This window comes from Pinus tabuliformis, chromosome 6 (assembly GCF_031772625.1).
Source record: "Pinus tabuliformis cultivar Carrire ecotype Pingquan chromosome 6, CPIR1, whole genome shotgun sequence".
NCBI classification, from domain to species: domain Eukaryota; kingdom Viridiplantae; phylum Streptophyta; class Pinopsida; order Pinales; family Pinaceae; genus Pinus; species Pinus tabuliformis.
This window is the reverse complement of record NC_142292.1, coordinates 671,520,416-671,664,594: the sequence shown is the minus strand read 5'-3', so window position 1 is coordinate 671,664,594 and position 144,179 is coordinate 671,520,416. Positions and strand designations below refer to the sequence as shown.

Here is a 144,179-nt window from a genome sequence, read left to right as displayed (position 1 = left end):
ATCTTCCTCTTTTTGCTGATCTTTCTCTTGGATGCATGGAAGATTTGATGGTAACCATGAGGAAGCTTTCTCGATCTCTGATTCTGATCTCTTCTCTTCATCAAGTGCAGCCCATGGTTCTTTGATCTCCTCTTTTGAATCTTCTTTTGCCGGATGTGGTCCTTCAATGCTTTCAAGATAATCTCTGCTTTGCAACACTCTTCTTGAGCTATGGTGAAGATCATCGAGCTCAAGAGGAGTCATTTGGACATGTTGTGTCTCATCATTGCAATTTTGTTGAGCTACTCCAATGGACAAGTTTGGAAATGGTGGTATGGGTAGCTGAGTGGGGGCGTAGATTTGAGATGGATGTGGATGGGGTGTTACACTAAAATCCTCACAGTTGATTGAACCACATTGAAAGTCTTCAGCCGGGTATTAACTTTGGGTCAAATGTCACCAAGCCATCTGTTGTGTCGTTATGTGTTCAAGAGGTCGCTGCAAATAAGCCATTCATCTGCAAAATACCTGTCATCCATCTTGACCATCCCTGAGTCAGTCCTTACAGCTACATTTCTTCAACTTGATTTATGATTTCGTGTTGTGGGCTTGCCTACGACGGGTCGCTTTCTATCGACATCAGCACATTATCTAGAAAGATGATCTAGAAATCGTCAGTACCTTGAGATCCGCATGCATCAATGGCAGATTTCTCGCCTTCGACGACAGTTTACATCATTGACCTTCGATCGAAGGATTCCGTGACATGTTCGACATCAACACATTCATTCACATCTCATGGATTGTACTGGGTACTTTGAGAACCATTGACATCACTGGTGGTTTCTCTCACACTTGTTAACAGTTTACATCATTGACTGGTAATCAAGTGGTTTCTACCATGCTCGACATCAACTCATTTATTCGCATGGATAGAATCGTACTATTTCGGGAAATAGAAATGAAGACCCTGGATCTAGTTTCCACCATCCAGGCTGCGAGGAGTTTTGTATTCATTGTATAGTAGACTAACTATAAACAGATGGCTGCGTCCATACTGTGTCTACAAGAGTCTATGATTATGATGTACTGCGAAATCATTCCTGTATCAGAGCAGTAGTTAGTTTGTGAGTTAAAGTTTTTGATCTGAGTATGGGAATGCCTACCTCAGCGATGATATGATCTCATACATGTATTTTGTGTTGAATACTTGCAGGTTCCAACCGGGCTCTCCACAAGATAATCCTTGAAATAATAAAGTACTTCACCCTTCCTAGATGATATGAAACCCTAATCTACTACAGGCTTCGCACTTTAGGGGGCAATCTGTTACACTAAAATTTGTCACCATGACTATCTGCAGTTAGTATGGCTCGATCAACTGTCATACTATCCTCCTTGGCAAGTCTTACACCTTTGCTCCTCATGTCAAACTCCAAGAAAAAGAGAAAGTCCTTAAAAAGTCAATTAACTCTGGTTACGCAGTTTCTCTTAGCCTTACCTGCGTGTACGCACCTTTAGTTCATAAAACCTGCGTACTTGTACGCTCTGTATATAAAGGGGTGGGTGCGTACTCCTGTAAAGGTCAAAAGGCGCAAGTTTCACTTCAAAAAAGTTACTTGTGGTCAATTCTAGAGCATTCTAGAAGATGGTTTGACGTGGATTGAGCGCCTCCAGATGGTTCATGCATCCCAATGAAAGAGGAACTTATCCCATGAAGAGGGGAGCTATCCCATTGAAAGAGGGGCTTATCCCATTCATGGTGGACCTGATTAACTTCCTCCAAAGCACTATAAATACAGGCATTGGGCCAGAGGGAGGGGAGGTTGAAAGCTGAACATTCCTAAGGGTAGATGCTGCTGAGATTAGGACTCCCTTATAGAGCTTGAGAGGAGAGATTCCCATCCTTTCTTAGCTTCATTTGGAAGTGGGTGAGCTGATCAAAGTAAAGGAAAACTCTTGCTGGACCCTGGGAGGAACCTGCACAACACCAAGGCTCAGGTTGTAATGGTTTCTTTTGTTTCCACTTTAAAAATTAAGCTCATTTTTCTCAACAAGTTGTTATACATGATTTGTTTCATATACTCCTTGGTTTGTATGATGAATATGTGTTATTTTATAAGTTCTTCAGGTGCTATGTAATCTTTTGGCTTGTTAGTGAATGCAGGTTTCGAAGAGAAGGAGGAGCTCATCCGGATCGGCGAGGCTGGACTACTACAAAGCGTTGGACTAAAGGTATGTTATAAACACCTGATTACTTGTATTCTAAATGCATATTTAGAGAAAGGTAGTGTTTACTTGTCTTGTTTGTCACTAGAAAGCCTTAGCTTCTAGGGAGGTCGGTTTTGTCCGCAAAATTGACTCTTTCCGCATGACATGGGGTTGTGGTTGGGTAGGCATTTGGGGTTGCCTTGGTGGAGCAGGAGGCGATGGTTGTGGATGAGCAGGTGTTGGAGGAAAAGAAGCGGGAGGAGTGTTGTAGTGGGGCCTCCACCCCTGCTGAGGTGCATTCCACTGAGGCTGTGGCTGAGCATAAGAGTGAAACGAGTGAGCAGTTGGTTGGGCATAATATGGATCTATGAAGGAACAAGGAGGAGGAGTGAACCAGGAAGGATGAGCAGGGGGACCCCAAGAGGGCATGAAAGTGGCTTGATAGGGGTCATAATAGGTCTCGGATGTCCCTTGCAGTTCCTGCTGATAAGATCTAGGTCCATGTGGCCTCCTTTGGTTCATATAACGGAGTGATTCAGTGGCTCCTTTGGTTCTCTGATATGCAGCTTTAATTTCGGGCAAGGAAGGGCACTGATTCGTAGGATGGTATTCTTCACAGATGAAACACACTTCTAGGGAGTGCATTGGACATTCGTTCCTAGGATGCTTTCTAGTGCACCTGGGACAAAAGATGACCAATGCCCTCTTGGCTTCCTCTTGCTTCTGTTGGATCCACAGGGTATCCAATTGCATGGCAAGAAACTGCCTCATATCACTCTTGAAATCTTCTATCTGATCTTCAAATTCGTCTTTGGACAAGGGACTGCTCCCAACATTTCTGCTTGTAGCCATTTGCTCCAGAGGAATGGTTTCTTCTTCTTCTTCCCTTGAGGTTCTTCAAATATGTCTTGTTGTCCACCTAAGGGTTCTTTAATCACAGCCATCGAAGAAGAGAGAAGGTTGGCTGTGTGAAGCGGTGGGGGTGTTGTGCAATCATTTTTCTAACTTATCTCTACCCCTACAAGGCATGAAATGAAATCTTTTTGGTTGATTTTTGTTTTTTTTCTCTTGTACCTGCAAAACTAGAATAGATTGAAATGCAACTAACTATCTTGCTGAAATGATAATGCGGAATTGAAATGAAAGCAGGAAAGGACTAATCTATTTTTCTCAAATGAAATTGCAGGAATGAAATGCTAGGCTACGCTTGCGGAATTGAAATGCTAATCTACGCTTGCAGAAATGAAATTGTGGAATTGAAATGCTAATCTATGAAAGCGGGAAATCTAATCTACTTTTGCATAAATGAAATTGCATAATGGAAATGAAATAAACTACTTAGCAGAAGGTTGTAGTGGAAAATGGAAGAAAAGCAGCAATCACCAATACTCTTATGCTTCCCCGGCAACGGCGCCAAAAAGATGGTGGGCTACAGTATTGTAGCAATAATGCTACAACTCCTGGAACTCCCTTCTTTAATTTTATCAACCCGGTGGTTCGTAACAAACTTGGAAGCGACGGTGTTGTATGCACAAGTACTAGCTCTTGCCGCAGCTGTCACTTGGTCAGTTGGCACAAGTCTGCTAGGAGCTTAAGCCAACTTCTATGAGCTCTTAGAAGAAGCTTTTTAATTGATGGATGAAAGCTAACTCGAATGAAGCTAATCTAATTGCAAAAAGAAACTGAAAGCCAAAAAGAAACGCAAACCCTAGAAAACCCTAATTCTACCAGCTAGTCCTACTGACGCAAAGGAGAGCATGCAAACTACTGAAAGAGATGCCATTACTTCTATGAAGGTAAAATACATGTGTCTAGACTACCTCTATCTGAAGAAAACATCCTTTTGTATTTTTGATTAAGTTGTTGGAACTATCATGCATGTGCTTTTAACTATTTTTTACTGTGCAGAGGTGGATCAAGGAGGAGAAATTCTTGGAAGAGGTCGGAAAGGTTCAGAGAGGGTCTAAGGAGTCCCTAACACCCTTCCAGAGAGTTTCACAGAGTTTGGCTATCAAGAAACCTCATTCGTGAGCTTCTACAGGAAGTCTGCAGGGGTTCTACAGGATGTTTAGGATTTCTACAGAATGTTCTGTAATTTTTCTACAGGATGTTCAGAAATGGGGTTTTGAAGCATGGATGGAGGAAAAAAAGGTGGAGGAATGAGTATGGAGGTGACATAAGGGTGTAGGGGAGTTCAAGACTTGGAGGATGGAGTTGAGGAGTGGCGTAGATGCTGAGATCTCTTCAAGGAGGGATGAAACGATGTTGCACAAGAATATGAGAATCATGGCAAAGTAAGCGAATGAGGCAAATGTAAGGTAAGGGCTCTAAGTGAAGGGTGAAGCAGGTAGGTTGGATGGAGTATGGGCAGGTAAGGAAGGATAATAGGTACTCTGCAAGTGGTTTTTCAAACTAAGCAAACAGACACTTATAAAACCTATGACCTAGTTACTTCACTCTAATCTGACCTAACAGCAAAAGAAAATGAACAGAAGTTTATTTGCAAGGAAACCATGTGAAACAACTATGCAACTAAGCAATCATAAACCTAAACATGCATCCAAAACTGATATCAAGTTCTGCAAATGAGATTCGAACACTAATAATTGCATGGTGAAGCAAAGAATGTGTTTTTGTGGGCAGCAAGGTTACATTGGTCCCAGCTCATGATTCCACTGAAGGGGAGGTGAGATCCAAAGTACTTGGTAACCTTTTTCTGAATATATTCCCTGTGATTAACCTATCAAGTAAATCTAAACATGAAGAACCTTTTTAACCATCGAAAGCAACCTAAATAACAACACAATATTTAAATCTAAATAGCAGATTTTATTCTAAGAATGCAGCAAAAACACATAAAGATAAACAAAGGAGGTACTGGGCACTTGAGATGGGCCCAACCCCAAGAGCTACAGCCTCCTAAGAGAGATTTAGAGCTGATGCAAAGCTGGATTCATCTTTATTGAGCAAGAAAAGAAGAGTTACATCAAAACTGTCCACAAGGAGAACTTGAAAATGAGCTGAAAGCAAAGCTAATCTATTGCCTCAAAATCGAAATACAAACTAGCTAACTTCTGCCTACAAAATGACTAACCATTGGCTAACTACCAGCTACAAAATGACTAACCACTAGCTAACCAAAATGAGGCCCTAAGCCTTCTTATTTATACAAATTGAGGACCCCAACAGTCCTCCTAAACTTTAGGGACTCAGCTGCCCAAGACTTGTAGTTAACAGCAGTGCTACTTGACTTGCTTGGCTGCCCTTGTGCTGATTGATTTGGTGGCCCTTGAACTCCGAGATGATGGTGGAGAATTCGAGGTGAGGGCCCATAAATGAAGGGAACGCCTTCCTAAAAATACTCTCCACGAATTTGGCTGCCAAGTGCTCATTTCAACCATTGACTTTGTCTCCAAATTGACCAAAAAGGCTACACAAAGCACACATTAGACTTGTTGGCATAATGACTAACCCAATTCACCCTATTAGCATAAATATAATCAAAAACATGCAATAAACTAATGAGAATGGTGGATTAAGTCGAATTAGGAGGTTGAATGAGCCCAAATAATTATCCATTTTTGGGGCTCATCACATAGGCAAGTAAAACTTTACATCTAGTTTAAGGAAAGGTTTCTTAGATGTATGTCTGGAGTCGCGATGGAGTGATGAGAACTATCACATGAAGAAAGAGAGGGAGGGGGATCTTCTCCAGCATCTCCTTTATGTGCCGATCCGTGATCATCTGCATCTTTCTTCTCGTGTTGGAGGGCCTTCTCGTACTCTGAAAACAGTGTGTCCACTTTCTCACCCATATTGTAGAATACCTTGCGAAAATTATGTCCTCCTTCCCAACGAGCTTCTTCATTGGCCGTGTTTCTTCTTCGATATGCACGTCTTTCTTCAGGATCAAAGGACTTAAGCGTTCCTTCTCCTTTTCGCAGCTTGTTCCAGGTTAGCATATACTCCTGCAATTCATATCTACAAAGACCTGCTCTGATACCAAACTTGATCCAAGATCTTTTACTTACAGATGCATCAGAATTACATATAACAAAGCTAATTAACCATGGAACTTAAAAGCACATAAACAATGCGGAAATAACCAGAAGAACATAAAAAACCATGACACAATGATTTGATTACGAAGTTCGTCCAATTTGGACTCCGTCTCCAGGCCCTGCTCAATAGTGGGAAGGCCTTCATTCATTAAGTGGCATAAAAAGAGATAAAAGTAAAAGCACCATTCAATTACAATCCTTATACCTCCAAGATGGAAGATGGACAAAAAATGGAGAGCCCAGCTCTAGAAACAGACAGTACCACTAAATCCCTGGCGAAAAATCGTGCAAAATCGCCTATCCAAACACCCAATTCGGATAACCGGGCCTTCTGCAACCTTCTTGAAACCTCCCTGTTGCTCAAGGCGAGGTCCCAACCTGCTGCCAAGGTCAAGGTTTGCTACACAATAGATTCTGAATTAATTGGCTAGTCCTCTCTGCCTTCTTCCGACACAAATTGTCTTTTATAAGCATGGCATCAATCCCACAATACTCGGGCAGTTTTAAATCAATAAACCAAGTTAAGTAGGCGGGATGGGGTCGTAATGATACATGGCAACAACCTTACAATTATGGTGAAACCCCTTACAAACATGGCACGAAACTTCTTCAACTGCACATGGAAACCAGTGGCTCTTACTATCAGCGTTTCCAACCATCGGCGGACAGTCCCAAGCCCAAACAATCTGGCACTCTGCAATACAGCGGACCCGTTGTGGTTATAAATCACAATGTATAAGACATCGCATCCGACATTCCCCATCGCAAATCGCAATCGACATTTCCCTTGGCGAATATCAAAGTCCATACACTGCAATAACAACGGACCCGCCGAGATATGAAATATAGTGTATAACATATCGCGTCTGAAACCCTATCGCAATCGCAACCGGGATTACTGTTGGGGCCACTTCGCAAACACTAGCCCCTTCTGCGATTACAATACGCGATATATCCCATCGCAACTAAGCTCTGTTGGGGGCCGATTCATAACACCTGTCCACCTCCGATATGTGATATGCGATATCGGGACCCAGTGGAAGCCTGCCACTTAGCGCTACCCCATTCGCTGAAACTTTTGTCATGTCATCTCCTCCTACCACCTGGACAAGTCAAACATGAACTTTGACTTGCTCTAACTTTTTCATATGAATTCGGATTTGAGTGTCATTCGCACTGTTGGAATCAAAATGACGAGCACTTCAATTTGATGCTAAGTTTATCCAAATTATGCCACTTTGAGTTTTGAGACTTTTACCATGCCACTGATACCTTTTGAAGATCCACCTGGATCAATCCTCCAGGATCCTCCTGGACCAGGTCCTTTCTATTTCATCCTTGAATTTCTTCGGGTGTTGGTAATGCGTGGTGATCACGGGCTTATCTCCCTCTTCCAGTTCTATAATGTGCTTAAATCCTCTCTTAGGAGGTAATCCTGGAGGAATATCACCACAGAAGCATGCTTGTCAATTATTTGTTGAATATTCGTGTTGTACTACAATTTATCGATGTTGGGTACCTTTTGGCTCATGATTCTACAGTTTGTTGCATATGTGACATCGTCGTGCCTAAAGATGGTTTCCATCCTTTTGGCTGAAACAACTTGTGGCCTGCCATTTTCCATACCTCTTAAAACTACCCCACTGCCATTTGGTGCTTCAAATTCGATCTCCAGTGCTTGGTAGTCCATTGTGTGCTTGTCCAATGAGTACAACCATTGAACCCCTAATACCATATTGAGATATGTAAGATCTATTACATAGAAATCACTAGTAAAACTATAGTTACCGAGAGTTATGCTCAAACTTGGGATCATTCAGGTGCAATCCAAGTTGTATCCATTTGCAACTATTACATCCAAGCCTTCGAATTCTTCAGTGGGAAGTCCTCTCTTGGCCACCAACACTGCATCAATGAAATTGTGTGTGGCTCCTCCATCAATTAGTGTTGTGATGCATTGTCCCTTAACAACTCCCCTGACCCTGAAGGTGTAATACTTGGGTGTACCAAAAAGGGTTGCACTCTTGACCTAGGGACGAGACTTCTTTTCTTTGTTGGCCTTTTCGTAAGCTTTTGCTACTTCTGGTGGTTCTTCCCTAGGGCTGCTAGGTTTTTCTTCTTCTTTTCCTTCCTTCTGTGGTGACTCTTCTTTGACATTTGGAGTGGCCTCTTCTTATTCTTCATCGTCAGAGAGCACTTCGATGTAGTGAGTCTTCCCTTTTCCTAAATAGCGATGTTCAGGTTCCCATGGTTTCTTCCAAGTAAAACATAACCTTTTCCCCCTTAGTTCGCTTCGGGTCTCTTCATCTAACTTGTCCCTTTTAGGCCAATCACGTTGAGGGGCCTTCTTCCCCTTATCTTTTGGAGGAATGGAAGTTTTGGGAGGGGCTTTAGATTTGACTGTCACATTCCTCATATCACGAGTTTTCTTGATAGCCTCTTAAAGGGTCATCGGGTTGAATGCTTTTACCCAACCTTGTAGTGGTTCGGATAAAGCTTATTTAAAAAGCATGACTAATCTTCCTTCAAATATATCTGATACCATGACAATGGTATATTCAAATTCTGAAATGAATTCTTCATGCGACTGTGTCTACTTGAGAAGTGTAAATTCTCTAAAGTGGATGTCTGGGTTCTTTTGGTCAAATCTTTCTAATAGTCTTTGCATAAAATCTTCATAAGTAGTATTGTTGGCATGCCCCAATGCTACTAAACCATGATACCACCATTCATGCTCCTCCCCTTCTAGATGCAATGTGGCAAATTGGATTGTGCAGGGGTCCAATTTTTGCACCTAAGCTCTTGTTGTACATTTAGATGATCCATTAAATGAGGGAAGGGAAAGTTTACTCACCTTGCATATTAGATCGGAATTGGGTTGTACCTTGGGTTTGTTTCTGAATCTAAAATTATTGTATTCATTGAAGGTCATAGCAGCTCACGAGTTTTCTTCTAGCGCTGCAAATTCCTGGAAATAACCATTTAACAGTCTGTTTGGCTCAACTACTTCTTGGTTCATCGCGACTTGATTATTCATGAATTGAGGAAGCAACGGTCAATGATTCCTTTTGTTGATTTCTTTGGTGTTGAGAGGACTAGGATTATGAATTCCACTTCCTTCCATGTTAGTCTTGTTGTTGTAAGTAACATTTTCATTACCTATAAGATGAATCAACAGTTGAGCAACTCGTTGTTGATCTTGGACCAAGGTGTACATTACCTGTTGTCCTTGTTGTTGCCCCTGTAATATTAAATTTGGCCCTGTAATATTAAATTTGAGATTTCTACCTATCCATGTATTGGTACATGTAAGAGATCCTTGGTGTTTGGATCTCCTCGTTCCTCCTTACCTTCCATGGCTTTCCTGTGATTACCCTTATTCTTTCTAATTGTAACGTTACTTGTATCTTCCAGAAACATGCACCAAACTCACATACTAGCAAGATTCCAGTGCTGTAATACCACTATAACATTCAAGGACTATTTTTCTAACTTAAAAAAACAAAATAAAACTACTTCGACTCTTTTTCTGGATGACATAAATAATTCATGCAAAATATGTACATATAAATAAACATTAAAATTTTAAAGGGAATCTTCCATTCAAAAATGTAATTTTAATCATTCCAAAGTAATGGCGTAGTTCCAAATTCCTTGGTAAATTCGACTAAGTTTATTTTTATTCTAGTAATGGTCCCCAATTCGAAATTTGTGCTATCTTATATCAATGCCACAATCCTAAATATCTATGGATATAATAGCCGACTTGCATCAAGACAAACTGTAACCGAACCCCCTTTGGGACAGTAGTCACTCTCCTCGGGATCTTCTCCGGAATTTGACTCAAATAATTGTAATGCTTACCCTCGGACCCCCACATAACCCTTCAAGAACTTCGATTCTGTCAAATGGTACAGGGAGTCTTGCATATCTTTGATTTGACCCAGAAGTTGTCGTTTTCTCCAGTCTAAGAGTCTGGTTGCTGCAAATGATAAGGTGTGATCCCAATGCCGTCGAAATGCCCAGCCACAGGAAAGTTGTTTCGTCAGCCTAATCCCACACGTTTCCTCAGTCACAGGTCCACGCTTCAACGCCACAGGAAACTTGACATCAAGATTCAGAATTACCGACAAAAATTTCGATTTTGGACCATAAATTTGATATTCACTATAGAACCCAGTTTCAAGATTAATCTAGAGCGTCTCAAGTTTTTGTTTTCTCCAGACTCGGAACCCTATTTTGGCCAGATCCCTTGGGAAGATGCCATAATAGGGTTCGAACTTCCTTTTTGATTGTTCTAGGGTGGACTTTAATCCAACTTGACCGCTTCAAAGTCGGAAGATCCTGTCTTGCGCCCAAAACCAAAAAAACAGAGAACTCATGAAGAAGAATCACACAGCCATAAAACCATATGCACAACAAATTAACACACAGAACAAAACTGGCGGAAAAGGCAGAGAGCCATCATGTGGTCTCTCATGCTCATCTAATTCTCTCTTATATTCAAATAACTTAATAATACATTTAAATACATGAGTAAATGGTCTTAAGATAGTGCGTCTATCTTAGAATCACTTGGTTGAGACAATTTCTCAACTTACACACTAATTTAGGAGAGCTAGTTGGAGATGTTGGACACCTAATCCTAAATGGGTTAGTGTGGAAGCTGAATAGACTAAGTAGTCCAAGAGACCTTGGGATGTGGAACCCAACAGTCACATAATGTACTATAAATGTATATCAATTGTTAATAAAAAATTGTACTCTCATGATTTATCTTTCATATTATTCTTGCTACCCATGTGTTTAACATGGTATCAGAGCAGGCGTATTCCTACCCTGCATAATTAATTTGAGCCATTTGTTTTATGGCCTTTCTGTGCAGTTTATTTCTGCCATGAAATTCATGAATATTTCCTCATGAATATTGCTTCAGCTCAATTTTCGCTGCAACCTGATTATACTGCTGCTGGTGTCTGCTCTCCATATAATTAGCTGCTCCTAACACTGCATGTGCTCTGTCCTGGCCTCTACCTCTGCCTTATTCCCCTCTGTCCTGAAATAACCTACCTCTGCCAGCGCTGCACATCTGTCCATACTGTCAATTTTTATAGCACTGTCATTTCCTGTTTTAGCGCTGAGGCTGACATGGAATCAAAGTAAAGCAGAGATACGCCACCATCGATGAAGGTCCAGCTCCTGGTATGCGGTATTGAATCATATTAACACTTGGAATGATGTGTTGAATGCGTTTTGAATATTAACGTTGTGGTATTGAATGCGTTATTGAATGGCTATTGAAATGATGTGCGTTGTGCGTTGTGCGTTAGAATGGTATATGCGTTGAAACTGACATGGTATGCGTTGAAACTGACTTTGGTATATGCGTTGTTCAAATGTCATGTTGAATGCGTTTGAATTGTTGTGTGGTATCAACATTTTAACACAGTGTTTGAATACGTTGAATGCGGTATGTATAGAATGGTATTAACGCTGTGTTTTCTACCATGGTAACTGTTGAATGTGGTATGGAAGTGGTATCGACATTTGAATGGTGTTGAACTATACAGCGCTCTGTTGGTGTTGAATAATATTAACGATGTGCGTTATATCAGAGTTTGTCTTTGCGTTGAACTACAGTGGTATATGCGTTGAATGGTCCAGCGTATATATTGAATGGTTTCCATTTGAATGCCGAGACTTTGCCTGGACGGTACGTCCTTTGGCGATCACGGTGGGACTTTTCGTGTTTGCAGTTTCAAATTGCCATTGCAACGTCTTCAAATAAATAAATAAAAAAATTACCGTCTATACTTGTTTCTTGCACTGTCCCATTCAAGTATGCTAAATCGCAGATGAAACCTTTGTTTCGTAAGGTTCAAAGGAAGAAACCACTTATATGAATATTCATAAACAGGAACAGGCAATAATGGTAAAATTGTCTTATGCTTAACGCTTGCATTCACTTGGTATATGCGTTGAACTAACTGAGGTTGATCTAGACGCAGAATTTGTCAGGATTCTGTCTGTCCTGAATCGATGAAATAGTAATTGTTTAATGCAGATGTGCAGAGGGGAGTTTTCAAAAGTTGACTTGTGTTTCAGCTGAGATGTAGAAAACGTAAGGCGTTGTTTCAAACACTGGTTATTCTATTTGGAATTCAAATAAAACGAATTTAATTGTTGGGTTCCAGATTCACGTGAAGGAATCGATTGAATGTTTTAATGAAGGACGCAGGGTATTGCCAGAGGTAATTTGAATCTGTTAAATTCGATTCAGAAGTTTGCTGAAGCTCAACTCTAATATGCCCAGAAATCGTGAATTGAAGTAATAGGAAATTGCAGAAATCTGTGGGTATTTTCATGAATTGTCTTGCAGAGTAGAACTGCTCTGGAATGCAGATGGAATGACATTTCCAGCGTTGGTAAGAATAATCGTACTTGACAGAGGTGAGTTAAATCGATTCAGAAGTTATGAAAACTCAGTTCTATTGTGTTCAGAAATCGGGGTTTTTTTTGCTATGTTTGCCTGATTGCTACAGCTGAATATCAGTGGATGGACAGAGTCTGGAAACGGAGTACATGACATACAATGTTTGTAGGATTGATAAAAGATTGTCGGTTGATGTAATAAATCTGAATTCGATAGCGTAGTGTTAACCAGCGACACTGAAAGTCGATGTATTTCGGTCATAGGCATCAAATATTTCATCTTTGATGCAAGCAGTGGTATATATTTGTTGGAAAGTCTGTTGAACTTTTGAGGGCTGTATTGATAATGTGTTGTAGTGATTCTCAGTCCCTCGAGTGTTGCCTCCGATGTAAAATTTGCAGTGAAAAAGTGGCATATATGCAATAGTATGGTGAATATAGTGTCTTAACAATTTCTGTTGGATTGTGGTACTAGACAGTGTATGCTCTGCATTTGTTAGAAGACTTCTTGGTATTATATGAAAAATAATATACGTTGCAGGCCGATATATTATTAAAATCAAATGTTTTAAAAGCATCTTCAAATCAAGTTCTATCAGTTTGTGTTCGAGTTGTCCTTTGTGGGCAGATTTTATCACTGTCAAAGAGTCAAATCTCCTTAATAATTGGCTGCATATACATCTGAAGCAGGGGCGAGTATTCTCTAATCTCCTGGAGGTTTTCCTGAAACTGTGCATAGTTGGAAGGCTTTTGAAAGGTCATGGTAAAATGCTATGGTATATATGACCAGCACTATACAGTTTGCTAAGTATTTGGACATGTAAGGAGGTCTATCACTGTTGTTTCAGCACGCTAGAGATTCATTCCAATGCCCATGACATGGTGTTATAATTATTGAAGTTTTGATAGCCATCATTTCTGATTTGAAAGTGAAGGAGTACTTGAAGGATCCAAGCAAGTTTGCAGTTGTTGCTGCCCCAATTGTGGCATTGTATTTAAAACTCATTATAGTGCATTGATTCCTTGATTCCACTGCTGCATAAAGAGTTTGGTGAGCTGATTGTAATCTTTTATGTTGCACACTGATCATTTGCTGACATTTATAAAGGATATTGCAGTGACATTGAATTGTGAATGATTGTTGCTTCTTCTTCACTGGTTGATAGTTGTGATCCGTTTCTTTAATGTATAAGATGATGAAGAAAATGACCAGACTTGATAATGCATTAGAGTTGTTAAATACTCTGATACATTCCACTGTTGATGAGATGGTTAAGATCAACAAAACCTCTTTATTCAATATTAAAATATGTCTACAAAATGCACAGGAGAATATTGAGTTTTTGCAGCTTGAGACAAAACTACAGCAAGAAGAATTAAAACAGAGGAGTCATCATTCTGAACCTGTTTCTGTTCAGAAGATTGAAACAGACTCCCATAAACAGCAAGTCAATAATGTTACAGTTCATTCAGATAAAGCAGCAGTTGTACATGCAGATGCAGAAACTCAGTCTGCACTTCCCAAGCCCATCATCAGACCTTGGGAACAGCTTGTCCACAACAAGCACAGAACTGGTCTTGGATATGACAAGGACTTGTCCTTTCATATTCTAGACTACTCAAAGCCCATTCAGTTTCAGAGTGCTGGATTCATTCATGATAGTTCACCTGCTCCTCATGACATTTCACCTCCAGTTGTTCTAGACTCTGCCCTTCTTCCACAGCAACAACATCAACAACAACAACAGATTGTGAAATGCCAACACTGTGACCGAGTTGGCCATTTGAAAGATCACTGTTTTGATCTTCATCCATGTAAGCATTGTCATAAAACCAGTCATTCTTCACACAGATGCTTCAGAAATAAACGTCCTGCAAGAACAAAGATTCATCTTGGATGGATCGCTTCTTGGCAATGGGCATCAACAACCAAGAAGATATTCCAAACACATGTCAGAACTTGTTCCAGAGTATTAAACAATCTTGCAGTTGAGTTCTCTCCATCATCTCACCTTGTATCTGACAGGGGGGGAAATGATGGTCATCTACAAGCTTCAAAGTCACATCAAGCGAGCCTGAGCCACAACCTGCCACACCAGTTTCAGAGTTGTAGCCAGAGACAAAGATGCCCGTGAACATGCCTTCAGTTGGCAATCTGGGACACTTCCTCTAACAGAAGACTTCAACTTCTTGCCAGCTTTGGAAGAATTCCAGGAACAAAATTGGGGACACTTCCTCTAGCAGAAGACTCCAGCTTCTTGCCAGTTTTGGAAGAGTTCCAGGAATTGCATTAAGCATTCCAGAGTTGTTGGTTATCCTTAAACCATCACAGGTTGAGACTTCCCTTTTCAGGTTGAAGTTTTCCCTTTTATGCGGGGTGAGACCTCCCTTTACTGGTTGAAGGTTTCCCTCTTCAAAACAATAGGAGCACTTCCTCTAGCAGAAGACTTCAGCTTCTTGCCAGTTTTGGAAGAGTTCCGGGAACTGCACTAAGCGTTCCAGTGTTGGTGGTCATCCTTAAACCACCGCCCTTTATACCAACATTTCATAGAGCACATTCAGCCTAGTGTTGCCATGCATTTTTTGCACATTTTGTATTACAGCTCTCTTCTTGGACTCATACATAACCCTTCAGATTAAGGGGGGGGAATGTTGGACACCTAATCCTAAATGGATTAGTGTGGAAGCTGAATAGACTAAGTAGTCCAAGAGACCTTGGGATGTGGAACCCAACGGTCACATAATGTACTATAAATGTATATCAATTGTTAATAAAAAATTGTACTCTCATGATTTATCTTTCATATTATTCTTGCTACCCATGTGTGTTTAACAGGAGAGAATCTCTCATCCAAACTAGTCTCCTTAGTTTGAGGAATTCTCATGATTTTATTTATTTAATTTAATAATTGGATTTATTACAAGAGAGTGAAGCTAACATTCCCCCCCCCAATGATAAATCCAAAACGAACAAGGAACCATCTTCCAAGTTCTCAAGTTGATCCTCAAAAAACATTTGCCTGAAAAACCACCAAAGTTGGATGCTGAAAAAACTCAAATTTGAAGAGAACATGAATCAGCTGCATGCCTGATTCATCTCTGAATGTCGCTTGACAACTCCATCACGTGCCAAGCTGCAAAAGGATCCATCTGTCCTTTGCTTGAAAATAACATCTAGTGTCCACTGACACAATTTGATGAACACCCACTGACGTATTTGTTGATAATGATCGCCCACTAGCTGACGCAGATGCCCACTAGCTGATTTGAAGATGCCCACTAGCTGATTTCAAGATGCCCACTGGCTGATTCGCTGATGTTGTCGAGACTTTCAGTCTAACAACCACTTGTTAATTTCATTGACATTTCCCCCCCTTTGTCAGCTGAAAGGAGAAGCAATCTTCTCCAAATTATATCTGAACTCCCCCCTGTAGGTGTAGGAGAGTTTCACTGTTGTACTCCCCCGTTCAACTGCATGAGAGTACCGTCTTCATTTTGGCTGCAATATGTGTGAGTGAATCCGATTGTAAAACTTGTACAATCTTCTGGCTGTGGATGACCATTCCCATGGATCAATCCATGAATAATCAATCTTTAATCTGGCAGGTTGGTCTTGTTTGCAGCATTTCTCTGATGAATGATTCTGCTTGCCACAATGGTGACAAGGATGGAGATCAAAACACTGATCTTCCAGATGACCGGTTCTTTGACAATGAGAACATGTCGGTTTGTCTGCAACTTGAGTTTGTGTGCATTTCTATTTGTCTGCAACTTCAGTTTGTGTGCATTGACGTCAGTCTGCAAGTTGCTGAGAACTTGCTGAGGTGATTTGTTCAAGTAATCCGGCACTGACGAACTGAATGGGCTTTGAATAATCAGGGATATGTAAGTTGTTGTTATCTTTGACATATCCTAAGCCGCGTCGATTTCGATTACTTTGAATTTCTTCCCATGGCTTGATGATGGGTTTGGAAGAAAGTTGAACTAGAACAACTTCAACACTTGAAGCTGGTTGGATGAATGAAGTCGAATGATTAGTTGTCTCTAGATTGGTCAAAGACTTGGAAGCAACACGCTTCTCTTGCAACTCATTTCTCTGCAGTTGCGACTCCAGTTGAAGGAACTCAATCGTTTCATGTGCATGTTGAATATGCACTTGAATGTCAGCGAGAATGATTTCGCTAATGTGCACCATGTCACCGGCTGATGACAACATTAAATTGTTAATAATTTGGGACAACTGAATGTGTGTCGCCAGGTTGTCTTGCTTACTTTGAAGTCAGGCTCGCTTGTCGTAGAAGTCGTGCTTGAAAAAATTGCTCACTTGAGTTGATCATTGAAATGACACGCTCGCTTGTACTGGTTGTTGATTGCTGATGCTTTTAAACACTTGCTTGAATTGTTGATTGTACGCTCGCTTGATGACGATCACTTTGCTTGAATGAAACGTTCTGAATGCTTTAATGAAATTTACACAGGCTCGCTTGTTGTGCGTTGAACTGTGGTACTTGATTTGGTTACTTGACACGCTCGCTTGCTTTGTCGTTTAAATGACACACTCGCTTTAAACACTGGCTTGATTTGATGCTCACTTGAACTTGCTTGATTGATCACTGACACTTGTGATTTCTTGAATGTACTCACTGAATGTGATGATTTGTAAAAAAAAAAAAGGAAAGGGTGTCGAAAACTGTCGAAAATGCACCCAAGATACAAATGACAAGTTCAATCTTGATGACTCAATTGAAGACTTACTTGACTTAATGTATTCACCTTAACAAGTCAAATTAGGGTGTCGGTTACAACTGAGAATGCACCCGTACAATTCAGTTAAAAAAATGTTTATCTGCAAGTGATACAAAAAGTGTTGATGATGTTGATATCGTCTTGGCTTGAAATGCTTGATTTTGTAGCATCCTTAACTTGATGGTGTGAGTTCACTATTGTGAGATGTTGTTGTAGAATATTACTTTTATCAAGTAGATGATGTAACGCTTTGTGCTTATGAACTTAATTGATTATGGGAGCTTTGATTTCAGGAGCTTGATCGATGACTTGTATATGTAAACTTTCTTATGTGCATGTAGTTGTTTTGTTTAAGCATAATAAAGAGAGTGTTTTACAAATTCGACTCAAATCATGCAAGCACATTCACGACACAGAGTGTACCTATGATCCCCTTATTCAATTTCAGGCGGATCTAGGACACGATCACCACAAAAAGATATGTTTTTATTAACCTTCAAGATACATCATCATGACAATGTCTTTAGTGAGGCGTCTCAAGCACAGACTGAGAACTCCTTGGCGTCAAATTGTTTTCAAAAATCTGACTCTAAAAACAATGATAATGCCAAGCTCTAGCGTCAAAGTTAACTTTATTATCTATTTTACCTCTCTTTCACATCAACTCTCACCATCACACGATCGTGAATGAAATTTCTCCAACAATGAGAATGCCAAGCTCACAGATTCTTGAACCAATTTGTCTTCAAAAAATAAAACAAAAACTTTTCAAACCTCCTAGAATTACAACCTTATCACTCTAAATACAAAAAAATCATTTCACCTTATTACAAAAATTTTAAAAAATCCCAAAATTCAACTTATCACTCCCAATATCACTTACCACTCCAAAAGAAAAAACTTTATGATAAACACTTATCTCTCCAAAAAAAAATTGTTGTCGCTTCTTCTTATTTGTGCACAGGTTGTGGCAGCAGATGATACTCAAATCTAGTTCTTTTTTGTGTGGAATTTCTTGAACCTACAAAGGCCCGCACATAGGCACGAGTGTTATTGCTGAAGTTGATCAACAGCGAAGTGACTCCCTTAGCATTCTTGGCACAATGTGCATAAGCGCATACATATTCTGATTCTTCTGAAGTTGTGTCAAGAACATGTGTTCCCATCAATCAATGCCAAAGAAGTGCACTGTAATAATCAGAATTAGGTGAGAAATTGGTCGTGTTTAAAAGGCCATAGTTACCACCAATCAAGCTCTGTCTGCAGTAAGACGTTGTATTGAACTTAGCTGACATGCCAAGTTGATCTAAATACCATAAACTAAATACAAAAGCATTGGTGACACCCTCGTGGCCACTGTTATAAGCTCCACCTGAGAAAGATAATACATCTCTACGCAGTGTTGGAGCCCATATATCTAGGCCCCAGGAAGGAAGAAGAAGTCCCCTTGTTCAAGACAAACATCAAAAGGCAATAGGACTTTCAGTTGTTCAACAGTATGAATTAAGAACCCGCCAAAGTCTTCTGCCCGAGGTCATTAAGGACGAGTCTAGGTTTGTGAATGAGTTGCGAGAAGCAGGTGATGATTTTGGGAAGAAAGCCTCTGTGATTGGGGATGGAAGGCATCCGAATCAACCACACAACAGTATGTTCAATAATGAACAGCATGAGAACTGTAAATCCAGGAAGATCTGTGAGAAGCTGCTAGAGGATTCATCGAATAACTCCAGTGAATTTTCAACCCCCATAATGATTCCTAAATATCAAAATAAGCAGCATTAAGTGATAGCTGGGAAGAATACAACGATGCGCCAAAACAAGAGCCCGCACCTTCAAGCAATGGCCATGCAACTGACTTTAATGACGATCGCAGTGAGATGATCGATTCTGATTCAGAAAGCTCTACAGTTTGTTGTCTTCAAGTGTTAAAGCTCAAAGGAAAATTGCCTCTGAAAAAACCAAATCTAAAGAAAATCTCCAAGGCAGCTACGTTTCACCGTGGCCAGAATGACCTCGAATGTGTCTTTTTTCAAGTGCTACAGGCTGCAGAGTCCTGAAAATTGATTGGAATATGTTGCGCTATTCAACATCAATGTTCCAATCTACACAAACAATCTGTTATAGATCCATGCTTCTCTATGATCCATATAGCTCTGTGATATGTAGAATTTGACACTAAAACTTTTAATGGCACAAAGAGATATTTGCAGCTTCCATCGAACTCCTACGCACTCCTTATTCCATGCAACAATAGTTCAGGGTTCAATTCCTATGAAAACATACAACAGTCAAATCCAACAACCTGCACAACATTCCATTGTAATTATATAAACTTTCCATAACAACACTTATCCATACTGGCTCTAATACCACACAGAGATCAATCAATTGGAATTCAACGAGCCTTCATGCTATCACGATTTTCACCATCAAAAATATTCATCTATTCTAGGCGTTCAACGCAAAAAAATGCAGAGACAAAGTCTAGACATTAAAATACTTAATGAAAATATGTGATTCAAACTGCAAACCCTCTTGATCTTCAAAGGAGCACACCATTGGATTCGTGGTTTATATAAAAGAGATCGACCATTTTTATTGGGTTTTTTTGGTTTGTATATTTGCAAATCCAGCCTGGGCAATCCAGGATTACAAAATTGAATCGAAATTGGGATGTATAGCAAATTAACACACAGAACAAAACTGGCGGAAAACGCTGAGAGCCATCATGTGGTCTCTCATGCTCATCTAATTCTCTCTTATATTCAAATAATTTAATAATACATTTAAATACATGAGTAAATGGTCTTCAGATAGTGCGTCTATCTTAGACTCACTTGGTTGAGACAATTTCTTAACTTACACACTAATTTAGGAGAGCTAATTGGAGAGAATCTCTCATCCAAACTAGACTCCTTAGTTTGAGGAATGCTCATGATTTTATTTATTTAATTTAATAATTGGATTTATTATTGATTTTTAAGAGAGTGAGGCTAACAACTCGCTCCCTCTAGATAGTGTTCCTGTGTCTAAAACAGAAAGAAAAATAATAATAGAAAATAAGTCAATTAGGTTGGAATCTTTCACCACCAAAATTGATAGAGAAAAAGGGTCTTAAAACCCCAGAGCTTATGCTCAAAAGAAGATCCACACTTGATGATCCAAAATGCTCATCAAAATGCTTTTAATCTTAATTTATAGACTTCAAAAGGAGATTCATCTTTCTTGAATGATTGAGTAATCCTTACTCCAAACTCTAACTTAGGGTTTTTTAAGCCCAGCTGCCTCAAAACTTGCTTAGTAATGGTTATTTTGGGATTTTTCCTTTTTTGGAGAATGGACTATAGCCTACGGGAATAGATAGGCTAATCTTTTGTACAATATTTTTCAGCAGATTACAATATGTTTCCCAACAAGGCTGTGATTGTACCCATTATGAGGGAGTGTTTCCCACATAGTCGCGTTCCATAAACTGCAACACCCACCTAGAGTGAGCTGAATGGAACCTTGGAGGTGATTCCAAGAAAGGAGAAGCATCTTTAAACAAAACAGACTTCCCAATTGATAGGTCCCGTAGAAACTGTTATTGCAAAGGTGGAGTATCGTAAGCAGGGAAAGTTTACGAGAAGAGGAGAGGTGTACCTTGTAATCCCACGCTTGAAGTTGAAACATTCAGAGAAATAACACTTTATCTGCACCGGCTGCACATGATACCCATTCACTAGCAGAATAAAACATTTGGTGTCCAAGTTGTGCGTAATGATTGTGATGGATCAGAGTTAGTATTGATTGTAGACATGAATCCAAGCAGAGTCCCTTCATCAAAAACATTGCTGAGATGAGGATGCCACCGATTAGATAATTGAAATGAGGAAGATCGAAGAATGCTCACAATACACAAGAAAAGAGAAGGTGCATAACAGATCTGCATCTCTTCTCTAACAGAATTGTTTCTGGAAGTACCAGAATCAAGATGGGTGAGAAAACCATATTGCTTGGAGTTTCTTGGTCTACCAATATGGTAGCACTGACATGAGATATTCAAATTAACAAATCGAGAAATCTTTTTGAGATCTTCCGGTTGGATTAAAAATACCGTACCGGGATAAAATTAATCAAAAAGCATTGTCTGCCTGTGAATAAGAGTCTGTGACTTTCCTTTAAACATTAGATGTTAAATACTACAAATGGATAAGATTAATTATTTTAGGAGCTGTTACCATGGGATATTCCTTCCGTTCCTAGTTCTGAAAATATCAAATGATGTAATTACTGATTAACAACATGATGCATATTAAAGCTACTTGTTCAAGTTTCACAAAACATCAGAACTTATATCTTGATATTCAGTGGCCATTTGCTACTCTGTTTTCTTAGGAATATCAGCTTTTATAACCTATACGTTTTCATATTCAGTGGCCATTTCCAGCTCTTTTTCTTAGGAAGGGAAGGGAAGCTAGATCATTCATTATGATTTTCTGTAGATGTTCTCAGTTATTATTTCCACTCAAGATGAGCTTGCATATGTTAAGAGGTCCTTTCACAAGATTAGTTGAATTATCACTAAGCGCTCAATGGATTAGAAATAATATAATCAAAGTTGTGTAAGAGGAAACCAACTTCCAGCCTGTTTTGATATATGTAAGAAGTATGGAATACATGGACATGTTAAAGAATTGTAAGAATTGTGAATTAATCTTTCAAAAGAGAAGGGCGTAACTTCAGAATGAAATAAATCATCAATACAAAAGAATGCCATCAAACTCTGCCGATGGAAGGTATTGCAAAAGCTATGTTTTTCCAGGGTTTACACTCTGTAGAACCCAATGAATCACTGAAAGCTATCGTTTAGTGGACCATAGGACATGTCATACTAGTAAGGATGCGCTATAATTGAGAAACCATATTCTTTTTCTGAACTCAAAATGCCCAAAGGATCTTTATAGTTATAATCTAGGAGAGATTCTTATACTTATCTTTGGATGGGATTCCTCTCCTAAGAATGCTCTTAGTTATAAAAAGTCTGTAGATGATTCAAGAGATCTAGATATTCTTCCCTGTATCTTCATACACATTTATTTGTATATAACTTATCAATATGCAAAAATCTATGCAGAAACTGGACAGGATATCCAGCATATACTCAAATTGAAAGGAGCCAATAGAATCATTATTGATAATTGATCAAACTGGAACTCCAAACCTTTTGCCTATGGACATGTTTCCTTGACCAAAAGACCATACACGGGTCTTCAGCAAAGGTACCCTAGGCATTAATTTTTTAATTAAAAATTTTGGTTTTGGCTAGAAACACATTGAGATTTCATCAAGATTTTGAGGTTTGTAAGGATAACAAATCAAGAAGTGAGGTAGCAAACGAGTGCATTTGATCTCCAGCATTACATATGCATAGCAAATGTAAAGGAGATACATAACTCTGGCCCTTTCAGCCCTTCAATCATAGACTCGCATGCACAGAAGCAATGACCCACTGCATACATATTTGCCGAAGTCCCAAAGCTACCAGCCACATTCAGAGATTCCGAATTCTTCCACTATGCTTTTGTGATCTCTCCCAAGAAAATTGGAAATAGCCCAGATCTCTTAGAAGTGCTTAGAGTTAGAATAGGAAGCTTGATCACATTCATTTAAATTTATTCACTAATATGATTTAATCCAAAACAATCCAACTCCACCGTGGATCTACGAAGCACTGTGAGGGATAAAAAACTTGAAGTTGTGAACCTCAGATTTATTTACAAATATGACTCGATCTAAAATACCGAAAATTTATTTTAAAAATTAACTTCATTAACTTTTGAATGCAAGAAAGCCTAGTTATCATCTGCATAACAATCATGTCTAGGATTTGAAACTACGAAAACTTATTTTATGTTTTCTAATTTCCTTCTTTATTTAGATAATACAAAGTGTGCCATATCCTATAAGGCTATATTATCCTTCACTCAGGCTCTTTAGAATATCCCTACACAGTAGTTTTCCCTCTGACAATTTTTGGTAGTTGAGGTAAAAAGTGAGGTCTATAGTCTAGAACATTGTCATGCACACAAAGCTAATTAGTGCGTTCAGAATTCTCATTATGACAACAAAATTTGCAAGAGTCAAGGTGCCTAAAGTATGGTATGGTTTTAATGTTACCTAGTGAAGCAAAACTGATTCACTTTCTTCTCTTTCAATTCATGGATTTTAGCCACAATTTGTAAGTATGCAGAAGCACGGGCTGTAACCTGGGATATATTCTCTCACTTGCATGCAGAAAAGAAAACACCAGTTGCCATCATAGAGAGAAAATTTATGCTTGTTAAGTCCATGCATAAAAGATCTCTAGGATAAAAAGTTTAATAGAATTTCACACATAGGGCGAAAACATGAAATATAAAATATATATTTTACTAATATGGTGGTCTTAAAAGAAAATAGACTTTACTTGATTACTGAAAGACAGAAATCTATATGTCTTCCATGTCTTTAGTTATGGCAGTAGTGTTCCAAGGATGGGGTACAAAGTATGATGCAATTTGTAGACTGTGATAACCTAAAGCTCATCTCAATTGCCATAGAAGTGCGTCAATCAACATTTATTTAATATGCAATGCTAGCATCAATTTTATGCTTGTTAGGACACCTTTTAAATGTTGAACATAGATTTTCACACCCTTATCTCTAAATAGTTTTATAAAAAGATAAACAGCTATAGTTATATCCATCTAAATCTTCCTTTGAATAATTTCTGAAAAAACTAGAATTATGTTCACCAAGATATTCCCTTCAATAGTTCCTGAATCTAAAAATTATTTCTATTCTTTTAATCCTTTAAAACAGCTACAAAACTCCTGGAATATTTAATAAAACAAGAGTGCAATGCATTTAATTACTAGATGCAGAAAGGATATTGATCATAAAGTTTTCTTAAGATGAGAGAGGAAATGTTATAATCATAAAAATATTACCAAAGCACCATTCATGGTGGATCTACCTTATTGATCATACTTGCATGCAGGCAACAACAGAGATTTCCACACAAAGCACAAAGAAGGAAAGGGGAATAAGACTAAAACTAGAGGAATTTAGTGACAGTGAACTCAAATTACTACATTATTCAGTTATACCACCACCAATACCGCTAGAATGTTGAAGAACTCTGGCCTTCACCATTGTTGTCAGGAGTAGCATTTGTACTGTCCAAAAGATGTGTTATATCTGATTGGAAATTTGGAATGGTAGCAGGGCTCAAAACACTGTCTCTAATGTTTTGCAATGTGCGTAGAATATCCATCATAGTAGGTCGTCTTTGAGGAGAATCATTCGTGCAAAGCAAGCCCAAATTTATTAGTTGAGTAAGGCAATTGAGATCCTTATCTTCTTCAGTGCATATAGTAGTTCTCCTCAACAAACCCATGTCCACCACTTCCTTTACATGGTTTGGAAAACCACTGGCCACCCATTTTCGCAAGTTCATTCCTTCTACAAACATGTCATCGACGGGCTTCTTTCCAGTGAGCATTTCCAATAAGACTATTCCATAGCTATATACATCACCTTTTGTTGTAACTTGTCCACCAATTCCATATTCTGCATTCATATATCCTCACCTTAGCATTTCTAGTTCACAATGTTTAGTAAAAATAAGAAACTCATAACATTGCTTAATACACTATCTAATTTAAATAATACCTGGAGGAATGTACCCTGTTGATCCTTTGAGTGCATGTGTGGAAGTGAAAGCCGAATCCTCATAATTTGCAAAGTATATGGTAGCAATGCCAAAGTCTATTAAATATGCAGTCATATCTTCACCTAGAAGCACATTATTGGGTTTCAAATCACAATGGATCACTTGCACAAAACAATGGTGATGGAGATATGCCATGCCTTGTGCAATGTCTACTGATATATTCAACCTCTGAATCAAACTCAAACCACTTTGTTCTCCTCCATCAGGATATAACCACTTCTCCAAGCTTCCATTTACCATCAATGGAAATATCAAAGCTTTGACACGGAGGTCTGAATAAGAGGTTATGACTCTAATCAAATTTCGATGCCTTACTCTGCCCAAAACTTTGCACTCCCTATCAAAGCTCTTGTGACCCCCTTCATTCTCCATATTAAGAAGTTTAATAGCAATGGCCGTGCCATCGTTCAAAACACCTTTGTACACTTTCCCAAAACTACCAACTCCTAACAAGTTGGCACCACTAAAGTTATCTGTTGCAGTGACGAGTTCTACATAGGAAATTCGTCGATGCCACACATTTAAGGATGCCTCAGCCTCTTTAAGAATGTGCTTCTTGCAATTTTGTCTCCACAAGATTCCCATAAAGAGACATAATCCAACAATGGTTGCAACTGCAACAACAGGTATAACAACTCTTTTCAAGTGCAAAACACTTTTATGTTTGTGAGCGAAGCATGGTGACAAACTTACCCAAGGTCCACAAAGACCAAGATTTCCGATAAAAGCCATGGCACCAAGCTTTTTGAAAACTCCACCTTTAGGGACTTCTCCTGACAACTTGTTGAAAGAAAAATTCAAGTGGCAGAGCATTGTGAGATTTTCTAATGACATGGGTATTCCACCTGACAAATTGTTAGAGGATAAATCCATGTCTTGAAGACTTCGAAATTCACCGACTGAAACTGGAATTGGACCTTCAAATGCATTGTAGGAAAGATTTAGATATTCTAGTTCTTTGCAGCTTCCAAGTGCACTTGGAATGTGACCAGTTAACTGATTTGAAGAAATGTCTATAGCTTGAACCATTGTCATCTTGCTTAGTTCAGAAGGCAGGAAGCCACGTAATAAATTGTTTGAAAGGTTGAAATAGAAAGCCAAATTTGCAAGTCCTGCAACCTCTGGAGGTATGAGTCCACTGAGCTTGTTGTATGATAGGTCAAGAAGTAGTAGTTTCATGCATTTGCCTAGATTTGCAGGGATATTACCTGATAACTGATTCTCATGAAGATCTATATATATTAGCTGCTGGAGGTCTGCAATAGAATCTGGGATTATTCCAGAGAGATTATTTCCCCATAAAGATAGAAGCCCTAAGCCTTTGAGTTGCCCGACTTCCATGGGGATGTTTCCTTGTAAATTGTTGCATTCCAGATATAACCTCTCCAACTTTTGATGCTTATTAAGAGAAGAAGGAATCGCCCCTGTAAAAAAATTGCTGTCTAAATCAAGAAATATTAAACTAGTTAGGTTTCCAATCTGTGGAGGTATTTCTCCAGATAATTCATTCTCGCCCAAGTCTATGAACTTCACATTTGCAGAGAGCTGGCCGATAGAAGAGGGCAAATGTCCAGTGAAATGATTAATCGCTAACCCTATTTCTCGTAGGACGGAACAGTTAGTAAGCGCAGTAAGAATGGAAAAGCCCGTGATGCTGCCGCTAACCAGTTGATTACCGCCTAAATGAAGCCCATCCAGCTGAGTCAACTTACCCAATTCCATGGGCACTACTCCGCTGAGCTGGTTACCCCCTAATTCTATCCTTTCAAGCTTTGTACAATTGAAGAGGGAAGCGGGAATGCCACCACTCAACTGATTATTACCCAGATAGAGTCCCGTCAACCGGGTGCTCTTGCCACACAAGTCCGCGGGAAGGTGACCAGTAAACTGGTTGTCATTCATATTCAAAAGTAGAAGCTTGGTGCAATTAGACAAGGAAGAGGGAATTTGTCCTTTAAGATAGTTATCACAGAGAAATATATGTGTCACTTGTCTTAGCATACCCAATTCGGAAGGAATGCTCCCGTGAAAATTATTGTTACACAAACGTATCTCTTCCAAAGACGATATGTTCCCGAGGCAGGCCGGGATTGTACCAGTCAAATTGTTAAATTGTAAGTTAATGTGTTGTAGCTTGGGGAGAACACACAGCTCTGAGGGGATGTTTCCTCTGAGATTGTTCGTATCAACATAGAGTGTTCGTAAACTCCGGCACCCAGCAAGAGTGGGCGGAATAGAACCCTGGAGTTGATTATGATCCAGGACAAGCATCTTTAACCGAAACAGACTTCCCAATTGATGGGGAATGTGACTGTAAAAACTGTTATTGCTGAGGTCGAGTACTGTGAGAAAGGAGAGATTGCCAAGAAGAGGAGAGATTGTACCTTGTAATCCCATGCCTGAAACATCCAGGGAAACGACTCTCTGCCTGCGCCTGCTGCAAATGATACCCGTCCACTGGCAGAATGAAACATTTGGTTTCCAAGTAGTGGGTAATGACAGGGATGGATGAGAGTAAGTAGTTATTGCAGACATGAATCCGAGCAGGGCCTCCTGATCAGAAGCATTGCTGAGATGACGATGGAGAGGTTTGGATAATTGAAGAGTGGAAAACACAAAAGGGAAGAAAAAGAGAATGAAATAAAAGGAGAGTAGATGCATCCTCATAATGCAAGAGGAAAGGAAATTGGAGTAATGTAACAGCTCATAAACAACAATCAGGATGGTCTGAAAACCATACTGGTTAGCATCGATTCATATTTCTATTTTCATCTCAAAGCTTACCATCTTGTAAGAATCTGCAGCCTGGTTTCACTTTCAAGATGAATCAGCATCGACTCATATTTCATCTTAAAAGATATTGTTAAGATCCTCCCGGTCGTCTACTTTCCCAGCATTCTTTACGCGCCGCTTCATTTCTTTATAAAGTTAATAAAAAGCATAGATAGTGCGCCCACTAAGTGAATTTTGCAGTATGATAGAAATAAGTGGACGACTTGGGGACACTGATGTCAGTGAATCGAGCATGTTCAATGTGGTATAATTGAGTGTATGACATGGAGTCACCGAGGTCATTAGTCAATCTACCATTAATCGGTGCATTGCATATCAGTGTAGTGCATTGTTCATGATGAAATGTTTTTCAAAGGCATCTGGCATGTCAAATATTCATGTTATTTAATTTGATATCTACAGTGACAATCACATTTTTCTTCAATTTCATACAATTTTTTAATTTTTTTTCCCGATTTTTGTAAAATGAGATAATTTTCTAAAATTTAAGGAAAATAATTTTTTTTTTTCTTTCATATAATATTATGAACTTGGATTATATTTTAAAAGTGTTTTCGTTTGGCTAAGAGTTTGACTTCTTCAAATGTAAAACAACATGTTAACGGCCCAAGACCCAGAGGTATATGTTAGGTATGAAAGCCTACCCTCTTTTGGACCACTAGCAAGTAATTCCAAGTGGTGTGGTTTTCCTTGAATAATGATGATGAGTGAGCGTGCAGTAGTGGAGAGCAGTGGGTGATGGTTGTCTCCACTACTCATTTGACAACTGAGTAATGATGTGTTTCTCATTGTTAGAAAAAACTACTAGAGAAGATTAAAACATTCAAGCTATAGTAGTTATTAAAATGGCTTTAATCCAAAATACTACAAAAACTCAATTAATCTTGTTCACATTGACCTTTATTTATAAAGTTTTTTTTTTAAATGAGAACCAACAATGGAACATAGAGTAGGGTGGCATAAGATTTTAGGGGGTTTGTAGAGGAATTGGGGTTTTTGAAGGTTTGTAATGTTGTTTATAATGGGTTTAACTAGGTTTTGTAATATTGTGTTATTTAGGAGCTTTGTGGTTTCCCTTATGTGTAGTTCAATAATGGGATTTGAAATGAATGAGCTAGTACTCAAGTGGATTGTCTAATCGCAAGAAAGGTCATTATCACTCCATGGCTCTAGTTTTTTATAAGATTTAAATGATGGAAGCATGAGGTTATAGGGTCATCATGCCAAAATCAATCATTTGATGGTGTGGTTAGGGGCTCAAAGCTATCATGTGTTAATGATGGAAAATATTACAACACTAGTAGAATGGACAACCAAGTTGAGATGGAGGTTACGGAAAATTATTAGAGGTGTAGGGAAACACAAGATCTAGGTCAACCCATGAATGTGGTTGTCCCCTCTTGATTTTGTTGGAGGTGGTGGATTCTAGTTACAAGGAGCTTGTTTAGAAAGGTAGTGAAAATAAGGTTAAGAAGATAATACTCAAAGTAGTTGTCGATGTTGATAATGGGGAAGGGTGTTCCAAGCTTACTACAAGAGTAGAGATCTTAGTGAAAAGGGAGAAAAATTGTAACACCCTCCTCCCACATCTACCCAAGTAACCAGCGAATCACGGTAAACATGTGACGAGAGGCTACTATGACTAGATTCAAGCTACTATGTGACCTTAAGGAAGTGGAATCGATGGAAACAAAACATACAAACCTTCCACATCAACGACGGGACTCCCAAGAACCATCCCAACCACTCAAGTAGCTAGCCCCTGGGTCCCACTGAGGTTTTAGACCACTTGACCCTCGGACGCTCCCTTGATATGGACCTGATAGCGTCCAAGAGGCTCTGGACACTCTCATGCCAGCGTCCAGGGACTATATTTCCTAGTGTTATGCTAACTTCCCCGGGATTTGGCCCAATTTTTCATGCCTAAAGCCTAGGTCACTGCCCAAAATTGAATGACACCTTCAAAATAGAAAGATAACAAGGAAACAATGATGTAAATGTAAATACTTGAACAAGCCCTTGATTGGACCCCTACTAGCCATGACAAGCATTTCATCAAACATATCAAAAATATGTAATCTACAAGTGTAAACAACAGTCTATTTAAGCATAGAGGTCTCATACTTATCTAAGAATCATTATGAAGCATTGTTCCCTTATATCATTTGTTGCATTATCATTTATTAGGTCATAGACACATTGTTCATTCATCTACAAGTAAAAACATGACGAGAGCCATACATAGCCACTGTCATAAAACATATACATAACCAACATAATAGCAACATAAATACAAAGAAAATCACAGCCATATGATCCACATATAAACTAGTATATTACTCATCGAGTTACAAGGAGAAATAACCTCATATTGATGATGCAAAATCCAAACCCAGGATGGGACTACCACGTTCCACCCGACCATAGAATGGCTAAGCCAAATCTCTCTTTAGCCATTCACCCCCGTGCCATATTCCAAGCATGAATGTGGGACTCAAACCAAAAGAACCAACCAGGGCATCCTGAGGCTAAACCACCTCACCCTCATCAATAGAAACCAGGCTTTACCGTAATCCATCCCGGATCACTAGGCCAACACAATAAACATGTAATAACAGGCTTTACCATGATCTCCACCCTATCACTAGGCCAAACAAGCATGGATGCTACCGGATCTCTCCACCTACAATGTGAGGAATTTTCCTATCTCCTAGTCTCTCAAGCTTTACCGCAATCCACACCAGATCACTAGGCCCTAAACCGAGACCCACTCTCCAGGCTTTACCGCATATCCCAACTCGGGATTACTAGGCCCAACAGAGAGAAATCCACCTCTTGGATTTACCGTATATCCTGCCATTCACCGGCAAGGATTCCTAGGCCCACCGAGGCAACACAATCTTGACTTTACCGCAACCCACAGTCTGGCTCAGGGGTTACTAGGCCAGTGGCTTTACCGTGATCCATAGTCTGGTTCAGGGACCACTAGGCCATGTGCTTTATCATTTGGAGATCCACCTCACTCAACTTCGAATCCATCCGACAATCCATCTCAACCAAAACATGAGAACCCCATCACACCATGGCTATTTGGAAATGGCAAGGCTAGGCTGAAAACACTGTCACACCTGGCAAAACCCATGCCATAACAACAAAAGAACCACATGCAATACCATGCATGCCAAATCTAGTAAGGAAAATACACATGCAAATCGATACCTGTAAAGAATATTGTTGTAGCTACTTGATCCTACTCTTCCTTGCTTGCTCCTTCCTTCCTCTTTCCTTCTTCGCCTTTCTTGATCCAATGCCAAAATGTTCCAAGAGAACTCTAAGTGTCCAAGAGTGAGAGAAAGAGAGAGAATAATGAAAGAGCTCCAAAACTAAACTGAAAAAAAGGTTACAAACTAATCCTTAGAAGCCTTTTTATCAATTAGGCTTCTATTTTCTTCATTTTCCATTATTTTCCTTCAATTTTCTCCTCACATGCAACCTGTGACCTTTCACCTTCCTTTTCTCCTAATTTCCATTATTTTCATAAATAAATGTGCCAAAAATGCTATTTTTCCTTTCTAAAGCCTTTGTCATTGCCTCTATCAATTTCCTTTAGCCATAATAACCGAAATGATCACCCACTATAATGTTTTTCCCAACATTCAACACGGAATAAGTGTTCCATCAACCGTGGTTATTATTTTTGCCTTTATTAACTTTTATTACATGGAATTTTCACCAAGGCTATTACAGAAACCTCCCCCTTGGGGGACACCGTCCTCGGTGTTCAACCATACCTATACCTCAGCAAAACCGCTGAAAAGAAAACATATTTCCCATGGAGCTTTAGAACATAGCTTGATGCAATATTTACAATGATCACCCTACTGAGAAGCAAACCATCATGATAACATAACAACATGAAAACTATAAATGACATGACACCCATACTGCTTATTAGAGCTTTATAGCATAGCTCATAGCGGTATTTACATCCATAGACATATGTACATATAACAAAACATCATAAAACACGTACCATGACATGACATGGAGTCCATGAGGTCATTAGTAAATCTACCATTAATCGGCGCATTGCATATCAGTGTAGTGCATTGTTCATGATGAGATGTTTTTCAAAGGCATCTGGCATATCAAATATTCATGTTCTTTAATTTGATATATACAATTACAAGCACATTTTTCTTCGATTTGATATACATGCCTAGAATGTTTTTATTTTTATTTTTTATTTTTGTAAGATTTGATAATTTTCAAAAATTTATGGAAAATAAAATACTATTTCTTTTTCTTTCATACAATATTGTGATTTTGGAGTATGCTTTAAAAGTGCTTATGCTTGGCTAAGAGCTTGTCTTCCTCAAACGTAAGGCAAGAGGTTAACGGCCCAAGATTCAGAGGCATATGTTAGTTATGAAAGCCTACCCCCTTTTGGACCACTAGCAAGTTATTCCAGGTGGTGTGGTTTTCCTTGAATAATGATGATGAGTCAATCCGCACTAGTGTAGAGCAGTGGGTGATGGTTGTCCCCATTACTAGTTTGACAACTGAGTTATGATGTGTTTCCCATTGTTATAAAAATATACTAAAGAAAATTAAAGCATTCAAGCTATAATAGTTATTAAAATGGCTTTAATCCATAATACTACAAAAACTGAATTAAGCTTGTTCACATTGACCTTTATTTATAAAGTTTTTTTCTTTAAATGAGAACCAACAGTGGAACATAGAGTATGGTGGCATAAACTTAGAAGAATTGGGGTTTCTAAGGGTTTGTAATGTTGTTTATAATGGGTTTAACTAGGTTTTGTAATATTGTGTTATTTAGGAGCTTTGTGGTTTCCCTCATGCATAGTTCAATAATGGGATTTGAAATGAATGAGCTAGTACACAAGTGGATTGTCTAATCTCAAGAAAGGTCGTTATCACTCCATGGCTCTAGTTTTTTATAAGCTTTAAATCATGGAAGCATGAGGTTATAGGGTCATCATGCCAAAATCAATCATTTGATGGTCTGGTAAGGAGCTCAAAGCTATCGTGTATTAATGATGGAAAATATTACAACACTAGTAGAAAGGACAACCAAGTTGAGATGGAGGACCCCTATTGATTCTGTTGGAGGTGGTGGACTCTAGTTACAAGGAGTTTGTTAAAAAAGGTAGTGAAAATAAGGTTAAGAAGATGATACTCAAAGTGGTTGTCGATGTTGATAATGGGGAAGGGTGTTCCAAGCTTACTACAAGAGTAGAGATCTTATTGAAAAGGGAGAGAAACAACCCTAGGTGTGCAAATTTGAGGCTAGTAATTGGCTAGGATGTTGTGATGGAGTAACTGTAAACGTACTAAGCCATGACCTTGGTTAGTGGACTCCATCACAAATTGATTTCTAAGAAATTCCATAAGCATGTGGCTAAAAAATGTATGGAGATAGTAGTTGGGTTTTGTTCCAATACTTCATATATTAGCTAGAGGATGGAAAATGAAGAGTTTCTAATGTGCAAAGGAGAAGAAGGCAATTTTGAAGGGGAAGTGGGTTTGCAACGGTTCAATCTTGTCATTCAAGGATTGGATGTTGTAGCTTGACCCCATGAGAGAGAAGGTGGGTGTTTAACCATTATGAGAAAAACTATTACACCTACATAACTTCACAAGTACCCATTTTTTGTTTTTACTCTTTTTTTCATTATTCTTGAGTTTCTTGCAATGTGGTTCTTATAGTAATAATTGTTTAATATTAAAAGTACCATTGCATGATGTAAGTAAATGTAACAACCCTTGTTAAATCCATGTAAAATATATATATAAGGCCACAATGATGGGACATGTATTATAAGTTGAATGTGGGCAAGACATCCTAGTGGGGTCCATTTTGGTTATTATGGCTAAAGAAAATTATCAAAGGCAATGGCAAAGGCTTTGGAAAGGCAAGAGGCATTAATTGACATTTTATTTATGAAAATAATGGAAATTAGGAGAAAAGGGAAGTGAAAGGTCACAGGTTGCATGTGAGAAGGAAAATGAAGGAAAATAATGGAAAATGAAGAAAATAGAGGCCTCATTAATAAAAAGGCTTTTGAGGATCAGTGGAAAGGCTTGGTCAGATAAGCTTAGTCAGTTCAGTTTTGGTGGAGATCTCTTCTATTCTCTCTCTTTCATACTCTTGGATCTTAGATTTTTCTTGGAGCACTCTTGGAGAGTGTGGCATACTTGGAGTTTTGGAGCAAGAAGGCAAAGGAAGAGCAAGAAAGCACAAGAGGACATCAGGATTAGCAGCTATAGTGGGTTTTGCTTGCAGGTACCGATTTGCATGTATGTTTTCCTCACTAGTTTCGGCATGCATGGCACATGCATGTGGTTTCTCAGTTATGATATGTCATGGGCATGGAGGTTTGCCTGGATTGACAGTGGATTTGTCTATTTCCTGGATAGCCATGGATATTGTGGGTTTATTTCCTTGTTTTGTTTTGTTTGGTTCTCATGTTTCCTTTAGCTTGGGTTGAGTTATTAGTCCTGGAGCCTTGGTTGGAAAAACGCTCTAGAAGCCCTGTAACAGCTTGGGTTGAGTTATTAGTCCTGGAGCCTTGGTTGGACAAACACTCTGTAAGCCATGTAACAACTTGGGTTGAGTTACTAGTCCTGTAGCCTTGGTTGGACAAACACTCTTGAGCCCTTGGTGGGTTGAGTTACTAGTCCTGGAGCCTTGGTTGGACAAACGCTCTGGAGCCCAGCAGCCGTTATGGGTTGAGTTACAAGTCCTGGAGCCTTGGTTGGACAAATGCTATGGAGCTTGGCAACAGCCGTGGGTTGAGTTACTAGTCCTGGAAGCCAGGTTGGAACAAATGCTATGGACCCCTGGAAGGTTTGGATAGAGACCAATCTGATGATGGTTTTTGTGATGTCCAACCATGAGGTGGAATCATTGTTTGATGGGTTGAGGTGGATGACCTTTAGAAGCCCTGGATGGTTTTGGATTGATGTGTTTTATGATATCCCACATTAATTCTTGGAATATGGCACAGGGGTGAATGGCTGAAGAGAGATTTTGCTCAACCATTCTATGGTTGGGTGGAACGTGGAAGTCCCATCCCGGGTTTGGATTTTGCAATACGAGGTTATTTCTCCTTGTACTTCTATGAGTAATATACTGGTTTGTATGTGGATTATATGACTATTGTATCCTTGGTATTTCTGTTGTTATTATGCTGGTTGTGAATATGTATTATGACAATGGCTATGTATGGCTCCCATCATGTTTTTACTTGTATATGAATGAACAATGTATCTATGGCTTAATGGATGAAACTGCAACTAAAATGACAAGGAAACAATGCCTCATAGCGAATCTTAGATAAGTATGAGACCCCTATGCTCAAATATGTTATTTACACCTATAGATTACATATTAGTGATATGTTTGACGAAATGGTTGTCATGGCTAGTAGGGGTCCAGTCAAGGTCTTATTTAAGTAATTGCATTAGTATTGTTATTTCCATATTATCTTACTGTTCTGAAGGTGTCATTCAATTCTGGGAAGTGACCTAAGCTCTGGGCCTGAAAATGTGGCTTAAATCTCAGGGACGCTGGCACATAACTGAGTAGAATAGTCCTTGGATGCTAGCTTGCAGGCCCGTGAGAGCATCCAGAGGTCCTTGGATGCTAGCATGCCCATAGCATGAGAGTGTCCAAAGGTCAAGTGGTCCAAAAGCTCAGTGGGACCCAAGGGTTCATTGGCAAAAAGGTTGGATTGGTTCCTAAGATTCGTAATGTTGATGTTGAATGTCTGTATGGGGTGTTTATGTTGGTTCCACTTCCTTAACATGACTTAGGAGGTTGAAACATATCACAGTGGCCTCTCGTCACATGTTTACCCCAACTGGCCAGTTGCTTGGGTAGATGTGGGAGGAGGGTGTTATAGAATGGTTTCAGAGCAGGTTGCGCTCTCTTTGGGTCTGGTTTTTGTTCTCTTTGTGTGATATTTGATACCAAAGAGTGGTATCAGAGCATGTCTCACCCCTCACACTATATGGGTAGTGTGTGTTGTTCATGCATTCATGCCGGTTTCACATGTGTTAATCATCCTTGTGGTCTATATGCTTGTTGCGTATGCATGGTGTTGGTCATGGTTGTAATGATGTTGCCATGTGAAGGTTGATGGTGTTGTTGTAGGATGTGTTGTCATGAGTATATGGTTGTATATGCATTTGTTATGCATGTTAGTGTCTATATGTTGTCACATGCATTGTCATGGTGAAGGTGGTTGTGCATGAGGTAATTGTACGCAATTAGGTCATCATGATGATATTGGTATGTTATGATGCTAATGTGTTGGCTAAGATAGAGCATGAGATGCAGATCATCAAAGTGAAGTTGCAACATTGGACCTTGAGGCAAGAGCATGTTGTCATACAGGTTTGTATGTTGGGTATATAGGTATGTAGGTTAATGATTGTTATGTGCATTATGGTTGTGTGTATGCCTTAATTCTATTGATGTTATGGTTACATACATGATATATTCTAGTTGATTAGTGTAGTCATATGCACATGCGTCGGATAGTCATGAATGATAGTAACCTTTGGTTGTATGCATTGCTATTTTTGTTTTATGTTAGATAACTTGATGACTATTTTATATTTTGTTGATGAGTAGGTTATAGGTTAACATGTTGTTACATGATAGTTAGATTGATGATTAGGTTATATGTTGTTGATGAGCATGATATATAACTTGTTGTTCTTATATGCTAGTAACTTGATGATTAGGGTTATTGCACTAATATCTTGATGTTATTTGTATCATACTAAATTGGATTGGCCTATGCAAATGGTTAGGGTTATGGCATTTAGGTATGAGTCGACTTATTTGTGACATTGTGTTGTACTAATATAAACTAATCGTACATATGTGATTGTTATGCATGAATGAAAAATGCTTATGAGCTTCTAATGTGAACACGTTAGTTAGTTATTGTTATGGATATCATGATATAGTTGTGTTTGAGCTGATATGTTGTGAAGTTATATCGTGTTAATCTAGATTGATTGGGCAGACAAGATTGCCTCCCCCGAGATACAACAAGGTACGAACTTGTTTATGTCGTATACCTTGTGCTTGAATGTTTGATTATGACATCTATTTGGCATTTGAGTTTTGTTGTCTATTATGTAGTCTAATTGATTATTTAACATGGTATGTCTGCAAGTTGGTTGAATGTTTGATAAATTGCATAATATGAGTATATGTTACAATGATCTTGTTTTAAGATGATTGTACTAATACATATGTGCTGAGATAGTTGGCTTGTACTTGAGTGTAATAGGTGGCAGTTGTAGCATTATGTCTAATGACTATCAGTTGACTATGGATTATTACATGATTGTTAGTCTTGGTAAAGGTTGATTTAAAATTGATAGATATGATTATCTTGATGTTTGGGACATGTGGTTGACATGTGTGAGCAGTTGCAGGGCAACATGCTTGGTATTATCATGAAGGCAACCACTAATGTGTCTATATAACTAACAGTTGGGTGATGTGACAATACATAGTAAGCCTTGAATGCAACAAGGTAAAAGGTAAAAGAAAGGAATTGGGAAAGAATTCCTTTGGCTATGTTTGGAAACTCTAATTCCAAACGAATGAGTGATTTGCATACAAGAAGTCTTCTTAACCTTGGTTTTGTTTGACATTATGTGGATATGTGCTATAGTCATGAACATGTATTTGACAGGTATATTAGCTAGTCTCTAGTTATAGGTGGATCTATCAAGGGAAATGGAGTCCCTTGAGACATGGCACAAATGTGCTCAGCTACAAGGCAATGTTCTTGGCATGACAAGGTAAGCTAACTGGTATATTGTTATATATATTTATACACTGACAGTTATGTGTTGATGGAAGTATGATGCAAGGGATTGCATGGAAAAGAGGCTTCCATGAAATATTGAGGAAGACTCGGGTTGAGCTTTCCTTGGGGACCATGGGTTGAGTCATGGTGTCTATTGTTAGTCTTGTGCTTTCAGTGTTTTACGGTTTGTTTTCACTTGACTTGCGGCTTTGTTTACGTCTGGTATACAGCCATACCGCTTTGTTTGTGGTGTCATATTGTTGTTGTTTTTCTATGGTTTTCTTCTTGTTTGCTTCTCGGTCTTGCCTTTATTGTTTTGAGAGTCTTGGGAATTGGTTGGGAAAGAGGAAATTTAACGGAGCTCGGGGAGAGCTGAATGAAACCTAGTAGGCAATGTAAGACTCAGATGAAGTCGGTGCATGTATAAAGGAAGTTGAAGGTATGAGTATGACAGCCAGTTGGAATCGTTGGGTCCACTGGTGTAAATGGACAATTATAGGACATTCATGGGAAAGGTAATCAAGAAAGGTGAATGTATTTGAGGCATCATATTCCTTGGCTATGTTGGGAACGATTATTCTCAATGTTGTGCATGGTGTGCACAAATAAAGGGAGTTCTATTAACCTTGACCTTATGCTATCTAGTAATTATGTTATGATCATGATTATGCTAATGTTTATATATGTATACATGTATATATGTATGTATGCCATGTCTGATAGAATCATGATTGTTTTATGTTAATGTTTATGTATATATATCTATGTATCAATGTCACTGTCTGACAGGGTTTTCAGGGATCATTCTTGTGGAGGAATGATTTCTTATGCAAGTGAATGGCATGACGAGGTTCCTGGTCTTATGGGAATCAAGTGGGAAGAGTAGTCATGAAAAATATATGAGGTCAGTATCATGTGGATATGAATTGATATTGTATGTTTGTATTATGCATATGTTTATGTTATGACGGGTAATTCCAAGGGATACATCAATGATATGAAAGAAGTGTGGTCTGTGGCATGTTGAGACAAGCATGGATAAGACGTTGGAAGCAAGGTTGATTGGTAGAGACAGTGTGGTTTTGGATGTGTGGTATTACTATTGTGCATATGTTGTATATGTTGTACATGTTGCATTTGTGATGTGCGCATGCAGTGTTGTGTATATACAGTGTGTGGACATGTTGTTTACGCAAGGTTATGTACAGGGTGGTACAAATAGTGTTGTGTGAACATTGCATATGCAATGCTGGGTATAAATGGTGCTATGTACATGATTGGATATGCGGTATTGTGTACATATGGTACTGTGTGCATGAGGAATATGTGGTGTTGTGTGCATGTTGGATATGCACTGTTGTGTACTTGTAGTCCACCACCTCCAACAGAATCAAGAGGGGTCCTCCATCTCAACTTGGTTGTCCTTTCTACTAGTGTTGTAATATTTTCCATCATTAATACACGATAGCTTTGAGCTCCTTACCAGACCATCAAATGATTGATTTTGGCATGATGACCCTATAACCTCATGCTTCCATGATTTAAAGCTTATAAAAAACTAGAGCCATGGAGTGATAACGACCTTTCTTGAGATTAGACAATCCACTTGTGTACTAGCTCATTCATTTCAAATCCCATTATTGAACTATGCATGAGGGAAACCACAAAGCTCCTAAATAACACAATATTACAAAACCTAGTTAAACCCATTATAAACAACATTACAAACCCTTAGAAACCCCAATTCTTCTAAGTTTATGCCACCATACTCTATGTTCCACTGTTGGTTCTCATTTAAAGAAAAAAACTTTATAAATAAAGGTCAATGTGAACAAGCTTAATTCAGTTTTTGTAGTATTATGGATTAAAGCCATTTTAATAACTATTATAGCTTGAATGCTTTAATTTTCTTTAGTATATTTTTCTAACAATGGGAAACACATCATAACTCAGTTGTCAAACTAGTAATGGGGACAACCATCACCCACTGCTCTACACTAGTGCGGATTGACTCATCATCATTATTCAAGGAAAACCACACCACCTGGAATAACTTGCTAGTGGTCCAAAAGGGGGTAGGCTTTCATAACTAACATATGCCTCTGAATCTTGGGCCGTTAACCTCTTGCCTTACGTTTGAGGAAGACAAGCTCTTAGCCAAGCATAAGCACTTTTAAAGCATACTCCAAAATCACAATATTGTATGAAAGAAAAAGAAATAGTATTTTATTTTCCATAAATTTTTGAAAATTATCAAATCTTACAAAAATAAAAAATAAAAATAAAAACATTCTAGGCATGTATATCAAATCGAAGAAAAATGTGCTTGTAATTGTATATATCAAATTAAAGAACATGAATATTTGATATGCCAGATGCCTTTGAAAAACATCTCATCATGAACAATGCACTACACTGATATGCAATGCGCCGATTAATGGTAGATTGAATAATGACCTCATGGACTCCATGTCATGTCATGGTACGTGTTTTATGATGTTTTGTTATATGTACATATGTCTATGGATGTAAATACCGCTATGAGCTATGCTATAAAGCTCTAATAAGCAGTATGGGTGTCATGTCATTTATAGTTTTCATGTTGTTATGTTATCATGATGGTTTGCTTCTCAGCAGGGTGATCATTGTAAATATTGCATCAAGCTATGTTCTAAAGCTCCATGGGAAATATGTTTTCTTTTCAGCGGTTTTGCTGAGGTATAGGTATGGTTGAACATCGAGGACGGTGTCCCCCAAGGGGGAGGTTTCTGTAATAGCCCTGGTGAAAATTCCATGTAATAAAAGTTAATAAAGGCAAAAATAATAACCACGGTTGATGGAACACTTATTCCGTGTTGAATGTTGGGAAAAACATTATAGTGGGTGATCATTTCGGTTATTATGGCTAAAGGAAATTGATAGAGGCAATGACAAAGGCTTTAGAAAGGAAAAATAACATTTTTGGCACATTTATTTATGAAAATAATGGAAATTAGGAGAAAAGGAAGGTGAAAGGTCACAGGTTGCATGTGAGGAGAAAATTGAAGGAAAATAATGGAAAATGAAGAAAATAGAAGCCTAATTGATAAAAAGGCTTCTAAGGATTAGTTTGTAACCTTTTTTTCAGTTTAGTTTTGGAGCTCTCTCATTATTCTCTCTCTTTCTCTCACTCTTGGACACTTAGAGTTTTCTTGGAACATTTTGGCATTGGATCAAGAAAGGCAAAGAAGGAAAGAGGAAGGAAGGAGCAAGCAAGGAAGAGTAGGATCAAGTAGCTACAACAATATTCTTTACAGGTATCGATTTGCATGTGTATTTTCCTTACTAGATTTGGCATGCATGGTATTGCATGTGGTTCTTTTGTTGTTATGGCATGGGTTTTGCCAGGTGTGACAGTGTTTTCAGCCTAGCCTTGCCATTTCCAAATAGCCATGGTGTGATGGGGTTCTCATGTTTTGGTTGAGATGGATTGTCGGATGGATTCGAAGTTGAGTGAGGTGGATCTCCAAATGATAAAGCTCATGGACTAGTGGTCCCTGAACCAGACTATGGATTACGGTAAAGCCACTGGCCTAGTAACCCCTGAGCCAGACTGTGGGTTGCAGTAAAGTCAAGATTGTGTTGCCTCGGTGTGCCTAGGAATCCTTGCCAGTGAATGTCAGGATATACGGTAAAGCCAAGAGGTGGATTTCTCTCTGTTGGGCCTAGTAATCCCGAGTTAGGATATGCGGTAAAGCCTGGAGAGTGGGTCTCGGTTTAGGGCCTAGTGATCTGGTGTGGATTGCGGTAAAGCTTGAGAGACTAGTGGATAGGAAAATTCCTCACATTGTAGGTGGAGAGATCCGGTAGCATCCAAGCTTGTTTGGCCTAGTTTTAGGGTGGAGATCATGGTAAAGCCTGTTATTACATGTTTATTGTGTTGGCCTAGTGATCCGGGATGGATTACGGTAAAGCCTGGTTTCTATTGATGAGGGTGAGGTGGTTTAGCCTCAGGATGCCCTGGTTGGTTCTTTTGGTTTGAGTCCCACATTCATGCTTGGAATATGGCACGGGGGTGAATGGCTAAAGAGAGATTTGACTTAGCCATTCTATGGTCGGGTGGAACGTGGTAGTCCCATCCTGGGTTTGGATTTTGCATCATCAATATGAGGTTATTTCTCCTTGTAACTCGATGAGTAATATACTAGTTTATATGTGGATCATATGGCTGTGATTTTCTTTGTATTTATGTTGCTATTATGTTGGTTATGTATATGTTTTATGACAGTGGCTATGTATGGCTCTCGTCATGTTTTTACTTGTAGATGAATGAACAATGTGTCTATGACCTAATAAATGATAATGCAACAAATGATATAAGGGAACAATACTTCATAATGATTCTTAGATAAGTATGAGACCTCTATGCTTAAATAGACTGTTGTTTACACTTGTAGATTACATATTTTTGATATGTTTGATGAAATGCTTGTCATGGCTAGTAGGGGTCCAATCAAGGGCTTGTTCAAGTATTTACATTTACATCATTGTTTCCTTGTTATCTTTCTATTTTGAAGGTGTCATTCAATTTTGGGCAGTGACCTAGGCTTTAGGCATGAAAAATTGGGCCAAATCCCGGGGAAGTTAGCATAACACTAGGAAATATAGTCCCTGGACGCTGGCATGAGAGTGTCCAGAGCCTCTTGGACGCTATCAGGTCCATATCAAGGGAGCGTCTGAGGGTCAAGTGGTCTAAAACCTCAGTGGGACCCAGGGGCTAACTACTTGAGTGGTTGGGATGGTTCTTGGGAGTCCCGTCGTTGATGTGGAAGGTTTGTATGTTTTGTTTCCATCGATTCCACTTCCTTAAGGTCACATAGTAGCTTGAATCTAGTCATAGTAGCCTCTCGTCACATGTTTACCGTGATTGGCTGGTTACTTGGGTAGATGTGGGAGGAGGGTGTTACAATTTTTCTCCCTTTTCACTAAGATCTCTACTCTTGTAGTAAGCTTGGAACACCCTTCCCCATTATCAACATCGACAACTACTTTGAGTATTATCTTCTTAACCTTATTTTCACTACCTTTCTAAACAAGCTCCTTGTAACTAGAATCCACCACCTCCAACAAAATCAAGAGGGGTCAACCACATTCATGGGTTGACCTAGATCTTGTGTTTCCCTACACCTCTAATAATTTTCCGTAACCTCCATCTCAACTTGGTTGTCCATTCTACTAGTGTTGTAATATTTTCCATCATTAACACATGATAGCTTTGAGCCCCTAACCACACCATCAAATGATTGATTTTGGCATGATGACCCTATAACCTCATGCTTCCATCATTTAAATCTTATAAAAAACTAGAGCCATGGAGTGATAATGACCTTTCTTGCGATTAGACAATCCACTTGAGTACTAGCTCATTCATTTCAAATCCCATTATTGAACTACACATAAGGGAAACCACAAAGCTCCTAAATAACACAATATTACAAAACCTAGTTAAACCCATTATAAACAACATTACAAACCTTCAAAAACCCCAATTCCTCTACAAACCCCCTAAAATCTTATGCCACCCTACTCTATGTTCCACTGTTGGTTCTCATTTAAAAAAAAAAACTTTATAAATAAAGGTCAATGTGAACAAGATTAATTGAGTTTTTGTAGTATTTTGGATTAAAGCCATTTTAATAACTACTATAGCTTGAATGTTTTAATCTTCTCTAGTAGTTTTTTCTAACAATGAGAAACACATCATTACTCAGTTGTCAAATGAGTAGTGGAGACAACCATCACCCATTGCTCTCCACTACTTCACGCTAACTCATCATCATTATTCAAGGAAAACCACACCACTTGGAATTACTTGCTAGTGGTCCAAAAGAGCGTAGGCTTTCATACGTAACATATACCTCTGGGTCTTGGGCCGTTAACATGTTGTTTTACATTTGAAGAAGTCGAACTCTTAGCCAAGCGGAAACACTTTTAAAATATAATCCAAGTTCATAATATTATATGAAAGAAAAAGAAATAATATTTTATTTTCCTTAAATTTTAGAAAATTATCTCATTTTACAAAAATGGGAAAAAAATAAAAAAATTCCATGAAATTGAAGAAAAATGTGATTGTCACTGTAGATATCAAATTAAATAACATGAATATTTGACATGCCAGATGCCTTTGAAAAACATTTCATCATGAACAATGCACTACACTGATATGCAATGCACCGATTAATGGTAGATTGACTAATGACCTCGGTGACTCCATGTCATACACTCAATTATACCACATTGAACATGCTCGATTGACTGACATCAGTGCCCCCAAGTCGTCCACTTATTTCTACCATACTACAAAATTCACTTAGTGGGCGCACTATCTATGCTTTTTATTAACTTTATAATGAAATGAAGCGGCGCGTAAAGAATGCTGGGAAAGTAGACGACCGGGAGGATCTTAACAATATCTTTTAAGATGAAATATGAGTCGATGCTGATTCATCTTGAAAGTGAAACCAGGCTGCAGATTCTTACAAGATGGTAAGCTTTGAGATGAAAATAGAAATATGAATCGATGCTAACCAGTATGGTTTTCATACCATCCTGATTGTTGTTTATGAGCTGTTACATTTCTCCAATTTCCTTTCCTCTTGCATTATGAGGATGCATCTACTCTCCTTTTATTTCATTCTCTTTTTCTTCCCTTTTGTGTTTTCCACTCTTCAATTATCCAAACCTCTCCATCGTCATCTCAGCAATGCTTCTGATCAGGAGGCCCTGCTCGGATTCATGTCTGCAATAACTACTTACTCTCATCCATCCCTGTCATTACCCACTACTTGGAAACCAAATGTTTCATTCTGCCAGTGGACGGGTATCATTTGCAGCAGGCGCAGGCAGAGAGTCGTTTCCCTGGATGTTTCAGGCATGGGATTACAAGGTACAATCTCTCCTCTTCTTGGCAATCTCTCCTTTCTCACAGTACTCGACCTCAGCAATAACAGTTTTTACAGTCACATTCCCCATCAATTGGGAAGTCTGTTTCGGTTAAAGATGCTTATCCTGGATCATAATCAACTCCAGGGTTCTATTCCGCCCACTCTTGCTGGGTGCCGGAGTTTACGAACACTCTATGTTGATACGAACAATCTCAGAGGAAACATCCCCTCAGAGCTGTGTGTTCTCCCCAAGCTACAACACATTAACTTACAATTTAACAATTTGACTGGTACAATCCCGGCCTGCCTCGGGAACATATCGTCTTTGGAAGAGATACGTTTGTGTAACAATAATTTTCACGGGAGCATTCCTTCCGAATTGGGTATGCTAAGACAAGTGACACATATATTTCTCTGTGATAACTATCTTAAAGGACAAATTCCCTCTTCCTTGTCTAATTGCACCAATCTTCTACTTTTGAATATGAATGACAACCAGTTTACTGGTCACCTTCCCGCGGACTTGTGTGGCAAGAGCACCCGGTTGACGGGACTCTATCTGGGTAATAATCAGTTGAGTGGTGGCATTCCCGCTTCCCTCTTCAATTGTACAAAGCTTGAAAGGATAGAATTAGGGGGTAACCAGCTCAGCGGAGTAGTGCCCATGGAATTGGGTAAGTTGACTCAGCTGGATGGGCTTCATTTAGGCGGTAATCAACTGGTTAGCAGCAGCATCACGGGCTTTTCCATTCTTACTGCGCTTACTAACTGTTCCGTCCTACGAGAAATAGGGTTAGCGATTAATCATTTCACTGGACATCTGCCCTCTTCTATCGGCCAGCTCTCTGCAAATGTGAAGTTCATAGACTTGGGCGAGAATGAATTATCTGGAGAAATACCTCCACAGATTGGAAACCTAACTAGTTTAATATTTCTTGATTTAGACAGCAATTTTTTTACAGGGGCGATTCCTTCTTCTCTTAATAAGCATCAAAAGTTGGAGAGGTTATATCTGGAATGCAACAATTTACAAGGAAATATCCCCATGGAAGTCGGGCAACTCAAAGGCTTAGGGCTTCTATCTTTATGGGGAAATAATCTCTCTGGAATAATCCCAGATTCTATTGCAGACCTCCAGCAGCTAATATATATAGATCTTCATGAGAATCAGTTATCAGGTAATATCCCTGCAAATCTAGGCAAATGCATGAAACTACTACTTCTTGACCTATCATACAACAAGCTCAGTGGACTCATACCTCCAGAGGTTGCAGGACTTGCAAATTTGGCTTTCTATTTCAACCTTTCAAACAATTTATTACGTGGATTCCTGCCTTCTGAACTAAGCAAGATGACAATGGTTCAAGCTATAGACATTTCTTCAAATCAGTTAACTGGTCACATTCCAAGTGCACTTGGAAGCTGCAAAGAACTAGAATATCTAAATCTTTCCTACAATGCATTTGAAGGTCCAATTCCAGTTTCAGTCGGTGAATTTCGAAGTCTTCAAGACATGGATTTATCCTCCAACAATTTGTCAGGTGGAATACCCATGTCATTAGAAAATCTCACAATGCTCTGCCACTTGAATTTTTCTTTCAACAAGTTGTCAGGAGAAGTCCCTAAAGGTGGAGTTTTCAAAAAGCTTGGTGCCATGGCTTTTATCGGAAATCTTGGTCTTTGTGGACCTTGGGTAAGTTTGTCACCATGCTTCGCTCACAAACATAAAAGTGTTTTTCACTTGAAAAGAGTTGTTATACCTGTTGTTGCAGTTGCAACCATTGTTGGATTATGTCTCTTTATGGGAATCTTGTGGAGACAAAATTGCAAGAAGCACGTCCTTAAAGAGGCTGAGGCATCCTTAAATGTGTGGCATCGACGAATTTCCTATGTAGAACTCGTCACTGCAACAGATAACTTTAGTGGTGCCAACTTGTTAGGAGTTGGTAGTTTTGGGAAAGTGTACAAAGGTGTTTTGAACGATGGCACGGCCATTGCTATTAAACTTCTTAATATGGAGAATGAAGGGGGTCACAAGAGCTTTGATAGGGAGTGCAAAGTTTTGGGCAGAGTAAGGCATCGAAATTTGATTAGAGTCATAACCTCTTATTCAGACCTCTGTGTCAAAGCTTTGATATTTCCATTGATGGTAAATGGAAGCTTGGAGAAGTGGTTATATCCTGATGGAGGAGAACAAAGTGGTTTGAGTTTGATTCAGAGGTTGAATATATCAGTAGACATTGCACAAGGCATGGCATATCTCCATCACCATTGTTTTGTGCAAGTGATCCATTGTGATTTGAAACCCAATAATGTGCTTCTAGGTGAAGATATGACTGCATATTTAATAGACTTTGGCATTGCTACCATATACTTTGCAAATTATGAGGATTCGGCTTTCACTTCCACACATGCACTCAAAGGATCAACAGGGTACATTCCTCCAGGTATTATTTAAATTAGATAGTGTATTAAGCAATGTTATGAGTTTCTTATTTTTACTAAACATTGTGAACTAGAAATGCTAAGGTGAGGATATATGAATGCAGAATATGGAATTGGTGGACAAGTTACAACAAAAGGTGATGTATATAGCTATGGAATAGTCTTATTGGAAATGCTCACTGGAAAGAAGCCCGTCGATGACATGTTTGTAGAAGGAATGAACTTGCGAAAATGGGTGGCCAGTGGTTTTCCAAACCATGTAAAGGAAGTGGTGGACATGGGTTTGTTGAGGAGAACTACTATATGCACTGAAGAAGATAAGGATCTCAATTGCCTTACTCAACTAATAAATTTGGGCTTGCTTTGCACGAATGATTCTCCTCAAAGACGACCTACTATGATGGATATTCTACGCACATTGCAAAACATTAGAGACAGTGTTTTGAGCCCTGCTACCATTCCAAATTTCCAATCAGATATAACACATCTTTTGGACAGTACAAATGCTACTCTTGACAACATTGGTGAAGGCCAGAGTTCTTCAACATTCTAGCGGTATTGGTGGTAGTATAACTGAATAATGTAGTAATTTGAGTTCACTGTCACTAAATTCCTCTAGTTTTAGTCTTATTCCCCTTTCCTTCTTTGTGCTTTGTGTGGAAATCTCTGTTGTTGCCTGCATGCAAGTATGATCAATAAGGTAGATCCACCATGAATGGTGCTTTGGTAATATTTTTATGATTATAACATTTCCTCTCTCATCTTAAGAAAACTTTATGATCAATATCCTTTCTGCATCTAGTAATTAAATGCATTGCACTCTTGTTTTATTAAATATTCCAGGAGTTTTGTAGCTGTTTTAAAGGATTAAAAGAATAGAAATAATTTTTAGATTCAGGAACTATTGAAGGGAATATCTTGGTGAACATAATTCTAGTTTTTTCAGAAATTATTCAAAGGAAGATTTAGATGGATATAACTATAGCTGTTTATCTTTTTATAAAACTATTTAGAGATAAGGGTGTGAAAATCTATGTTCAACATTTAAAAGGTGTCCTAACAAGCATAAAATTGATGCTAGCGTTGCATATTAAATAAATGTTGATTGACGCACTTCTATGGCAATTGAGATGAGCTTTAGGTTATCACAGTCTACAAATTGCATCATACTTTGTACCCCATCCTTGGAACACTACTGCCATAACTAAAGACATGGAAGACATATAGATTTCTGTCTTTCAGTAATCAAGTAAAGTCTATTTTCTTTTAAGACCACCATATTAGTAAAATATATATTTTATATTTCATGTTTTCGCCCTATGTGTGAAATTCTATTAAACTTTTTATCCTAGAGATCTTTTATGCATGGACTTAACAAGCATAAATTTTCTCTCTATGATGGCAACTGGTGTTTTCTTTTCTGCATGCAAGTGAGAGAATATATCCCAGGTTACAGCCCGTGCTTCTGCATACTTACAAATTGTGGCTAAAATCCATGAATTGAAAGAGAAGAAAGTGAATCAGTTTTGCTTCACTAGGTAACATTAAAACCATACCATACTTTAGGCACCTTGACTCTTGCAAATTTTGTTGTCATAATGAGAATTCTGAACGCACTAATTAGCTTTGTGTGCATGACAATGTTCTAGACTATAGACCTCACTTTTTACCTCAACTACCAAAAATTGTCAGAGGGAAAACTACTGTGTAGGGATATTCTAAAGAGCCTGAGTGAAGGATAATATAGCCTTATAGGATATGGCACACTTTGTATTATCTAAATAAAGAAGGAAATTAGAAAACATAAAATAAGTTTTCGTAGTTTCAAATCCTAGACATGATTGTTATGCAGATGATAACTAGGCTTTCTTGCATTCAAAAGTTAATGAAGTTAATTTTTCAAATAAATTTTCGGTATTTTAGATCGAGTCATATTTGTAAATAAATCTGAGGTTCACAACTTCAAGTTTTTTATCCCTCACAGTGCTTCGTAGATCCACGGTGGAGTTGGATTGTTTTGGATTAAATCATATTGGTGAATAAATTTAAATGAATGTGATCAAGCTTCCTATTCTAACTCCAAGCACTTCTAAGAGATCTGGGCTATTTCCAATTTTCTTGGGAGAGATCACAAAAGCATAGTGGAAGAATTCGGAATCTCTGAATGTGGCTGGTAGCTTTGGGACTTCGGCAAATATGTATGCAGTGGGTCATTGCTTCTGTGCATGCGAGTCTATGATTGAAGGGCTGAAAGGGCCAGAGTTATGTATCTCCCTTACATTTGCTATGCATATGTAATGCTGGAGATCAAATGCACTCGTTTGCTACCTCACTTCTTGATTTGTTATCCTTACAAACCTCAAAATCTTGATGAAATCTCAATGTGTTTCTAGCCAAAACCAAAATTTTTAATTAAAAAATTAATGCCTAGGGTACCTTTGCTGAAGACCCGTGTATGGTCTTTTGGTCAAGGAAACATGTCCATAGGCAAAATGTTGAAAGTTTGACAACGAATTATGTAAATTTGGGTAAAAATGTAACTAGTTAGTTTTATACCGAAATAGCAGTTATGTAACGGAGGAGGCTTGTATAAAACTAGTAAATGCCCGAAATATGTAATCGTGGAGAATCATTGTTGAATTAATAGAGATTCCAATCCCTTGCCCCGTGGATGTTTCCTTGACTCCCTGTCGAGGTTTTACCACGTAAATCCTGTGTGTTGCTGCGTGTGTTTGGTTTCAGTCTTCCAGTTAGTTATAAATCTTTCTTGGTCAATGTATAATTGAATGTTTATTATCTTTCTTCATTTCCCCTATTCGAACAACAATTGGTATCAGAGCAAGGTTTGGTGCTGCGTGAAGGCTTTTTTTCTGAGGGGAGGTTGTTGAAGAACCAGCGTGTTTTCTATGCTACCAGCGTGTAGTGTTGCTGCGTAAAGGTTTTCTCTGAGACGTTGAAAAACCAACATGTTTTCTATGCTGCCATCTGCGTTGAGGTGGCCCTGCATGAAAGAACGTGCCTGAGGGTGGACACCCCATCTCTGCGTGAAGTGCAAAACCGTGATGTGCAAAATCTGCGTGTTTGTGCCCTGCGTGGACCAGTTGCTTTGCGTGAAGCTCATTGTGATCTCTGCGTGAGAAGGATTGTCTCTGCGTGAAGGTGCTGGCTGTCTCAGCCGCCAAACCCTCTGCCGTTGACGCTGTCAGACCTGCAGCGTGAAGAGGAAGCAAATCTGTTGCCTGCGTGGAAGAGCTATCGAACCAGGCAGAGCCTGTGTGTGGAAGAGGCAAGAGTTGCCGTCTAGCGAAGAGGAAGACCCTCTGCCCTGCGTGCTGCGATCAACAAACGTGGATTCGGTCTGCGTGCAAGGAAAATAAGCTGCCAGACCTGCGTGGAAGAGGCAAGAGCTGTTGTCCAGCGAAGAGGAAGACCCTCTGCCCTGCGTGCTGCGATCAGCAAACGTAGATCCGGTCTGCGTGCAAGGAAAATAAGCTGCCAGACCTGCGTGGAAGAGGCAAGAGCTGCTGTCCAGCGAAGAGGAACCCCATCAAGCTGCTGCTGTTGCCTGTTGAACCCGGGTATTTAGCAGAATTTCCAGAACAGTTTTATTTTTAGCAGAAATTTTGTTTTGAAACAAAAACAGCAGATTGAAATCAAATCAAGGTTTTTTAAAGGGGTGGATTTTATACAAATATTGGAGGAAAAGGAAGGGTTTCTTTGTTTGTTTAAAAAAAAAAAAAAAAAAAACAAAGGGGTTTGCAAGAAAGAAAGGGTTTGTAAATAAAGAAAAAAATTATTATTTCTTGAAAAGAAAAATATAAACCCTAGTTCAAAGACTGAGATTTTTTTTTGAAAAGGAAAAACCCTAGTTCAAAGACTGAAGATTGAAACCCTAGAAAAATGGCCAAGATGTCGAATGCAAAATTCGAGGTGGAGAAATTCACCGGAAAGAGCAATTTTGCTCTTTGGAAACTGAAGGTTAGGGATCTGCTTGTGCAACAAGGGTTGCACAAGGCATTGGATGGGGCAACTAAGAAACCTGCAACCATGACTACTTCAGACTGGGAGGACTTGGATGCCCGAGCTCTCAGTACCATCCGGTTATGCCTGGCGGATGAAGTTCTCTTCAATATTGTTGAAGAGACTACAGCTTCAGGATTGTGGGAAAAACTAGAAAAACTCTATATGACAAAGTCATTAACCAACAGAATTTATCTGAAAAGACAGTTGTACAGTCTTCGAATGAAAGAAGGTTCAAAAGTTGCAGAACATTTGAATGTTTTTAATACACTTATATGTCAATTAACAGATATGGAAGTTAAAATTCAGGAAGAAGATAAAGCCATAACCTTGCTATGTTCTTTGCCCGAATCATGGGATCACTTCGTAACTTCAATCAGCTTGAGCAATGCTGATTCTTTGAAGTTTGAATCAGTCGTGGGAGCTCTCATGTCTGAAGAAGTACGAAGGAAATCCAGTACTGAAACAGCTGCATCAGAAGCGATGGTCGCTAGAGGACGCTCAAAGGAAAGAGGAGAAGAACCAAGAGGGTCTTCCAGATCGAAATCGAAGGGAAAGAAGTGTAAGGCAAAATGTTGGCACTGTAATAAAATTGGACACTTGAAGAAAGACTGTTGGAAACGAAAGGAATCCGATAACCCGAAGAAGGAAGCGAATCAGGTTGATTCAAGTATGATAGACGAAGTTTTATCTGCTGAAGAATTATGTATGATAGATGAAAGTTCACCTGAATGTAATGTCTCTCAGGGTTTAGAAAGCTGGCTGTTAGACTCTAGTGCTTCTCATCACATGTGCCCACATAGAAATTGGTTTACTTCGTATGAAAATGTAAACGGTAGTTCTGTGTTTATGGGTAATAATGTGTCATGTCAGACTGTTGGGATGGGGAATATCAGGATTAAGATGTATGATAACACAGTTAGAACATTAACTAGTGTTAGACATGTACCTGATTTGAAGAAAAATTTGATTTCTTTAGGAGTGTTGGATTCAGATGGTTATAAGTTTACAGGTCAAGATGGCGTCTTGAAAGTCTCTAAAGGAGCCCTAGTGGTTATGAAAGCAGAAAAGGTCGGAAATCTTTACAGGTTAAAAGGAAGTACTCAGGTCAGTGAAGCAGCGGTTGCGTCAGAAAAGGAAGAAGCAGGTACTCGTCTATGGCATCAGCGATTAGGTCATATGAGCGAGAAAGGTCTTCAGATACTGATGAAACGTAAATCTCTTCCTGATCTGAAATCCTTGAAGTTAGATTTCTATAAACATTGTGTGTATGGAAAACAGTGTAAACAGAGATTTAAAGTTGGAAATCATAATAGTAAAGGTATTTCAGACTATATTCATTCTGATCTATGGGGACCATCCCCTGTTGTGTCATATGGAGGTGCTCTATATTTTTTAACGTTTATTGATGATTTCTCCCGTAAAGTTTGGGTCTTTATGCTAAAAAAGAAAGCTGATGTATTCAATGTCTTTAAACAATTTAAAGCAATGGTAGAGAAAAGAACAGGCAAATCTATTAAATGTTTAAGAACTGACAATGGTGGTGAGTTCACTTCAATTGAATTTGAACAATACTGTAAGGATGAGGGAATTATTAGACACAAAACTGCTGTTTATACTCCTCAGCAAAATGGTGTTGCTGAGCGTATGAATCGAATTCTTATGGAAAGAGCCAGAAGCATGATCAGCAATGCTAACTTGCAAAAGGAGTTGTGGGCAAAAGCAGTGTCTACTGCTTGTTATTTAGTTAACAGATCACCTTCAGTAGCAATTAATTGTAAAATTATTGAAGAAGTTTGGACAAGTCAGTCTTGTGATTATTCACATCCGAGGATATTTGGCTGTGATGCTTATTCTCTTATTCCGAAAAATCAGCGTTCAAAATTAGATCCAAAGTCGAAATGTTATGTCTTTGTTGGGTATGACTATGTAGTGAAAGGATATAGGTTGTGGGATCCTACATTGTGGAAGATAGTCATTAGTAGAGATGTAACATTTGATGAATCTTCTCTTTTAAAATCAAATGTTGAAAGAATTGAACACGAACAGGTATCGCCAAATCAACGAGTTCAGTTGGAGGCTAGACCTTTCGGTGACAGTCGAACGGAAAGGTGTTGAAGACACAAAGGAAGCCGTTGAAGTTTCTAAACCAGTTCAGCAACCAGTCGCTCTAAGAAGGTCTACAAGGGAAAGAAAAACTCCCAAAAGGTATGAAGATTTTGCTTCATCTTTTTCTTTGATTACTAAAGATGGGGAACCTTCTTGTTATTAGGAAGCAGTAGATGATACAGATAGCGAAAAATGGAAAACGACTATGGAAGAAGAAATGGACTCCTTAGCCAAGAACAATACCTGGGATCTTGTAGAGCTCCCTGAAGGGAGAAGTGTTGTTGGATGCAAGTGGGTCTTCAAACTGAAACGGAAAGTTGATGGAAGTATCGAAAGGTATAAGGCGAGATTGGTAGCAAAAGGGTATTCCTAGGTTGAAGGTATAGACTTTCATGAGATTTTTTCTCCAGTTGTAAAACTTGTTTCTATTCGTACTGTGTTGGGCACTAACTGCATTACTTAATCTTGAGTTAGAACAGTTAGATGTTAAAACAACATTTCTACATGGTGATTTGAACGAAGAGATATATATGGAACAGCCAGAAGGTTTTGTACAAGGTCGCTGTAGAAGATTAGTTTGCAAGCTCAGGAAATCATTGTATGGTCTGAGGCAGTCTCCCAGACAGTGGTACAAGAAGTTTGATTGCTTCATGGTGAGCCAAAACTTTATAAGAAGTGAGTATGATCATTGTGTATACTTCAAAAGTTTCAATGGCATATTCATTATCTTAGCTTTGTATGTTGACGATATGCTTATTGCAAGCAAAAGCATGGAAGAGATCAACAGGTTAAAGGCTCAGCTCTCTAGGACGTTTGATATGAAAGATCTTGGAGCAGCAAAACATATCTTGGGCATGGAGATACACAGAGACAGGAAAAATGGTAAGCTTTGGTTATCACAGTAGAAGTATGTGGAGAAAGTACTTGAAAAGTTTTCTATGAACAATGTGAAACCTGTTAATGTTCCACTAGCTTCCCATTTTAAGCTTTCTTCGGTTTTGAGTCCTAGAACTGATGAAGAAAAGCAGTATATGTCTCATGTACCATATGCAAATGCTGTAGGCAACTCAATGTATGCAATGGTATCTACAAGAACTGACATTTCACATGCAGTTGGAGTTGTCAGTAGGTTCATGGCAAATCTAGGTAAAGAACATTGGCAAGCAGTGAAATGGGTGCTTCGATATCTAAGAGGCACAAGTGACCATTGCATCGTCTTTAATGGTAGTGAAGGATCAGTCTGCGGATATGTAGATGCTGACTATGCAAGTGATTTGGACAAAAGAAGATCTACTACAGGTTATGTCTTTACTCTTGCAGGTGGAGCAATTAGTTGGATGTCAAAGCTTCAAGAAACAGTTGCGTTGTCCACTACTGAAGCTGAATATATAGCTGCTTCAGATGCCAGTAAAGAAGCAATCTAGTTAAAGGGCCTGCTCGATGAGATTGGAAGGACGCAGGAGAAAGTGAATGTACTTTGTGACAGTCAAAGTGCTATTCACTTGGCTACAAATCCTGCTTATCACAGCAAAACCAAGCACATTGATGTAAGGTATCATTTTCTGAGTCATGTGATTGATGGCGGAAAAGTAGCTCTTCAAAAGGTCCATACGCGAGAGAATTGTGCAGACATATTCACAAAGCCAGTTACAATAGAGAAGCTGCGATGGTGTTTAGCTTTTCTTGGTTTGCAGAAAAGATGGTGAATGGGCATGGGCAAGGGATTAGGAAAATTGTTGTCAAGGTGGAGTTTGTTGAAAGTTTGACAACGAATTATGTAAATTTGGGTAAAAATGTAACTAGTTAGTTTTATACCGAAATAGCAATTATGTAACGGAGGAGGCTTGTATAAAACTAGTGAATGCCCGAGATATGTAATCGTGGGGAATCATTGTTGAATTAATAGAGATTCCAATCCCTTGCCCCGTGGATGTTTCCTTGACTCTCTGTCAAGGTTTTACCACGTAAATCTTGTGTGTTGATGCGTGTGTTTGGTTTCAGTTTTCCAGTTAGTTATAAATCTTTCTTGGTCAATGTATAACTGAATGTTTATTATCTTTCTTCATTTCCCCTATTCGAACAACACAAAAGGTTTGGAGTTCCAGTTTGATCAATTATCAATAATGATTCTATTGGCTCCTTTTAATTTGAGTATATGCTGGATATCTTGTCCAGTTTCTGCATAGATTTTTGCATATTGATAAGTTATATACAAATAAATGTGTATGAAGATACAGGGAAGAATATCTAGATCTATTGAATCATCTACAGACTTCTTATAACTAAGAGCATTCTTAGGAGAGGAATCCCATCCAAAGATAAGTATAAGAATCTCTCCTATATTATAACTATAAAGATCCTTTGGGCATTTTGAGTTCAGAAAAAGAATATGGTTTCTCAATTATAGCGCATCCTTACTAATGTGACATGTCCTATGGTCCACTAAACGATAGCTTTCAGTGATTCATTGGGTTCTACAGAGTGTAAACCCTGGCAAAACATAGCTTTTGCAATACCGTCCATCGGCAGAGTTTGATGGCATTCTTTTGTATTGATGATTTATTTCATTCTGAAGTTACGCCTCTCTTTTGAAAGATCAATTCACAATTCTTACAATTCTTTAACATGTCCATGTTTTCCATACTTCTTACATATATCAAAACAGGCTGGAAGTTGGTTTCCTCTTACACAACTTTGATTATATTATTTCTAATCCAATGAGCGCTTAGTGATAATTCAACTAATCTTGTGGAAGGACCTCTTAGCATATATGCAAGCTCATCTTGAGTGGAAATAATAACTGAGAACATCTACAGAAAATCATAATGAATGATCTAGCTTCCCTTCCTACAAGTGGAGAAACCTAAATTTCATAAGAAAAAGAGCTGGAAATGGCCACTGAATATGAAAACGTATAGGTTATAAAAGCTGATATTCCTAAGAAAACAGAGTAGCAAATGGCCACTGAATATCAAGATATAAGTTCTGATGTTTTGTGAAACTTGAACAAGTAGCTTTAATATGCATCATGTTGTTAATCAGTAATTACATCATTTGATATTTTCAAAACTAGGAATGGAAGGAATATCCCCTGGTAACAGCTCCTAAGATAATTAATCTTATCCATTTGTGGTATTTAACATCTAATGTTTAAATGAAAGTCACAGACTCTTATTCACAGGCAGACAATGCTTTTTGATTAATTTTATCCCGGTACGGTATATTTTATCCAACCGGAAGATCTCAAAAAGATTTCTCGATTTGTTAATTTGAATATCTCATGTCAGTGCTACCATATAGGTAGACCAAGAAACTCCAAGCAATATGGTTTTCTCACCCATCTTGATTCTGGTACTTCCAGAAACAATTCTGTTAGAGAAGAGATGCAGATCTGTTATGCACCTTCTCTTTTCTTGTGTATTGTGAGAATTCTTCGATCTTCCTCATTTCAATTATCTAATCGGTGGCATCCTCATCTCAGCAATGTTTTTGATAAAGGGACTCTGCTTGGATTCATGTCTACAATCAATACTTACTCTGATCCATCACAATCATTACCCACAACTTGGACACCAAATGTTTTATTCTGCTAGTGAATGGGTATCATGTGCAGCCGGTGCAGATAAAGTGTTATTTCTCTGAATGTTTCAACTTCAAGCGTGGGATTACAAGGTACACCTCTCCTCTTCTGGTAAACTTTCCTTGCTTACGATACTCCACCTTTGCAATAACAGTTTCTACGGAACCTATCAATCGGGAAGTCTGTTTTGTTTAAAGATGCTTCTCCTTTCTTGGAATCACCTCCAAGGTTCCATTCAGCTCACTCTAGGTGGGTGTTGCAGTTTATGGAACGTGACTATGCTCAGTAACCATCTCATGGGAAACACTCCCTCAGAATGGGTACAATCACAGCCTTGTTGGGAAACATATTGTAATCTGCTGAAAAATATTGTACAAAACATTAGCCTATCTATTCCCGTAGGCTATAGTCCATCCCCCAAAAAGGGAAAAATCCCAAAATAACTATTACTAAGCAAGTTTTGAGGCAGCTGGGCTTAAAAAACCCTAAGTTAGAGTTTGGAGTAAGGATTACTCAATCATTCAAGAAAGATGAAGCTCCTTTTGAAGTCTATAAATTAAGATTAAAAGCATTTTGATGAGCATTTTGGATCATAAGTGTGGATCTTCTTTTGAGGATAAGCTCTGGGGTTTTAGGACCCTTTTTCTCTATCAATTTCGGTGGTGAAAGATTCCACCCTAATTGACTTATTTTCTATTATTATTTTCTTTTCTGTTTTAGACACAGGAACACTATCTAGAGGGAGCGAGTTGTTAGTCTCACTCTCTTAAAAATCAATAATAAATCCAATTATTAAATAAAATAAATAAAATCATGAGAATTCCTCAAACTAAGGAGTCTAGTTTGGATGAGAGATTCTCTCCAACTAGCTTTCCTAAATTAGTGTGTAAGTTAAGAAATTGTCTCAACCAAGTGAGTCTAAGATAGACGCACTATCTTAAGACCACTTACTTATGTATTTAAATGTATTATTAAATTATTTGAATATAAGAGAGAATTAGATGAACATGAAAGACCACGTGATGGCTCTCTGCCTTTTCCGCCAGTTTTGTTCTGTGTGTTAATTTGCTGTGCATCCCAATTTCGATTCAATTTTGTAATCTTGGATTGCCGAGGCTGGATTTGCAAATATACAAACCAAAAAAACCCAATAAAAATGGCCGATCTCTTTTATATAAACCACGAATCCAATGGTGTGCGCCTTTGAAGATCAAGAGGGTTTGCAGCTTGAATCACATATTTTCATTAAATATTTTAATGTCTAGACTTTGTCTCTGCGTTTTCTGTGTTGAACGCCCAGAATAGATGAATATTTCTAATGGTGAAAATCGTGATAGCATGAAGGCTCATTGAATTCCAGTTGATTGATCTTTGTGTGGTATCAGAGCCAATATGGATAAGTGTTGTTGTGGAAAGTTTATATAACTAGCATTTGCACCTGATGTTGCAAAGGAAACGCCGTAAGGCATAGAGTGTGGAAGAATAGCGACATGCGAATGGGCATTGTTGAAAGCAAGGGTGGATGATAATGAGTTGCAATTGAAATTGTTAGTTATGTGTATGTTGAATATGGATATTTTGTAAATAATAGTGTGTAGAAGAATAGTGACATTTGAATAGACATTGTTGAAAGCAAGCGTGGATGATATTGAGTTACACTTGAAACTATTAGTTATGTGTGTTTTGAATAGGGATATTTTGTAAGTAATAGTAGTTTGTGGAAGAATAGCAACATGTGAATGGACATTTTTGAAAGCATGGGTGGATGATAATGAGTTATAGTTAATGTCAAGTAGAGGTTATCCATTATCCATGTAGTAGTTGTTGTTTATGTGAACGTGTTTTTGTACATTATGTTAAGGTTTTTCAAATGGGCATCTTTGAAATTTTGGAAAAGAAATTGAAGTGTTTGGCAAGTTTTGGCCTACTACTCATAAACATCAATCCGAAAAAGGGGTATCTGTTGTAGTATTTGTAAATGAGTAAACATTTAAAATTTGGTTTTATATGAAAAAAAGATTTAGTATGCATAATGAAACATTAAATCAAAACAATAATAATAAAACAATTTTGCATACCGTCATCTACAGATATTGTAAAGCAACTCTAGCCACATTTTGAATATTGCTACAGGGGCTTAGGCTGTAAAGACTCCACATTCAAAACAAAATGGAAAGGTAGGATGAGAAACATATTGGATCATAAAGCAATAGAGAGTATAGTGGAAGCATGGAATCCTTATAATTATCGTTGGTCCTCCTTAAGCCTTACTAGGATTGGTGCCTTTTGGTGGCTTAGGCAAGAAGAGTGATTTTCTAGGTATCATTTTCATTTTGTTGCTCCTATGGGGCTTCTTAGATTCAGAATTTGAAGGGACCAACATCGTAATAGTGTTGTTTGGTGGCTTGGGCCTGTAACACATGAACTGGTACTTAGCCCCAAACAACTCGAGAGTGTACAAATTTCCGAGGACAAAGGATAAAAAGGAGTTACTATTAAAATTTAAAATTCCCGCTTAACAAACTCTACCTGGGATTTCTTGAAAATTTTAATTTACCAGCCTCTGCATTTCATCAAAAGATAAGAGCCTTACTGTAAAATAAGGATTGAAACTGAAAAGTAATGAGCTGTTATCATTTTTTTCTATTCCACCAGTCACAAAACATTAAACATGTATGTACCAGTTCACTCTACATGATTCATGATTTATTGCAGAAATGGTAAAAAAATCAATGCTTATTTCTTCTGATCTCAACAGAACTTTGCATTTTGAAATCTTATAAATCTATTAAAATAGTAACAATAGTACAAAATTATATCTTATTTTTGAGTGATCAGGAACTTTACAGCCCTAAAAGTTTTATTATGAGTAAAAGCTTATAATTTCATTGTCTTCTAACAGTTTTGTGTGAACGAACTCTAAATTTCTTGCACCATTCTGACTTGAAGTAAATGCACAGGTGGTATATTGTAGGGAGACAGAGTCAACCTGCAATTGTTTTGGAGAAACCTATAGAGCTTGTCAATCAGTAATCCTTCAAAAGGCCTAGCGCTCTTATTAGTCTTCAATGTGATTTTTCCTAGAAGATACACAAACCCTGTATTCTTTGCCAATTCAATCTACTACAATTCCTCATCTAAGAGTAGTTACTTTCTTCCACTGTATTTCTGCTTGCATAACTTCTGTCATGTGAGGAGGAATGAGTTCCTCTAAGCTTGAGATAGTCTTTTATGCTTTCAAAAACCTCGCTGATAAATTCAGAGCCTTCAATGTTTGGGGCATCTTTGTAACCATATTGGGCTACACATTTATATACACCTTTTGGCTCTAGTTTTCGAACCATAAATCTCTCCGACAAAAGTATTGTCTTGACTGGAACCATTCTTATGGTGACAATGATAAGAACTTCATGTAGAAACCCCACATTCTTTACATAATTCTCAATAATCGGTGGTAAGTCAGAAATAAGGTCACTGCAAAAGAAATGAATTCCTGATACAAGTGAATTAATCCCAACAATCAATCCATTCAAACCTTCTATGCTGAGTTTTCTCTGTGCTAAATATTTATACTTTTTCTACCTTCCTTATTTCCAAGAGAACATTATGGTCAGAAAAATTGTTGCAATGACGAAGGGACACCAACCACCCTGTGGCACCTTATTCAATACAGATGATAGATAAACTCCTTCAAAGATAGCAAAAAACAGAGTGAAGGGTAGTATAAGAAAAACATGCATGTTCCAAACCACAAGCATGACCAAAATTGTTGCAATTAGGAAGGGACACCAACCTCCCTGTGGCACCTTTTTCAATATAGATGATAGATAAACGCCTTCAAAGATAGCAAAAAATAGAGTGAAGGGTAGTATAAGAAAAACATGCATGTTCCAACCACAAGCATGACCAAGGCTACTACGCACGTTGTAATGAACATGACCCCAACCACTGCAACCTCTGCACCACCAAACACCTAAAATTATCCTTGGAAACTCAAAAGAATCGATAAAAACTACCAAATTCGGTTGTCAGATATAAATTCGTATATTCTTACCATATGCATTACCAAATTGTGTTCCATCCCGGAATCCTACGACAATTGCAAGGCAGATAACCATGAGAACATAGTTAACTTTAGGTGAATAGATCTAACCCTCGTAGTTTTGTGAGGTATGAACAATATTCACTCGAGGGAAGCAACTAAGAGCCATGGACTGTCTTATGATTGAGAATGTTGCCGTAATCAATGCTTGACTGGCTACAATGGCTGCTAAAGTGGCAACAATACGGCAGTTGGCTTCACTCCATCCTCATCTGATACAAGAAAAGGACGTTGCAAGTTACCAAACAATAAAGTAATTCATGGATTTCATTTAGTGAAGGGTAAAACAAGGCATGATATGGAGGACTACCATGTCGCAGAGTATAGGCATGTAGAAGATCATGATTTGGGGCTTTTTGCTATCTTTGACGGACATTTGGGACATGGCGTCCCATGTTACTTGCAATCAAATCTTTTTGACAACATTTTAAATGAGGTAGGTATGAAGTGCTCGTGCCTTGGATGGTCATCTCAAATTTTCTTGGACTTTTTGCAAGATTTTGTATTGCATTTCAACCTTTTTCGTAAATTTTTGAACTGATCAACTTTATTCAATTTTGTTAATGATGATGTTTTAATACATTTTTTAAACATTTTTTTAAAGGGTTTTATTAAAACTAGTGTAGATTCATCAAATTTGGGTTCATCAAGTACTGAGAGGGATCAAATTTCTTGAGGTGTAAATTTTTATTATTATTTGATCTCTCTTGGTATTTGAGAGATCCGGGTTTAAGATGGATCTATGCTATTTTATTTATTTTTTAGATATTTCCATATATATATGTAACAACATCTATGTAATACTGGGCTGTAGAGCACCTTGTTACTGTCGTGAAATTCTCAAGAAAATACTATATTTTTCTTTTGGTAAACTGACATTCCAATTCATGAAGTAAAACTTATGATGAGTGCGCCTTTCGTCCCTAAATGTGTAAAATTTTTACAGCTAAGAATAACTGCAAGTAATATTGAGAATTTATAAAATTTAAATTTCTCAAAAAAAAATGATATTAGTTTATTTAATAATATTACTGATTTAAAAATTTTAAATATTGTGTGGGGTTCAAAGATTTTAGGGTCTATTTTATTTATGGTGGTTGTGAAGGGTTGTTTTGCAAAAGACATTAATAATACATATATTTAGGTCAATAATTCTAAGCATTCACAATCCATGAAGCCAATTAAAGAGTTTGAAATGTATTTAAAAGCTAGGGGAAAATTAAAATACAAAAGTCAATAGTTAAAACCATTTCTAACCCATCACAATAGAAATTGGAATTTTACTTTGAATCAACTTTTTGTGAGTAATTTATAAACCATGGATATAATATTTTCCAAATACAAATTCCCTAGAACCTCTTGAAAGAGACTTTTAAATATCAATTTTCTTCATAAAATTTGAAAAAATTCAGTCATAAATGGTGCGAAAAAAGGTCTTGCCTACTACCACTACATATGGTTAATTCTAATTGTTTAACAGTGAATTACAAAAACACTATTAACAAAACTGCATGCAATGTTCATTATTGAAATGTATGGCATGGGCTAATTATGCACCAACAATTTCAAACAGTTACTCTCTATAACAAATAAAATAAAAACCAAATTTGTTAAAAAAAACTAATAAAAAATTAAAATAACAAAATTTATTTTATTACACAATTTTGATGGTACTGAATCCACTATTATTATTATGTATATAGATCTGGGTAAAATTGGATCCTGCTTCCGATATTAAATATGGGTCAAATCGGACCCTGCTTCCGATATTTAAGATGTAATATAGAATAAGCCTAGAACCCAATGGCTATTGAGGCCATTGTACCTCAAAAAATTACATCGTACAAAACAATTATTCAAGTGACACCTTCCATTAATTCCATTTCAGCAAACAGCGATCTCAGTTGTATACCATGAACCGTGTCCTCAAAATTTTGAGGTTCAGGGTAAATAGCCGAGATTGCTTTTGCTGAAACGGAATTGATGGGAGGTGTCGCTTGAATAGTTGTTTTGTACAATTTAATTTCTTGATGTACATTTGGATTACGTGGTTCATGGTATGTAACTGAGATTGTCGTTGCTCAGATGGAATTGATAGCAAATGTCTCTTGAATACTTGTATTGTACAGTGTAATTTCTTGATGTACATTGGCCTCAAATATAGAAAAGAAAGTATAGACACTAAGTGCTCACCTAGATGAGGATCTAAATTGGTGAGAGTTAGTCCTGGCTATTTAGTATTGTTTGTATATTACAGTACCATTTCCTATTAACAGATGACAGAAGATAAGATAAGACTAGTTTTATTAATGGCAGTGGGTTACCAAAAGAGAGGTCGACGGGGCTCAAAAGTACACTAGTTACAACATACTGTGGAAGTGCCCATTACTTGTCATTAGGTATAGATGTAAAAAGTATAGGAGGGAGAAGAAGCATCCACATCTGTATCAATCACTCTGTAGCTACTGATGCGCTGGTTGATAATGTCACCTAGGGAGTGCCTGGGTAGTACCAATCTATAGTCTACATATTTAAATTAGTGCTGGAAAGGGGTTTAGCAAATTTCAGTCCTTTCATTAGTTGAGTAGGGTTTGATTCCCAACTTAAATCGTAATCTAGAATGAGATTCTTGATTTTGCCCACAATGAAACTCTCTAAATTAGCTAATTTGTAAGTCTATTTCAATTGTTACCAACCTATATCCTTTCTGAGCTGGATGATAGGTATCACGCCTCGTTACCAAATGCATATATTTTTTATTATCTTATTTTTGAGCCCTGGGGTTGGCTTGATTGGCCTTGGAGTTAGACATTGAACTTCTCAGAAATGGGATGTCACAAGTTCAACTCTTACAATTCCTTTGGGGTTATGCACTGTAATCAATGCTGATGGTCTACCTGGTTTACCATCTATGAATCATGGGGAATACTTGTAATCAATGCTGATGGTCTACCTGGTTTACCATCTATGAATCATGGGGAATACTTGTAATCAAAATTCAACATCTATTTAAATTTTATAGTTGATTGTATTGTGACATGTATTGTTTTGCAATCGCTAGTCAATCAAAAATTAAAATTATACATTAAATTGGAGCAGGTTCAAAGTTTCTTTCCATTTTCCAAATTGCATATGTTTATCTCAATTTCCTAACTTGATTGTAACTTGTGAAACAATTTCGTTTTCTCCTCTAATGGTTCTATTATGGTGTTTCTACTTGCATTTGACTTCATGGGTTAATTTCCTGTGTTTTATCTTTGGCATATGATATATATTGTTAATTGTAACAATGATCTACATCAATGAACAAGATTTTTCTAGTTGTAATATATTGCCATGTCCATTTCTCAAACCTCAAAGGCGAAGATTCTCCAACATTTTACTTCTCACATATAATGAATTTCTTGTTTTTCCCCATCATATTTCTAGTTGAATATGTTTCATGCGTAAATCCACTATTTTTCAAATAGCTTAAACTGTTCATATATTTCCTATACTTATATGTTCATTTGTCTCTTGCACCTATCCAAAGAAAAAACGTCCAATAGTAGCATTACGTCATGGCATAAAGCAATAGTGCTTCCTTATTGCAAAAATTGCGTTTGTGACAAATCGTTATCATTTTTGATAATTTCCTTCATTTATATAAATATGATGGTTCTCAAATGACTCTTTAGAAAATAAAATTGTATATTAGATGAGATTTCTGACTCTAATGCACATCCAGTAAAATGCTTTTACAGCTGATCTGCCATTCGTTGTATTGGTTGTCACTTGCTATTTTCAAAGTTTCGTATGGTGTAAAATGCTAATTAAGTATTTTAATGCTGACAAGTATCTCTGATAATAATGGAGCCGAAGTTCTGGACAGACCCAGAAAGTGCCATCAAGAATGCATACAACCGGACTGATGGGAAAATTTTAGCAAAGGCAGCTGATTTAGGGCCCGGTGGCTCCACAACAGTCACTGCTATTTTAGTTGATGGGAAAAAACTCTTTGTAGCAAATACAGGGGATTCCAGGGCTGTTATATGTAAAAATGGCATTGCTATTGAGCTGACTGTTGATCATGAGCCAAGTATTGAACGCCAAAACATCGAGAAGGGTGGATTTGTGACACTCCTGCCAGGTACCACTACAAATGTTGTGCAAAGATTAATTTTAATGAGAACATACTTAAATAATTTTTTGATTTGTAACTTTATAATTCTATCTTAATGGTCTAGCTCAAGAGTAACATTTGAATGGTCACAGGGGAAACTGTATACTTAATGGCGTTTTTTTTTTGATATATTAGGAGATGTACCTCGAGTTCATTTAAGTTCAGAACCAGATGTGAGAGACACGACCATAGATGCAACCACAAAATTTCTCATTTTGGCTAGTGATGGATTGTGGAAGGCAAGGCATTTTTTCCAATCATTTACTTATTTGCATAGTTACTGTTAGATGCATATTTTTTTTCGCAAACTCATCTCATGGGAGAAAGCATCTAGGAATTTTTTTTGATTACTGTATTGTTATTAATTTTACTCGAATACTTCATTTGAATACCAGAGAGGTTCTTTTTTGAAGTTCTTAAAGAAAGATGCCCCAAGTAACTGCATTGCAAAGAGAGGATTTCCTTTCCGTAGGTGCCAAATCCAAGGGGCATTTATTTGCCCAGTCCCTGGAATTGCACATAGTGTCACCCCTTAACTTATGGTATAGGAATGCGGAAAACTGTAGCGAGAATGGAGGTAAGGTGGTTGGCTTAACATTCCGTCGACCTCACCAATTGAATCAAAGATGCATTATATTATTACAAATTAGCAATGTATACATGGGCAAGAATTCTCTTCTAATCGAATAGAATGCTAAAACAGACAGTATGTGGAAGCAGAATGATAAGTCAAGCAAATTGATAAAATGTGTGTATTGAACCTCATAGCTATCCCCTTTCTCCAAGACCTTCACAAAACAAATTTGCAATTTGCCTATTTCAGACATAATCAGCGTTTGAATGCGTAATGATTCCCGCTATGTTGGCAATGCTTCCAAATTAGAATCAAATACTTGTAGACAGAACTTTTATTTTCAACTTTGCTATACTGCTGCAAATGTTTGGTAATCCTCTTGGTGAATGAATGCCGCTTTTATGAATAGATTCAAGTACAGTTTTTTGTTCCAGCGTTGGCTTCCATCGATGAGTGGAGCCTCTCGTTGTATTTTTCCCTACAGAGATGGATAGATGAATTAATATAAGAAAAAGAGATGGATCAACAAAATTCAAAAACACAGGCAGATCCATAAATCTAGCACTCTAAAAAAACAATAAATACCTGATAGTTTTCTGGTCATTGTTGGGTTATTGTAGCCTTCATATTATTCACTAGCAATTGTCCCAAAAGGTACAAAGAGAGGCCGATAGGATTATTAAATTGGAATTGTTGAATTTTTCTAGAAGAGATGTTGCGCTGGCTAAAGGCTTTCTAATTGTTTTTTATTATAGTAAAATTATATTGATAATTCATTGGTTTTACTTTCAAAAGCTTGAAGGAATTTGAAGAGCAGGTATAGAATTGCTTTGTGGGATTTGATCCCAAAATCATTGATTTGTAAATACATACAAAATGAAATGTTAATTGGTTGAAACCCTGCACAAATGTTTGATATAAGAAAATAAGCCAAAAAAGTTGAAAGGCTTAATTGGTTTGTGGAAAACCTTGTTTTCTTGGACTGGATCATTGTGAAATTACTTTTCTTTAGATGTTTTGTTTATATCTATGTTACAAGGAACACCTTGAATGTCTTATTTCATTTTAGAGTAAGATAATAAAAAATATATATTATTATTACTAACTCTCATATGAACGTGGCTTAAAAATAATAATAATAATTCATAAATTCAAGAATATTTTAATATTTCAAAACATTAAAGATAGGAAAATATTATCTTAAATTATTTATTTTTCACTATTAATTAATCAACTCAACTCTATTAAGTTGTCACATTACAACTCAACTCTATTAAGTTGTCACATTATATGGTATTCTGTATCCATCCCATTGCTCAACTGTATTACGATTAGCTACTTTGATATTATGCTGCACCAAACAATATTGTAGTCTCATGAGATCAATCCTTTCAGTACGAAGACGTCCTTTCATTGCTACGGTGATCCTAAAACACTTTATAATTCCATGGAAAGAAATGCAGTAGAAAATGAAACCAGAGAATTTATTAACCATGAGAAAATCCTTATGCATCAATTTGAATACAATTTTAAAATTGTATTATTATCATAATATTATTCTATCGATTAAATTTACTAATTTATAAGCTGCGCGCGAATTTATCATAAAAGACTTCATCAGAGTCAATGCAGTAAAGCTTATGGTGCAGAAATTATATGCCAATTAGAATTTTACCACGATCTAGGCATCATGTATATTGAAATTTCATAGAAATAAATCAATGGCATTGATATAAAAGTATTCAAATACTAGAAATTCAATCATACTGAAATGAAAATTACTACAAAATGCTTCAATTCATAAACTCTCTTCATATGAATAAACAATTCTGTCAAATTACTTATTATTAATTAAAAAACCCTTACATCAACCTTCATCCCTTGGAAATCTGCCATCCATCTGTAAAAACTGTTACTAACTTATCTTATTACTAACTTACTCCAAAACAGTTGATATATCGAAGGAATATGTAATGACATTGGTGTTTACTTTTCCCTTCACTCATTGATTTCATCGGAGACTTTTGGTATTGGAGGATGACCATTATGGCCTGGAGAGGGCGCAGAAGGAGCTACAAGAGCCTTTAGCTGGCGTACTGAATATCCTACTTCATCAACTACCTCTGTTACAGTAGATGTGGTCCCTGGAACTTCAACTATCACCATTAACATTAAAATCCAAGCTGCTACCCATCGCTCCTATCCTCTCCTCAACGTTGCTGCTGCTACTTGATATGATTAAGCCTGATTGATGCAATTCGAATACGCTTTACTTGGTGCAGATCATATATCCATCTATTTAATTAAAACGTTTCTCTTTTCCTTACTAGTTTACAACTTAAAAGAAAGAGAGGCCTTAAAAATTAGAGAGCCAGCAGATCACTGGTATGTTTAGAATGTTTCTTTCTTCCTTACGCACTAATTTTAAATTGGGTAAAAGAGCCTGCAAAAAGCGAGTGAAATCATATATTCAAAAAGACAGGAAAGCCTTTTGCCAAAAAAAGAAAAAGAAAAAAGTGAAAGCGGGTCATTGCAAAAAACAGGAAACTCTGCTTAAAAAACCAGTGAAAGCAGATCATCACAGAAAAACAGTAATCTAGCACTCTAAAAAAACAATAAATACCTGATAGTTTTCTGGTCATTGTTGGGTTATTGTAGCCTTCATATTATTCACTAGTGTAGCAACAACTCCACCCCACCGATGGATTCGATGATGAGAGGAGGAGCTCAATGAAAGTAAGATGAGATATATGAAACCCGCCTATGGATGAAAGTAAATCGAAAGTAAACCCAGAAATGGGCAGAGAAATTAGAGGAATTAATGGAAATATGGATCGGTTGATTACTCTGAAATGGGATGGGATCAATTGTGATGCGAAGGCCATTGAGTGGACTAGGTCTCCCCGTAAAGCATTCCAAGGGAGCCACGTACCTCAGCCAATTACGTGTAAACGCTCCTTTCTTGCGCCGCGGCCAGATGCCAGATGCGATCCTTTCTTGCGCCGCGGCCAGATGCCAGATGCGATGCGCGACCAGGGATAATGAATCGAACACTTCGAATCAAACCGTGAATATTAATTCCATCATCTAACAACGAAATCAATGGCGTAGGAAGGTACAGAGTGGCACTGGAGGGGAGTCCTTCCCAGAGGAACGCCTTACGACATAATTACAATGGAATGTTGTGCAGGCTGTTGGATTTGACTGTTGTATGTTTTCATAGGAATTGAAACCTGAACTATTGTTGCATGGAATAAGGAGTGCGTAGGAGTTCGATGGAAGCTGCAAATATCTCTTTGTGCCATTAAAACTTTTAGTGTCAAATTCTACATATCATAGAGCTATATGGATCATAGAGAAGCATGGATCTATAACAGACTGTTTGTGTAGATTGGAACATTGATGTTGAATAGCGCAACATATTCCAATCAATTTTCAGGACTCTGCAGCCTGTAGCACTTGAAAAAAAGACACATTCGAGGTCATTCTAGCCACGGTGAAACGTAGCTGCCTTGGAGATTTTCTTTAGATTTGGTTTTTTCAGAGGCAATTTTCCTTTGAGCTTTAATGCTTGAAGACAACAAACTATAGAGCTTTCTGAATCAGAATCGATCATCTCACTACGATCGTCATTAAAGTCAGTTGTGTGGCCATTGCTTGAGGGTGCAAGGTCTTTTTTTGGCGCATCGTTGTATTCTTTCCAGCTATCACATAATGCTACTTATTTTGATATTCATGAATCATTATGGGGGTTGAAAATTCACTAGAGTTATTCGGTGAATCCTCTAGCAGCGTCTCACAGATCTTCCTGGATTTACAGTTCTCATGCTGTTCATTATTGAACATACTGTTGTGTGGTTGATTCGGATGCCTTCCATCCCCAATCACAGAGGCTTTCTTCCCAAAATCATCACCTGCTTCTCGCAACTCATTCACAGACCTAGACTCGTCCGTGATGACCCCGGGCAGAAGACTGCGATTGGTTCTTAATTCATACTGTTGAAAAACCGAAAGTCCTATTGCCTTCTGATGTTTGTCTTGAACAAGGGGACTTCTTCTTCCTTCCTGGGGCCTAGATATATGGGCTCCAACACTGCGTAGAGATGTATTATCTTTCTCAGGTGGAGCTTATAACAGTGGCCACGGGGGTGTCACCAATGCTTTTGTATTTAGTTTCTGGTATTTAGATCAACTTGGCATGTTAGCGAAGTTAAATACAACGTCTTACTGCAGACAGAGCTTGATTGGTGGTAACTATGGCCTTTTAAACACGACCGATTTCTCACCTAATTCTGATTATTACAGTGCACTTCTTTGGCATCGATTGATGGGAACACGTGTTCTGGACACAACTTCAGAAGGATCAGAATATGTACGCGCTTATGCACATTGTGCCAAGAATGCTAAGGGAGTCACTTCGCTGTTGATCAACTTCAACGATAACACTCGTGCCTATGTGTGGGCCTTTGTAGGTTCAAGAAATTCCACACAACAAAGAACTAGATTTGAGTATCATCTGCTGCCACAGCCTGTGCACAAATAAGAAGAAGCGACAACAATTTGTATTTGGAGAGATAAGTGTTTATCATAAAGTTTTTTCTTTTGGAGTGGTAAGTGATATTGGGAGTGATAAGTTGAATTTTGGGATTTTTTATTTTATTTTTTGTAATAAGGTGAAATGATTTTTGTGTATTTGGAGTGATAAGGTTGTAATTCTAGGAGGTTTGAAAAGTTTTTATTTTATTTTTTGAAGACAAATTGCTTCAAGAATCTATGAGCTTGGCATTCTCATTGTTGGAGAAATTTCATTCACGATTGTGTGAAGGTGAGAGTTGATGTGAAAGAGAGGTAAAATAGATAATAAAGTTAACTTTGACGCTAGATCTTGGCATTATCATTGTTTTTAGAGTCAGTTTTTTGAAAACAATTTGACGCCAAGGAGTTCTTAGTCTGTGCTTGAGACGCCTCATTGAAGACATTGTCATGACGATGTATCTTGAAGGTTAATAAAAACCTATCTTTTTGTGGTGATCGTGTCCTAGATCTGCCCGAAATTGAATAAGGGGATCATAGGTACACTCTATGTCATGAATGTGCTTGCATGATTTGATTCGAATTTGTAAAACACTCTCTTTATTATGCTTAAACAAAACAACTACATGCACATAAGAAAGTTTACATATACAAGTCATCGATCAAGCTCCTGAAATCAAAGCTCCCATAATCAATTAAGTTCATAAGCGCAAAGCGTCACATCATCAACTTGATAAAAGTAATATTCTGCAACAACATCTCACAATAGCGAATTCACGCCATCAAGTTAAGGACGTTACAAAATCAAGCATTTCAAGCGAAGACAATATCAACAACATCAACACTTTTTGTATCACTTGCAGATAAAAATTCTTTTAACTGAATTGTACGGGTGCATTCTCGGTTGTAACCGACACCCTAATTTAATTTGTTAAGGTGAATACATTAAGTCAAGTAAGTCTTCAATTGAGTCATCAAGATTGAACTTGTCATTTGTATCTTGGGTGCATTTTCGACAGTGTTCGACACCCTTTCATTTTTTTTATTTTATTTTTATAAATCATCACATTCTGTGAGTACATTCAAGAAATCACAAGTGTCAGTAATCAATCAAGCAAGTTCAAGTGAGCATCAAATCAAGCCAGTGTTTAAAGCGAGTGTGTCATTCAAACAACAAAGCAAGCGAGCGTGTCAAGTAACCAAATCAAGTACCACATTTTAGTGCACAACAAGCGAGCCTGTGTAAAGTTCATTAAAACATTCATAACGTTTCATTCAAGCAAAGTGATCATCATTAAGCAAGTGTACAATCAGTAGTTCAAGCAAGTGTTTAAAAGCATCAGCGATCAACAACCAGTACAAGCGAGCGTGTCATTTCAGTGATCGACTCAAGTGAGCAATTTTTTCAAGCACGATTTCTACGACAAGCGAGCCTGACTTCAAAGTAAGCAAGACAACCTGGCGACACACATTCAGTTGTCCCAAATTATCAACAATTTAATGTTATCATTAGTCGGTGATATGGTGCACATCAGCAAAACCATTCTTGCTAACATTCAAGTGCATATTCAACATGCACATGAAACGATTGAGTTCCTTCAACTGGAGTCGCAACTGCAGAGAAATGAGTTGCAAGAGAAGCGTGTTGCTTCCAAGTCTTTGACCAATCCAGAGACAGCTGATCATTTGACTTCATTCATCCAACCAGCTTCAAGTGTTGAAGTTGTTCCAGTTCAAATTTCTTCCAAACCCATCATCAAGCCATGGGAAGAAATTCAAAGTAATCGAAATCGACGCGGCTTAGGATATGTCAAAGATAACGACAACTTACATATCCCTGATTATTCAAAGCCCATTCAGTTCGTCAGTGCTAGATTACTTGAAAAAATCACCTCAGCAAGTTCTCAGCAACTTGCAGACCAACGTCAATGCACACAAACTGAAGTTGCAGACAAACAGAAATGCACACAAACTCAAGTTGTAGACAAACCGACATGTTCTCATTGTCAAAGAACTGGTCATCTGGAAGATCAGTGTTTCGATCTCCATCCTTGTCACCATTGTGGCAAGCAGAATCATTCATCAGAGAAATGCTACAAACAAGACCAACCTGCCAGATTAAAGATTGATTATTCATGGATTGATCCATGGGAATGGTCATCCACAACCATAAGATTGTACAAGTTTTACAATCGGATTCACTCACACATATTGCAGCGAAAATGAAGACGGTACTCTCATTCAGTTGAACGGGGGAGTACAACAGTGAAACTCTCTTACACCTATAGGGGGGAAGTTTAGATATAATTTGGAGAATATTGCCTCTCCTTTCCGCTGACAAAGGGGGGAAATGTCAATGAAATTAACAAGTGGTTGTTAGACTAAAAGTCTCGACAACATCAGCGAATCAGCCAGTGGGCATCTTCAAATCAGCGATTGGGCATCTTCGTCAGCCAGTGGGCGATCATCATCAGAAAATACACCAGTGGGCGTTCATCAAATTGTGTCAGTGGACACCGGATGTTGTTTTCAAGCAAAGGACAGATGGATCCTTTTGCAGCGTGGCACGTGATGGAGTTGTCAAGCGACATTTAGAGATGAATCAGGCATGCAGCTGATTCATGTTCTCTTCAAATTTGAGTTTTTTCAGCATCCAACTTTGGTGGTTTTCCAGGGAAATGTTTTTTGAGGATCAACTTGAGAACTTGGAAGATGGTTCCTTGTTCGTTTTGGATTTATCATTGGGGGGGGGGAATGTTAGCCTCACTCTCTTGTAATAAATCCAATTATTAAATTAAATAAATAAAATCATGAGAATTCCTCAAACTAAGGAGACTAGTTTGGATGAGAGATTCTTTCCAACTAGCTCTCCTAAATTAGTGTGTAAGTTGAGAAATTGTCTCAACCAAGAGAGTTTAAGATAGATGCACTATATTAAGACCACTTACTCATGTATTTAAATGTATTATTACGTTATTTGAATATAAGAGAGAATTAGATGAGCATGAGAGACCACATGATGGCTCTCTGCCTTTTCTGCCAGTTTTGTTTTGTGTGTTAATTTGTTGTGCATATGGTTTTATCGCTGTGTGATTCTTCTTCATGAGTTCTCTGTTTTTTTGGTTTTGGGCACAAGACAGGATCTTTCGACTCTGAAGCGGTCAAGTTGGATTAAAGTCCACCCTAGAACAATCAAAAAGGAAGTTCGAACCCAATTATGGCATCTTCCCAAGGGATCTGGCCAAAATAGGGTTCCGAATCTGGAGCAAACAAAACCCTGAGACGCTCTAGATTAATCTTGACACTGGGTTCTACAGTGAATTTCAAATTTATGGCCCAAAATCGGAAATTTTGTCGGTAATTCTGAATCTTGATGTCATGTTTCTTGTGGCGTTGAAGCGTGGATCTTTGGCTGAGGAAACGTGTGGGATTAGGTTGATGAAACAACTTTCTTGTTGCTGGGCATTTCGACGGCATTGGGATCACACCTTATCATTTGCAGCAACCAGACTCTTAGACTGGAGAAAATGGAAACTTTTGGGTCAAATCAAAGATATGCAAGACTCCCTGTACCATTTGACAGAATCGAAGTTCTTGAAGGGTTATGTGGGGGTTCGAGGGTAAGCATTACAGTGATTTGAGTCAAATTCCGGAGACGATCCCGAGGAGAGTGACTACTGTCCCAAAGGGGGTTTGGCTACAGTTTGTCTTGATGCAAGTCGACTATTATATCCATATATATTTAGGATTGTGGCATTGATAGAAGATAGGACAAATTTCGAATTGGGGACCATTACTAGAATAAAAATAAACTTAGTCGAATTTACCAAGGAATTTGGAACTACGCCATTACTTTGGAATGATTAAAATTACATTTTTGAATGGAAGATTCCCTTTAAAATTTTAATGTTTATTTATATGTACATATTTTGCATGAATTATTTATGTCATCCAAAAAAAGAGTCGAAGTAGTTTTATTTTGTTTTTTTAAGTTAGAAAAATAGTCCTTGATTGTTATAGGGTATTACAGCACTGGAATCTTGCTAGTATGTGAGTTTGGTGCATGTTTCTGGAAGATACGAGTAACGTTACAGTTAGAAAGAATAAGGGTAATTGCAGGAAAGCCATGGAAGGTAAGGAGGAACGAGGAGATCCAAACACCAAGGATCTCTTACATGTACCAATACATGGGTAGGTAGAAATCTCAAATTTAATATTATAGGGCCAAATTTAATATTACAGAGGCAACAACAAGGACAACAGATAATGTACACCTTGGTCCAACATCAACAACAACTTGCTCAACTGTTGAGTCATCTTATAGATAATGAAAATATTACTTACAACAACAAGACTAACATGGAAGGAAGGGGAAATCATAACCCTAGTCCTCTTAACACCAAAGAAACCAACAAAAGGAATCATTGACCGTTGCTTCCTCAATTCACGAATAATCAAGTTGCGACGAACCAAGAAGTTGTTGAGACAAACAAACTGTTAAATGGTTATTTCCATGAATATGCAGCGCTAGAAGAAAACGCGTGAGCTGCTATGACCTTCAATGAATACAATAATTTTAGATTCAGAAACAAACCCAAGGGACAACCCAATTCCGATTTAATATGCAAGGTGAGTAAACTTTCCCTTCCCTCATTTAATGGATCATCTTGTCTAGTCAATTTAACGTCTTAAATTGCTCTACATAAATTATCAATCCGGGTATCGTAAACTGATGAAGTGTGGTGCACCATATGTGCTTAGTTAACCTTTCTCTTACTTCGTTGTTTTATAGTTTATGTTGTTTTTGGAGTTTTGTTCTTGTTGGTTTTCTAAAGTGTTTAATGCAAATGGAAATCCTATTCTAAGGTCTTAAGAATACTTTTAAAGGACAAGTATGGATAAAGATTTCAAGACAAGGCCTATGTCCCTAATGGTAACTTCCAAAACTTAGCACTTCAAAAGAACTTAAAACATGTTATTGATGGAATTAGTATTTAAACAAAAGTGTAAATATACAGCTAGTTCAATCAAAATAAAATGCAATAACCAAACAATGAGTTAGTGACTATGAGACCCAGTATCTTTGTTGCTTCAACAGAAGGACAAGATGATTCTATCATGTCATTAGTCATTAAAAGGCTATGTGCATCACTAATCTACAATCAACTTGAAAGCAATTTATGTACAACTAATATACAGAAGCATAACAAAATTAATGTAAAACAATAGTAATCAAAACAACTTGTTATGTACAGCTAATATACATGATGAGATAAAACACAACATTTAAATGACAACTGTACAGCTAATATACATGAACAAGAAAAAAAAAAGTAATGCAAGAGTTAAAGGACAACTGTACAAGCTTTAGTGAGCAGGGGCCCTCTGCCACTTATGAAATCAAAGCAAAATTGAACACACTTGCATGAATTAAAATTGCATGAATGAAAAATCTAATCTATCAAACTTGAAAGCAATCAAATAACATAATGAAATCAAAGCAAAATTGACAAAATGAAATCTACTCTACCTTACATTCTACAAAACAATATTTACAAAATGAAATCTACTCTACCTTACATTCTAATATGCTGCATGACATCTACTTCACATCTCCTTCCATGTTGAGAACATCAAAGATTTATTCAATTTCTTCAAAAGTACAAAGTAAAACAAAGTTCTCCAAAGCTTTCAAAGGCCATCAAGGAAGAATTACAAACTTAAGAACCAGGGACTAAAAACTAACAAATGAAGGAGAAATATCTCCTATTTATACAAAAAGATGAGAGCCATCTCATTAATGATAGTCCATGAATCTCTCCCTCTACCTCTAGAGTCCTAACCAAAATAGGAACTGATAAGACACATGTCTTTTTAGAGTTACAATACAATTAGGAGATGTGACACATATCCTCATGATCCCATGATTCTTTCCAACCAAATTCGAATTTGGCCTTAGAGTGCCACATAAGGGTCTTCTAGAAGCCTCCTTTCAACCTACACATGTCAACAATCTCAACCCATTTGTTAGGTATAAGCATATGCACATTATTTTCTAATGTTTAACCACAAATTCACTTAAAAGGCTTAGAAATAATAAAGATTGGAAAAACATAAAGGTGGCCCAATGATAATGAAAGTGGGATGAATGTGGTGACATAGTAGTGAAATGGAGGTGATATAATGGACATAATAGTGAAAGTGTAATGGAAATGAATGACATTTTCAAGACTCAACATACCCCCCAACTGAAGCTATTGCATGTCCTCATGCAATATATATTACATTAACTCTTTTGATCCTTGAGCTTTGGCTTAACTTTGCATGATATCATTTGATAACTTCATATTTCTGCAAAGTGTTTCACTTGAATTGCAACATGGTTGGTTCTTGTGTTACAACCATTTTTTTTTTTTGTTGTTGCCTTCTATTTTGATCTTTGAACTTTGCATAATGATATTTTGATTATTGTTGCAAAGTATATCTTTATTGGATTGCATGATGGTTGGTTCTTGTGTGACAACCATGATTTCGTTTGTATCCAATTTATCCTTTAAGCACTTTTTCAAAAGCCATTATATGCTCATAATAGCAATGTAATAATTAATATATGTTGGAAGTATGTGAGCTCTTGAATATGATATGGACATGGCAAGATATGAATATGAATGTATTCCCCCCCCCCAACTGATGGTATTGGCAATTTTATGAAATGAGGAAGAGAAATGTTTTTCCAACAATTATCATTCTAGCTTTTTATGGAATTCTATGGTCAAAAGTTAGAAAATGCCGTACCTTCACTTACCCTTTGGAATGGATGAGTTGTATGTGTAGTGGCTGAAAATTTCTGATCATATTCTTCTTCAAGTGGCTGAACAAGAGGAGTCATGGATAGAGAGATAAGATGACTTTTTATTGCTTCTACTAAAACTTGTTGAATCTGCTCCAAAATGCTGAAAATAATAGTCTTCATGTCTTCAAAACTCATTGGCACAATTCCTACTATGTGAAAAGATGTTCTGATGTCGAACATAGTAGGAAATTGTTGGCTTAGTGGCCATTAATGGATGCCACTAGTCAACACGAGAACTCTCACCATTGATGACAATGAGAGTTAAGATGCCCAAACACATCTTGCTAGGTACGAATGAATTTGCTGATGTCGAGTCACCTAGAAGATCTAACGAACAAGGGACATTAATGTATTCCCATTGTTTGTCAGCATGAGGACTTGCCATTAAGGCATGCAAGCCTCAAGGTGTTTTTACAAAGAACTTAGACTCAAAGGACTATGGACTCAATAATTTGCATTGAAGCAGGGCTTATTTGCGGAATGAAAATGACAGGAAATGGAAGATGAAAATAGAAGATGGCAATGGAGAGTAGAAATGGTAATGGGAAATAAGCATATGAATGAGCCTCTTGCTTTTATTTGTGGGTTATGAATGGACAAAAAGAGATGGAAAGTGTATGTGAATGTAAGTGGAAAGTATGGAGTGGAATGAGGTGAATGGTTTATTATGAAGTATGGATGTGATGGAGACAATAGTATCTGAAAGTTTTTTTTTCAAGTGTTTAGATCTGATTTTTCATCAGCATATTTCCTCTTTGTTGCTGATCATCCTTTTATGAAACAAATTGGTCTCTTAGAGAGACACCATTCTCTTGTAGTCATTTGTCCTTCCTCCTAGAACCTGCAAAAAAAACTAATACTTCTTTTGCAATGGAATGTAAGATTATCAAAGGAGAGAGATGGCTAATCTCTCTAGTTATGATATTTACCACAAAAACTAAGAATTTGTATTAGTGAAACAAGTTCTCAAAGGAAAGATCAAAAGAATTTATACCTGATTTGGAATTAGTGCCTCAAGTTGATGTTGCTTCTTTTCAGCAATTTATTTCATTATTTGCCATTTCAAACTCAAATGATGGATTTCTCTTTGTGTAGATCTTGTTGAGATCTTTCCAATGGTACTTAAATCATCAAAATCTGATTTTGTATGAAAAAGTTAGGCTGATTTGAACAATGAGGTTTTTCTAGCTGCGGAATTGGAGAACAACTGCGGAATTGGACTTTAGCTGCGGAATGTGCACAGTTTCTGTAGCTAAAAATCTTGAATAAAAAGTTAGCCATTTATCTTTCATCATCAGTCCAAAATTAATCAATACCTTCAGAAAAGTGAGAAAATAACTTATTCATTTCATTGATTCAAAATTATTATTTTTTTTTCTTGACATGCATCGACTCAATGTGGCGACTCAGTGAAAACACTCAACTTGACTTCCCTTTGACCGGGGTCTTTTCATCAAATTTGATCGAATGAATAGGACACCATCCATGTACTGACATTCCCCTAGCTACCCATGTGGTTTGTTTTGCTTGATGACACCTGCAACCTAGAGTTTAACAAAACAGCTGCGGAAAATTGAGCCAGCTGCGGAAAATTGAGCCAGCTGCGGAAAGTTGAATCAGCTGCGGAAAATGGCTGCAACAGTCAACCATCAGTTTCAAGTTATCTTCTTCATTGTTTGCATGTAGGAACCCTGTGAATTGCAGTGGCATATGGAGCAAACCAAGGTACTTACTCTTTTGCTGCATTTTGTTTCATGTGCTGACGGATTTTATATCATCGCATGCCTTTTGATATTCATATAATACAAATCAATTGAACACTGATTCAGATTGTTTGTGTGTGACATTAATAGTTTATAGCATCAGCCAAAAGAAAGTTAAGGTGTTGACGAATTAACTTTTTCAGCAAAAGCACGTGAAGTGATAACAGTTGTGTTAGCGGGGAATGGAGAAGGTTTGACACAGTGTCCACATATGTAACATGAAACTGCCTGAAGAAACCATTCACGGATTCAACCAAACAAACCACGGCATCCACCTTGGCATAATGAAGTATGAGTAAAAGACGGAAGTTATGAGGCATGGTGGGAGACGTGGGCGAGTTTGAGTTAAAAATGGAAGACGGGTGGCGGAAGACGTGTTATCTCACACAACCAAAGCGTGCCGTGTTCAATTCAGACTGTTATTAAACATGTGTTGGATTGCAAACGGGTGACAGAAGGGCAGAAGACGTGGTGGAAAAGGGTGGAAGACGTGGGAGAGGTAGAGTAGGTGCCAGCACAGAGCCGAATTAAATCACTGTCCGCTCATTTAATTGAAAGTTCTGTTTTTTTTCACGCGCGGCAGACAAAAATGGGCTCCAAAGAACCGAAGATTTCTCCCAGACCGCCACAAATTTCTTCAAACGGTTTCTGGGTTATCTAATTAACCCACCTGGCAAAAAAACCCATGTTTTATTTTCTTGAAATTCGCCTCTGTTTGGGCAAATCGAACGTTTGAAGTTTGACGTTTTTTTGCTGTTTATGTTTTTCCTGAGTTAACTGTTCTCACTGTTCTGCCTTTTATGAATTTGAATTCGGCCTTAAGATAAATCTCAGAGGGGGAAAAATTGTTTTCAGATGCAGTCAATAACAAATGAATCAGTCAGGGAAGGAGATGCTAAAAAAAAATTCTTCACAAGCCTTCCAATCGCAGAATTTGTACGGTATACGCCTGACTGCAACAATCTACTTCTTTTTATGGTGTTACCGAAATGCCTTTTAAATCTTAAGGACAGTGATCACTTCAAAAGTTTCTTCTTTGGTTAGACAATTGCCGGCTGATTCAAATGTCTTTACTCTTAATTTAAATGAGTTTTCTTGAAATGCAACTTGAATCTTGCTGCTGCCTCAGTAGTAATGCGAACAGCAGCAAGAGAATCTCTCATACAGAGTTCATCTTCTCTTAGATTCTCAAAAATTTCAAACTCATTAAAATTAATCGTTTTCCTTGGCTCATTGTTATTATATTCTACAAGATATCCAATTAATCCTTCATATCCTTTCTTTGAAAGCCATATCAGTAAGAGTCCAACCAAATCCCAAAAACACAGAGTTTTTATTTTAACACAGCAGTCCATGCAATTTGACCTATTTTTTTCTTAAATGTTCTTGCAGGTTTGTTTCAGGCCAAAGCTTGAACAGGGAAGCAGATTTTTTATTGAAGCCACAGTGAAAACTATGAATGGAGATAGCCATAGATTGCTTTTTTTTTTTTTTTTTCTTTTTCTTCTCTGAAATTGTAAAATTTTATAAAAAAGATTAATGATTTTCAATTTCAAGCAGCAAATACTTCAAGAAAAACATGCTAAAAACAGGACTTTGACTGAGGTCCTAGGCTGGTTTTTCATCGATCTGAGCTGAGTGACTAGGATAGGATCCATGTCATGACGATTCTGGAGATGCCCATGTGGTCGATTTCTTCATTGGACGCTTGTAACCTGCTAAACCTTGAAACAGCTGCGGAATTCTCAGCTAGCTGCGGAATCAGGGCAGTTTCCGCAGCTAAGTTGCAAAACCTTATTAAAACAGGATACAGTGTTTTGAAGACCACTACAAAGCATAACCAGACAATTTTGGACAATCTGAACCTATCAAAGCAGTTGAGTTTCATTTTTTTTTTTTTGAATCAATTGGAATGTTGAAGTTTATTTTGTCTCCTTTTTTTTTTTTTTTTTTTTTTTTTTACATAACAATTCTTTTTCTGATCCTCCAGATCACACAAAGTGCAAGAGGAGAGCATACTCAAGAATTATTAACTCTTTTTTTTTACATAACAATCATTTTTCTGATCCTCCAAATCACACAAGGTGCAAGAGGAGAGCATACTCAAGAATTTATTTATTTATTTATTTATTTTTTTTTTTTTTCAGATGTAAGAAATAAGGTCTCTTAATTACACTTCCCCGGCAACGGCGCCAAAATGTCTAGTCAATTTAACGTCTTAAATTGCTCTACATAAATTAACAATCCGGGTATCGTAAACTGATGAAGTGTGGTGCACCATATGTGCTTAGTTAACCTTTCTCTTACTTCGTTGTTTTATAGTTTATGTTGTTTTTGGAGTTTTGTTCTTGTTGGTTTTCTAAAGTGTTTAATGCAAATGAAAATCCTATTCTAAGGTCTTAAGAATACTTTTAAAGGACAAGTATGGATAAAGATTTCAAGACAAGGCCTATGTCCCTAATGGTAACTTCCAAAACTTAGCACTTCAAAAGAACTTAAAACATGTTATTCATGGAATTAGTATTTAAACAAAAGTGTAAATATACAGCTAGTTCAATCAAAATAAAATGCAATAACCAAACAATGAGCTAGTGACTATGAGACCCAGTATCCTTGTTGCTTCAGCAGAAGGACAAAATGATTCTATCATGTCATTAGTCATTAAAAGGCTATGTGCATCACTAATCTACAATCAACTTGAAAGCAATTTATGTACACCTAATATACAGAAGCATAACAAAATTAATGTAAAACAACAGTAATCAAAATAGCTTGTTATGTACAGCTAATATACATGACGAAATAAAACGCAGCATTTAAATGATAACTGTACAGCTAATATACATGAACAAGAAAAAAAAAAGTAATGCAAGAGTTAAAGGACAACTGTACAAGGCTTTAGTGAGCAGGGGCCCTCTGCCACTTATGAAATCAAAGAAAAATTGAACACACTTGCATGAATTAAAATTGCATGAATGAAAAATCTAATCTATCAAACTTGAAAGCAATCAAATAACATAATGAAATCAAAGCAAAATTGACAAAATGAAATCTACTCTACCTTACATTCTACAAAGCAATATTTACAAAATGAAATCTACTCTACCTTACATTCTAATATGCTCCATGACATCTACTTTACATCTCCTTCCATGTTGAGAACATCAAAGCTTTATTCAATTTCTTCAAAAGTACAAAGTACAACAAAGTTCTCCAAAGCTTTCAAAAGCCATCAAGGAAGAATTACAAACTTAAGAACTAGGGACTAAAAACTAACAAATGAAGGAGAGAGATCTCCTATTTATACAAAAAGATGAGAGCCATCTCATTAATGATAGTCCATGAATCTCTCCCTCTACCTCTAGAGTCCTAATCAAAATAGGAACTGATAAGACACATGTCTTTTTAGAGTTACAATACAATTAGGAGTTGTGATACATATCCTCATGATCCCATGATTCTTTCCAACCAAATTGGAATTTGGCCTTAGAGTGCCACATAAGGGTCTTCTAGAAGCCTCCTTTCAACCTACACATGTCAACAATCTCAACCCATTTGTTAGGTATAAGCATATGCACATTATTTTCTAATGTTTAACCACAAATTCACTTAAAAGGCTTAGAAATAATAAAGATTGGAAAAACATAAAGGTGGCCCAATGATAATGAAAGTGGGATGAATGTGGTGACATAGTAGTGAAATGGAGGTGATATAATGGACATAATAGTGAAAGTGTAATGGAAATGAATGACATTTTCAAGACTCAACACATCTAAATGTACAACAAGAGCTTAGGTGCAAAAATTGGACACCTACTTTAGACTCAACCCTATGCCAAAAGCATACACAATCCAATTTGCCACATTGCATCTAGAAGGGGAAGAGCATGAATGGTGGTATCATGGTTTAGTAGCATTGGGGCATGCCAACAATACTACTTATGAAGATTTTATGCAAAGACTATTAGAAAGATTTGACCAAAAGAACCCAGACATCCACTTCAGAGAATTTACACTTCTCAAGCAGACAGGGTCGCATGAAGAATTCATTTCAGAATTTGAACATACCATTGTCATGGTATCAGATATATTTGAAGAAAGATTAGTCATGATTTTTAAATAAGCTTTATCCGAACCACTACAAGGTTGGGTAAAAGCATTCAACTCGATGACCCTTAAAGAGGCTATCAAGAAAACTCGTGATATGAGGAATGTGACAGTAAAATCTAAAGCCCCTCCCAAAACTTCCATTCCTCCAAAAGATAAGGGGAAGAAGGGACAAGTTAGATGAAGAGACCCGAAGCGAACTAAGGGGGAAAAGGTTATGTTTTACTTGTAAGAAACCATGGGAACCTGAACATCGCTATTTAGGAAAAGGGAAGACTCACTACATCGAAGTGCTCTCTGACGATGAAGAATAAGAAGAGGCCACTCCAAATGTCAAAGAAGAGTCACCACATAAGGAAGGAAAAGAAGAAGAAAAACCTAGCAGCCCCAGGGAAGAACCACCAGAAGTAGCAAAAGCTTACGAAAAGGCCAACAAAGAAAAGAAGTCTCGTCCCTAGGTCAAGAGTGCAACCCTTTCTGGTACACCCAAGTATTACACCTTCAGGGTCAAGGGAGTTGTTAAGGGACAATGCATCACAACACTAATTGATGGAGGAGCCACACACAATTTCATTGATGCAGTGTTGGTGGCCAAGAGAGGACTTCCCACTGAAGAATTCGAAGGCTTGGATGTAATAGTTGCAAATGGATACAACTTGGATTGCACCTGAATGATCCCAAGTTTGAGCATAACTCTCGGTAACTATAGTTTTACTAGTGATTTCTATGTAATAGATCTTACATATCTCAATATGGTATTAGGGGTTCAATGGTTGTACTCATTGGACAAGCACACAATGGACTACCAAACACTGGAGATCGAATTTAAAGTACCAAATGGCAATAGGGTAGTCTTAAGAGGTATGGAAAATGGCAGGCCACAAGTTGTTTCAGCCAAAAGGATGGAAACCATCTTTAGGCACGACGATGTCACATATGCAACAAACTGTAGAATCGTGAGCCAAAAGGTACCCAACATCGATAAATTGTAGTACAACACGAATATTCAACAAATAATTGACAAGCATGCTTTTGTGGTGATATTCCTCCAGGATTGCCTCTTAAGAGAGGATTCAAGCACATTATAGCACTGGAAGAGGGAGATAAGCCCGTGATCACCACGCCTTACCAACACCCGAAGAAATTCAAGGATGAAATAGAAACGACTTGATCCAGGAGGATTGATCCAAGTGGATCTTCAAAAGGTATCAGTGGCATGGTAAAAGGCTCAAAACTCAAAGTGGCATAATTTGGATAAACTTAGCATCAGATTGAAGTGCTCGTCATTCTGATTCCAACAGTGTGAATGACACTCAAATCCGAATTCATATGAAGAAGTTAGAGCAAGTCAAAGTTCAAGTTTGACTTGTCCAGGTGGTAGGAGGAGATGACATGACAAAAGTTTCAGTGAATGGGGAAGCGCCAAGTGGCAGGCTTCCATTGGGTCCCGATATCGCATATCGGAGGTGGATAGGTGTTATGAATCGGCCCCCAACAGAGCCTAGTTGCGATGGGATATATCGCATATTGCAATTGCAGAAGGGGCTAGTGTTTGCGAAGTGGCCCCAACAATAATCCCGGTTGCGATTGCGATAGGGTTTCAGACGCGATATGTTATACACTATATTTCATATCTCGGTGGGTCCGTTGTTATCGCAGTGTATGGACTTTGTTATTCGCCAAGGGAAATGCCGATTGTGATTTGCGATGGGGAATGTCGGATGCGATGTCTTATACATTGTGATTTATAACCATGGCGGGTCCGCTGTATTGCAAAGTGCCAGATTGTTTGGGCTTGGAACTGTCCGCCAATGGTTGGAAACGCCGATAGTAAGAGCCACCGATTTCCATGTGCAGTTGAAGAAGTTTCGTGCCATGTTTGTAAGGGGTTTCACCATAATTGTAAGGTTGTTGCCATGTATCATTCTGGCCCGATCCCGCCTACTTAACTTGGTTTATTGTGTTAAAACTGCCCGAGTATTGTGGGATTGATGCCATGCTTATAAAAGACCCTTTTGTGTCAGAAGAAGGCAGAGAGGACTGGCCGATTAATTCCAAATCTATTGTGCAGCAAACCCTGACCCTAGCAGCAGGCTAGGACCTTGCCTTGAGCAGCAGGGAGGTTTCGAGAAGGTTGCAGAAGGCCCGGTTATCCGAATTGGGTGTTTGGATAGGCGATTTTGCACGATTTTTTGCCAGGGATTCAGTGGTATTGTCTGTTTCTAGAGCTGGGCTCTCCATTTTTTGTCCATCTTCCATCTTGGAGGTATAAGGATTGTAATTGAATGGTGCTTTTACTTTTATCTCTTTTTATGCCACTTAATGAATGAAGGCCTCCCCACTATTGAGCAGGGCCCAGAGACGTAGTCCAAATTGGATGAACTTCGTAACCAAATCATTGTGTCATGGTTTTTTATGTTCTTTTGGTTATTTCCGCATTGTTTATGTGCTTTTAAGTTCCATGGTTAATTAGCTTTGTTATATGTAATTTTGATGCATCCGTAAGTAAAAGATCTTGGATCAAGTTTGGTATCAGAGCAGGTCTTTGTAGATATGAATTGCAGGAGTATATGCTAACCCGAAACAAGCTGCGAAAAGGAGAAGGAATGCTTAAGTCCTTTGATCCTGAAGCAAGACGTGTATAGCGAAGAAGAAACATGGCCAATGAATAAGCTCGTTGGGAAGAAGAACATAATTTCCGCAAGGTATTCTACAATATGGGTGAGAAAGTGGACACACTATTTTCAGAGTACGAGAAGGCCCTCCAGCACGAGAAGAAAGATGCAGATGATTGCGGATCGGCACATAAAGGAGATGCTGGAGAAGATCCCCCTCCCTCTCTTTCTTCATGTGATAGTTCTCATCACTCCATCGCGACTCCAGACATACATCTAAGAAACCTTTCCTTAAACTAGATGTAAAGTTTTACTTGCCTATGTATGCTGGAGAGTGTAATGCAGAAAAGCTCAACAATTGGATTAGGCATATTAAGGTCTACTGTCAGATCCAATAGATTGAAGAAGATGAGGCAAAGATCTAGTTGGCATCCCTTCGACTGAGTGGCACCGCTCTCGTTTGGTGGGATAGCAGATTTTAAGGTAGCAAAAAAATGGGTAACCTTCTTTCCTCATGGTCAAATTTTGTTTCTGCATTGAAGAATCTGTTTTACCCTCTGGGATATAAACAAAAAGCATTAATGGAATGGCAACACCTAAGGCAAAGCAAGGGTCAAAATGTGCAAAACTTCACCGAATAATTTAGGAAACAAACATTGAATTTGAGCATTCCATTAGATTCACCAGAGATTGTAACTAAGTATATCGGTTCCTTACATAGTTAGATATGACATTCATTATTATTGTTCGAGCCTGCTACTATCGATGAGGCCAGTGGTGAAGGCAATGCCTCTTGAGAGCAGGGGGACACATGAACAAAATGACCACCAAAAAGGAGCCACAACAACCAAGAGAAGAGGAGCAAAGCCCTCTTGTACACATTGTGAGAAAGAGGGACACGACGAAGAGAATTGCTGGAAACTGCACCCTGAGCTGAGGCCTAGGAGGAATGACAAAAGGGAGAGGCAAAAGACAACTACCACCCTGCAATTAGATCACGAGTCTGAATAAGAGGAAGATGAGAAGGTCATAGCTGCGGGATTTACCCGAGGTGGACCAATTGACCTAGGGTCAGATTCTGGTGACGAAAGGAAGATCACAACGGATGGATCCATCGATCTGGGTTCCGATTCGAGCGATGAAACAAAGGTCTCAATAGATATTGTACCAAAGGTGAAAAGGACACCCAATGCAACATGGCTCCAGGAACTTGAGGAGATCAACCAAAGCATTCAAGTAGAGAATATTGAGCTAAGGAGACTCCTACAGGAAGCCGAAAAGGAGAAACAAAGGTTGCTACGCTAGTTGCAAGCCAAGGACGAAGCCTTGGAAAAGCTGCAGCATAACTGCCTTGAGGTAAAAAGTGACTCTTTAGCTTCATGTACCTTTCCTGATGATGATTTCGTTGTTTTTGAAAAACATACTACAGGTATCAGATCCAAACTGTTGAAGAAAATGGGGTATCAGGGGAAGGGCCTCAGCATTAATGGCTAGGGCATCGTAAACCCCATCAAAGTGGAGGAATTTCCTCATCATGCAGGACTCGGGTATGTCAGGAAGGAAGTTGGGGAATTCTCCAAAACAACCAACAACCTACCGATGATAGATGATGAGGGAACCTCACCACATTCCAGTGACAGTGAGGGATCCATAAACCCTTATCAGAGGCACATCAAGGGAAAACGCTCCATGACGATTCGGAAAGTTTGGAGGAGAAAGAACTGTGGTAGTCACTGCAACGAGGTGGGACACCAGGAAGCCACATACAATATGCTCTGTGCCGAGAAAGTATCGATAAAGAAGCCAACAAGTGAAAATGATCAACAAACAAATATACCACAGTCATAACGGTCCTCTTTATTAAGTTAGATATGGTTTTTTTAGATGTAGTAGCTTGTTATGGCCACCGTTTGTAAGCCATGTGTTTCTAATAAATGTAAAAGTGATGATGTGTTTCCCATCGCTCAAAAAAACACAACGATGACGTTTGGGCTTTTTGTGAGTAGTTGGATATTGATTTCTATCATGTAAAACTTGACCAAAGAGTGTGTGTTATAAACTCTTGGCAAGTGCGGGGTTGTTTTAGTCATGTATGCTTGTATATGATTGCAAAGGATGTTCCAGTTTCGCGTGCAGGTGGTTGAAAGTGTGGTTTGGCGAGGACACAGACAATGTGCTGGATGTGTTAATGCTTTTGGTAGAGTACATTTGTGTGGGCTTCAAAGGCATCTGAGTAAGCCTCGATGGATGGAGAAAGAGAAAGCGAGGGAGAAATTTCCTCACTTGCCAATTAACTGAAAGAGATTTTGGCGGTCCAAAAGCTCTTAGTGGGGAGGATTGATCAAGAAGGATCCTGGAGGATTGATCTAGGTGGATCTTCAAAAAGTACCAGTGGCATGGTAAAAGGCTCAAAACGCAAAGTGGAAAAATTTGGATAAACTTAACATCGGATCGAAGTGCACGTCATCTTGATTCCAACATTGCGAACGACACTCAAATCCAAGTTCATATGAAGAAGTTAGAGGAAGTCAAAGTTCAAGTTCGACTTGTTTAGGTGGCGGGAGGAGATGACATGACAAAAGTTTCAGCGAATAGGGAAGCGCCAAGTGGTAGGTTTCCATTAGGTCCCGATATCGCATATCAGAGGTGGACAAGTGTTATGAATCAGCCCTCGGCAAAGCCTAGTTGCGATGCGATATATTGCATATCACAATCGTATAAGGGGCTAGTGTTTGTGAAGCAGGCCCGACAGTAATCCTGGTTGTGATTGCGATAGGGTTCCGAACGCGATATTTTATACACTATATTTCATAGCCCGACGAGTCTACTGTTATCGCAGTGTATGGACTTTGATATCCGCCAAGGGAAATGCCGATTGCGATTTGCGATGGGGACTGTCGGATGCGATGTCTTATACATTGTGATTTATAACCACGGCGGGTCCGCTATATTGCAGAGTGCCAGATTGTTTGGGCTTGGGACTATCCGCCAATGGTTGGAAACACCGATAGTAAGAGCCGTCGGTTTCCACAGGTAGTTGAAGAAGTTTCATGCCATGTTTGTAAGGGGTTTCGCCATAATTGTAAGGTTGTTGCCATGTATCATCCAGCTCGATCTCGCTTGCTTAACTTGGTTTATTGTGTTAAAACTGCTTGAGTATTGTGGGATTGCCGCCATGCTTATAAAAGACCCTTTTGTGTTGGAATAAGATAGAGAGGACTAGCCGATTAATTAAGAATCTATTGTGTAGCAAACCCTGACCCTGTCAGTAGGCTGGGACTTCGCCTTAAGTAGCAGGGAGGTTCCGAGAAGGTTGTAGAAGGCCCGATTATTCGAATTGGGTGTTTGGACAGGGATTTTTGCACAATTGTTTTCCAGGGATTCAGTGGTACTGTCTGTTTCTAGAGTTGGGCTCTCCATTCTTCGCCCATCTTCCAACTTGGAGGTATAAGGATTGTAATTGAATGGTGCTTGTACTTTTATCTCTTTTTATGCCACTTAATGAATGAAGGCCTCCCCACTATTGAGCAGGGCCTAGAGACGTAGTCCAAATTGGACGAACTCCATAATCAAATCATTGTGTCATAGTTTTTTATGTTCTTCTGGTTATTTTTGCATTGTTTATGTGTTTTTAAGTTCTATGGTTAATTAGCTATGTTATATGTAATTCCGATGCATCTGTAAGTAAAAGATCTTGGATTAGGACTATCCAAGAGCTGTTAGAAATGGACCACATTAGACCTAGCTTGATTCCATTCGCCTCATCCATGTTCTTGGTAAAGAATAAGGATGGTACGTGGAGAATGTGCATTGATTATCGAGTGCTTAACAAGAAAACTATCAAAACCAGGTACCACATTCCCAGGATCGATGAATTATTGGACGAATTTCACATGGCAGTTTACTTTTCAAAAATTGATTTATGATTGGGGTACCATCAAATCCAAGTATGAGAAGAGGACATGCCTAAAATGGCATTTCGATGTCATTATGGACATTTCAAATTTTTGGTCATGTCGTTTGGGCTAACCAACGCACTCGCTACTTTCCAATCTTGTGCGAATGGTATATTGAATAAGCAATTAAGGAAGTTTTTATTAGTTTTCTTTAACAACCTTCTCATTTACAGCAAAGCATGGGATGATCATTTGAGGCATTTGGATACAATTTTTAGCATTATGCAGGAGCAATCTCTCTATGCCAAAGCGTTAAAATGTGAGTTTGGGTTGACATAGATTCTTTATTCAGGACACATAATCAACACAAAGGGAGTACAGGTTCCTTAGGAGAAAATTTAGCAATATTGGACTATCCCACACCCAAAACCCTAAAAGAATTACGTGGATTCCTCAAGATCTTCATCTACTATCGATGATTCATTAAGGGTTTCTCTCAATTAAGTGCACCTTTGATAGACTTAACCAAAAGGGGAGAATTCAGGTGGATAGAAGAATTTGGCAAAATGTTTAACAATTTCAAAGAAATAATGAGCTCATGTCCAACCTTGGCTCTTCCCGACTTTGGTCAACCATTCATATTGGAGTATGATGTGTTAGGGGAAGGGATAGGGGCTGTCTTAATGCAAAAAGGTCACCCTATCACATTTAAAATTCAGAAGCTTCAGGACACAATTTTCTTTTTCTCCATATATGAAAAGGAGATGTTGGCTATCATGCATGCTTTAGCAAAGTTCAGACAATATTTGGTTAGAAACAGGTTCATAGTCAAGACAGACCACAACAACCTGCATCATTTCCTGGGGCAAAAGGACCTTAACGAGTGGCAACATATATTGGTAAGCAAGATCCAAGCTTATGAATTTGATATTGAGTATGTGAAGGGAAAGAAGAATTTTGTGGCCGATGCACTTTCCAGGAAAGAAAAAACATGTTCCCTCATGAAACTCACAGAAGATTGGAAGGCACACCTTGCAACGGAGTATGCCAAGAATTAGTTTGCATGTGCACTAATCGACAAGATCACCTAGGGTGACAACCTCAAAATAATTGATGGACTCTTTTATTATAAAAATAGGGTATAGCTGGTTCCTGAATCTACACTCACGGAAAATATTTTGAAGGCTACACCTAAACTCCCTTGGCTGGGCATCAGGGATTCTTCAGATATCGACAAATTCAAGAATGATTCTCATATAAAGTGCTCAAGGAAGATGTGATGAAATATGTCAAGGAATATAATACATTCCAACATAATAAGGTTGAACATACACATCATATAGGCCTTCTCTGACCCCAACCAATCCCATAACAAAAATGGGAAAGCATCTCGATGGATTTCATCACTAGGTTACCCAAAGCGCAAGAGAAGGAGTACATCTACACAATGGTAGATATGTAGACTAAATTCGCATGCTTCTTTGCCATCTCAGCTAATTATTCGGCCAAACAAGTGGTAGAATTGTTTTTCAATGAAGTTTTTAGACCGCGTGGGCTGCCAAAAAATATAATCATTGATCGTGATAGTAGATTTATGGGTGCATTTTGGTAGGAACTTTTCAGACTAGTGGGAACTAAATTGACCCCTAGCACTAGCTATCACCCGCAAACCGACATTCAAACATAAATTGTGAATAAGTGGATTGAGGGATATTTGTGCAACTATGTGACAAGTCAACATAAGGCATGGATTAAGTGGTTTTATGTTGGGGAGAATTGCTACAACACCACCTACCACTTATCCATTGGGATGACACCCTTCAGGGCTCTATATGGATATGATGCACCCTGCTTCATCGACAGAATCTTTGGAGACAATAAGGCACCCCTTGACAAAGATTGGATACAGGAGAGTTAGGGCATTCTCAGGGTACTTAAGGAAAACATACTGGTTGCTCAAAATCGACAGAAAATGTAAGAAGACGAACTTCAGATAGAGCACAATTTTGAGGTAGGAGATCTTGTTTTCTTGTGGTTTCAACCCTATAGACAATTTACACTCAATAAGAGTGGGGAAAAAATTGAAGCTGAGATTTTCTGGGCCTTACAAACTTATTCGTAGAGTAGGCGAGGTGGCATATGAGTTGGAGTTATCGAGCGATAACAAAATTCACAATGTATTCCATGTGTCATGTCTCAAGAAGGTCGTGGGTCAGCAGGTCACAACCTCGTTGAATTGCCACCATTAAATGAAGAAGGGAAACTAGAACTTATTCCAGAAATGATCATGGTCGTGCGAGAAAAGAAGTTAAGAGGAAGACTAATTGTGAAATATCTCATCCGATGGAAAAAATTACCAGAGGAGGATACCGCATGGGAAGGAGAACGAACTTCGCAGGACCCAAACTTGCAATTGTTTGAGTTTTGGGCAGGGGGGACTGTAATGTCCTCTATGAATTGAGGACAAAAGGGACTCATTAGCTTATCTATCCTCGTAGGCTATAGTCCATCGAAAAGGGGGAAAGCCACAAAATAGTCATTACTAGGACAATTTTGGGGCAACTGGGCTTATAAAACCCAAAGTTGGGGTTTGGAGTAAGTATTACTCAATCATTCAAGAAATATGAAGCCCCTTTAGAAGTCTATAAATGAAGATGGATTGAAGTCATTTTAGACCATCAAGTGTGGATCTTCTCATCTATTTTTTTGAGCATTAACTATGAGGGTTTTAAGACCACTTTTTCTCTGTCAATTTCGGTGGTGAAAGATTCCACCCTAGTTGACTTATTTTCTATTCCTTTTCCTTTCTGTTATGGGAACATGAACACTATCTAGAGGCAGCGAGTTCTTTGTTTTTTTGGTTTTGGTCACAAGACAAGATCTTATGACTCTGAAGCGGTCAAGTTGGATTAACGTCCAACTTGGGAACATCGAAAAAGGAAGTATGAACCCTACCGTGGCATCTTTACGAAGAATCTAGCCAAAATAGGGTTCCGAGTCTAGAGCAAATCAAAACCCGAGATGTTTGAGGTTAATCTTGAAACTAGGTTCTGCAGCGAATTTCAAATTTATGGCCCAAAATTGGAAATTCTAAGGGTAATTTTGAATCTTGATGTAGAGTTTCTTGTGGTGTTGAAGTGTGGCCCTGATGCTGAGGAAACGCATGGGATTAGGCTGACGAAACAACTCTCCAATGGCTAAGCATTTCGAATGTAGTGGATCACTCCTTGCCGTTTGCAACAACCAGAGTGTTAGACCGGAGCAGATGACAACTTATGGGGCACAAATTGAAGATAGGCAAGACTCCCTGTACCATTATGTGACAATTGTTTAAAGAACTGAAGATCCTGAAGGGTTTTGTGGCAGTCTGAGGCTTTCAGACGCATTACAGTGATCCCAAGTCAAAGTCTAAATAAGATCTAGAGGAGAGTCAACGATTGTCTCAAAGGGGGTTCGGTTACAATTTTTCTTGAAGCAAGTTGGATATTATATCTAGAGTTATTTAGGATTGTGGAATTAATATAAGATAGCACAAATTTCAAATAGGGAACCATTGCTGGAATAAAAATATACTCGGTTGAATTTACCAAGGAATTTAGACACATGGAATTTGGAACTATGTTGGTACTTTGGAATGATTAAAATTACACTTTTGAATGGAAGTCTTATTAAAGTTTTAATGTTTATTTATATGTATATATATTTTGCATGAATTATTTGTCATCCAAAAAAAAGAGAGACAATTGTTGGAAGCACTAGTTCTTAAAAAAAAAAACATTAGAAAAATTTCCCTAGATTGTTATACATATCTTCTTTGGACATCATAAATTTGGGTAGCAACAACCTACATGGGAGTGTTCATTATGAATTGGACAAATTCTATCTCCCTCATCTAACTGCATCAATTTTCTAGGATTGTATATATCTATGAACCAGTTAATTGGTAAAACTCTATCAAGGTGGTATTTAGTTGAGTGGTAGTACTCCTGCTTCCCTCTTCAATTGTATGAAGCTTCAAGTGATTGACTCTAGGATTAACTAGCTTATCATATTAGTGCCCATGGAGATGGGTAAGTTGATGCGGGTCCAATTATTGAAATTAGACAAGAATTGATTGGTTAGCAGCAACGCCATGACCATTCCCTTTCTGACTACCCTTACTAATTGTTCCATACTAAAAGAAATAGATTTAGGCTCTAATCATCTCATCGAACATTTTCCCTTTATCACTTCTCTATAGAAATCAATTTCTTATACTTGGAAAACAATGAATTAGCAAGAGAAATACCTTGATAGATTGGAAACCTAACTAGTTCAACATTTCTTGTGTTACCAAGTTAATTCTTTCATATGGGAAATCCTTTTTTCACTTAATATGCTTCAAAAGTTGGATAGGTTATATATTGGAGGAAACAATTTACAAGGAAACGTCCTGCCCAAAATTGAGAAACTCAAAAGCTTAAGCCTCTTATCTTTCATGGAGGATAATATCTCTAGAAGAATCCATGACTTTGTTGCCAGCCTCCAGCAACTCACAATTTTGGATCTTGCTCAAATCTAGTTATTAGGTAATATACTTGAAAATCTTGGGAAATTGTGCAATTAATAGTGCTAATTTTGTAAATTAGGCTCAACACGCACATAGCTCCAAAGGTTGCAAGGCTTGCAAAGCTAGCTTTGTATTTCAACCTTTCAAACTATTTATTGTATGGCTTTAGGCATTTGGAATTATGCAAGATGGAAATGGTTCAATCTATAGATATTAATACAAATCTATTAACAAGTTACATTCTCATTGCACTGGGAAGTTCTAAAGATGTAGAATACATTAATCTTTCCTGCAACACACTTGAAGATTTGATTCAAATTTCCCCTAATGAACTTTAAAATCTTTAGGACATAGATATTGTTAAAAATTGGCAGATCAGGGAGAAATTACCTCCTTGGGGAAGCCCTTCTCACCCTAAGGAGACCCTATTAGCTCTTGGAAGAATTTAACTTGAACGTGGGCAAATATTATTTTTAATGTGGAACTATGACACCATAAAAGTTACAAGTTAGTTTGGAAGAGGAAATTTGACCCCCAAGACCTCATATAAATACACATCACTGTGCGTGCATGATTTTGAGGCATCATGTCACACATTCATATCTTCTTTTTTGGTTCGACTTGGTTTGAAATTGTAGGGTCTGAGTTCACATGTGTGAAGGAGAGAGAGGGTAATTCTGTTGACTAATATTGACTCGGGGAAGTTTGACTTTATTTGACTTGGATTTGGATTTGTTTTGGAGGGTTGAGTTGACTGGGACTTTGATTGAAATTTTCTGAGCATCTTGACCAACATTGACTGCAGATTTACAGCTAGGGTTTTTGCAGGTCAAATTTTGACTTTGACCAAAATTTTGGGTTGTTGACTATTTTGACCAAGTTTAACTGAAGGAAGGAGGCCACATTCTTTGACTAGTTGACTAAACTCTTTGAAGTTGATTTGATTGTTGACCAAACACTGGTTAGGGCACAAGGGCTTCACCAGGGGAGCAATACCATACCACATGTGTTCATATTGGAGAATATATATTGAGGAAAAAATGACATAATAGGTTGAACATATAATACGGGGGTAAAGGGTTTTTATATGTTGTGCATGAAAAATGGAGCTCAAATTTCATTTTGCTGATTCCTTACCTTTATCAAGCTTATCTTTATGAGGACATTTGGCAGCATAATGACCAACTCTTCCACAAACAAAACATTTGAAAGGTAGTTTACCTCTGAATCTTCTGGAACCCCGTTGAAGGTTCTTGACAAAGTTTGCTTCTTCCTCTCCTTCTGAAATATGTCCTGATTCATTGATTTCTTCTCTTCCTGAAGCTTTAAATGCGACTTCTCTCATATTTGATGGACCTCTTTTTCTCATCTCGAAAGCAGTTAAGATTTTGTGCAACTGTGTCATAGTAATAGTCTGAAGATCCTGTTTTTCTTCTATTACAGATACTTTTGATTCAAACTTAGCAGACAAGGATCTTAAAATCTTTTCAACTAAAGTAACTTCTTTTATCTCTTCACCCAAATTCTTCATGCAATTAACAATCTCATCTATATGTAAGAAGTAAATAGCTATACTTTCATCATTGTGCATTTTGAGAGTTTCATATTGAATTTTGAGAGTTTGCAGTTTTGCACGTTTTACCTGGGAGTCTCCTTCATAGCTTAGAATGATTTTGTCCCATATTTCTTTGGCGGATTTGAGTTGCATAACTTTGACAAATTCTGATTGTGATAGACTTCCCAGTAGTGTATTGACATCCTTGGCATTGGTTTCATATTGCTTTTTACCCGCTGCATCTGTAGGAATATCTAATGGAAATGTATATCCTCCTTCCATGATTTCCCAGACATCTATTCCAAGAGATTGAAGATAGGTTGTGGTTCTTACCTTCTAATAAACAAAGTTGCTTCCATCAAAGATTGGTGGTTTGATGGATCCCTCTCTTTCTTGATTACTCATGATGATGGATCTTCTTTCAAGCGATCAAGCTTCTTCTGAAGGACCTGCTTTGATACCAATTGTTGGAAATAATACAAAGAGGGGGGGGGGTGAATCAGTATTAGCAAGTCAACAATTTTTCATTTTCATAATTAGATTCATATACGCTACTTCAGTTAGTGGAACTTGCATGTATACGCAACTGTATTTAAGACAACTAACGTATATCCTGCAAACTTATGATTCAGTTAATTCATCATATGTTGATCTTTAATCAGTGCATCAGAACCATATAAACAGTAACCAGGTGCAGTAAAAACAGAACAAACAATTACACACATGAACACAAGATATAAGGTGGAAACCCAATGTGAGTGAAAACCACCTGCTGCAATCGTCTCTATCTTATTTTTAATAAGAAACTTCTTTTTATAATTTTTGTACTGGTGCAGTCTTATACCAGTATGCAGGCTTCTACCTGCAGAAGGCTACAACCTTCTCTCGTTCTCCAACTTCTCTTGGAAGGGAGCTACAACCCCTTAGCTCTTGTACTAGCTGATATGTTTACTAGTACGTAAGTGCTGGCCTACAGAAGGCTACAACCTTCTCTTTTCTTCCAGGGACCACGTTTCATAAATTTTCAGACTGGATCCATCAATAACATCATTCAAACATCAAATATATATGCATCAACCAATCTCCTTTGCACCAACCACAACTGAATCAATCAATCAGAATGTTGTAACTAGAATACAGTAACCAGAACCCAAGCTAGAACCCATAACACTGCAACAGCAAATAGAAGCAGTTAAAACATATTCTATGAGGTATACACTACTTCCATGTGTCGAACCTGCGTGCATATACTCTTTTCTCAAGGCGAACCTGCGTAGAGATTTGCAAATCAAATTTAAGACGTATACGCTGTTTTGATATGCAGAACCAGCGTGTATACGCGCCTTTTCTAAAGTGAACTTGTGTACAGATCTATAAATGATGATTTAAACTTTACAACAATTCAAGAATTCAGTTATACCTAGATCATCATATTTACAGACTACAAAATGCGCCAGTGATTCAGATAAATTATCAAAACCACACAAAGATACTTCACTTCAAGCCTTAAGATCTTCACCCATCATTAGATCTTATCCTTCATCAAGCGCTAAGGTTTATTCTTGGTTCAGATCCAGCTATGCACCATAACCCAATAACCTGTATACTAGATCTTTCTCTTCATCAGATATTCAATACTTGAGTACTATTGCCTAATGATCTTCTCCTCCTTTTATAGTCTTAAGCCTTACTCAATACCGTGGACCAAAACCACTTAGAACTAATACCTTGGACCAAAAACCTGGGGTCAACACTTCGGACCAGATACCTTGGACGAATACCATGGATCAAAATACCATGGACCAAATACCATGGACCAAAACTTAGATTTCCAACATGTACGCGTCTTTCCTTCTATGAAAGTGCGTGTCTACCTTATACGCTCCTTTTGGTCTATTAACACGCGTGTACACGTGTCTTGGTCAATGGGAAACCTGCGTATACCTCTCTTTCTTCATTCTGTGAGTCTGAACTGTGATTTGTCATCTGAGTGAGTTTCCATCAAGGACAACACCTGTGTCATAGTGCCAAATCTTTGTCATAAGGCCAACAGGATTTTCTCAAAAAGCTTGGAGAAGTTTCCTTGTGAAATGATGAAATTGGCGAGGGTTTAATGATCAAGTAAATCAAATCCAAAGTGGATGGGACAAATTTTTTTATTAACTAGGGTGTCTTAGGTCCCTATTCCAAGTTGAATCACTCAAAAAGACCTATGTTAACCCAATCTAAAAAAATAAAAAAACATTACTAGTCGAAAATCTAGAAATTCGAGAACTAGTGAGCTAGTAAATCTAAAAAATGCCTAACCAAATCAAGTGTAAATGCAATGGAGTAATTTTTTTTATGAACTAGAATGTTTTTGTGATCTAATGTAAGTGGAATTGAGTCAATTGAATCTCATTAGCATGCTCTAAAGAATAGCATAAATTTACCATTCTTTGCTAAAAAGGAGGTCCAACAATCTAGATTTGGGAATAAGAAGACTAATCCAAGCAACTCAATGATTATTATGAACTTCCAAAACTTTTCCAAGGATGAAATAATGATTGTGATCCTGCAAAAGAACTTACATCAACCATTTAACTCAATCCTACAATAAGAAATCATTAATTCTAAATACATAAATAGAAAGAAATAAAAACAAGAGACGCATGTGAATAAACAATGAAAAGAAGGAAAGAAAATGATACAAAAGGGCTCTGCGGTACCTAGGATGGCCAAGCCCAAGGAAACTCAGAGACCTATGGAGGAGAACGAGATTTAGAAGTTGAACATGACACCAATCTTCATTATTTTCATCAATAATATTACATTCCTGCAAGAAAATACAATGGAGCTGCAAGAATACATGCTCTCTCCACAATAACACTAATGAAAATCTCTCCCTAGAAGAAAATTCGACTTGGTACTTATACAAAATGATTAGGAATCATTCCCCATGAATAGAGGAAGCTTTCCCACCAAAATCCTTTGATTAGTGGATCTAGTCCCCAATACTAGGAATTTGCATTAAATGGCAGGGAACACATTCCTAGTTTCTCGCCATTATTTATTTTCTGTTTTTAGAATTTGTATGCAGGTAATTTTTGTATAGGGTTAAAACCTACATTTGGTATCATAGTTGTTTCAGCTTCAAGGGGACGCCTTTGTTGTTGAGGGGTTTTTCTCGGGCCTGTGGTAGACCCTGTTTAGTGGGATATCTGCAGGATCGATTATTGATGTGAAAGAATATGGTGAACAGTGGAAAGATAGAGATCGAGAAATTTAATGGTCAGAGTTTTGAGATGTGGAAACTCAAGATGGAGGATCTGCTAGTGGATAATGATCAATGGGTCACGGTAGATCCGGGTACTAAACAAACGACAATGTCAAATGAAGACTGAGGGAAGTTGGAACGGAAAGAAAAGAGCACAATATGGTTGTGTATCTCAAATTCAATATAGTTAAATGTATAAGGGTAAACTATGGCGAAGGCTTTGTGAGACAATTTGGGGACTTTGTACCAATCTAAGACTCTGGTGAACAAACTGTTCCTACGAAAAAAGTTGTATAACCTGAGGATGAAGGATGGAGACTCGGTGACAGAGCATCTGAACGCCTTTAATATTGTGGTAAGTTAGTTTTTTATCTATTGATATTAAAATTTGAGATGAATATATGTGCATTAGTTTGTTGTGTTCTCTACTAGATTTGTGGGATAGTCTGGTTGTTGCAATAGGTAGCAATACAACTACCTTGAAGTTTGATGAAATAGTCTCATCCTTTCTGTTGGAGGAGATAAGATAGAAAAATATGGAGGGACATAATGGAGATGCCTTATCTGTACGAGAACGGTCCTAGAACAGAAATAAAAATAAGTCCTCGAGTGGGAGATCTAAATCTAGAGGGAGATATAAATCTCCAGGAAAACCATAAAGGTGTGCTAAAAATGTGGAAAGGAAGGGCACTTCAAAAAGGACTATAGATCTAAAGCTCCTAATAAAGGAAAGGGAACTGATGATGCTCCTTCTGTAGAGGTGAAAACCACCTCAGATGAAGGTGGGGATGTGTCCTTGGCTTCTTCTTCAAGTACAAATGTAGATCATGAGGCATGGTTGATTGACTCAGGTGCATCCTTTCACTTCACTCCCCATAGAGAGTGGTTCTGCGAATATGAGAAATATTATGGTGGTGATGTCTTCTCAGGGGATGATAGGAAGGCTAGAATCGTTAGACGTGGAAAATTCAAGTTGAAGTTGCAAGGTGGAAGGATTAGAATACTTACGGTGTTCTGCATATTCCTGCATTGTCCATAAATATGATTTTTGTAAGCAAGATGGATGACGTAGGTCTAAAAATTGTGTTCGAGAAAGATACCTACAAGATGGTTCAGGGAGCACTAGTATTGATGTGGGGAGTTTGAATTGGAACTCTATACAAACTTCTGGGTAGCACTATTATTGATGGGTGCAAGAGTTATGTGGTTCCTGAAAGTAGAGCAGAAAACCTTGTGGTCTCTAGAGAAAATACCATGCTATGGCATCAAAGGCTTGGACATATTGGAGAGAAGGGCCTTCAAATACTTCATGGTAATGGTATGGTAGAAGGTATGTTTAATTTCTCTCTAGATTTTTATTTTTGTAAATATTGTGTATGTGGGAAGCAGAATCGAGTGAGTTTCCCCTCTAGTGCTAAGAGGGCGAAAGGGATATTAGAGCTTGTGCATAATGATGTGTCTGGACCTATGTCGGTTCCATCACTAGGTAAGTCTATGTATTATGTATCCTTTATAGATTACTTCTCAAGGAATATGTTGGCTTGATGGGGCCTGACCTAGGTTCAAAGTTAATTAGCCAAACAAATCCCTGTACTACTGGCCCTTTTGGCAATAGTCCGCGGAGCGTGGACTGAGGTCTCACCCGAAGCAGTATGGGGGGATGCTGGTACTAGGTTTCCGCATCCTTGAGATGTCTGATGGGTCGTCTTAGTCCAACTAGGAATTCCTTCGCGTAGGTCACTTCGCGCACTCTCTTGTCCTGCGAGGCCTTCCCGCTCTTTTTTAATCGCCTTCGCGCAACCCTAATTAGGGGTTGAGGTGATTTCCACTGCTAAGGCAGCGATTTGTGCTCTTTCCCTATGTTACACTGCGGATCTTACTTATCTTCTTATAACTGTTAGTTAACTTCACATAAACAGATACTTATCTTATATTCGCTCATTCAACACATTCATGCATCAATTAAACAGTGAACTCATAATTCATACCTAGTATACTTTAATGCGTAAAACAGGAAAAGATGCACATAAATGATATGAAAACTCTTCTTTATTACTTCTTCAATGGTTACAGACTCAACCTACCCTACGCACTCAGCTGTAGGGGTCCACGCACTCAGCTGTAGAGCCTTCTCCTACTCTACGACCCAAAGACATGACTTTACACTTCGCTCAGACTCAATGCTTCTATTCCATCATTATGACTTGATTCTAATTAGTTGTCTCTACAACTTAGAGCTTCGCTCTATTTATACAATCCCGTGGTCCACAGACCATGGGTTGAACTCTCAAGCTGACATTACATTAAAAAAAGTAAGGGCAGACAACCCTATGATTCATTTACACTTCGCGCTCCGCCCCCACAAAATGTGGAGTCTTTACATCGGACATAGTCAAAACTTGGGCTTTAAGCCCCAAAACTTGCCTTTGGGGATCCTGCACCCAACAGGCCCCCAACACAAACATTGTGACTCGCCCTCGAGTCACTCAGTCAGTGCGGAGATCTTCGCGCGGAGACGTACCAAATCTACTCGGACTGCTGCAAGGTCGGCAGCGCACTGAGCGGCTGCAACCCTTTGGAATTTATAGCGCCTTTTGAATTCAAATTCGACCGTTCCCCCCAAATCTGCCCTATTAATGCTCCCTTGGCGGCGGATTTTGCCAAATCTCGTCCATAAAGTCTGCCTTAACTGCCTGTTGCCCACTCCATTTGGTCTCAAATCAAGCATCATATCGTGAATAGTGACTATAATGGTCACTTTTTAGCCGACCCACGCGGCAGTGCAGCTACAATTGTGCGGTCGCGGACCATGTGACACTTTGCTCCTGCGCGTAGCCCTGACGTTGCGCAGCTCCTGGGCAAAGTAGTTTAAAGTCCTGCGCCTCTTTTCAACTGCCTGGGGCACTAAGACTGTGCTTCCCACGGCTAGTTAGGTGGTCACGCCACCTGTATATAGCTTTACCCAATCATCATTTACTTCTCCTTGGAAAAGTTCACCTTTTAACCTTACTACTTGCGTCGTGCATTTTACCTTTTGCATCACTCCGCCATCTGTGATCCTTTTAATGATACACGGTCCAATCCAAGGCATCAAATTGATCAATTCTTAGCGGTAGTCACCAAATTTATCAATGTAATTGTGCGCATCCGGTTTGATCACCACGGTTTTCTTATCAAGAAAGTCCTTCTATATTCCTTCCTCAAGCTTCTTGGCTTCTGCTTCCCCCAAGGCACTTTTCTTCCTCAACCAAACTCTTTCGTTCATGAGTTCTTGAAGCCTAAGATTACCCTGTTGGATCTCTTCATCAGGCCCCAAGAATTCTTCTTCGAGCTCTTCCAACTACGTGATCCCTTCTTTCGAGGCTCTGCAAACCGTCATATCTGGGGCCGCTGCTATCCGCGGACTAGGCATGATATACTCCATCGGCATTTCAGCGTTCGCTCCATGAGCCAGCTTAGAAGTCGTTTGTTTCATCAGTTTCTTGCACGTTTCCCTATAAGCCCATAAGATTGTCGGTACGCGCAGGTCCCACTCGCTTTGTTGTGCACTACATACCTTGTTCAGTGCTTTGCGCACCTTGTCAAATGCTTCCGCACGGATAGCCCTCTGTGCACTCTCTCTCTCCACCTTTTGTTGTTCCATCCTGAAAACCCAGTTGCGCGGTTGCCCCCCCAACACATGCTTATTGACCATATTTCCCAACGCATAGTTCATGTGTATCCGCGTAGGTCGTTTACCATATGCTTGTACCCACCTGGAGAGATGCGCACGCGGACTATCCCCACCATTGTATCTAGCTGCTGGCCGCCCCATATGCTTCCCAAACCATGTGCGTATCATGCTCCTACATGCGCGTCAGTCATCAATGTTTCCTTTGTGCGTACCGCACCACCTCACAGGCGTAGCGCGCAATACCCAATTCAAGGCTTCAAAACATATTTTTTTCGGGCACCTCCCTCTCAAACTTATCCAAGAAAGTATCTACCTCACTTACCCCATCATAAGTAGGCAGATTTCTCATTTCTATTGATACGAAGCATAGAGATCTTGTAATCATGCTACAATTCAGTGTAGTCACCTCATGTAATCAATTCTTCCATCACTTGATCTCTTCACCAGAATCCGAGGTACAGGAGCTCTCGCGCTCCCATGAAATTCGCCCATCCGTGGTAGGGTTCACCCAGTCCTGGTCTCGCGCTGTTATTTTATAGATGCAATCCAAATCATTGTCACTTTCGTAGTCGTGCACTGGTTCTGTATAGCGCGATCCTTCAGCAGGGTCCAAGAGTATGATTATGCATAGTGACTTCTTTTCAAAAATCATTTTGCGCTTCTTCAGATTAATCACCCCTTTCATGTCAGTGGCCTAATCAATTCATAAGAGCGCAGGGTAGGGATTGTTGTCATCAACAATCTCTATTACTTCAAAATTTGCTAGCATGCTCGCTCCCTCAACATCCATAGTGATTCCCTGTAATCAACCCATGGGTATTATCTTCTGTTAGTTCACCATTCACAGCTGAATAGGGAACCACTGCAGCGTAGGCCTCCCCATTCGTTCCCATGTCTGCTTTGGGAGGACATTCCCATCCGATCCTAGATCCAAAACTACTTGGTCCATTTCGTATTCCCCAATTTGCATGGTTAGCCTCATCTCTCTCCCCGTTCTTGTCTTGTGCTTTCCGATCTTCTGGACCACGCGCGGTTCTCCTGGCACGGTCCTAGTGCATCGGTTATTAAGTTTTTATAATCCCTTTACGGCCTTACAGTCGCGCAGTAACTTCATGCATGTTTCCAGGAATGTCATAAGCATGGATGGGTCCATATTCGGCTTCGATCTGTCTCTGCTTCCTGAAGTGGAGGCATCAACGAATCTATTCTTAGCTTCCATAAAGGTTTCCTTCGCGTGCTCCAAATAAAATTCTTCTTCTTTCGTCGGAGCTTTGCGAACCCAAGTACTTTCTTCTGGCTGCTTGCCTTTTTCATCTCCCATCGCGTTTACACTTTGGAGCATTAGGTTCACATTTAGATCCTCCTCGCGCGGCTCAGACCTCTTCATCTGCAAGTTTTGAGTCAGGGGAGGCGTTAGACCTCCTTTGTCGTGTATCCTAGCTATCAATGTAGGACAATCTTCCGTCTCATGATCAAACAAGGTACAATACAGACATGATGGATGTGTTGGGTTCGTACAATCATGGGCATAATGTCTTGGCCCTTCGCAATTGTAGCATATTAGTTGTCCGCGACTTCTTCCAGGTCCTCCTCCACCTTGGCCTCGTCTGTGCCCCTAAAATCCGGTTCACGCCACTCCTGCATTCTATTCTAGGGGCCACGTTTCAGCCTGAACTCTGTAGGTGGGAGTTCTATCCATCATCAACTCATAACTCCTATAGGTGCGCTCAACGTGTCCCACCGACCTACAAAATTTACAGAACAACTGCTGCGAATTCTGTGTGTACTTCTGTAGCAAATTGTAGTTGTCTGTAGCATGCTTTCCTCCTATTTGACAAATTGCGCACCATAAAGCAGGCACCGCACTCGATCCCACTTGTGCTTCTGGCCTTAACGGCATCGGTCCTCCTCCCGCGAGGTAATTCGCGAACACCGGACAGTGGTCTTTATCATGGCCCTAACCTTTGCATTTTACTCACCACACCTCTTCGTGCACTTCTGGTCGAGCTGTCGAGTCCTGTTTCAGACCTTGCATTTCGAGACATAAGTTCTTCAACTGCGCATGGATCTGCTGAACTCCCAAGTTAGGATCCTACATCAAGGTTTCATGCAGCCTCATCGCGATCTCTAAGGCTTCTGCCTGAGTTGTTAGCTTCTGCTACGGCAGCACGCTCCTCAGATGTGGTGTTAGCGATGCTAAAAACCACTCGCGGTGCTATCCATCTGTCAGATTCATATTAGCTTTGCGAATCGTACACTTTAGCCTCTGATCCAACTCCCACAGTCTCTCCTAGTAGCATTGTGATCTCCTTGAATCCAATGATCGACTGTGCTTCAGACTTCAACCGTCTAAATTCTCTATTTAGCGTTGTTTGGATCTCCGCGATTCCAGCATTTTGATTATCATTGGAGTGCTTAATATACCATGTCAGCACGCAGTCCTGCAGGGCGCTAACCAGTGTCACTTTCTTGATATTTTCATCTATAACTCCTTACGCTTCCCATACGGCTCTTATCACGAACCAAAACTGGTCCGGATCCTCATTCCCCAAACCTTTGAACACGGGAAACTTCACTATGCTCGCCATATTGAATGGCGGTGGTGGTGGTGGTGGTATGGGTGAAGATGGAGGTGATGATGGTGAAGCTAGCGGCGGTGTGGGTGAGGGTGGTATTCGCAGGGTTCTCTGCCTTATCAGATTGATCGCACTTCGCGAGCTCTTCTTCGTCCCCTCATGGAGGTGAAATCAAAGGGCTATTCTCTGGTCCCTTACTTCCCTCGTTTCTGTAGGTTTTTCCTCTTCGCGTAGCTCTGGACATCAAGGTAACTGCATAACCCTTTTCTCGCACAATAACATTTTAATCCAAGTGTTCAAAGACTTTACGTACTTACCTCGCAGTCCTTCGAGGAAGCATCGCTCTGCCTCGCTGTAGCTAACCAAGGTGTCGACTGTGAACTCAATAATGAATCCTCCTATAATTTGATCGAGCCAGTGGTCAACAGCGCGTGCGATCTGATCCTTTGATGCTTGCAACCTGCTCACCAATTCTGGATTCCACACAATAGTACCGTCGAGCTTCCACCTTCCTTGGCTATCTGCTAGCTTCGCGATCCACTCATACTGCTCAGTGGGGAAAGATGCGAAGAAGATTTCGTGGATCTCTGTGTACAGGTAGCAGTCTAACCACTCTTCTTTTGATAGTCGTAGGTTCCTGTTCTCCTGCACCGCGAACTCTTGAATTCTTCTGTGCAACCAACCTCCAATTTCTTTCTTAGTTGGATTCCAATGATACGACATTAGACATCTCTATGCAGATTCTGGTCCCGGCAACAAAACCATTTGCTGGCTTGATGGGGCCTGACCCAGGTTCGGAGTTAATTAGCCAAACAAATCCCTGTACTACTGGCCCTTTCGGCAACAGTCAGCGGAGCGCGAACTGAGGTCTCACCCGAAGCAGTATGGGGGGATGCTGGAACTAGGTTTCCGCACCCTTGAGATGTCTAAGGGGTCATCTTAGTCCAACCAAGAATGCCTTCACGCAGGCCAGTTCACGCACTCTCCTGTCCTGTGAGGTCTTCGCGCAGCCCTAATCAGGGGTTGAGGTGATCTTCTGCTGCTAAGGCAACGATATGTGCTCTTTCCCTAAGTTACAATGCAGATATTACTTATCTTCTTATAGATGTTAGTTAACTTCACATAAATAGATACTTATCTTATATTCACTCATTCAACACATTCATATAAGTTTGTGCATCAATTAAACTGTAAACTCGCAATTCACACCCAATATATTTTAATGCATAAAACGGAAAAAGATACACAGAAATGATATGAAAACTCTTCTTTATTACTTCTTCAACGATTATAGACTCAACCTGCCCTGCGTGCTCAGCTGTAGGGGTCTGCGCACTCAGCTACGGACTACTAGGCCTCTGCGCACTCAGCTGCAGAGCCTTCTCCTACCCTATAACCCAAAGACACGACTTTACACTTTGCTCAGACTCAATGCTTCTATTCCATCATTATGACTTGATTCTAATTAGTTGTCTCTACAACTTAGAGTCTCTCTCTATTTATACATTCCCATGGTCCGCGGACCATGGGTATAACTCTCAAGCCGACATTACATTACAAAAAGTAAGGGCGGACAACCCTATGACTCGTTTACACTTCGCGCTCCGCGCCCACAAAATGCGGAGTCTTTACATCGGACATAGTCAAAACTTGGGCTTTAAGTTCCAAAAATTGCCTTGGGGGATCTCGCGCCCAACAGAATACATGGATATATTTCCTCCAGAAGAAATTTGAAGCCTTTGACATGTTTAAAGAATTTAAGGCTCTGGTGGAAAACCAGACAGAGAATAAGATAAAGGTGATGAGGACAGATAATGGTGGAGAGTTTTGCAAGAAGGAATTTGAAGAGTTTTGTAAGAAGTGTGGTATAGCATGGAATAAGACTACTCCATACACACCTCAACAAAATGAAGTTGCAGAAATAATGAACAGGACATTGATGGAAAAGGAAAAAATCATGCTCAATGGTGTCGGGTTAGGACATGAATTCTGGGCAGAGGTGGTGGAGATTGCATGTTACCTGGTTAATAGATCACCTTCATCAGTGTTGGAGGATAAGTCTCCACATGATGTATGGAATGGTAAGAAACCCTCTCTTTCACATCTGAGGGTATTGGGTTGTGATGCGTATGTACATGTTTCAAAGGAGAAAAGAACCAAGTTGGATAGTAAATTTGAAAGGTGCATCTTTATTGGGTATAAGGATGGCTTAAAAGGTTATAAGCTTTGGAACCCAGAAATAAGGAAGGTTGTGTACAACCGAGATGTGGTGTTTAGAGAGGTGAAAGAAGTTTTTAAACATGAAGTCCTACCAAAGGAACCTGAGAATATAGAGTTTGAGCTAAAGGAGGAAGAATCAAACTCTACAGTAGAACAAGAATCAAAAAATGAAGAGCCACAAACTCCAGCTGTCAGAATATCAGTTCGAGAAAGAAGGAAACCAGAAAGGTATGGTCCATCTGCTTTCTATTCAAATTTTGATTTATCTATTACTGATGATGATCCCAGAACTGGCAGGGAGGCAGTAGATTCAGAGGATGGAAAACTCTGGAAGAGGCCATGGTTGATGAAATGGTATCTTTGGACAAAACTAAGGCTTTGGATCTGGTGCAGTTGTCGGCAGGAAGGAAAACCATTGGAAGAAAATGGGTGTTTAAGAAGAAGATGAATGCAGAAGGTGAGGTGGAGAAATACAAAACTCGGTTGGTAGCAAAAGGTTATTCCCGGGTGCTGGGAATTGATTTTGGTGATATTTTTTCTCATGTTGCTGACGTAGCTTCTATTAGATTACTTTTATTTGTTGTTGCTGCTTTTGATTTTGAGGCAGAATAGATGGATTTAAAGACAACATTTCTTCATGGATATATGGAAGAAGAGATCTACATGAAGCAACCTGAAGGATTTGTGGTGAAGGGTAAGAAAGAACTAGTATGTAGGTTAAAAACGTTTTTGTATGGGTTAAAAGAGTCACCAAGGATGTGGTATCATAAATTTTAGACATATATACAGGGACTTGGCTTCACCAGAAGCAAAGCAGATCACTGTGTGTATTTTAAATTAATTGGTGACCATGTTATTTATTTGGTCTTGTATGTGGATGATATGTTGATAATTGGAAATAACAAAGAAATTATCCAATATTTGAAGACCCAATTGTCCTCCAAATTCGACATGAAGGATCTCGCTGCTGCAAATTATATTTTGGGCATGGAAAAATTAAACGAGAATCAGGAAAAGAGGAAGCTATGGTTAAACCAAAAGAAGTATGTCGAGACAATACTGCAGCGGTTTAATATGTAGGATAAAAAATCGGTGAAGTTTCCTATTCCTGTAGGTGTAAATTTATATGTTGAAGAGTGTCCCAAGACACAAGAAGAGGAAGAGGACATGTCTTGTGTTCCATATGCAAGTGTAGTCGGTAGCCTGATGTATGCAATGGTTTGTAGTAGACCATACATTGCACATGTAGTGGGAGTATTGAGCAGGTTTATGTCAAAACCTGGGAAGGAGCATTGGATAGCATTGAAGCAGGTTTTCAGGTATTTGCACGACACTAGTTATTATGGTTTGTGCTACCAAGGAAGACCAAGATTGGACATAGTTTTGAACATTCATGGCTTTGTTGATGCAGATTGGGTTAGAGATATAGATCAGAGAAGATCTGTAAGTGGGTGTGTGTTTAACCTATTTGGAGGTGCAGTCAGTTGGATTAGTAAGAGACAGTCTGTAGTGGCACTTTCAACTGCATAGGAAGAATACATGGCAACCACTCATGCAAGCAAGGAAGAAGTTTGGTTGTAGAGATTATGTTCAAGTATGGGATTAGTACAACTAGCTATAAGGATAGATTGTGACAGCCAAGGTGAAATTTTCTTGGCAACGAACCTTGCTTATTATTCAAAGACAAAGCACATTGATATTCATTATCATTTTGTGAGGGATATGGTCGAGGACCAAAGAGTGTTGCTGGTATAGGTGGACACTTTGAAGAATATTGTAGATGCATTTACGAAGTGTGTGAGCACTGAGAAGTTTTCTCAGTGTAGAGAAACAATAGTCGTTGTAGCGCTGGACCAATGACTAAGCTCTCATGTGACCCCCTGTGTGGAAAACAAAACAACAAGTAGGAGAATGTTGGGGGTGTGTTATATTCTTTCCACAACTAGCCCCACGCGCTATGCCGGGGGGTTAGAGGGGGGGCAAGGAGCTCCCCCTTCGTTGCGCCAACCGCATCGGGGGGGTCACAGGGGGGGTAGTAGTCCCCCCTGTTGGGAGGTTTGAGGGGGGTGGTAGCCCCCCTCTATGGGGTCCGGGGAAGCGCCCTGGGAATTTATTTATTTTGGACCCTATATTAGGTGGACAGACCTACCTATGGTTTTGTGCATGGGTTTTGCACATGGTTTTGGGCATGATGGTTTTTTGCCTGTGGTATCTTGTAGATCCGGTCAAGGGAACTACCGTTATGTTCTAATCCAGGGTCAATGAATTGGGGTTTGTGAATGCTTCAACATTTGTATATATGTATTGTAACATTGAAAGGAATATAATGAAAAATCAATCTAGTAGTCTCGGTTTTGGGATCCAGGGGAAAATCTGTGTGTATATCTATTTTATGTTTTATGCTCTCGTCATTGTTTATTTTCTGTTTTTAGAATTCGTATGCAGGTAGTTTCTATACAGGGTTAAAACCTACAATTTTAAGTTTACTTACATCATGCATTGGTACTTTTAATATTAAACAATTATTACTATAAGAACCACATTGCAAGAAACTCAAGAGTAATGAAAATAAGAGTAAAAACAAAAAATAGGTACTTGTGAAATTATATAGGTGTAATAGTTTTAGCCACAAAGGTTAAACATCCACCCTCTCTCTCATGGGGTCAAGCTACAACATCCAATCCTTGAGTGACAAGATTGAACCATTGCAAGTCCACTTCCCCTTCAAAATTGCCTCCTCCTCCTTTGCACATTAGAAACTCTTCATTTTCCATCCTCTAGCTAATATATGAATTATTCGAACAGAACCCAACTATTATCTTCATACATTTTTTAGCCACATGCTTATGAACTTCCTAGAAATCAATTTGTGATGGAATTCATAAACCATGGTCATGGCCTAGTACATTTACACTTGTTCTATCATAACATCCTAGCCAATTACTAGCCTCATCTTTTCTAGCTTCAACTTCGCACACCTAGGGTTGTTTTTCTCCCTTTTCACTAAGAAATCCACTCTTGTAGTATGCTTGGAAAACCCTTCCCCATTATCAACATCAACAACCAATTTGAGTATTATCTTCTTAACCATATTTTCACTACTTTTCTTAACAAGCTCCTTGTAACTAGAGTCCACCACCTCCAATAGAATCAAGAGAGGTCAATTACATTCATGGGTTGACCTAGATCTTGTGTTTCCCTACACCTCTAATAATTTTCCATAACCTCCGTCTCAACTTGGTTGTCCTTTCTACTAGTGTTATAATATTTTCCATCACTAATACACGATAGTTTTGAGCCCCTAACAACACCATCAAATGATTGATTTTGGCATATGACCCTATAATCTCATGCTTCCATGATTTAAATCTTATCAAAAACTAGAGCCATGGAGTCATAACAACATTTCTTGGGATTAAACAATCCACTTGAGTACTAGCTCATTCATTTCAAATCCCATTATTGAACTATCATGCATGAAGGAAACCACAAAGCTCCTAAATAACACATCATTAAAAAACCTAGTTAAACCCATTATAAAAAGCATTACAAACACTCAAAAACCCTAATTCCTCTACAAACACCCTAAAATCTTATGTCGTTGTATTCTATGTTCCACTTTTGGTTCTCATTTAAAAAGAAAAAAGAAAAAAAAACTTTATAAATAAAGGTCAATGTGAACACGATTAATTGAGTTTTTGTAGTATTTTGGATTAAAGCCATTTTAATAACTACTATAGCTTGAATGTTTTAATTTTATTTAGTACTTTTTCTAACAATGGGAAACACATCATAACTCAGTTGTCAAACCAACAATGGGGAGAACCATCACCCGCTACTCTCCACTAATGCAAGCTGACTCATCGTAATTATTCAATGAAAACCACACCATCTGGAATTACTCGCTAGTGGTCCAAAAGGGGGGCAGGGTTTCATACCTAACAAATGCCTCTGGGTCATAGGTCGTTAATATATTGCCTTACATTTGAGGAAGACAAGCTCTTAGCCAAGCATAAGCACTTTTAAAGCATACTCCAAACCCATGATATTGCATGAAAGAAAAAGGAATAGTATTTCATTTTCAATAGATTATATAAAATTATTAAATCTTACAAAAATTGAACAAAAAAAAAAACATGCTTGTGAATGCATATCAAATTGAAGAAAAATGTCCTTGTCACTGTATATCAAATTAAATAACATGGATATTTGACATGCGAGATGCCTTTGAAAAACATTTCATCCTAAACAATTCTCTGCACTCATATGCAATGCACCGAGTAAAGGTAGATTGATTAATGACTTTGGTGACTCCATGTCATATGCTCAATTATACCATGACATTGAACATGCTCGATTCACTGACATGATCAGTGTCCCTAATTCATACACTTATTTCTACCATATTGCAAAATTCACTTAGTGGGAACATTATCTATGCTTTTTATTAACTTTATAATGAAATGAAGCGGTGTGTAGAGAATTATGGGAAAGTAGACGACCGTGAGGATCTTAAAAATATCTTTAAGGTGAAATATGAGTTGATTCTGATACTATCATCTTGAAATTGAAACCAAGTAGTAGATTTTTACATGTTCCCATATAGTAAGCTTTGAGGTGAAAATAGAAATATGAATCGATGCTAAACAATATGGTTTTCAGACCATCCTGATTATTGTTTATGAACTGTTACATTACTCCAATTTCCTTTCCTCTTGCATTATGAGAATGCATCTACTCTCCTTTTATTTCATTCTCTTCTTCTTCCCTTTTGTGTTTTCCACTCTTTAGTTATTCAATCCTCCCCATCGTCATCTCAGTAATGCTTCTGATTAGGAGGCCCTACTCGGTTTCAGGTCTGCAATAACCACTTACTCTCATCCATCCCTAGCATTAAGAACTAATTGTAAACCAAATGTTTCATTTTTCCAGTGGATGGTACCATATGCAGCAGGTGCAGACACAGAGTCATTTCCCTAAATGTTTAAGGCATGGGATTACAAGGTAAAATCTCCCCTCTTCTCGGCAATCTCTTGTTTCTCACAATACTCGACCTGAGAAATAACAATTTTCACAGTCACATTCCCCATCAATTGGGAATCTTGCCTCGGATAAAAATACTTATCCTGGATCATAATCAAATCCAAGGTTCTATTCGACCCACTCTTGTTGGGTTCTAAAGTTTATGGAAACTCTATATTGATACGAAAAATCTTAGAGGAAACAACCCCTCAGAGTTGTGTGTTCTCCCCAGGTTACAATACATTAACTTACAATTTAACAATTTGACAAGTACAATCCTAGCCTACCTCAAGAACATATCCTCTTTGGAAGAGATAATTTTGTGTAACAATAATTTTCATGCGAGCATTTCTTCCAAGTTGGGTATGCTAAGACAAGTGACACATATATTTCTCTTTGATAACTATCTTAAAGGACAAATTCCCTCTTCCTTGTCTAATTGCACTAAGCTTCTAATTTTGAATATAGATGACAACCAGTTTACTGGTCACCTTCCTGCAGAGTTGTGTGGCAAGAGCACCCGGTTGACGAGACTCTTCAATTGTACAAAGCTTGAAAGGATAGAATATAGATGACAATCAGCTGAGTGGTGGCATTCCCGCTCCCCTCTTCAATTGTACAAAGCTTGAAAGGATAGAATTAGCAGGTAATCGGCTCAGCGGAGTAGTGCCTATGGAATTGGGTAAGTTGGCACAACTCGATGGGCTTCATTTAGGCAGTAATCAACTAGTTAGCGACAACATTAAGAGCTTTCCCATTTCTGCGCTTACTATTGTTCCATCCTACGAGAAATAGGGTTAGCTACTAATCATTTCACTAGACATTTTCCCTCTTCTATCAGCCAGCTCTCTGCAAATGTGAAGTTCATAAACTAGGGCGAGAATGAATTAGCACGAGAAATACTTCCACATATTCAAAACCTAACGAGCCACTGTAGATATTGGAGATAGAGAAAGGTAGGGTTTGACATTTACAGCTATATCAAGAGTGAGATCCATTGATGGTTTACGAATTTTACCACCTTTTTCTTATCAACGTTATGAAAAAATGCAAAACAATTCTTATGTTACACTAAGGAAAAAAGAGGAGCGATTGAAGTCTATATCATTTTGAGGTTTTTATCTTCAACTTAGTTTAGTGGTTTGGCAGAGTGGTTGGAAATGTTATTGATGGTTTTTATTTTTCCTGGCATGATTTAGTTATTTGTTTTGGTCTTTTTTTGTTAAAGTTAGCATATTGAATGCTTGGAAATAATCACATGAGTGAATGCTTTGATGTGGTGTTGTTTCTATTTAACTAGTTATATTGTGCCTATTGTGTTGTTTTTATTTTATTTTATTTTCATCATGTCAAAGTTGGATCTATTTGTTTGTTTTAGTTAATTCGCGGTTCATAGTTTTATTAGATATATAAAGACATGTTTATACTTTTGCTTTTTTGTTTGAGTTTGTTCTAACTCTTCTTTTTTTGCATTGCAGATATGGAAAATAGTGATGTTCAGTATTATGCCATAGCGGTTCGTTCTATTGTCGAATGAATAAGTTTTGTTTCATATATTTGTAGTCGGTTTGATAAAAAACTTGGGTTTCATCTTGCTTTTTTTGATGAACATGTTTGTGTGTTGGAAAGAATGAAAGCAGAAGTTAAATACTTGTTGGATGTGCATTTAAGAGAATCAGGGAGAAAAACAAGAAGGTACTGACTCGAAAGTGTTAAGTTTTGTGAGCATTACATTTTTTATGTGAACTAGTGTTTATTTTGTCATCAGTTCAACTATTTTTTGGAAGATGTCAATCACTGAATGCTTTGTGATGAAGTATTTGAAGTGCATAGTCCTCGTGGTTTTTTTTGATGTAAAGACATAATATTTATTGCTTTGTTTCAATTCTCTTCTTGGGTTTCAATGTTGGCGCAATCGATTATTTTTCGTTGCGTTGTTATCTTATAATTTGGATATGGATGGTCTTGAATTTTTAATGGATTTGTTTTTTTATCACATTCCAATGTTTGCTTAACAAATGTGTTTTTTTTCCTATTATCTCCCGATGTCAACCATGTTCATATGTTGCATTCACAATAATACTATATTGAAATGGAAATGGATAATAGTCCAAGATTTCCAACTATGGTTGGTCGTCCCAATGTGACAAAGATTGGCTTGATACAAAAAATGTCCCATGGTCTGTAATGCCTATTGATGTTTGTTAACAGGTTTTGGATATTTGTGTTAAGGTTTATATAATTTGGTTTTATAATATTTATCCCTTGAGCTTAATATTGGTTTGTAATGGAAATGTGTCATATTGTATAATAATTAATAAACCCATGTATATTATGATTCAACTAGGGTTTATTATTCCCTTAGGCTTATAATATCAATCCCTTTGGTTTATTAATCTAAGTGTTCATATTCCTTGGCTTAATATTATTTCCTTACGTTTAGAATCTCTTAGGTTTATAGTATTAATCCCAAGGGTTTATTATTGTCTTGGTTTTATAATATCAATGATGGTCAATCATGTTTTATAAATTCAATCATGGTCAACCATGGTCCAACGTTGCATTGTGACGAATATTGTTTAAATATGAGAATCAACTATAGTTAACCATGGTAAAATGTTGCATTGTGACGAAGATTCTCTCGATTTGAAAAGCAATCATGGTCAAGCATTTTCAAACATGGTCAACCATCACATTGTGGCAAGGATTGTATCAATATGGAAATCAACCAAGGTCAACGATGTTTATTTTAGGGTTTATAATATTTATCTTAGGGTTTATATAACTTGGGTTTATAATTTTTAACCCTTGGGTTTATAATAACAATCCCTGGTGTTTATTAATGTAGGGGTTCATGCCCACGGGGCTTTGGATTGACGGTGAATGGGTGCCTTGTTAAGGCACTCCTTGCGATAGGTCACCGGTTCAAATCCCCTGTGGGTACTTAGGTTAGTCTTAACTTAGAAAAAAAAAATGTAGGGGTTCATATTCCAAGGGTTTAATATTATTCCCTTACGTTTATAATCCATTTGGTTTTTAATATTGATCCCTAGGGTTCATTATTCAATTGGGTTTATAATATCAATTATGGTCAACCATGTTTTATAAATTCAAACATGGTCCAATGTCGCATTGTGACAAATATTGTCTCAATATGAGAATCAACCATGGTCAACCATGGTGCAATGTTGCATTGTGACAAAGACTATCTCAAATTGAAAATCAACCATGGTAAAACATGCTCAACCATATAATCTGTTGGGTTTAATACTAAAAATCCAAGAAATTATAAACCCTACAGAATAATCTTAAACCCTAGGGATTAGTATTAATTACAAACCCTGTGAATAATATTATACCCTGGGAATATGAACCCTTATATTAATAAAACCAAGGGATTTATATTATAAATCCAAGGGGTTCAAAATAAAACCCCAAGGGAATAATATTAACCCAAGGGATAATAAATGCAAGGGACTAATACTATTAACCCTAGGGTTTGTATTCCCTTAGGTTTATATTATCAATCCATTGAGTTTATTAATCTAAGAGTTCATATTCCTGGGGTATAATACTAAAACCCCAAGGGAATATTTTTAACCGAAGGGATAATAAACCCAAGGAATCAATACTAAAAACTCAAGAAATTATAAACCCAGGGAATAATAAACCCAAGGGATTAATACTAGAAACCGAAGGGAATATAAACCCTATGGTTTTTAGTATTAATCTCTTGGGTTTATTATCCCTTGGATTAATATTATTCCCTTGGTTTTATAATCCCTTGCGGTTTTAATATTCACAAGTTGGGTTTATTATTCTCTTGGGCTTATAATATCAATTCATTGGGTTTATTAATCTAGGGGTTGATATTCGCAGGGTATAATATTATTCATAGGGTCTACAATTAATTCCCTTAGGGTTATAATCCCTTGGGGTTTTAGTATTAACCCCTTGGGTTTATTATTCTCTTGGTTTTATAATATACTTTCAGTCTGAGGGTTTATATTCTCATGGTATAATATTATTCATAGGGTTTGTGATTAATATTAATCCCTAGGGTTTAATAATATTCCCTAGGGTTTTTAATATTAAACCTAAGGGATTATAAACCGAAAGGAATAATATTAAACCCAATGAATTAATATTATAAACCCAAGGTATATAAAGATGACCATGTTCAGCCATGGTTGAACTTTGCATTGTGACAAGGATTGTCTCAAAATGAAAATCAACCATTGTCAACCAAGGTCAACCATGTTTATTTTAGGGTTTATAATATTTACTTTAGGGTTTATATACCTGGGGTTAATCCCTTGGGTTTATATACCTCGGGTTTATTCCCTTGGGTTTATAATTCCTTGGATTTTTAGTATTAATCTCTTGGGTTTATTATCTCTGGGGTTAATATTATTGCCTTGGGTTTATAATCCCTTGGGGTTTTAGTATTAAACACAAGGGATTGGTATTATAAACCCAAGGGAATATAAATCCAAAGGATTAATAGTAAAAAAACAAAGGAATGTAAACCCCAGGGGTTTTAGTATTAATCCCTTATATTAATATTATTCCCTTGGCTTTATAATACCTTGGGGTTTTAGTATTAACCCCTTGGGTTTATTATTCCCTTAGGTTTATAATATCAGTCTCTAGGGTTTATTAATCTAAGGGTTCATATTCCTAGAATTCATATTTATATTACATAATTTAAAATTAAATAATATTAAAATACACTTAATATTAAATAATTATTATTATAAACAAATAATTACTATTAATTATAATGATAATAATAATATTTTTATTTCAATAAATTTTTTTGTATTATTATTTCTATTGTTGTATATTTATCATTGGTAGATACAAATGAAGCCTTTAGCTATATCAACCACATTAATATTTATGAGAGATTTTTCGGTGTAAATCACATGATATTTCATTTGTCGATGCGTTTCGAACGGACCAGTGTGGTTCATCGTCAGGACAAGTTGAAGAATCAGATCAAGCTTTGCATGTTAAATAGTTAGAGCAGAACCTCCAACGGCTATAATTTTTGACCAGGCAATGGCTATATTTACCAACGGCTAAATTTGACTGGAGATCAGTTAGCAAGACTAGGGGCAAAAAAAATAAAAGAGAGATAATTTAATATATTAAAATTGGAAGAGGGACACATGACTTCACCTTTTATTATAAATAAATAAAAATATATATATATATATATATATCTCTATATCTATCTATATATATATATATATATATAAAATAAAATAGAGTAGATTTTAAATAGTTATTAAGTTAATAGTTAGTTATAAAAGGAATTAACTATTTAAAAATAAATAATAGAACAAGTCAAGGGATAGAAAGAATAAGATTATAATATTTTAAATATTCATATTAAATTAATTGTTTATATGAATATACCTAAAGGTTTTAACTACTTTATAAAATTTATATATATATATATATATATATATATATATATATATAATAAATTAATTCTATTAAGATAAAAGTTAGTTATAAAAGGTATTAATAGTTTAAAAATAATAATATTAGAATAAGTCAAGGGTTGGAAAGAATAAAAATAATTCAAATATAATTAACTGTATATCTAAGTGTTAAACTAACTTATTATTATACAAGTAATTATATTTTCTAAAATTAATTTAATTTATTTAATTTTAAGTTTATAAAATAGTCCATTGAACTCGTATTTTAACAAGAATATAACGAACTATATTACTTTGATATTTATATATTTAATAACTTTTATAACTAACTATTAATTACTCTAATATTTATAATAACTTTTATAATTAACTATTAATTTATATTAATTTATTTTATAATTTATTTATTTTAAAATATATCTATAACTATAAGTTTATTAAATGGTCCCTTTACTTTTATTTTAATTAACTTATTTATTTAAATATAGGTTTTGCCCCTAATCCAATCCATCTAACCGTTTCCCGGTCAAATTTAGCCATTAGACAATATAGCCATTATCTGGTCAAGAATTATAGCTATTGGATGTTCTGATCTTACTATTTAAGATGCTAAGCTAGATCTAATTCTTCAACTTGTCCTGACGATGAACCACACCGGTTGGTTCAAAACGCGTCGACAAATGAAATTTCTTGTGATTTACGTCGAAAAATCTCTCATAAACTAAAATCAACTTTTTCCCTGAATCAAAAAAACCAAACACATAAATGCTTCAATCGAAAAACCAAGCAATGTAATATGTGCTCGGAAAGAGAAAAGAGACACTCGAAATAAGAGAACAAACGACACTCTTTCACTCATTCTATTTAAAATGAAGCAATGAAGATGTCACGACTGTAAGATGGATTAAATGAAGCAGCAAATCAGAAACTTGACATAACGAGTAAATAAACAAATGAGCAGTTATTGACCTAGATGCCCAAGGGTCATATAAACCATCCAAAAACTCAAAAAATCAAGCAATGAAACTTCAAGCCAATCAATCAATCAAAATCAGCAAACAAAGCATCCTAGTCACTTCTGGGCGGAAGAAGAGAATTTGAGGGTCAAGACACACTGGCACTGGAATGGGAGAAATTCTGATGTTTTCTTAACTCAGAGACCGGAGTGACTGCCTAATTGACAACTAGCGCTGATCGACACGACCAGCACGAATGGCCAGACTACAACTAGCACTGATGGGCTGATCGGCGCAACTGGCCAGGCTACAAGTAGTGCTGATCGAGGGATTCAGAGAAAAAATAAAAAAGAACTTCACACAGGGCAGACTTAACACATCAAAGGGTGGGCTAAACCAAACAAGCACACAAACTAAGCTAATGAAGCTTTCAAGTCAAGGAGAACACAGGAAAAACAAGCTAAGAGACAGAAATCAGAAGGGCAAGACACACTGGCTATGATCTAGGGTAAACCCTAATCTTCACCTATAGGAATCAACGTGACTGCCTAACTAACAACACGCGCCAAAAGGGGGTCGACACGACTGTTTTTTAGAAACTTGCATTGATTGGCGCGACTGTCAGAAAAATAAATGTGTTGACTGAGGATTCAAGTAAAAATAAAAATTTTCAAAGGCTAAGACTAGACTTGCCACTGTAAATTTAAGGCTCAGAGCAGTAAACCAGGCAAAGAAGAGAGCACTAAAGGGAAATGGTGACACTAGAAAAGTTCACACAAAATCATAAAATGACAATCAATCAAATAGAAGGATTGGATCCCCAACGGAGTCGCCAATTTGTGGTGCAGGTAAATTTTTAGTGCGGACACAAACAATTCCTCTAGCCCGAGAGAGCAGGGCTAGCCACAAACAAACAATCTATGGAAAATCTCCATAAGCTAGAATCAATTAAGAGGGCCTACCTCTTAGAATGATATTCTGCTTGGTGATGATCCTACTTCCTCACTCCAGCTATGTTTCGTTTCCTTCCTTCGAATACCTCAAACAAGCAAACAACAACAAAAACAAACGTGACAGCATGCAATATTGTATTCAACCTACTTAATAGTTCAAGGAACATTAAGCCATAAAGATATAAAATGACATTTCATGTAGGAAATCAATTGATAGTTGCATTAATATAAATCAGAAAGAGATTACAACCAGTGCCTTGACATTCTTGGTCTCCTCCGACATAGCCGGGTTCCCACACTTATGCTAGAACTTCATGGATAGCCCCAACAAATGGAAGTTTAAGGCCTCTTTCCCTCTAGTCTCAAACCAAACAAAAATCACACTATTCTCCCTCAAACACACACTAGAAATCTATAATCTATAAATGACTTGTTGGTTATTCACACTTGCTCCAAAACTCTAACTAGCTTTTGCTTGGGAAAAAGAGAGGCTTATATAGCTTGGATGGATGGGAGATAGTTCCTCTCATCATGGGAGAAGGTCTTATCTCTTGAGGTTGTTCTATCTTAATAGGGTAAAGGAGCCCAAATTGTTTTCCTTGCTCTATCCGTCCCAACCATCTACCAGAATTTCGTTATGAAGCTTCTAGACATGGAAGCTTCGGCTCCTTATTTAAAAAACCTTCCAAAAGAGGATCGGTGCGACTGGAAAAGGACTCATTCGATCTGACCGATGCGAGGGTTAGTTTTAACCTCTGTAAATCGGCGTGAGGAAAAAACTAGTCAATAGCATCGGTCTTGTAAACTGGGATAGAAGGAAGATTCTTGGGAAATGAGCAAAGGGGAATTATTTTGCTCATGAAGAGGGGCATACTGGGAGTTTCTTCATGATGGGAAAGCATGTCGAGTACATTGTAGAGGTCCTCCGGGATCGTAGACGGGGAGTACAGGGACAGTGACAAAATGTTGTGTAACACCTTCCTCTTGATATGTGTTTGCATGTTCCACAAATTTCTTCAAATGATAATTGGTATACATCACCTCTACTCATGAGATCAATAATATCAATCCAATCATCCCTATTTGTTTTAAGTAAGAGGGATTTAGTGTGGCGGATCCTAAATGATGTAATTTTCCCCTCTTAACATTGTACATGAACCTCTATATTAAATCCTCGAGACTCTCATCTTCTTTTTTAGTCTTTCTAAATATTTCTTCTATAAGGTCATGATATTTATATTTTTCTAGAAATAGCTTTTGCATATCATTCCATTATCTTATTGAATTAGCCCCTAAACTCATGAACCATTTAAGAGCTCTATCCTTCAATGTTTTCGGAAACAATATCATTTTTTGAGTGTTTAACAAGCAACCATAAGATCTACAAATAAAGATGGAGGAAAGATGGAGGGATGTTCTTCATATGCTCACTGACATCAGTATCTTGAATGGGAAAACCAAGAGGATCTCCTTCATTGTCATCATTTTCATCCATTTCTTCTTCCTTATTTGCCACCTCTTCTTCTTCTACCTACAAAAATGAATGGTGATGTGGCTTGTTGGGCGTGGGTCCTGGGATCCCCCCAAGGCAAGTTTTGGAGCTTAAATCCTAAGTTTTGACTAAGTCCATTGTAAATACTCTACGATTTGTGGGCACGAAGCGCGAAGATGGTAAATGAGTCAGAGGGTTGTTCACCCTCATTTTTGTAATGTAATGTCAGTTTGAGATATCTACCCATGGTCCCCGGACCATGGGATGTATAAATAGAGCGAGGCTCTAAATGTAAAGAGACATCATCTAAGGATAGAATGAAGACATGAAGAAATGAATCTCCAAAGCATTGAGTTGAACTGTAAGTCGTGTCTTTGGGTCGTAGAGTAGGAGAAGGCTTTGCAGCTGAGTGCGTAGAGGCCTAGTAGTCAGCAGTTGATGGGCAGACCCCTGCAGTTGAGTGCGCAGGGAAAGTTGAGTCTGTAACTGAGTAAAGCATTAATAAAGAGAAGTTTTACCATATTTCTGTGTATCTTTTTCTGTTTTATTGCATTGAAGTGTATTGGGTATGAATTGTAAGTTTACTTTTATTTTACTACGCGAACTTATATGAATCTGCTAAAGCAACTATAATATAAGTGATCCAGGTGGATGTTGGTGGCCACCCACCTATCCCATTTGGACCCCCACAACTATCTCTTTCAGCATTTTCAGTTTCCTTAATTGTAGCACAACTTACTATTTTTAGCAGTTTTTCGGGTCCTGAACTTCCGGAGCCGTTTTGAGGCCCTAAACGACGTTTTTTTGGGAATCTGGGGCAACAAGGGTCCATGGACCCATGTTGCCTCCCAAAGTGGTAGTACTCGGATAGATCTTTCTAACGAGCTATTGTACGCGTCAAACAGAGATCGTATGCCAAAGTTACGACCCCAGGAAATTGATGTACCAATTTACCCAAACGGGGCCCACAATTTGGTGTTTCATCTTCTAGGGTTAGGTTTTGGGATGTGAAGGGTTTTCCATTGTTTCTCAACAATAAATAGGCCTTCGAGCCTCATTGTAACACAGTTTTTAGAACAGTTCAGAGGCATGTAGCCGCCACATCTCTTCTTAGAGATAAGCTACCATCGCCCTAGCTGGTTTATTTCCATTTCTATTTGTAAACATATTTCAGTATTTTACAGTAATGAAATGAAGTATTATTTCTGCTGCATCTTTGTATTTATGGATATCTCGTCTCTGTATTTATGGTTATCTCTGTAATTTGTTGCGTTCCTGCTTAAATCCGGATCAATAACGCATCTCTTTACGCGAAGATAACTAATTGTTATAAGAATATAAGTAAGATCCATGGCGGAACTTGGGGAAATAGTGCAGAACGCTGCCCTAGCAGATCAAAAGCCCCACAGCCCTTGGTTAGGGTTGTGCAAAGTCAAGTATAACAAGGGCGCGGAGGCCTCGCAGGTCAGGAAAGTGCGCGAAGGTATTCACAGTTGGACTAAATCGACCCCTCAGACATCTCAAGGGTTCGGAAACCTGGTTCCAGCATCCCCCCATACTGCTTCGGTGAGACCTCAGTCCGCGCTTCGCGGACTGTTGTTGAAAGGGCCAGTAGTACAGGGATTTGTTAATTAACTCCGAACCTGGGTCAGGCCCCAACAAGCCAACAAATGGTTCTGTTCTCGGGACTGGAATTTGCGTAGAGATGTTTGATATTGTATCACTGGAATCCAACTAAGAAAGAAATTGAAGATTGGTTGGATAGGAAGATTCACAAGTTCGCGACGCAGGAGAACAGGAATCTGTGACTATCAAAGGAAAAGTGGTTAGACTGCTACCTGTACACAGAAATCCACGAATTTTTATTTGCATCTTTCCCTATACGAGTGGATCATGAAGCTAGCATATAGCCAAGGAAGGTGGAAACTCAATAATTCTATTGTGTGGACTCCAGAGTTGGTGTGCATATTCAAAGTATCAGAGGATAAGATCTCGCACATTGTTGATCACTGGCTCGATCGAATTATAGGAGGATTCATTATTGAGTTCACGGTAGATACTTCAGTTAGCCATAGCAAGGCAAAGCGACACTTCCTCAAAGGACCGCGAGGTAAGTAAGTGAAGTCTTTGAACACTTGGATTAAGATGCTACTGTGTGAAAAACGGATTATGTGAATACATTGATGTTCCGGGCTACGCGAAGTGGGAGAATTTACAGGAACGAAAGTAGTTCAAAACTAGAAACTAGCCCTTGATTTCACCTTCGTGAGGGGACAAGGAAGAGCTCGCGAAGGTCTCACCAAGAAGTGCGATCAATTTGATTAGACAGAGGATTCTGCGCATACCACTCCCACCCACACCATCACCATCTTCACCGCCTTCACCCCCATCTTTACCCATACCACCATCGCGACTCGATATGGCAAGCGCGATAAAGTTTCCAGTATTAAAGGGAATAGGAAATGAAGATCCAGACCAGTTTTGGTTCGTGATAAGGGTTGTATGGGAAGCACAGGGAGTTACAGATGATAACATAAAGAAAGCAACGCTGGTCAGCGCTCTGCAAGATCGCGCACTAACCTGGTATATTAAGTATTCTAATGACAATCTGAATGCGGGGGTCGCGGATATCCAAATTGCACCTAACAAAGAATTTAGTAGGCCGAAGTCAGAGGCCAGTTGATCATTGGGTTCAAGGAGATCACAATGCTACCAGGCGAGACTCCTTGGGAGTTAGATCAGGTAATGAAGTGTACAATTCGCGAAGCCAATATGACTTTGACGAATGGACAACACCGTAAATGGTTTGTAGCATCGCTAAAAGCTGCATTTGAGGAACGCGTTGTCACAATAGAGATTAACGACTCAAGAAGAGGCCTTGGAGATCGCGATGAGGCTGCATGAGACCACGATCTAGGATCCTAACCTGGGGGTTCAGTAGATCCATGTGCAGTTGCAAAACTTATGCCTTGAGATGCAGAGTCTGAAACAGGATAGGACATCTCGCCCAGAAGTGCGCGAAGAAGTATGGTGTGTAAAGTGCAAGGGTTAAGGACATGACAAGGACCACTGCCCGGTGTTCGCAAATTACCTCATGGGAGGAGGGTCGATGCCGTTAAGACCAGAGGCATAAGCAAGACCTAGCACGGCACCTGTTTTGTGGTGCATGATTTGTCAAATAGGAGGAAAGCATATTACGGACAACTGTCACTTGTTGCAAAAGTACATGCCGAATTTGCAAAAGTTGTTCTGTAATTTCTATAGATCAGTGGGACATGATGAGCATACATGTAGAAGCTATGATCTAACGATGGATAGGACTCCCACCTACAAAGTCCAGGCCGAAATGCAACCCCTTGACCAAAATGTAGGAATGGCGCGAACCGGATTTCAGGGGCGCGGACGAGGCCGAGGTGGAGGAGGACCTAGAAAAGGTCACGGACAACTGATTTGTTACAATTGCGGGGGGCCAAGACATTATGCCTGTGATTGTACGAATCCAACGTGTCCATCATGCCTATATTGTACCTTGTTTGATCATGAGACGGAGGATTGTCCCACAGTGATACCTAGGCTCTGCGACAAGGGAGCGCTTCAACCTCACCTGACTCAGAACCTACAGATGATGAAGTCTGAGCCGCGCGAGGAAGACCCAACGTGAACATTGTGCTTCGAAGTAGCATTACGACAGGAGATGATAAAGGCAAGCAGCCTGATACTTGGGTTCACAAGGCTCTGATGAAAGAACCAGAGTTTGATTTGGAGCGCGCTAAAGAAACCTTCATGAAAGCCAAGAGGAGCTTGGCTGATGCCTCCACTCCAAGCAGAAAAGACAGACCGGAGCCAGAAATGGATCCATCGATGCTCATGACGTTCCTAGAAACATGCATGAATCTACTGCGTGACAGTAAGGTTGCAAAAGGATTGTAGGAACTCATTAATAGATGCACTGGGACTGTGCCAGGAGAACCGCGTGTAGTCCAGAAGATTGGAAAGCACGCGATGAGGACGGGAAGAGAAATGAGGTTGACCACACAGATTGGGGAATACAAGATGGACCAAGTGATTCTGGACCTAGGATCAGATGCGAACGTTCTGTCGAAGCAGACATGGGAGCACATGGGAAGGCCTACACTGCAATGGTCTCCTATCCAGCTGTGAATGGCGAACCAGCAAAAGATAATACCTATGGGGAGATTGCAGGGAATCACAGTGGATATTGAAGGAGCAAGCGCACTAGAAGACTTTGAAGTGATAGAGATTGTTGATGATAGCAATCCCTACCCCACGCTATTAGGAATAGATTGGGCCACTGACATGAACAGGGTGATAAATCTAAAGAAGCACAAGATGATTTTTGAGAAAAATTCCCTATGCGTAGTCATACCTTTGGACCCTGCAGAAGGATCACACTACACAGAGCCGATGCGTGACTATGAAAGCCACGACGACTTAGACTGCATCTACAAGATAACCGTGCGAGAGCAAGACTGGGTAACTCTTGTACATCAGATTCAGACGAGGAGATATAACGATGGTAGAACTGGTTACACGAGGTAACCACGCTGAACTAAAACATGATGACAAGATCGTTGCATTGCGTATCGACAGAGGTAAGGGATCTGCCTACTTATGATGGGTTAAGTGAGGTAGATACTTTCTTTAACATATTTGAAAGGGAGGTGTCGCAACAGCAACGTTTCGAAGTTTTGAAATGGGTATTGCGTCCTACGCTTGCGAGGTGGTGGGGTGCGCACCAAGGAAGCTTTGAGGACTGGCGCAAATGCAGGAGAATGATGCGCATGCATTTCGGGAAGCCTCAGATGTGATTAACAGACAAGAATGCTAGATGGAACGGTCCACGCACACACCTATCCAGATGGGTACAGGCATATGTTAAAAAACCTGCGTGGATGCACATGGACTTCATGTTCGGAAACATGGTCAAAAAGCATGTGTGGGCAAGGAAATTGCGCGAACGGTCCCTCCAGTTGGGATGATAGAGTGTGGAAAGAACAAATGTGCAAAAGAATATCCACGTAGAAGCCTTTAGCGGAGTGTGCGAAGCACTGAACAAGATATATAATGCGCAGCGGAGTGATTGGGACCTGTGCGTACCAGCAGTTCTATGGGCTTATAGGACAACGTGCAAGAAACTAACGGGACAAACACCTCTGAGGCTGGGGTATGGAGCAAACGTTGTCGTCCCAATAGAGTATAATATGCTTAGTCCGCGCATAGCAGCGCCGGTAGATATGACGGCTCGCGGAGCTTTGGAAGAAGGGATAGCACAGTTGAATGAAGAAGAACGCTTGGGACCTAAAGAAGAAATCCGACAGGGTGATCTTAGGCTCCAAGAACTCATGAAAGAAAGAGTGCGCTTAAGGGAGAAAAGTGCTCTGGTGGAAGCAGAAGTCAAGAAGCTTGAGGAAGAAATACAGAAGGATTTTCTTGATAAGAAAATCAGGATGATAAAACAGGGTGCACACGACTACGGTGACAAATTTGGGGACTACAACCAGGAGTTGATCAGCTTGATGCCTTGGATTGGACTGTATATTACTAAAGGGATCACCCATGGTGGCGCGATGCAGATGGTGAAGTGCACGACGCAGACAATAAAAACAAAAGGCGAATTTGTTCTAGGGAAAGTGATGGATGACCAGTTGGAACCCTATACAGGTGGCGCAGCTACTTGACTAGCTATGGGAAGTACAGTCTTAGCGCTCTAGACAGTTGAAAGGAGGTGCGGACTATAAACTACTCTGCCCAGGAGTTGCGCGATGTCGGGGCTGCACATAGGAGCAAAGTGTCACAAGGTCCGCGACCACGCAATGGGGGTTGCGTTGCCGCGCGGGTTGGCTGGAAAGTGACCATTGTAGTCACTATTCACGATGTGATGCTTGACTTGAGAGCAAATGGAGCGGGTAGTAGGCATTTAAGACATGCTTTATGGGCAAGATTTGGGAAAATTTGTCACCAAGGGAGCATTAATGGACTGGATTTGGGGGGAACGATCGAATTTTAATTCAAAAGGCATTATAAATTAGAAAGGATTGCCCAGCGAACAACACTTGGTAATTTGCGAATTGAGTTGTCGTGCGCCCCGAGTATCTCGAACCGAGACCTGTTTGTCCTATGGAAAGTGTTGGTTGAGCACCTGAGTGAACGATTGAGATATTTCTGGATGAACGAGATGGCAGCGTCTGAAGAAGGTAGGGAAATCGCAGATATGACCACCGAAGAAGTCATGTAGGCCCTGACCATAGAAGATGCCCCTGAAAGCGCTAGGATTGTTGTGGAAATCCCTAAATCACCATGCACGTCAAGACTGAAGAAAGATAAACAACCAATGATTTCGGTACATGTGTCCCCTCAAAACCCGCTACAAACCACATTAATAATGGAGGAAAAACGGAAAGCGGTTAACCTGGAAACCGACAAGGAGGAAGAAGACCTTGAGGATCTCATAATTGAAGAGGACGAGGACGAGTGCATGGAGGAAGAAACCGAGGTTGCGCACCCTACAACAAAGTTGCCCGCATATGTCCCCCCACAGAAGGGGAAGGCAAAGGTGCCCAAGGACCTTGATGAGAGCAAGAGCTCTCTATAGACTCCGCTCTTCCTGGACGATATCATTTTTGAGGGCACGCACCTAGGACAGGTGCCAAATTTGAAATTTGAAGATTGGGATCTTGTCGACCACGAGAAATTCCCTCACCTAGTGACCGTGCAGCTCATGAAGTCGAAGCAGAACATCGCGGTGGGAGTTATAGAATTGGAGCCACGCAAGTGGTTACGCGAAGTTGAAAAGGCAGGGTTGTTAAACCTGCTCTGGGTGTCACATTACCACCGCGCCCCAGTGACTATCTTCGTCATCAGGCAGCTGCTCTGCCTAGTGCATGGTGGGTGTTTGTGGCTAGAGGAGCCCATGCCCATCACAAGTCACCTAATCCATCAAATTACCTGGCTATCGTGTAAAGGAGAGGACCCCACAGACATTACGGAGGGTAAGAGCAGTGATTTGGCCATCACGGAGGCCATGAAAAATAAATACAAGCTGGAAAAGAAGAAAATGGGCTATGCAATATCCAATATCAACAACAAGGCCGTCAGAGTTGCGACTCAGATACTGGCAAGTAAGCTCATGCGAAAGTTCCATGCAGATGAGGTGCCCGCGCCGGTGGTGGCACTTGCCGAACATTGTGCAGAGGGGGTCCAGTTTAACTGGTCCGAGTTCTTGGAAAGTTGCCGCGAGGCATAGAAACAAGGGAAAAACTTCCACTATGCATGGATTTTGCTATCCATAGTGCTGGTAGCGGAGGAATTTCCTGAAGACAGCCAGTTCCCCACAATTGCAAGGGATCTCCCGGAGGTGCAATGTACGCTTCGCTGTGGGCCACTAAAGACGCGAACCATATCCGCGATAGCAAAATATTCTGGGTGTTCATGGAGATGAACATCAAAATGGGGATTAACTGCAAGCTGTGGTTATCACCCATTGTCTACAATAGCATGCAAAGTTTCGCAGAGTTTAAAGCGAACTTTCATCACATCTACCTTAGGGCGCGTAGGGACCCTGCTAAGAAGTGGAGCGAGCTACCCTACATAGCCATAGATGATGTGATCTTTGATGTACTGGAGATGTGGCCGCTGGTATGGCGCGCCCCAGACATCTTCACAGTGGAAAATTCTGTTGTGCAGAAGAAGAAGGAGGAGGCCAAACTGCGCGTGGCATAGTTGGCAGAAAAGAGAAGGCAAGAAGCAGTAGCAGCAAATGTGTAGGAGGCGCAGGACGCTACGCAGGCAACAACAAAATAGAAAAAGGCCGCAGCAGTAGCATAGAAGGCAACAGAGAAGGAGCACGAGGGCTAGAAGTTGCCTTTGCCCGAGCAGGAACAAGAGATGGAAACAGAGGTAGAGGAGGGCGGGGTCGACCCACAGACAACGTCGAAATTATTAAAGTGCCAGCGCCAGAGCGAGCAGATGGGGTTGCGCAAGAAGGTAAAAGTGTCGAAGTTGTCTATCAACCCAATCACCCTTATTAAGGGGGATCTGCACGATATAGGGGAGGCAGTGTGCGACGTCACCATAGAGGCCCTCCAGAACTTTGCGAAGGAGAACCAAATTATGTTGGGGGCCCTCCGAGCACAGATTCAGGAGTTGTAGGTACGCACTCCTCAGGCTGGTACACTCTCAACCAGCCTCGCAGTAGGAACAGCTGCGGCCAAGCAAATGTTGCGCGCTCGTATGAACAACACAATAGTGCTACTTGAAGGGGCACTGGTTACAGCAAATGAGGCCGGCGGGCCTACGGTCAGTACACTGAAAGGTCTAGGGATCAACATGGTTGTGCTCCCGCAGGAGACGCTCTATGTTCTGTAGGATGGGATTACTGCAGAACTGTGGGCTAGGGAGAGTCACATGTTGCAGGTGCTGAGTGAGCAGAAGATCAACATGGAGCAGTTGAGCTTGCAGCGCGACAAGGTCGTGTCTCAGAATAGGCAGATGGTGCAGGTACTTGAAGAAGCCTGCCAGATGGTCCCTGAGCTGGCCATCCCAGCAAAAGCACCAGCAAAGGCGCGCATCCAGAGATTAGCAGTAGGGGTGTGCGAGGCATGAGAAGAAATTGCCAAGGTTCAGCTGGAGCTGAACCTTCAGATAGCAGAGCTACGGTTGAAGGTGCAACCATCGACTCCTCCAGAGGTACAGGAAAAACGCGCCAGTGCCATTACGTCGGGGATGGAGGAGATCAGTAGTTTAGTCAGGGACTGCACCACAATGTTGGAAGAATCATTCAAGGTCCTCACCAATCTGCAGGAGGACCCGAACATACAGTTCTTAGAAATAGAGGTGTGTGAGCTATAGCAGCAGTATGACGACGTCAAAGGGACTGCGTAGACGGTGGCCCTCACACAGAGGCTCGCGCGAATGCAACAGGCCAAAGCAATCAAGGAGCAAGTAGACATAGCGCGACATAGAGAAGCAGTTTTGAAGGTGCATGTTTAGACCTTGATCAACGAGGCCTTTGTAATCACCGCAACAATTGAAGGCAAGTACGCGTAGATGTAGGGGACGTAGGAACAAATCCAGGGAAGCAGTTCCGACCCTGCGGTCTCGGAACAACGAGTACAAGAGATTCATCAGGCAGTCGCTTAGTGCGTTGCCGACCTTACAGTTGTCCAAGCAGAGTAGGAGGGTCTCCACGCGAAGATCTATGCACTGACAGAGTGACTTGAGGGCGAGTCACGATGTTTGTGTTGGGAGCCTGTTGGGTGTGGGATCCCCCCAAGGCAAGTTTTGGGGCTTAAAGCCCAAGTTTTGACTAAGTCCATTGTAAAGACTCCGCAATTTATGGGTGTGGAGCGCTAAGATGGTAAATGAGTCAGAGCGTTGTCCGCCCTCATTTTTGTAATGTAATGTTGGTTTGAGAGATCTAAATGTAAATAGACATCATCTAACGATAGAATGAAGACATGAAGAAATGAATCTCTGAAGCATTGAGTCGAAGTGCAAGTCATGTCTTTGGGTTGTAGAGTAGGAGAAGGCTCTGCAGCTGAGTGCGCAGAGGCCTAGTAGTCCGCAACTGAGTGTGCGGACCCCTACAACTGAGTGCGCAGGTTAGGTTGAGTCTGTAACCAAGTAAAGAATTAATAAAGAGAAGTTTTACCATATTTCTGTGTAGCTTTTTTTTGTTTTATTGCATTAAAGTGTATTGGGTATGAATTGTAAGTTTACTGTTATTTTACTACGCGAACTTATATGAATGTGCTAAAGCAAGTAACTATAATATAAGGCATCTATTTATGCGAAGATAACTAATTTTTATAAGAAGATAAGTAAGATCTGCGGCGGAACTTGGGGAAATAGCGCAGAACGCTACCATAGCAGAGCAAAAGCCCCACAGCCCCTGGTTAGGGTTGCGCGAAGTCAAGTATAACAAGGGCACAAAGCCCTCGTAGGTCAGGAAAGTGCGCGAAGTGACTTGCGCGAAGGTATTCACGGTTGGACTAAATCGACCCCTCAGACATCTCAAGGGTGTGGAAACCTGGTTCCAGCATCCCCCCATACTGCTTCGGGTGAGACCTCAGTCCGTGCTCCGCGGACTATTTCCGAAAGGGCCAATAGTACAAGGATTTGTTTGGCTAATTAAATTTGAACCTGGGTTAGGCCCCAATAAGCCAACATGGCTCTTACTGCACCACCTGATCAAATGGGGTGGGTTGGTGTTGGAGAAGTATTTTTAATTTTTTTTTGAATAAGAATGCTAATGCAATGCAATTTTCTGTTTTTGAAATGAAATATGCCTAACGCAATTTTTTTGTTTATACATAAATTAAAAGAAATGAATCAACTAGGGAAGAAAACAATGCATACTTTGACACCTCCCTCGCAACGACGCCAAAAAGTGATGAGCCTCGGTATTGCAACAAGAATGTTGCGACTCCAAAGGCTACCAACTTTAATTATCAACCCCAGGTTCGTATAAACTTAAGAGGTATTGGCTCTATATGTGCAGCATACAATGTGTCATTCCTTTGATGTCATGATTTACTAGAGTGGATGTAAGGAAATCATATCCTAAACTAATTGTAGAAATGGGAATGCTCGAAATGGAAAAGAAATTAATCCTAGGTAAGAACAACAAATTGTAATTGAAATCCTAAGAGCATAAATTCAAATAAATAGGTCTCATCTACATTGTAAAAAGGCATGTCTTAATTGGTGTTTATTCTTCCTCAACCATTTATTTAGAGCATAGGGGTCATGATTCAACCCTAAGGGACCAAAACACCATAAGGGACTAAAACCAAGCTTCTTAAGCGAATCTGAACAAGTATATACATGTTGGAAGAGTACTACAGGAAACTACAAGAAATTATGAACCATTGAATGACCAAAAAAATAAAATCCAAATTGGATGGGACAATTTTTTTTATTTATTGGGATGTATTAGATCTCCATTCCAAGTGGAATCACTCAAAAAGACCTCTGTTAACGCATGCTAAAAAATAATAGAATATTACTAATCTAAAATCTAGAAATTCGAGAACTAGTGACCTAGTAAATCTATCAAATGCTTAACCTAATCAAGTGAAAATGCAATGCGGTGAATTTTTGTTAACTAGAATGTTTTTTTGATCTAATTCAAGTGGAATCAACTCGAATGAAGCCCATTAGCATGCTCTAAAAAATAGCATAAATTTACTGTTATTTGCCACAAGGGACTTGCAAAAATCTATATTTGGGAATAAGAAAACTAATCCAAGTATCTCAATGATTACTATGACCTTCCAAAGTTGTTCCAATGATGAAATGATACTTGTGATCCTACAAAATAACTTCAACCATTTAATCCAATCCTACAATAATAAATCATTAATACTAAATGCAGAAATAGAAAAAAGACAAGAACAAGAGATGCATGTGAGTAAGAAGTGAAAGGAAGAAAAGTAAATGATACAAAGGGGCTTTGAGGATCATGGGATGGTCAAGCCCAAGGAAACTAAAAGTCCTATGGAGGATACCAAGATTTAGAAGCTTAACATGGCACCAATCTTCATTATTTCCATCAACACAAATACATCCCTAGAAAAAATGACATTGGAGCTACAAAAATATCAGTTCTCTCCATAAAAAGACTAATAAAAATAACCCCTAGAGACAAAATTCGACTTAATACTTATACAAAATGATTAAGAAGCATTCCCCATGAAAGGAGGAATTTTTCCCCACCAAAATCCCTCAAATAGTGGATCTGGTTCCCAATACTAAGAATCTGCATTAGATGAAAAGGAACACATTCCTAGATTTTCTCAATCATTGGAGCTCCAAAAACTGTGCAATAATTTCATAATATCTTCTTGATTTATCATTTAATATTTATCCTTCTGTAGTCGGGAGAAAATCCCTAAATTATCTCCTCCTCCAAATATTCATAATCTATCCAATATTCCCACAATATTCCACAAAAATAAATAATATTAGGCACAAATATTCAATTATCCATAAATCTTCCTACTAAACATATTAAAGTTAAAAGCACATTATTTAATGAAAAAAGAGAGGTTTGATTTGTTTAAGGATGGTCAGATGGCTCTTAATTTATGCCTAATTTGGAGGCCCATCAATCTACAACAAAAAGAGTTCATTGGAGCTAACATTCCGTGGAGGTAAAAGTTTCTTATTGCTCAATTAAGAACCAACTGGCATCAACTTCGGTGTGAAACAAGACGGTGGAAAAGGCCTAAAGAAGCTCGGAAAGAATGGGTGTGTACATTTTGCATGTCTGGGGCAGTGGAATCAGAAAAATGTTGAGATTGCAACAAGATGATGGAGCTTAGTGAAAAGAGTCGCCTTCACTAAGTGGGCCCGCAGGAAAATTATGGCGCAAGTTCTATTTTTGGATCACAGCAGGGATGATCACAACAGGAGTGACCACAGCAGGGATGATCACAACAGGAGTGATCACAGCAGGAGTGATCAAAGTCTATTTTTAGATTGGCTGTCAAAAATAGAAAAGTCAAATATTATTGTCTCATAATAATATTTGGACTATAAACTTGATCTTATTCTCTGGGAGCACTTCAATTTGAGCTACAGATGTGGCACATGCAGCTGTCAGAAGGAAGTACGCTTTCTTTGTGGGTCAGTTGAGTTGTTGCATGCATGACTTCAGTTAGAACTCAATCAGTTGAGTTTGGTGGAGTTGATTGTGGAGTTGATGGAGTTGTGTTCAGTTTGACTTGGTTAAACTAGTTGTAATTAGTCTAACTGCAAATAGACTAATGATGAGTTGTTAAACTAATTATTAACTCATAATGCAACTATAGAATACATCAGTTAACTCAGTTGCATGTCAGTGCATGTTCAGTTCAGCAGGGACAGGTGTTAGAGGATCAGATTGCTATCAGTTGGTACTATAGTTGTGCATGAGGATTTGCACAATCAAGGGATTGAGTATGCCAATGAGTTTGCCTAGTATATGCCCAGTATTATAGCCTCTGCTCACGTGATTCCCAGTGTGAGTGATTCTTTGGAGGTAAATACGAGTTTGGTTAAACCATTCTCATTCATTCTTGAGCAGGTATTGAGCAGTGGAGGCAGGCAAGCAGTGGAATAGATTTGGAGATCAGATCTGAGCTGTATTGTGTGTAACAGGTGGAGATAGTGCTGGATACTTGTGAGAAGTATTTACTATTGTAATGTTACATGTTATCAATCATTAATATACAGATAGTGTGGGGTTTTCAGCTGTAAGCTTTCCCCGGGTTACATACTGTGTTAATGTGTGCATGCTCTTGATGTTTTATTGTTATTGATGCTGCTAAATTGATGATCAACGTAGAGGAGCTTATGTATTGTGTATGTATTCTGGAATAGTACATGATCAGGATAATCTGCATTGAATATGTGTTAAATTATTCAAAATTTCTACATGGTATCAGAGCTATTGATCATCAGATCTACTATTCAGGAAGTGTTTACATTCTATTTCTTCAGGCAGAGTCTGTAATCGGGCCAGGTAGCCTTTGGATTCATCCTTCTTTTGGAAGGTGAGATATCCGGTGAATGCCCATACAGTCGATCTCTGTACGAGAAATATTTTGTTCTCACGAATTCTAGATCAGAAGCGGTTGAGTTGGTTGCTGGTGGAATTCGAATTTGCAGCAGTGTTGTTGAAATGTCTTTCAACGGATTACAAATGTTATTCCAAAGCAAGAGCGACCTGGTGCTCAAGGATAAACTCAGAAACATCAAGTATGAGAATGGATCTTCATCAAAGGTATCTGATGAAGAGAATTGCGCTCTGGCTGCCAAAGCAAAGAAGCGGAAGAACGAGAAAGCTTCTCATTTCGGTGCAAAAGGCAAGAAGCAGGACATGTCCAAGGTGAAGTGTTTTCAATGTCACCAGCACGGACACTATGCCACTAATTGTCCACAGAAGAAGAAAAACAAGCAGGCTGCTGGATCTGCAGCTGGAGAGGCTCTAGCCTCGCAGTTTGAGCTTGATTTTTCATTGATCGCATGCTTGGTTTCAAGTGTGATGGGATCGGTGTGGTTCTTGGACAGTGGTGCGTATTTTCACATGATGGGAGATTGAGATTTGTTTTCTGATCTGGAGGACAAAGATCTTGGAGTGTACAACAAGATAGGCGATGATGGTAGATACAGTGCGACCGATATCAGTACCATTTCCTTTGAGAGGGAGTCTGGTAAACCCTTCGTATTGAAGGAAGTCATGCATGTTCCAGGATTGAAGAAGAATCTTATCTCTGTGGCGATGTTAGAAGACAAGGGGTATGATGTTGTTTTTAGTGAGGGAAAGGCTTTCCTATGCAGCAAGACAACTGGTGAGACCCGGAAGATAGGGGTTCGAGTGAGGAACCTTTATCAGTTGCATGTAGATGGATGCGCAACAATGGCAGGCAAGGCAGAAGGATTGGTGAGCCGGGATGATGGCGAGTTGTGGCACAAGAGATTGGGTCACCTTCACCATGGAGCCTTGAAGATACTGCAGCAGATCACTACAGGGCTTCCTAAAGGCACTCTTGCGCAGTCAGATCAGTGCAAGGGGTGTACTTTGGGGAAGTTTGTGAAAGCCACCTTTCACGAGAAGGATAGTTGCACAACGACGATCCTTGAGAGAATTCACACAGACGTGTGTGGACCTTTCTCAGTTGCTTCGACAGCAAAACACATGTATTATGTGATTTTTGTTGATGATTTCTCTCGTAAGTGTTGTATCTTCTTCATGCAGAAGAAGAGCGAGACATATTCAAAGTTCTGTGAATTCAAAGCACTGGTCGAGAAGGAGTCGGGGAAGAAGGTGAAGGCTCTTAGGAGCGATAATGGTGGTGGATACATCTCGAACAAATTCAAGGATTTTTGCAAGGCAGAAGGGATTCGAAGAGAGCTCATAGCTCCCCATAACCCACAGCAGAACGGGGTAGCTGAGTTGAAGAACAGAACGATTGTGGGTGTTGCACGGGAAATGTTGCATGATCAGGGCCTACCCCTTCACTTGTGGGCGGAAGCATGCAATATAGCAGTTTATGTGCAGAACCGTTGTCCTCATAGGATACTTGGCATGAGTACACCCGAGGAGGCTTATTCTGGTAAGAAGCCTGATCTTTCTCATTTGAGGATTTTTGGTGCTAACGTTTACATGCATGTGACGAAGGATGCCAGGAAGAAGTTGGAGCCGACCGCAGAGGTTGGAATATTTGTGGGGTACACTGATACGCCCCATAACTATCGTGTGTATTTGCCAGACAGTGGTAAAACTGTTGTGCAACGGGATATAAAATTTCAGGAGGAGAAAGCCATGAAGTGTTCGCTTGAGAGGGAGCTACACTTGCATGCAGATGAGGAGCTATTAGTTCCTAAGGATGAGCTTTAGGACGTGGATCAGCCAAAGGATGAGGTTCATGGAGTGGAAGAGACCACTCTAGCAGCGCCAACCATCAGAGGGCAAAAGCGCTTGACAGAAGCTGAGCGACTGGCTCAAGATGCAGAGAAAGTTGTAGGACCACCTACAGCCCAACACAGGCAGAGACAGTCACCTGATCGGTACAATGGATACATGGCTCTTAGGAGCAAGTGTGTTGTGACTGAGCCATCCTCTTTCGAGGAAGTTGTGGAGGATCCCGCATGGGTAGACGCCATGGTGGAAGAGTATGATTCTATTGTCAAAAACAGTGCATGGGAGATTGTTCCTAGACTGGAAGGGAAATCAGTGGTGGGTTTGAGATGGATCTACAAAGTTAAGCAGGCAGCTGACGGGAGTGTGGAGAAGTACAAGGCAAGATTTGTTGCCCGAGGATTTTCACAGATAGAGGGGATCGATTATGAGGAGACCTTTGCACCTGTCGCAAGGTATTCTTCCATACGGACGATTCTTGCTCTATCAGCGTAGATGGGATGGCACATTCATCAGATGGATGTGAACACTGCATTCCTCAACGAAGTCATTGAGGAGGAGGTGTACATTGAGCAGCCCGAAGGCTTTGAGGTCTTCAGCAGCGGGTCGCATATGTGCAGGCTCAAGAGAGCGTTGTATGGGTTGAAGCAAGCACCACGTGCTTGGTACACACGGATAGACAACTATTTCACAGGACTTGGATTCTCCAAGAGCAAGGCGGATCTTAACCTATACCAGATTGTGGTGGAGGGTAATTTGCTTATCATTGTACTGTATGTTGATGATTTGATTCTAACGGGTGATGAGCTGTTGATACTTTCATGCAAGGATGATCTTGCTAAGGAGTTTGAGATGAAGGACTTGGGCCTCCTTCACTATTTCCTAGGATTGGAAATATGGCAGCGCAGTGGTGGACTTTTTGTTTCTTAGGGCAAGTATGCTCGGGAGATACTGGAGAAGTTCAACATGCATGGCTGCAAGCCTGTTGATACTCCTCTTCCTGGAGGTTGGAGGAAGGAGGATGCCACTTCGGGAGAAGAAGTGGATGCCACTGTTTATCGACAGTTGGTGGGGTCGCTGATGTATTTGGTCAATACACGACCCGATATATGCTATGTGGTTAACCAGCTTTCACAAGCTATGGTTAAGCCTACCAAGCTCTTCTGGAAGGCAGGAAAGCATGTATTGCGTTATTTAAGAGGCACATCGGGATATGGAGATTGGTACAGACAGGAAGATGCAAATTGGGCAGGGAGCTCAACGGACGACATCAGGTACTATCATACCAAAGATTGTGTGCAGCGGAGAATCATGTTGCTTTCATACATTCCAACGAAGGATCAGGATGCTGATATTCTGACGAAGGCTCTCACCAGGAGCAAATTTGAATACCACCGAGGTAGGATAGGGGTTGCTGATAATCCATATATTGTCGAGAGGGAGTGTTGAGATTGCAACAAGATGATGGAGCTTAGTGAAAAGAGTCGCCTTCACTAAGTGGGCCCGCAGGCAAATTATGGCGCAAGTTCTATTTTTGGATCACAACAGGGATGATCACAGCAGGAGTGACCACAGCAGGGATGATCACAGCAGGAGTGATCACAGCAGGAGTGATCACAGCAGGAGTGATCAAAGTCTATTTTTAGACTGGCTGTCAAAAATAGAAAAGTCAAATATTATTGTCTCATAATAATATTTGGACTATAAACTTGATCTTATTCTCTTGGAGCACTTCAGTTTGAGCTACAGATGTGGCAAATGCAACTGTCAGAAGGAAGTACGCTTTCTTTGTGGGTCAGTTGAGTTGTTGCATGCATGACTTCAGTTAGAACTCAATCAGTTGAGTTTGGTGGAGTTGATTGTGGAGTTGATGGAGTTGTGTTCAGTTTGACTTGGTTAAACTAGTTGTAATTAGTCTAACTGCAAATAGACTAATGATGAGTTGTTAAACTAATTATTAACTCATAATGCAACTATAGAATACATCAGTTAACTTAGTTTCATGTCAGTGCATGTTCAGTTCAGCAGGGACAGGTGTTAGAGGATCAAATTGCTATCAGTTGTGACTATAGTTGTGCATGAGGATTTGCACAATCAAGGGATTGAGTATGCCAATGAGTTTGCCCAGTATATGCCCAATATTATAGCCTCTGCTCACGTGATTCCCAGTGTGAGTGATTCTTTGGAGGTAAATACGAGTTTGGTTAAACCATTCTCATTCATTCTTGAGCAGGTATTGAGCAGTGGAGGCAGGCAAGCAGTGGAATAGATTTGGAGATCAGATCTGAGCTGTATTGTGTGTAATAGGTGGAGATAGTGCTGGATACTTGTGAGAAGTATTGACTATTGTAATGTTACATGTTCTCAATCATTAATATACAGATAGTGTGGGGTTTTCAGCTGTAAGCTTTCCCTGGGTTACATGCTGTGTTAATGTGTGCATGCTCTTGATGTTTTATTGTTATTGATGCTGCTAAATTGATGATCAACGTAGAGGAGCTTATGTATTGTGTATGTATTCCGCAATAGTACATGATCAGGATAATCTCCATTGAATATGTGTTAAAACAAAATTTCTACAAAAAACACTTCATTTTGGAATGTGATTAATTCAAAGACATCAAAGAAAGTTATGGGAATATGTTAGCATCAGCTTCTTGGCATTATCTTTTTAGTGAGGGGATTGTTTCAAGTTTGGGCCATCTCATCATCAATTTGAATAAGAAAATGTTTGAATTTAAAAAGGCGAAAAGCAGGGAACTAATGGTCCCATAGACTATTTTTAGTCTCGTGGACGTTTAAATATCATTTAATTTCATATGACACTGACTTGATCCACATCAAACCTTGATTTGAGGTCATGGGACCACTGACCTTCGATGGGGAAGAGGTAGATCCCATGCATATGCCACTCATATACATCTAGTTGTCGCCAAGTCCATTTTAATTCTGGTATTTGGGTTAGGTTAGGAACTTAACCCCACAACATGGTTATCTACACGTAATTGTCATTGATATGTGATGGGAATGTAATCTATGCAACATGTTTAAATATTCAGATTGATACATGTCATGATTTGTGTGTGTGTAAACATATATAATTGTCAGGTTCTGACACACGTAAGTAATACACATACTATATTTATGGAGGTTAAACTTCTGGAATTGATTTACATGTTTAATGTATAATGTGAACTAGTTTATGTATTTAATTTATGACATGGTAATAAAAATTGATTTATATGTGTACACCTATTTACTCCTTGATTCTTGAGTTTGTGCAATGGAATAGTTGATCAGAAAACTCTCATCGAGTTGAGCATAATGGCAACGTTAACATCAAAGTTCCACGATTTTTTAGAAAATGACTCTCGGAACCCAATTACATCATTAATCATTGTAGTAAATAAATTTAAAACATTAGTAACACCTTCCAAAACCTATAATAATTCAAGGGAGGTGGTAGTTAGTGTTACAAAGTGGTAACAGAGCCCAGGTTAAACATTTGGACTGAATGGGCCTTGAAATACAAATATTAATGGATAGAATTTAAATATATCTCATTGATCTCAATCATGAATAATAATAATGAATATTATGATAACAGGTTGACATGTCATGTAACATTTTACTAACGATTTCATGTGTGTAATGGCACAAAGATAAGGCAACACACGTCCTAGCCAAAAAGTAAAAGATGAGTAGCAAGTTGGTGCAATACTATACAGACATATCGCTGTCTGATTAAGAGGAGGAATCCATTGGCAAGAGAGTGGAGGAATATTCTCCTAATTGGATGGACACCCTTAGTAGTCTAAAGTCTGAGTCAAGAAGTTGCAAGGTCGATATTGAAAGAATCGTTAGGGCTTAGGAGAAACAAATAGAAGTGAACATGATGATCTTACAGAGTCTATTAGAATTACAAAGATAGAAACAATGTGATCCTAGTACCAGCTACCTGGACAAGCGCAAATCCACACAAAGCCCCACTAAAATAGAGAGGCATGGATTTGGACCTGATAGAGCAGAAGATAGTAAAAAAAAGGCACATGCAAGATAGTGAAGATATTGTGAGAGGTGAAACTCCAAGAAACACCCTAGAGAGAAGGTCATTCAGCTATGATCAATCATCAAGAATGGAAGCTCAAAGGCATTATCAACATCGAAGGAGTGAAAAATCCCAAATACCAAAGGAATTTAAAAAAGTGAAACCCCCCACCTTCGATGGAGAGAATAAGAAAGTTGTAGAGGTAGAGGCCTGGTTACTGGGGATGAGGAAGCATTTCAAAATACATGACTTCATTGAAAACATGAAGGTCAGGGTAGCAATATTCAACTTAAAAGGAAAGGATAATATTTGGTGGGAGGATATAAGCAGCATTAAAGCCATTTGAGAAAAGGAGTTGTCATGGAGTGAGTTTGAAAAATACTTTCGGGAGAATTATATGTCAGACAGGTATTATGACGCTAAGATCAAAGAGTTTCACGAACTCAAGTTGGGACATCTTACCACAGATGAGTACACAAATAATTTTTTAGATCTACTGAGGTGTGTAACTTATATTAAGAAAGAAAAGTAAAAATGAAAAGGTACCTTAGTGGGCTACCATAATCATTCAGAGAAAGGATCGAGTTCGATGAACCTAAAAAGAAGATACTATCCAAAAAACTTGCTAATGTTACGAACAATCTAAACATAAGACTGAGAACGAATTTATTGGAAGAAAAAAGAAAGGGGAAAGGAACAAAACGCTTTGAGCATAAGAAGATGGGAAAAGGAGGAAAATTCTCACTCATTCCAATGGTGAATTCCAACAGACCCATCTCTCTAATAGAGAGAAAACCTCCAATTCAATAAGAGAAAAATTTGAGGGGTACAAGAAACTTCAATGTTGGAACTATGGGGAAACCACTTGCGCAGGGATTGCTCTCAACCACATAATCATAATGACAAAATATTATAGAATTTGGAAGAGGCGAATAGAATTAACAATGTGGCTCAAAGTATGCCTTGGATTTATGTTGCAATATATAATCAACAAGTAGATCATCAAGCCTCAGTCATCGAGATAAAAGGTAATATCATTAACCAATAAGTTTCAATTTTAATTGATACAGGATCTAATCTTAGTTATAATATCCCTAAATTTGTAAAATATTTCACTATGCAAAAGAAAGAGAATACTAAGCCACATATGGTTTAGTTGGCCACTAGGGCCAAGAACAAAGTAACATAATTAGTGGAGTCATGCCACTTAGAACTAGATGGCGGGCTATAATAGCGAACCTCAACATCTTTTTGTTGGGTTTGTATGATTTATTAATTGGTATGGACTCACTGGTAGGCCATAGGACTGAGGTGGATTCTTACAATAAATCATTGGAATGTTTTGATGATGAAGGTAAGTGATGAATAATGCAATGGAAGAAGAAGCATATTTCTATCAGACAAATTTTAGCATTACAAGAAAAGAAGTGTAGTCGAAAAGGGTGTACTCTATTCATGATTTTGGTAAAAATTGTAGCATAGGAAAACAAAATTAAACTTGAGAATCACCCCATTTTCTAGTAGTACAACGATGTATTCCCAAATGAAATGCCAGGGTTACTAACTAAGATAGACATTGATTTCTCTATCTAGTTGATTCCTAGTTTAATGGAAGTCTTTAAGACTCCATATAGCATGAACACTCTTAAATTGATGGAATTGAAATTACAACTAAAGGAGCTTTGAGTAAGGGGTATATCATACCTAGTGTCTCACCTTGGGGAACACCAGTTATGCTTGTGAAGAAGAAGGATGGCACGATGTGGCTATGCATCAATTACTATAAATTGAACAAAGCAAAAATTTAAGAATAAATATCCACTACCAAGAATCATGACTTATTTGACTAGTTAAGAGGAGAGATGGTGTTTTCAAAAATTGATTAAGGTCTGGCTATCACCAAGCTAGGATCAAAGATTAACAGATTCATCAGACGACATTAAAAACGAGGTATATGCACTACGAGTTCATGGTGGTTCCGTTCAAACTTACAAATACACCAGCCACGTTTATGTGCTTAATGAAAAATGTGCTCAACCAATACCTAGATAAGTTTGTTTTAGTATTTGTGGATGACATTCTAGTCTACTCAAAAACTAGAGAGGAGCATGAGGGGCACTTGAAGGAAATATTACAGTTACTGAGGGAAAACAAGTTATATACTAAGCTTAGTAATTGTGAGAATTTTAAGACTTAGGTTTAATATTTGGGGCACATAATCTCAAAGGAGTTGTTATGGATCTCGATAATATCAAGGTCATCATGGAATGACCCACCTCTAGAAATGTCACAGAAGTCGGATCTTTCATGGAGTTGGCAAGATATTATTGAAGATTCATCCAGAAATTTTCAAATTTTGGGCATCCAATAATAACCTTGTAGAGGAAGGGGGTAAGGTTTCAATGGACATCAAAGTGTGTAGCCAGATTTGAGAAACTCAAGTATTTTCTCACGCATTCACCCATTTTAAGGATTGTTGATCCCGAGAAAGAGTTCTTAGTTTGTATGGATGCTTGTAAATAATGTTTGGGCGGAGTACTAATGCAGGAGGGACATGTAATTTTATTTGAATCAAGGAAGTTAAATGAACATGAAAGAAATTATGTCACCACCTCACAGCAACCATTCATGCATTAAAAATGTGGAGACATTACTTGATCAAATAGAGATTTGTGTTAATGTTAGACCATGTAGGGTTGAAATATTTATTTGACCAACCCAAATTAAATGCAATATAGTCTAGATGGTTAGCCCTCATCAGTGAATTTGACTTTGAAATCAAGTACATCAAGGGTAAGGAGAACAGGGTGGCTAATGCACTTAGCAAAAGTTTGTAAGTAAACCACTAGGAAGCCTTAAGTTCTTGTGATTCTAACATCAACGAAATGATCAAGGAAGCTTTTGTACATGATGAACACTTCCAGTATGTACAATATTGTTTGTAAAAAAGAGCCATATGGACCTTTGAGTAAGAACTACACACTCATAGATGTGATGGGATGCTCAAATTCAAAGACCTATGGTATATACCCAATGTGGATGCCTTGAAGAAGCTCATTCTAGGCGAGTTTCATAAAATACCTTATTCAGGTCATCCCAAATATCAAAAAATGATGATTGTTATAAAAAAGATGTATTATTAGCCAGGCATGAAAAATGAAGTCATGGAGTACATTGCCAAGTCTATGGAGCGTTAGCAAGTTAAGGTGGAATGTAGGCATTCGACTAGCCTATTACAACCAATCCCAATCCTAGAGTGGAACTAGAAAGTCATAGCCATGGACTTCATCACAAGGCTTCCAAAGACACCAAGGTAGCACGATGCCATCATGGTAGTGGTGGACAAGCTGAGTAAGGTAGTTCACTTCATACCCATTAATTCCACCCAAAAGGCCATTGATATTGTACAGATATTCATGAAGTAAATATTCAGGCTACATGGCCCACCCAAGAAGACAATCTCAGAATGTGATGCAA

The 144,179-nt window shown here is 38.7% G+C and overlaps 3 protein-coding genes across 6 annotated transcripts; 2 read left to right on the top strand and 1 right to left on the bottom strand.

Moving 5' to 3' along the window:
• Positions 1-17,939: 17,939 nt before the first annotated feature.
• LOC149260418 (uncharacterized) lies at positions 17,940-28,139 on the bottom strand. Of its 3 annotated transcripts, none has more exons than XM_089420709.1 (3): positions 25,125-28,139; positions 24,572-25,022; positions 17,940-19,698 (listed from the first exon to the last, which is right to left on the bottom strand). In XM_089420709.1, the coding sequence occupies exons 1-2, from the start codon at positions 27,850-27,852 to the stop codon at positions 24,574-24,576; spliced, it is 3,177 nt and encodes a 1,058-aa protein (XP_089276835.1). In that variant the 5' UTR covers positions 27,853-28,139; the 3' UTR covers positions 17,940-19,698; positions 24,572-24,573. The 3 variants fall into 3 exon arrangements, with proteins under 3 accessions (XP_089276835.1, XP_089276840.1, XP_089276833.1); XM_089420714.1 differs by lacking the exon at positions 17,940-19,698 and having other exon boundaries at positions 24,292-25,022; positions 25,125-27,426; positions 27,570-27,800; XM_089420707.1 differs by lacking the exon at positions 17,940-19,698 and having other exon boundaries at positions 24,292-25,022; positions 25,125-28,138.
• A 16,074-nt stretch (positions 28,140-44,213) lies between these two features.
• Positions 44,214-48,047, top strand: LOC149260417 (uncharacterized). Of its 2 annotated transcripts, XM_089420702.1 has the most exons (3): positions 44,533-44,769; positions 44,913-47,214; positions 47,317-48,047. In XM_089420702.1, exons 1-3 carry the CDS (start codon positions 44,680-44,682, stop codon positions 47,763-47,765), a joined length of 2,841 nt encoding a protein of 946 aa, XP_089276828.1. In that variant the 5' UTR covers positions 44,533-44,679; the 3' UTR covers positions 47,766-48,047. The 2 variants fall into 2 exon arrangements, with proteins under 2 accessions (XP_089276824.1, XP_089276828.1); XM_089420698.1 differs by having other exon boundaries at positions 44,214-47,214.
• A 13,176-nt stretch (positions 48,048-61,223) lies between these two features.
• Positions 61,224-113,913, top strand: LOC149260416 (putative protein phosphatase 2C 44). Its single transcript, XM_089458862.1, has 3 exons — positions 61,224-61,459; positions 64,879-65,152; positions 113,855-113,913. Exons 1-3 carry the CDS (start codon positions 61,322-61,324, stop codon positions 113,911-113,913), a joined length of 471 nt encoding a protein of 156 aa, XP_089314988.1. The 5' UTR covers positions 61,224-61,321.
• Positions 113,914-144,179: the final 30,266 nt, after the last annotated feature.

Bases quoted from the DNA above. Each gene is read 5' to 3' on its own strand.
- LOC149260417 (XM_089420698.1), top strand. From the start codon at position 44,487: ATGAGGATGCATCTACTCTCCTTTTATTTCATTCTCTTTTTCTTCCCT. The intron at 47,215-47,316 runs GTATTATTTAAA...ATATGAATGCAG, and splicing joins AACAGGGTACATTCCTCCAG to AATATGGAATTGGTGGACAA.
- LOC149260416 (XM_089458862.1), top strand. From the start codon at position 61,322: ATGGAGGACTACCATGTCGCAGAGTATAGGCATGTAGAAGATCATGAT. The intron at 61,460-64,878 runs GTAGGTATGAAG...ATAATAATGGAG, and splicing joins TTGACAACATTTTAAATGAG to CCGAAGTTCTGGACAGACCC. The intron at 65,153-113,854 runs GTACCACTACAA...TTTGCATTGCAG, and splicing joins ATTTGTGACACTCCTGCCAG to ATATGGAAAATAGTGATGTT.
- LOC149260418 (XM_089420709.1), bottom strand. From the start codon at position 27,852: ATGAGGATGCATCTACTCTCCTTTTATTTCATTCTCTTTTTCTTCCCT. The intron at 25,023-25,124 runs GTATTATTTAAA...ATATGAATGCAG, and splicing joins AACAGGGTACATTCCTCCAG to AATATGGAATTGGTGGACAA.